At 42.9% G+C, this 144035-nt stretch overlaps 4 protein-coding genes and 1 long non-coding RNA gene across 29 annotated transcripts in view; 1 reads left to right on the top strand and 4 right to left on the bottom strand.

Moving 5' to 3' along the window:
- The window catches only part of LOC121056829 (histone H4 transcription factor-like), a 19628-nt gene extending 10876 nt beyond the window's left edge, over window positions 1–8752 (bottom strand). The window contains exons 1-4 of one of the 2 annotated variants that reach the window (XM_040530176.1): window positions 8568–8752; window positions 7582–7735; window positions 6247–6470; window positions 2251–2362 (exon numbers count right to left, since the gene is read on the bottom strand). In XM_040530176.1, coding sequence (XP_040386110.1) covers window positions 2251–2362; window positions 6247–6470; window positions 7582–7735; window positions 8568–8570 — 493 coding nt within the window. In that variant the 5' untranslated portion in view covers window positions 8571–8752. The remainder of the gene's footprint in view (window positions 1–2250; window positions 2363–6246; window positions 6471–7581; window positions 7736–8567) is intronic. The other variant, XM_040530184.1, reaches the window with a different exon arrangement.
- A 7371-nt stretch (window positions 8753–16123) lies between these two features.
- PRDM15 (PR/SET domain 15) lies at window positions 16124–50627 on the bottom strand. 20 transcript variants are annotated; one of them, XM_040530219.1, is made up of 27 exons: window positions 50392–50625; window positions 49115–49263; window positions 47805–47895; window positions 47296–47341; window positions 43947–44040; window positions 40893–41046; window positions 39793–40045; window positions 38455–38577; window positions 35698–35796; window positions 34659–34883; window positions 33885–34020; window positions 32610–32791; window positions 31882–31976; window positions 30857–30944; window positions 29150–29317; window positions 27844–27938; window positions 26598–26729; window positions 25543–25677; window positions 23397–23560; window positions 22889–22968; window positions 22168–22287; window positions 21263–21394; window positions 20674–20757; window positions 20382–20557; window positions 17907–17987; window positions 17292–17504; window positions 16124–16810 (listed from the first exon to the last, which is right to left on the bottom strand). In XM_040530219.1, the coding sequence occupies exons 4-27, from the start codon at window positions 47330–47332 to the stop codon at window positions 16334–16336; spliced, it is 3543 nt and encodes a 1180-aa protein (XP_040386153.1). In that variant the 5' UTR covers window positions 47333–47341; window positions 47805–47895; window positions 49115–49263; window positions 50392–50625; the 3' UTR covers window positions 16124–16333. The 20 variants fall into 20 exon arrangements, with proteins under 20 accessions (XP_040386153.1, XP_040386251.1, XP_040386228.1 ...); XM_040530317.1 differs by lacking the exon at window positions 47805–47895 and having other exon boundaries at window positions 20382–20554; window positions 32610–32734; window positions 50392–50627; XM_040530294.1 differs by lacking the exon at window positions 47805–47895 and having other exon boundaries at window positions 32610–32734.
- Window positions 50628–51904: 1277 nt separating this feature from the next.
- Window positions 51905–91859, bottom strand: C2CD2 (C2 calcium dependent domain containing 2). Of its 2 annotated transcripts, XM_040530400.1 has the most exons (15): window positions 91380–91858; window positions 89658–89756; window positions 80329–80448; window positions 79782–79883; window positions 75984–76106; window positions 75569–75689; window positions 72335–72443; window positions 68529–68590; window positions 66318–66457; window positions 65861–66032; window positions 64982–65095; window positions 62765–62892; window positions 61641–61956; window positions 59899–59935; window positions 56299–56396 (listed from the first exon to the last, which is right to left on the bottom strand). In XM_040530400.1, exons 1-14 carry the CDS (start codon window positions 91707–91709, stop codon window positions 59910–59912), a joined length of 1962 nt encoding a protein of 653 aa, XP_040386334.1. In that variant the 5' UTR covers window positions 91710–91858; the 3' UTR covers window positions 56299–56396; window positions 59899–59909. The 2 variants fall into 2 exon arrangements, with proteins under 2 accessions (XP_040386324.1, XP_040386334.1); XM_040530390.1 differs by lacking the exon at window positions 59899–59935 and having other exon boundaries at window positions 51905–56396; window positions 91380–91859.
- An 8420-nt stretch (window positions 91860–100279) lies between these two features.
- ZBTB21 (zinc finger and BTB domain containing 21) lies at window positions 100280–121988 on the bottom strand. Of its 3 annotated transcripts, none has more exons than XM_040530420.1 (2): window positions 121783–121988; window positions 100280–109614 (listed from the first exon to the last, which is right to left on the bottom strand). In XM_040530420.1, the coding sequence occupies exon 2, from the start codon at window positions 109599–109601 to the stop codon at window positions 106428–106430; it is 3174 nt and encodes a 1057-aa protein (XP_040386354.1). In that variant the 5' UTR covers window positions 109602–109614; window positions 121783–121988; the 3' UTR covers window positions 100280–106427. The 3 variants fall into 3 exon arrangements, with proteins under 3 accessions (XP_040386354.1, XP_040386361.1, XP_040386344.1); XM_040530427.1 differs by lacking the exon at window positions 121783–121988 and adding an exon at window positions 121665–121768; XM_040530410.1 differs by lacking the exon at window positions 121783–121988 and adding an exon at window positions 109931–113189.
- Window positions 113958–125757, top strand: LOC121056909. Of its 2 annotated transcripts, none has more exons than XR_005813557.1 (2): window positions 113958–121695; window positions 122485–125757. It is a non-coding gene; the product is annotated as an uncharacterized LOC121056909 (long non-coding RNA). The 2 variants fall into 2 exon arrangements; XR_005813556.1 differs by lacking the exon at window positions 113958–121695 and adding an exon at window positions 121995–122278.
- Window positions 125758–144035: the final 18278 nt, after the last annotated feature.

Here is a 144035-nt window from a genome sequence, read left to right on the forward strand (position 1 = left end):
AACTCTGTCAAGGTCACCAGCTTCTGGCTGCCTGACCAGCCTGTGGCCATCACTCTCTGCCATCCTCCCCTACGGCCTCTTCCACCTCACACATCTACAAGTTCAGTTGCTTGTGTTTGAGGTCCGCTCTAATACGGTGACGCTGCATAACCCTTGATGACACTTGAGCTAAGTTGAGAGAGAGAGCAGCAAGAAGCCTCCACTCATGCACCCTGAGCGTTCTGGCTTGGGACCTGCATTTACCTGCACTGTAGGGATGCTGTGAGGGGCCTTGCACCTCACTGCCCCTGCCTCTGACTTGCTGAATGAGCTTCCTGGCTTGGCCCTGGGCCTGTCTTGTTCCTGTGGACTTGTCCAGTGGCTGTGGCTGACCCTGGCTGGCACCACCAGACCTGCTCTGCTCTTGTTCAGGTTCTGTGAGACTGCACCCTGCCGGTGAGGTCCCTGCCTGCCTTACTGTCACCCTTAACTCACAGTTTGCCTTTCCTTGCAGATCAGCGCATTCTTGCCGTACCTACACAAATTCAAACAAACTCAGACCACCAACCAGTACACTGAGGGTCCCGGGAAAAGACTGGTGCTATCTGTTGTCCCAGTTCCACGCCAACTGCTTCCTCGTGGAGATGAGACCTCACTTGCCTGTGCGTGTTTCTTAATTTGGGGGTTGGAATGAAAAGTTGTCTTTCACTTCCTGGACATTATGATTCTCCATGTTGCTTTCAAATGTTCATCACCACCCTGAATGTCCAGATCACAGACTAATATAGACCCCACAACACCCAGGATATATACATTTATTTTTTGAGGCAGAATCTTTGTCTCAAAAGAGGTCTTCTCAGTTCCTCAGTGACAGAGAACTTCCATGAGTTCAAGAGGCAACTGCTACAGTACTTTAATATACTCCTTTAAAATGACTTTCCTAACTTCCTACTTGCACCTCTCTTGTTACAACTGAAGCTCATTACTTCTCATCCTTTCTAGCACAAACATGGAGAACAGATTTCACTGTTCCTAGCAGCAGGGCATATCTTCAACATATTTGAAGATGTCATACTCCTTTTCTTTCACGCTTCCCTTTACCCATTATGTTATTTATGCTATACAGTCAGAAGAGTCCTTTCAGTTGTCCTAATAGGCTATATTTTCGAAAGCTATGATCACACAGATACGTGATTTTATTTTCCTCTAAGGACTACAGATTTTACACTATCAGGCAACTGGAGTGAATTCCCCAGCCAAAATATGTGCATCTGTCGTCTGATCTCAGGATGGAAAGGGATGATGTTGCCTTGCATCCACGAACTGGATTTGGCCATCACCACAGTGAATACCTACTCTAAAAAGTAACTTTAATAAATTGAAAATACTTATATGTGGAGGGTTAGATATAAAAAGGATACAAGTTAGATATAAAGAGGACTCCAATCAAATCAGGACTTTGTTGACACACGTTAAATTGTCAGCTTTAAGGCAAACAGAATGAATCTGCTCCAGGACCAGAGTCTAACAAATTGTCTCATTATTCTTCAGCAGAAAGTCTTCTCTTCTTGAGAAGCTCTGCTCATACACTTTGTAGGTCTGAAGCCGAATGGCATGTACATCAGATGGCAGTCCATACTTTAGCCCTTACTCAAACAATAAAGGCATCTGCTATGAAAGAGTGTCAATGGAATGTGGCTTCTAAAACAGAGCCAAGGGCAGAACATCTGCTTTGAAGGCATGATGATAATTTTAACACGAGAGGTAGCTAGCAACACAGACAATGCATTAGAAGTGCTCTTTCTCACCACAGAGTTAGTTGAAAAAAACTAGAATGACAATAGGTGTGCTTCCCTTGATTTGAAGAGACAGGTGAGAGTAAGCAGAGAGTAAGCTCACCATCAAAGGTTATCGTGAGGGAAACATTCCTGGTCCTGAGTGGTAGAATATAATTGAAAAGTCTGTTTGAATGGTATACAAACTGACATTCACAGACTGAATTATGAAGAAACCAAACCCTGGTCAGTACTGACATTTCTCAGCTTACGCTAATAGGGAGTTGAATACATTTGGTCCCACGGATGACATGAACTATTCTACTTAAATCATGGGTGCTATGAAATAAAAGTGTTCTGCAACTATTTTAGATAAAAAAAAATAAAAATCTGAAGGTCTTATAATGTCCTACGCAATATGTACTACTCAGTTAATTTTATAAGAAATGTTGCAGAGAAACTATTTTTTGCAATTTAAATTTTTTATATGAAGTACCTTTCCAGTGACAATAAACAGCTTTCTTCTGATCTGTAACAGTTTCTTCCTCAGTAGCATAAGCATGATGAGCAACATGTTGATAGAACCACTCTGGATTATTGAAAGTAACCTAAAAACAAACAACAAAAAAAAGCATGGAGAAGTAAGACAGTTTTGGCAGGAAATCAATTGACAGGACCATAGAATTAAGTGCTTTTAGAAACCAAACAGACATCAGTAAATATTGCAGTAACATTTAATTAACTCACCCCAACAGAAAGAAAATTACATCATTACAAAAATGTAGAACATTCGGCAGTATCCACCACAAAACCCAGGCCCTGAATTTGGACCTACCATCATGTAGTTGAAGCCTGTCTAGCTTAATTGAGGGAATGCTACCCATTCTTCACTTCTACCTGCTCACGAGAAGGCTATGAAGGAAATAGGAAAGCTGCACGATGATTAGACTGAATGAGGTGTTATAGACAGAGCGCTCCACCAGTCGGTGTGTGCGACAAGGGGCAACTAAACTTTAATTAGCCTCTTCCTCAGTCCACAAAAATCCACACCTGCAGTGAAAGTACACTGCATGCTGCACCTTCTTAAAGTCACACAGGGCGTCATCCAGCTGCAGACTGTCCTCAGTGGCAATTTAAAGTATCCCTCTCTCATTTCCCAATAACGTAACCCCTTAACCTCCCCGCTGCACTAGCCCAATTTTGTAAGGCTACACATTGAATCGGGACAAGGCATTAAACAGAATCTGATTGACCTGAATTGATCTGGCTTTAAATGCTAGGGAGAGGAAATGGGGAAAAAAACAACACCTCCTTACACTGGTATTGCCACCGCAGATAATGTACAGTTGATTCAGATTGAAAGAGATTTATCTTTTTAAGAAAAATATGTAAATGAAAAAAAAAATATTCACTTAGTATTATGTTTTTAATGATCCTAATCTTAGGAGAGCGGATTAAGCTAAAGTGTTAAAAGGCATTATTTGCACAGAACAGAGCATTCACATGAGGAGTTAATGCAGGCGAACTGCTGCATTTTTAGTTCGTACTCCAATGTATTTCACAATAGCTCCTCGGGGAAGACAAGCCCTTATTTCCTCTGAAGGACTTGAAACATGATCTGAGAAATCCAAGGTCCTGTGTATATAAAAACATGCAGGCATATTAAGGTGAATCAACTAAAGGGATTAAGCTCGACAGTGACGGAAAGCCTCTTCACTTCCTCATCAGAGTGACCACAGAGGGGTTAAACCCGCTTTTATTTATTGGCACCATCTCTAAGTCTTTCCCCGGAACTTTCTTGAGCATTTCTTTATATGTACATAGAGGAGGAGAGAAGCTCTGGGGGCTGTTGCCAGAGTTAGGAGCTTTACCTTTGGGGAAACAGAATCTGACATGGTAGGAGGCACCGCAAGAGTCGGGGGAAGCTGTATAGCCGATTTTCAAAGAGAATTATATTTATAACTGTGGGAACATATTTGCAGGAGGGTGGGAAATGTAAGCAGCTTTCCCTGCCCTCACAGTTCTCCTTCGCAGTGCGCCCTACCCCACCTCCTGGGTCTAGTCTAGCCTGCCTACTAAGTTGGGAAACATTCTTTTAATTAATAAAATTCACAACATAGTTTGAACTTGAAAAAACATGTATAAAAAGATTTAGCAAAATGCTATGGACTAAAGGAGTCCATCTGCCACAAGCGCCCGCTTACAGAAATGAAATACAGAACATGAAATCGATGAACGTGAAGACTTTTCTTTTTTAAGTGTGCTTTTCAAAGACTGTGTTTACCGGCAGGTGCAGCAAAATCAAACTTCTGAGGGCTTGGAAGTTTTTCTTAACTTCATTTTTTAAAATAAATAGATCAGTTGTTGCATTGTGCAAGTAAAGGCTGATTGGCATGTATCAAAAAGCCTTGATACCTTAAAGTAACTACTGTAAGAAATATGATTCCTACAAGCTATGAGGCAAAAGGGTAATAAGATTTGTTTGTAACAATAGTTTGTAATCAAACTATGCAAACCATCCCAAAGTTACTATAAATAATGCTCTGTATTACATGCTTAGGCATATAGCTTTAAAAAGAAGAGACTGGGGGTATTTCCATGCTTAATCCAACAGTGAATAAATGCTCACTTACAGAGAGAGAATTTCTCACAGATTTAGTCAACAACAGAATTACCTCTCCCTATAAACTTTGCTTGATGATTTTATGTCATTCCTTATATAAAGAAAAAAAAATCAAAGAGAGATATCAAAGCGTTTTTTGGGTGTAGGTATTCTAAATTCAAAGCCAAAAGAGCCAAATGGATATTTCTGGGCATTCTGTCCAACAATAACATACGCCTGACCAGACACTCACCCTTTATATATGCTATGGCATAAACAATCTGTAAATTGAAATGTTAAGAGGAAACTAGAAATAACCTTATACTTAGTAAGGAGAAGGTTAGCAAAACAAAGCATGAGCTATAACTACCACCAGGAAACAAAAACATTTTCACTCCAACATTACACTTACTCTAATTCAGCACTGTGGTGTACGTGAGGGATACAGCATGTATATAAAGCATCACCAGTCTGACATTCTCTTGCATGGACATATTTTCATCCTCATTAGCTCTTGTTTGTAACATCAAAAAGCATAATTTATGTCATAAATTTAATTTTATCACAACTTTGATATGAAAAAGTCATAGATAAGGATTTAAGGATGATAACCCATGCGTCATTGGAGTGCCCTGGGAGACATAAGGTAAAAGGATGAAAGGCCTTTCAAAAACATTAGAGTTTTTGTTTTGATTTGTAATTTGATGTTACTAAGCCTACATCAGATTTACCCATATAAGGTTTACAAAACTGTCTAGTTTTACAGTTTTCTTTTCCCATGGCACAACTCATTTCAGGTGTATCTTGTTCTCCAGTATCACTTTGGTTTCAATTATATCATTTAAGTCAAATGAAATCAAAAACTCATACAACGTGACAAAAAGTAATGTAGATTGGATAGATATACAGCAGTAATTTATCTCATCTCAGAGACCGAAGTAGTGTAGATGATGTAGATGTCTAAAACCAAACTCGTCCAACAGTTACACAGAAGGGGGCGGTATGAAAAGCTCTTCTGCAAGGCATCACATCTACAGATGCAAAGGTAACGCTCACTGGCCACAAATAACAGCTGAGCTTCTGAGTCCAACAGTGACAGGGAAAGTGCTTCCCTGTAATATCATATCAGTTTGAAGCCACTTCTGATCAGGAGTGAACACCTCTAAGAAACAGAAATAAATGTACATGGGCAGCACTATTTATGTTAACATTCTCAAAAAAAAAAAAATAAAAAAAATATATGTATAGCAGCTGCTAATCATCTTGGTTCATGTGATACAGAAATAGCACAGTTAGAAGTGAATGGATAATCATTTTCTTTAATACAGGACACCACAAAGTGGTCAAGATACAACCCATTTTTAGTTGAAACCAATCCTGGCCACAACTGAATGTGAGACTTGTAAGAAAAGCCTATTGCAAGCATTTGATTTCTGTCCCAGTCAAAAATTAAAAACAAAACAAAACAAACAAAAACAAAAACCAAACAACATTTCCAACTGCTCAAAGAAACATCAGATGTTCTGAGACTTTTCTTTCGATAAATGATAAGCTCTCTGGACCTCTCTAGAAACTACCAAATTCATGAATTTAACATTCAACTGCGTATATTACAGATTTGCATGTATGCTCTTAAAACACGAGGAAAGTTTCATCTTTGCTGAAAAAATCATTTTAGTCACCATAAAGAGAAAGAAAATTTGAAGTCATAGATGGTATGCAAATATCTTGTTTACATTTTGGTGAAGGCTACCATAATAGTCCCCAGACCTAATTTATGAGGATAGTGGGAAGCATTGTACAGAGGTAAGTTTGAGCAAGTCAGTCAAATCCAAAGGTAAAGTTAGGAAAGGAAAAAAAATCAGTAGTATCTCAGCATATGTCACTTACATTGCAATTCTCCCAATTGCAGACAAACTCCTCTGAGGTCTGTGGTAACTGATGCCAGCTACGGCTGGTCAGCAAACACGCCGGCAAGTCGTGGTGTAATGCCCATAACTGGGAGCCCACGAATTTCAGTTTGGTGTGGTAACTGTGAAAATTGACGTGTGTTATCAGCTCTCTGGGATCTTTTGCCCCAAATTCACAATTTCTCCACCAACACTGGTACTGCTCTAAACACAAGAAAGAAGTAACATTTTACAAAACTCTGTGTAAAACCTGCGGGTGTTGCTGCAATAGTGAGAACACCAACAGCACTTACATTTGCAATAACCCCATGATCTGTAAGTAACCTTATCAGGGAAACTGGTAATTGCTATCTGCTGATAATGTGGTAGGGAAAACTTGCAAATCTCAGTGGCAAACAGATTTTCCGCTGTCTTAAAATTGTAGCACCACTAGTGTGCTTTGTACCTTCAAACACAATTTTTTATAGGAAGGCGCTTCACAGATTCAATGGGAAAATTTTGTAAAAATTTGTATTTTTCTTAGGTATATACTATGATACTCTTTGGTTTAGGTCACACAGACATTGTTAACGTTGGTTCAATTCTACTTTTTTCACCTTTAATTAAAACTCATTCACCTTTAATTAAAACGTCTACACCTGTAATTACACTTGATTACAGTGTTAAGAATAAAGAGCAGGATACACAAGAGCCAAAATAGTTATATTAACAAGTCTAGTATATTATTGCTATTACATCCACAGGGACTGTCTATAATTTTCTGCAGAATCAGATTTTTTGTTTTCCTTTTAAGTACACTTAGGACCATTAAAAAGATGTAAAATACAACACCAGTCATAAAACAGCACTGGTGTCTGTAACCAAACAAGGCAAACACCATACGAACAATAAAAGTTTCTGTTCTTCTATTAAGATTCATAAGACTGCTACTTCAAACCTGGAATTCATAAGCACCAGGCCAGTTACCTGAAAGGGAAGCACTCTGCCATTCAAAAGCAATTCTCTAAAATCTTTTTTAGACAATTGCACCTGCTGAGGACCTAGCCTTAGAAAAACCCTCGGCAAAAGTTCCCAGATCACCTCTCCAGTCTCTTTCCATTTTAGTAACACCTATCCACTGAAACAAAAATCCAAGGCCATCAGATCAAAAGGAAAAAGCAAGTGTAAATCTTTGTCTAAGGGCTTCGAGCAGCTGGATCCTTGGGAAGTCATGAAGGTCTGTGGGGCCTGTAAACTGAAGTCAGTATTACTTCCTAACCTAGGAAATAATCTTCAATACTGCAACATAATTTGTGTGACATGAGACACGAGTCACCTGCTGTTTCCAGGGGGTGCTGTAGATACTCTTTCAAGTGTTCTGCAACGTGATCACAAAACTCCTCCATGCATTTTCCTACAAAGAAGCATTCTTCCCATTCACATGGCAATATCATTTCAGAGTTCTTAAATTTGCTTCCAGGGGCCATCACCTACAATTTTTAGAAGTACAGAGAAGTTTTAGTTACTGCATCACATTTTTATAAATTTCCTTTGTAAAAACAGCAGTTAGGATTACAGCCTCCTGAATGATATATATATATATTTTCCTTTAATTACTGGATACTTTATTTTAAGAATCTGTGGCCATATTTTGCAAACATTTACACCTTGCCAGAAGCCCCCAGTTGTGACATTTTCAATACAGCCATACAGCTGGAGCCCTACGATCACCGTCCCAAACATCTGCTACCATAATTTAACTCCACAGAAGCCCTGTAAAACATCGTCCACACAAAAAACTCAAACTCTGGGAGGAGGATGGCAACAGCAGCTGGGAGGAGGTTCGTATCATCCCTTATCAGCACATACAGATCTGGAAGATGGATGGTGTCCAGTAGCCTAAAGCACCAGTATAAAAGCCTGCCTGTGCCTCCACTGGTGCAGCTACTGAGTCGATTGCTGAAGAGTCAGGCACTGACACAATACTGGTTAAAAAAAGCCTGAGCGTGCCGGTGGAAAAACACACAGGAGTCAGTGTGTCAACTCTGTGGTGTTAGGTAGACACTGTTAATGTAACCTGCAATATTTTTGCACTTCTGGACACTAAATATACTGATTTGGAAGCGTGTCCCCCTAGTTAATTGCTAAAAAGCTGCAGAGATAGTTGCACATCTTCCATTGGGACCCGTACTTTTCCCCCATTGTAAGAGGGTGATCTAAACCGCTGCAACTGACTGGTGTATTTCACCCATTCCCCATCTCGCTGACCCCAAGCTGCAAAGCAAGGAGAGCGCCCTTTGTGCTACGGATTAAAGAATTCACCATCGACTACTTTAAAAAAGTTACTCCAAACGCGGCAATTAGCATCACTGCCACAAACTACTCAGAGCAACGATTCCTCTAACGGGCCAGGGCCGGTGCCCGCAGCACCCTGCCCGAAAGACCCGAAGTACGGCCCCGGCAGGTCGCTCCCGCTGCCCCCTCAGCTCCCCGCCACAGGCGGCCGGGGCTCTCCACACGCCCTCCCAACAGCCGCAACCGCCGCCGGCCTGAGGCGGGCCGGGACGCGCCTGCGCAGGAGCCGCCTCCACGTTTGGGTGGAGGTGGTAGTGGGGGATTTGGTCGCCTCGTGGCGCCCACATTGCCGCTCACGGCCTCTCACGATCCCCTCAGGGTCCCTCGGGGCCGGGGGCGGTTTTGGGGTCTCCCCTCGGGGCGACGACCCTCGGTCCCAGCCCACGAGTGGGTGAGGAACAGCAGCAGCCGGGTGTCCTGCGCTGCCCGGGCGTGTGATTTCTTGGGGGCGTTCATCGATAACAGCAGGCTCCTGCTCTGCTTGAATTACTCCTTAAACCACTCTTCATTCTGATAAAACTCTCACGCACAGAATTTCTAGCCTTTTATTTATTTTTTTCTCCAGTGTGTAGACTCAGAAGCACCGTCAATACTGCAAGAAGACAAAGTTAATTAAGAAGGAAATGTGCACGCTGTATGATTAGAACAACAGCGATCCCTTCACTAGAAACGCTCTCGGGGGTGACTGAATTATTTTCTAGCACCGGTAAATGCAGTGCTCTTCTCCAAGGCTGCTCAGCCAGGAACTCCCCGTATCTCTCTCTATTCAACCCGCTTCTGACTTGCATAACCACACAAGTATATCGTGCCTGGAGGAGAACTTGGTGCATGTTGGGATTTGCATGTATTTCATGGGAAAAGTAGTGGAAAAGGGAGGAGAGTGAATGAGAAGTAGGTGCATTTGCCTCCAGGACAAAGTTTCTCATTTTTTTTTTCTCTTTGATTATGCAATCTGAGCTCTTCTCTTTTCCGTCTTTATAACTGATGTTTTGTCACAGATTCCACTGTTTCTTCAGCAATAATCTTCTGTTTGATTCAGGACTGACTTCACAGAAGGACAATAAAGCAACTATTCTTTACCTTTTAAGACAGCTCCCCAAAGAACCCCTCTTTGTCCAAACACCTGACATATGTACCCATGTTTACTCTGAAAACGCATCCTGAATTCTCTGTTGTCACATGGACCCTTGGGTACAGGTGCCATTTGTATGGCAGGCAAAGGTATTCTTTGAAAGCTCAGACCATGGTCTTAACATGGGTATGGGTGTGGAGAGAAGGGAAGAAGAGCTCCCATATGCAGTTACTGTATTTTTTTTTAAGCTACCCACAGCACAGCCCATATAGCAGATTTGAGAACCATTCTTTTCTATCCCCCTCTCCTTGGCACAACAGAGAGCGGGGGTAGGAACTTCCCCACCCTTCCCTTTAATGTGCTCATTTGATTTTTTGTTGCTGTTGTTTTGCAATTTGGTTGTAAAGCACCCCTCTTTATTCTAATATCATCCCCTCAGTGATGCTCCTACGTCAGACTTGCATGCAGATAGCACGTACAGGACGGAGCAGGTCTCTTCTGTGCGTGAGAAAGGACGTTAAGGCTTGAGAAAATGCTGCCCACAAGCTCTTTCCAGAAATGATGAAATGTAGACCTGCTATACACTCTTATCATTTGTGCATCTTACACTTTGCGACCTGCATGTTGCTGCATATAACGCACTGAGTGTGCTTTACCTTTGAAGTTAATGTATGGTAAACTAAGTACACGCTACCACTTTCCCCTCTACAAGTAACAGTATAGGTTCTGCTAGAAAAAAAGCATCTTAACATATTAATCGCTAATATTTAGTTAACAGGACTGCATCCATCACATCTTACCATACAGTTCTGTACAGCAGGTTAAGTATGTGTTCTCTGTTGTTTTTTTGTTTGTTTGGTTTTATTATTATTATTGTTATTATTATTAAAAAAAATGTTGTATGTCCGATGTATTTTGTTGCCTCTTTTTCCCCAGCTTTGAATCTTTGTCTTGAAATTCACAGGTACGGGCCCCAGAGACACCCAGGCTCCTTCAAGCTCCGTGGAAAACAGCCAGCTGCGTTGGGAAGAGATGCTAAAATGAGAACATGGCTTCAGGGAAGGGCTGGCAGAGCTCAGCTGATATCTGGCCTCATTAACAACACCCAGCTCATCAATCCATACACGAGCAGTTCTGGCAAACTGGACAGCGCACGTGCTGCCTCCTTCTTCCAAGAACCTTACAGGTAGAAGGGCGAAAATCTGCAGAAAATCAGCATCATTAGGTCTGATAATTTTAACTCCTCATTCTGCCATTACTACACTTCTTTTTTTTTGTAGCTGTTTAAGTTTTCCTACCAAACACCTTAAAAACTTTATTGGATCAAAACCTAGATATAAATGGAAAAATACACAGGGGAGCACTCAACTGACAGCCAAAAGACATTAGAACTGAAAAACTTCACTTTAGATGGAATAAATCCCCAAACTCTGTATTTTTAATTGCTTTAGACATCAGCTGCTCTACAGCCAGTGCAACTAACCAGCTTTTCAAAAGGTTTAGCACCTAGCTAGACACTAACTGATCAAAACAACTCATGGATAAGACAGAAAGACAACAGCACCACACTACAAATGCTGATGAAATCCCGACTCCAGGAGCAAGGCTGAGGTCGCTTGGAGGAGTCTCGGCTTCCCTGCCCCTCTCAAAGGACACCCCTTCTGCCCCTTTCAGCTTGGCTGTTAGGAAGGTCAGATTAGCAACGGTGAGCATGGATTCCCCAGGAAAATGATGCAGAGTGTCAGCCAACGGCAGGGCTCTGTGCGCTGAATTTGTTTGAGCCAAACTCTGCGTTTTGCGACTGTCATCACTGCACGTGCAGAGTAGCACTTCAGGACCCAGGAGGAAAAAGCAATCCAAAACAGCTTTCTCAAAGCATTTTAGGGCAAAAAAAAAATGTATTTTCCAACCATTGTTGCACTGCATTGGGAAGTAACTGTGGCTTTTTAAAGTGTTCCAACAATTTTAATCAAGAAACCTTGACAGCTTCTTGACATGTACAGTGTGAATACGATAGTAGCACCACAGCACTGAAGAAAATCACTCTGAGTTGATGACAAATGTGATGGAAACGCCTTTTTTTTGTTGTTGTTGTTGTCCTGTTGCCAACATGACACTTTGGATTTGCTACAGGGCAAAAGCCCCTACGTGAATACAAACCTTGGCAACTAATCTCACAGGTGCAGTCACTCGGCTGTACTGTCTTTGTCCAAAAATACTGAGAGCAGAGCTTTGCTGTGAGTTGTGGTGCGGATCAGCAGGACCCTCCTCCGCTGAGTTTCCTCCTCCCTTTACACCAGTTTAGGCCAGCACACTCACAACTGCCATGAATAGGCATGCCAAAAACACAGAGGGTTAAAGATTTTCCGACAGGTGTGCCTGTATCGGTAATACATGTAAGGCCAAAAGTAATTAAAAGGAGAGACAGCATTACTTTAAGTAGTCTAAATATCGTCACGGGAGTATCATTACTGAAAAAGAATTCACAAAACCCCACTAACAAAGCTCTTTTCCCTATCCATTTTCTTGTAATACCCACAGTTTTTATATGACTATCATTTAGATGTATGGTATCTTTTCCACTCCCAGTCTTCCAGGTGAGGAATTCAAGCATCTTTCTGCATACAGAACACTGGTAAATTACCCTGACAAACTGACAGAAAATTCAGTTTCAGAAATAATTTCGGCTGTTATCCAGCTGGTAATTTCAAACACTTTCTGGAACAAAAAAGGTGCAGATACCTAGTTGTTTAGACAGATAGGAAACTGACTGGTGAGTTTCTGCAAAATACTTTTTCTACTGGCACATCTCAAAAGAAAAGTTTAATTTTAGAGTGTAATGGCACAATACAGTAGGTTTTCTAGAGAGAACTCATCTTAGACCATAGCTGAGAAGGATGTAATCTCCTCTGTTTTTTTCTGTTACTGTACAGCAATAAGCTATAGAATAAATATTTTAGGATGCTACCCCATATTCCTGTATATTTTGGGGTGCACAAAGTTCTACAGATAACTACTGGATCTTACTGCTGTTGAAGCAAGTCTACCTGAAGAAAAAAAGTTTGATACATTGAGGACCAAAAAGAATAAAAACGCTAGTAGAGGAAAAGTTCTGTACCTTGTTGCTCCTTTACTTCAGAGCCCATGTGCCACAGACAGCATTCAATTAAATAATAGTCTCAGCAATAAACAATGACAATACACAACACTACACAACATCACTCCTTTGGCTCAAAATATTTCCAGTTTGTTACCAAACAGTTGTTATGCAAAATCTCCAACACACGGCTGAAAAAATGTAACCTTCATATGCTATAGATGAAAAGGCTAGTAACAAATTGGCAAATGAAATTTAGATTGCACATCCCTTACATATTTTTATTTGTTGTGCAGGTAGAAACAGCATCAGTATAACTTTGGTATTTGTCTGAAAAAGGCTTAGCTGGGAGAGCAGCTGGCATTCACTAGTTCTCCAAGGTAAGTTCTGTCTGAAAAGGAATCAATTTCCAACTTCTCAAAAAAATTGGAGTTTTTCATGTTGCAGCACACCCAAGATACAGTTTTGTTCTCATAGGGATGTTAATAATATTAGTAATAAAATCACACTGAGATGATGAGATACCACAGCAAGGGTTGCAGGGAAAGCTCATTTTTAAAAAGAGCCTTCTGCGAGGTTCTGAGAACTTTCTATTGCCTGGCCTACTCAAAGCCCTTCCTTCCAGTGAGCTTCATTTTTATCTCCTGAAGCAGAATATCATTTAAGATTTTGGGGATACTGAGTTAGTTAAATACTTAGGATCAATTGTCATCAGAAGGGCAAGATGCTGACTTGCTTGGGCCAGATTCTGTGGGCCAGGAAGAGCAGGAGGGATGAGAGTCAGCATGAGAGCACAGAACACCTGAGGATCCCACACAGGACAAAGGGGCTATGTGAAGTCAGAGAGATCTCTGTAATGGGCGATCACCTGCAGACACCATTCTTATCGAATAGTCAGGCAACTATTAGTTGTTAAAAAGGCTCTGGCTGATTCAATGTATCCTGAATGCAAACATCCGTGGTATTAATAGTGAGCAGATGTACTCAATGTGCAACTGAGGCAAAAAGTCTCCTCCTCCCTACCTAAAAGGTTGATCACCACATACATATGTCTAGACAAAAAACTCATCTTCCAGAAAATCTATATGCAGCACTGCAACCCTCCTTGTTTGTATACATACATTAATTTTTTTTAGATGTCAGCCATCTTATTTACCACACTAACTTGATCCCAGACCTCTGCATTTGCTTTCCTATTTTTTTTTCAGTCACCCTGCCAAAATATAATGTGATTAGGTATTTAATTAGGTAATTAATTAGGTACTGAACACGGGGAAAAAAAAAAGTTTAAAAAAGTTTAAAAAAGTTTCAAGTACATAATATGTTTTATAAATAAAACCTAGAGTCCTCTTGATCAATGGGTTTGGCATGAAGGGGAAGCACTCATGGGGAGGCACTCATGGGGAGGATAGCTGAGAAGCTTATCTGGCCCAAGCCAGTGGTGGAATAATCTGTGTGATAGAGGGGCATCAAGCTCTAATTCTTGGGATGGTGGGAGGCTATAAAAAATTACAGAATCACAGAGTGTTGTTTGAAAAGGAACTGGGGAAAACAAGAGACTAGGGAACAGAAAATTCTTTCTTTTCCACACTGGTAAAAGATGTTTCTGATATGCATCCTTGTCCCCTCGAATACAGGCGTCTTCCATAAAGACATTTCTGGACTTGTTGACATTTACAGAAAAGTCGTTCTATTCCTCTGGCACAAAATCTGTCACCAGAAACCCTCCTCTTATTGCCGTGTCCCGTTGCAATTAGGCTTTACACAGACCGTAGCATAGCGAGACTCTGGCTGTTGCTCTGGCACCAAGAAAGCCACGGGAGGTTACCTTTAATTTCCAGTCATTTATACTTTGGAAGGATTTGCTGCAGAAATTATAAGGCATTCTTTAGGGGTCAGGTAGTCCATGTTAATACCAACTTTCAAAGACAAACTCATTCCTACTCATATTTTTGCTAATACATAGAACATTTTCATAAATATGATAGGCACAGACAGGATTTTTACAACCATCAATCTTCACTGTTAAACACAGCAGCAGCTTTATCCTCAGCAAAAATCTTTAGTATGGTTCTGTGGCTCAGTTTGCAGCCCCAAGGGAACTTGTTCTTCAACTGTAGCTGGCAGGACAAATTTGCCTTTCAGGATTCCAGGCAGCAACTTTTTGTTTGTTTGTTTTTAGTTTATTCCTTTTTGATATCAGCTGCTTTTGCTCTGTGGGAAAGATACTGTCTCCTTGACATGCGAAAGTCCAGACTACACATCAATATATGGAGAATGGAATGAAAGTGTAGTATCAGCAGTAATGTATTTGGCCCAACCCTCTATTTATATCCCCAATATTCATGCAAACCTTGCCCATTATACACTAGGGCACACTGCCTCCACGTGGCAGAATATGCGTTAGACATTTTTTTGTCTTGCATTTCACACAACCTTGTATGTGGCAATGAATTTTGGAAACTGAAGAAATAGAATCCATACATTATTTCTGTGAGAAAAGGCAATATGAGGACATGGAACTTAATGCATCATATTGATAACAATGTTCTTCACACAAATATTCACCAGGAATGCACAGTAAAGTACAAAGGCTATATATATATATATATATATGTATATGTATATATATATATAAAGAATGCTTTCTCAAATGTTTATTACATGATGAAAGAAGGCTAATTGAAAAAAAATCACATCCTGAACTTGATCAAAGGGGACCAATTGCTCTTCGGGCCTAGTAGCTAAAAGCAAAATTGAAAGAGCAGTTTTGAAAAATTACATAAAACTGTATCACATTCTTGTCTCAGTTCGTAACTGCTTTGATTCAAACTTGACTACAAGACCACAAAAGTTGCTTTAGCATTAGACCAGCTATGTGATTCAAGTAGCACTAACACTGTGTTACGGGTACAGGGTTTTTCCCATCACTAAATGAAAACACTTTGTGAAATTGGTATATTTTCTTCCACACCACACTCATCCCCACCCCCAAGCCCCAACCTCCACCTACTTTACCAACGTTGTTAGATATAAGACCTAAAGAAGAAAGAAAACAATTATTGTTTTGCCCACTTGTGTTTACATTTCAGTCTCTACCAGTTGGCCAGAAGTGCACTCCAGCTTACTGTCAACAAGGTCTTCGTATATAATTTCCAGACTGGAGAGAAGTAAGTGACATGTTACGGCTGAAAGGGTTTTCTAAATCACCAGTGCCATATTATTTAGGATTTCCCTGCTTTGGTTAAGATATATTATGATGCTCCTGTCAAATCTCAATCTTTCTGCACAAAATACACAGTGCAAGGGGGTGCTAAATTTATGGTGAGATTTTTCTTTCCTTTTTTTCTTTTGTTTTTGAAAGACAGTGCAAGGTCTAGAGACGATATGAGAATCTCAAAATTAGGGTGTTGCAGGGTGCTATGCCAATTTCAGCTTACATTTCATTGTATAAACATTTTCCCATCTGTTTGGTATCCAGCAAACAATCCTATTAGAAATTTTCCAAGTGTCTGCGTCTTTTTGTCTCTAAGTACTGTCCATTTCAACTTTTCAAAGTATAAATTAGTAGCTATACATCTGTTGTTGTTGCTCTGTTTGAACCTGTTGCTGTCCTGACTGCTGTTGCGTTGGCTGTGCCTGGGGCTGCAAGACATCAGTTTGAGGCACTGACCTCCACGTCAGAGGATGCTGTTCTGTTATCTGGTTCCCCAGAGGAGCAATGGAGTTCACCAAGGTGGTCAGGTTTATAAAATGGGCCACAGACTGAGGGTTGGCGGCCTCCGGCTGCGGCTGGATCTGAATGTCATTCTGGCGGTTGTGCAGCATGGCGGAACCACTGACGGTGTCAAACGTCACGGTGAGAATGGAGTTGTCCAGCTGCAGCTGGCGCTCGGGCGCAGCCAGGTGGCCCACTGCCACCGGCTGGAGGTTTGTGAATTGGGTGCCAGCCGCCGTTGTAATGGGGGTAACGGTGATGTTTGTCAGCCCGACGGAACTGGACGGGGCTGTGACATTGGGGTCGCCAAGGGTCACCACCACCTGAGGAAAAACAGAAAGGTAACCTGACTGTCAAATATCTGGCATTGAGAAAAAAACAGCTGAGTGCTGATTGACTCGTTTGTTGCTGCTGCCAGCAAAAGAAGTCATACAGATAGAGGGGAATATAAAAAGCTTTGAATGGAACAACTTCCAAGTATAGAAGTAAGGAGATAATGGGGGAGGGCATATGCAACATTCAAAACCGTCAGCCAAATTAGCTGTCACACCTGTAGACATAGCTTCAGCCAGTTAGTGGTACCTGGCAAACAAGGAGATGGTAACACTGAAGGAAATACAAACAGATATGAGGAATGGTCTGGCCTGATTTTTTTTCTTTTTAATTCCTATTTATCTTTGTATTACTGCAATTTATCAAACTAGCCCTAAATGTTCCGATTGCTCTTCTGTGTTTGCTATTAGAGAAACAGTTTATCCCCCTAAGCAATGCCAGCTGCCCATCACCCTTCTACCGGAGCTTTACCTGCTGAATGCTCTGTACAGCTGAGTTAGTTTCATCTCCAACATTTCCTGTAAACTCAGCTTCCTTTTCTGTGTATTCGCTGAAGGCAGGGTCCTCAGGCACTTGAGCTTCCTCCTCCTCACCTGACTTTTGCTTCCGTTTCTGGCCACGTTTAGGAGCTTTCATGTGCTGTTTCCCTTCTGGTAATTCGCTCTGTTCCAAGGCTAATTCTGGCTGGAGTGATGAATTTCCAAACAAAACACTAAGCAAAATGACTTGATGAAGTTCCAAGTAAGACACTATCACCTGAAGTTGTTTTACTGTCGATTCTCAAGCAAAGGATCAAACTTCAGCAAAAACTTGTTTTCAGAGAATGAGAACTCATGCTCTAATTACCTCAATTTTATGAGCATGTTATATAACAAAACAAATCAACAACTTGCATCTGCTTATGCTGCTATGTCTTAGAACACAGCATGCCACACATTAAGCTAGGACTGGTTCTCTAAAAACCATATCCCTTGCCTACCAGCCCACAATTGGCTATGACACATAACAAAAAAATGATGTCCCCAATTCACCCTCCAGCAGGCCTGACACCTTGTCACCATAAGAATTCAGCAATGGTGACTTTACCTGAACAATCCCAATTGAGGAGGCATCAATGGTAGTAGTCTCTGGCAGCTGCTCTAAATCATCAATCCTCACTGAAAGAATCTGTGAACAAAGAGGTATCAGCCTGGTGAACAGCAGCAGAACAGACCACAGCCAAACAAAACAGCATAGCCTTGATAAATCCTGTCACAAAGCAAAAATGATGTAATCTAACATTTTGCATGTATCATTTAATATAATGCACGGCTTTTTTTTTTTTTTTTTTTGAAGTGACTTTCATCGTATGACATAGAATCATAGAATGGTTTGGGTTGGAAGGGACCTTAAAGCCCACCTGGATCTGATCCCCCGCCATGGGCAGGGACACCTCCCACCAGACCAGGCTGCCCAACGCCCCATCCAGCCTGGCCTTGAGCACCTCCAGGGATGGGGCACCCACAGCTTCTCTGGGCAGCCTGTGCCAGTGCCTCACCGCTCTCACAGCGAAGAATTTCTTCCTTACACCAAATGTAAACCTACTCTCTTTTAGTTTAAAACAATTCCTCCTTGTCCTGTCATTATCTGACTGAACAAAGAATTGCTCTCCAACTTTTTTATAAGCCCCCTTTAAGTACTGAGAGGCTGCATTGAGGTCTCCCCAGAGCCTTCTCTTCTCCAGGCTGAACATCCGCAGCTTTCTCAGCCTTTCTTCATAGGAGAGATGCTCCAGCCCCTTGATCATCTTTGTGGCCCTCCTCTGGCCCCGCTCTAACAGATCTACATCCTGCTTGTGCTGGAACTCCATGCAGCACTCCAAGTGGGGCCTCCCAAGGGCAGAGCAGAGGGGCACAGTCCCCTCCCTCCACCCACTGCCCACCCCTCTGTTGATGCAGCCCAGGATGCAGTTGGCCTTCTGGGTTGCAAGCGCGCACTGCTGGCTCATGTCAAGCTTTTTGTCCACCAGAACCCTCAAGTCCTTCTCTGCAGGGCTGCTCCCAATGAGTTCTTCTCCCAGTCTGTGCTCCTGTCTGGGATTACCCTGACCCAGGTGCAGCACCTTGCACTTGGACTTGTTGAATCGCATTCAGTTCACGTGGGCCCATTTCTCAAGCTTGTTCAGGACCCTTTAGATGGCATCCCTTCCTTCTGTTGTATCTACTGCACCACTCAGCTTGGTGTCATCTGCAAACTTGCTGAGGGTGCACTCAATCCCACTGTCCGTGTCATTAATAAAGGTATTAAACAGCTCCGGTCCCAGGACAGACCCCTGAGGGACACTGCTTGTCACCAGCCTCCACCCGGACATAGAGCCATTGACCACCACTCCCTGGGTGCAACCTTCAAGCCAATTCTTTATCCACTGAATGGTCCACCCATCAAGTCTGTATCTCTCCAATTTGGAGATGGGGATGTCATGTGGGACCGTGGCAAAGGCCTTACAGAAGTCCAGGTAGATGACATCGGTCAGTCTTCCCTTGTCAATTTTTTCCTTCTCACTGAAAACCAACAAAGTTTAAAGACAACACTAGAAGAAAGTGTTTATTTTCATATTCCAGACAGAACACAACCCACTGAGAAGTGAGGAATTCTATAGTAATGTAATGTTTTGTCAAACATAATTAGACAAAAAAAATATTATTTTAATTACTATTTATAAATGTATTAACTGTGTCCTATTCCCTTATGTTCAGCAAAATCTATACTTCTCAGCTTATCAAAGAACAGAAACAAATCGCCCTCTAGATTGCAGATACTTAGCTGCATTTTTAAACCAAAAGTCAATAAACAGAACTTTTTGTTGACTGCCTACATTTCATCATGACGACACGGAAGGAATAGTTCAATGCAAAGCAATGCTGATGATAAACTGCTTGTAAAATAAAACCTCAAAGGGAAAGGAGAAGCCTTAGTCAACCTAAACAATAAATGCTGAGAAAAAATACAGTATCTATTCAGAAATTTAGAACAAAGAAAAAGCCCCATTACAGTCAGACAAAACATCCCTCAAATCCAAATTCTCTGCAGTCAGCATTCATCTTTAATACTAAGAATCATTTTACATCATCAGCAGATACTGCCGTCATCTCTATTCACCACTTCTTTCAGATCACTTCTAAATATGGAGAACACAACGGGAAAAAAGAATCGATTATGGTCACTAGTAGATGAAGACAAAACATGAAAAGAAATATGCATTTAAGCTGAGGGAAAAAAAAAAGGGATTTAAGTAATCAGAAGAACTTCATTTTTAGGAAGTGGCAATCAGATATGTTTACTACTGAAACATAACAAAACAGCTGATTCGGCTAAGTGCATGCTTAACAGATGCTACCTGAGCTGGTATTTATCCTTAACCTTAAAACTGGCCTCAAAAGAGAACAGGAAAAAAAAAAGGGGGGGGGGGGGATGCTGGGGGAGGAATTCATTTCAAGTCACTGAAGGTCATAAAGTTTCCTAAAAAAAAAAAAAAAAAAAGTCAAAAAACCACTCTATGATCTACCTGCCAAACTAACTCACCTCTGGATGTTTACGCCTCATATGTCGACTCATGGATGCTCTGGTAGAAACCTTTGTCCCACACAGCTGACAGCTCTGGGCTTCTACCTTATCATGCGTGAGCTGTATGTGCTTCTGGAGCATGTAATCAGTGACATACTTCTTATCGCAGACTGAACATGTCCACTGTTTTCCTACTGGTGGCAGATGGAAGGAAAAGCTATTAGCAACAGCCCCCGAAGATGAGTATCATACGAGAACTAGGAGAAAAGTTAAGCTGTAGTCTTTTATTACTGTATTTTAGAGGATTTACCTGTATGAATTAGCTTATGAGTCTCCATCGTATTTCTCTCACTAAAAGTCTTCCCACAGAGCTCACACATAAAATCTTTGATTCCTGTAAGAGTACATTTAGTGTAAGAGTAATAAGAGCATTACTAAGAGTAATACTCTTAGTGTAAGAGTAATAAAGGCACCTGGGACAATTCTGAATCTTGTATTACCAAAACACTCCACCCCACAGCCAAACAAATAAAAAGCCCAGTTTCACCAGCTATTTTCATTAAGCTATGCCACTGTATCAGTCTGAAAATAAATCAGAAAATAACATTTTGTTCTGTAAAATAGGAAACTGGAGACTGATTTAAAACAAAAGCAACACTCTAGGTCTATCCTAGACTAAACCAACCACCCTTAAAAAACGGAAACATGAAAGCAACCAAACACATCTTAACTGTATAACAGGTGGTCTTGACTGACCAAAACCTCACTTTTGAAAAAGCACAATATGCATATTTGTTTTAATAATGTTCCTCATATTCTCTCACTGTTCTATATAAGAGCTCTCTCAGGAAGCATTTAGCTGATTCAGTGCAGCTTTTGTACATCCTTAGGGACCTCACCTGTGTGTCTTTTGTAATGCTTCAGCATGTTGACTTTCTGTGCAAATTTTCGGTGACATTCCTTGCACTCGTATTCTTTAATCCCTTTGTGAAGCTTCATGTGGTGACGAAGTGCATGTTTTGTCTTCATTCCTATGAGGTACAAAGATACAGCTAAAAGCACAGTATGATGATTTTCTCCATTCTCCTACCTTCGGAAGGGAGCTCAGGATGACCAACCACGTTAGCCAATAGCTCTAAGTTGGTATCTGCTGTGTATCCGCTATTCAATGTTTTTAATTGCTTAGGTAGCAGTGCACATTATCATTATTATTTTAGTTCCAGGCAAGATCTCTGGAAAACATCTGAAGAACCATGTGGAAGAAGCAAAACAGCAGGGAGAAGCAAAGACAAAACATCCTTAAGGATGTCAGACTTACTGCCTTCCACTAATATGCCAGTTCAGATATGGTTCAAGTTATAGCTCAAGTAATTCAAAAATTGAAAGCAACTTTGACTCCTAAAGCTCTTAGAAAGAGAAATTACTCTAATTCTTAAGTCTGAAAACAGTCTAGAATGAAAGAAATCAAACAACAAACAAACAAACCAAAACAACTTTTATTCACTTTGGTACTGCAAATGCAGTGGAATTCACTCAGGCAAGCACTCCTCAATCTAACAGAACAGAGGCAAATTTCATTGACTTCAGATGTGTCTTACAGGTCGTGGAACTAGATTGTAAAATTACGGGTGTTTAATATATGCATAAGGCTCCTAATTAATACAGTTTCTAACACTCTAAAGAATTTACATTCTGAGTACCTTCCCAATATTCTAAGTCATTAGAATAATGGCAATCATTTTAATTCAGATGTTCACCTGCTATTCAGTATCACAGTTAATGGAAAACAAGGCATTAGACATACCTTTGCCACATTCTGCACACAAGTATTCTCGGATATTATCATGGACCCGCATGTGTTCTTTTAACATGTCTTTCCTAGCAAATGATTTGCCACATTGCTCACAAGCATGACTTTTTACACCTTAAAAATAAATTTAAAAGACAACATAAACAAAAAAAAATGTTAATGAAAAATGTGCATCCCCTAACACCTGACTAAACTGGTGAATCAGAGGGCAACAGTCCACCTGTGTTGACAGCCATATCTTTCATGCATATTGTAGCCCAGACTGAATTAGGAGACATTAGAGAGAGAAAAAAGCTGGCTTTTTGTGCGAGATCTAAAAAAAGAAAGTCTGAGGTAGGAAAATACTGCATAGCATGAAATAATAATGAGCTGTTAAAAATGATTTTGCAATAGCAGTTTTCAGCCTGTGTAATGGTGAGAAGGTGACATGGAGAAGAATTTGAGGAAGAACGGAATACAGAATTAGGATTTTAGCAGATGAATCCTGCATTATATTAACTAAGATCTGGATTGTGTGCCTTGACCAAACATCTTCATTAACACTATCTGTTTTAGAAAACTGGTCTACCTTAAAAGCATAAATATATCATTTATCTTATTGTAACTTACAGTAAAAACCCGTAACTTATTTCTCCCTGAAAAAAAATAAGGCAGGCATTGGCAACAGAAATTTCTTTGTAATAGTGAGAATGATAAAGAAACACAACATTTTTACCTGTATGTATAAGCTTATGTCTTTCCAGATTCCCTATACTGTTAAAAATCCTTCCACAGATTTCACATGGATGGATATATCTGAAACCAGAGAAACCAAAACTGTCATGCTTTTCCTGAGACAGAGGTGGTTTTCAGGCATTTTTGTCAGTGTGTTTGGTAATACTAATTACTAGAAAAGTTCCTTGAAACATAAATGCATTTTAAAAATGAGTCTTAGAAACACTAGGTTTGCTGAAGGCATTGCTATGCCCTCAAATGATATATTTTTTAAAAATTCTTATTAAAACCATAGATTTGTTGTTTACAAAGCCCAAACTGGGTCACTGTTGACTAATCATTTTAAGTGAATTGGCAGTGATATATAAGCACTTCAAACTTTTAATCAACATTTTAACACCCATTAGTTTCTGGTCTTTTAGTACAACCCAATTCTCTAAAATCATCAGATGGCAGAGCCACTGTGACTTCAAGATAGCTCCTCATATCAGTCCAACAAGTCATCTTACTTCTGTACATTAGGATCAGGCAGGTTCTCCCGATGAATGACCATGTGTGCATGGTAAGTTGCCTTCAAAGCAAAACGTCGATTACAAATGCTACAGCCATAGCCTTTCTCCTTGTGCACATCCATTATATGCTTCAGGTACTCCTTCCCTCGGCCGAAAGTTAACTGTGAAATGAACCAATAGTGAATGAAAGGGGACAAATGTCCTTAGAACAGCAATGATTTCATACTAAGTTTTACTGGGATCTCAAGCCAGAGCTACTAGTCAGAAATACCCTGCGTATCACTAGGTGAAAATTCTGGGAAAGCTAGATTCAGGCCTGAACCTGTTTGGCCATTACAAACACACTGCTACAGGACATCGGTTAACTCACTTGGAAAATTAGCTTCAGATGTTATCTCTGGCTTCTTGCTGACAGAGGGCAGAAGTGCAGAACAGTTTGTTCGGTTTTGGACAGAAATCGTGCTTCTTACACTGCACAAGTAGAGGACCTCCAATTATCTGTGCACTGAGGAACAGACTTGAAGAGAGCCACATCTAACCTCCACTAGCTGTTGAACCAAGGACGTCACAGATGGAGAGAAATGTCTTTTGGACTTTAGGGATAGAGTAAGCTCTCTTCTCTCTTCTTCAGAGCAAGAAGAGTTGGTATTTCTAGGCATTTGCAGAGCAGCGATACCAGCTCAGGTCCTGGAAGCACTACAGCTATGACAGCCAGGTGCTTGACCTGGGCTAAGTAACCTTGCATATACATATATGCTCCTATGTATCAGGGCAAAGTGCCATGACATGATCTTTTGCTCTGATTTTGGAATTATTCAGGGTATAACTGACAGTACTGAATAGCTTGGTGAAGATGTCCTTTGGGAAAACGAAAAAATAAAGACAGATATCCTCAGAAGACATATGTCACTAACTTATTTATATGTGGTTCTCCCTTAGGAATGTGTGAATTTTCAGCCAAAAAGAGCCTCTCCATTTCATCACAGGTAACACTCACTTCCCACTGCCTTACACAGTTTTTACTTCTCAGACACTTCCAAAAGTGCTAAAAACAAACAAAATAAAAACAGCTTCCAGAAAGAGCTTTCTAATTTGAATGGCACAATTTCCCACATTTAGAAGCATACATTTTTATGCAGTTTATGTATCCATTAAGTGCCAGACATTATAATTACCACATTGAAAGCAAGTACACGATTAACTGCTGTGATACCACATCTTCTTATACTTACTGACATAAGCTTAAAATCAGCTTGCATTTAAAACAGTTTGCAGATAAGAACAGAAAAATGACATATTAATATCTCTGAGTCTTTAAAATGAAAAGAAGATAGCCTAAGTACGTTCACCACATTAAGAGTAGACTGTGACATAAAGCCTGATTTCCAAAGGCCAAGTTGGTGGCTTAACTACCAAGGTTCTCCTGTCCCACTGTCAGTTTGGCCAGTTTTGCTGTTGTCACTGATTCATTTTGCAACCCCCCCACCACAGCACTGTGTGCTCCCCCAGTTAGGGTACAGAATCCAAATGGGCCTTAAAGATCCCATTCTTCCTCATTATTTCTTTACTAAATGGCAAAAGCCATGCAGTAAGAGGTTGAAAGAGTCTTCCTCTGTTCAATGACAAGTGAGTAAAGTCTGTGCCAGCAGAACCATCCATCCTGTTAGTAACAGGATAGGCCAAGAATAAGCAGTCATACTGAACATTAACAACAGCGTTGATCCTCCAGACTGGATATCCACTAGAGGACATCTGATCTTGTCAAAATGAATCAAATTGCAGTTGGTATCATTCAGAATTGCCACAACTTTAATTTGCACATAATTAAAAGATAGCGTAAGATTTGAATATTCCTTTATTGTTTCTTCCTCCAGTTTTGCTTACTTGCTGCTTTACACAGAGGGAAGTGTATATTTATGTATTTATCTTTTTAAGTATTTAGCATTTGCCTTACAGAACACCACCTGATGTCTTACAGAATAAGATCACTTCCTAGAATAGAGGTAACAAGCACTGCAGAGAAGAGCAGACCTGTGAACTGACCTACTCTTTGCTAATCCTCAGTGTTACTTAAAACTGAATAATTTATAAATATCTCCACTCCTTCCCCCCATCAAATTAATTTGAAAGTATTTAAAGCTACCTGGCACCTTTTGCAGCTATACTTGTGAGGCTCAGAATCTGCACTTTCATCAGAGTTGTCATCGTTTTCCTCTGATGAGATTCCAATTTTACCAATGAATTCTTCTCTCTGGTGATCGTCCATTAGTGCTATATCCTGTGTAGGGTAGGAAAGAATATTCTGTTTTAATAAAGACCTATGTCAAAAGGTAACAGCTTGACAGCTTTTTTTTTTTTTTTTTTTTCCACCCTGACTGCTTCACATTATCAACTGCTGTAATGTTATTATTTATAACATCCTCCCACTTCATTCAATTCAGGTAAACAAAGTCCCTCTGTGCACGACTAAACAAGGAACAACTGTTTATCTAAACAGATAATACTCAGTTTTTGTATATAAAAGGAATCCGAACGTAAAAAGATACCCAACTGGTTCAGTATTACAACCATATAAGCATCACTGAGTGATACAATTCCTTTCAATTTTGTGCTAACCCAGTTACGTCAAAATAATCAGTGTCTGTTTAGGCACTAGTAATAGAGGTGTTTTTATTTTATATTTTTCTTTTTAAAAATGATTTGGGTCATTTTGACTAAACCAGCTTAGGAACTGAGCACACAGCCAGTTATGCCAGCATATACAAGAGAATCACATTCACTGTGATTCAATTACTTTTCTGGTTTGTTTGCTGGAACAATGCATCTGTTAGCAGTCCTCCTGTTAAACAGGTTGTTATTCTCCCTGCCTTAAGCTGTGCAACCTCTATGATTAACCCAAGGTCAAAGAAGTGTATTTACATGATGTTCAGAACAGCGTTCTGCAGTGGTACCTGAAATAACTTTAAATATGATAGTCCACGTACTCTGTAGCAGTCCACCTGTGGAATACAGAGCCATGGGTAAATCAGAACGCGACACTTGCTAGGCTGCCGTAGAAACATCACTGCACAGGGTACACAATCCCTGTTGTGTTGCCAGTATGAACACGCGGCTGTAACAGTCTGAACATATTTATCGATATGCTTATTAATGCTTGCTAAATAACAGGCCTTTCCTACTAAAATATTAACACACTACCTTAAAATGGACGTGAATATGATCTCTCAGCACATCCACCCTGAAAAATTTCCGCCCACAGATTTCACAGGTGTACTTCTTGTCTCCATGTGTTAAAAGGTGTTTGTTCATATTGCTTCTGCATGAAAATACCTAAGACAGAAGAAGAAGGATGGGTTTTTGTATCATGCCCAGCAGGACTACAATTCTTTATAAGTTATCCAACGGACTGCTCAGAACATATTTACTATCCCATATTATTCATTCTGGCCAGAAACATGTAGGAACTCAGCAGACTACCTCAGAAACTGCTGACACAGCAAAATACACATAAACAGCTTCAAAGAACTGACTGAAATTGCCTGCTTGTCAGAGGTTGACTTCCCAAAAAGATGGAGCAGAATTACATAGGGTAAATTTAGAAATATTTAGACCGTGTGTTCTGAACCAAGAACGTTGCCTCTATCTGTAAAAAGATACATACACAAAATCTATCTTCATTGATATTTAACGTATTGAAAAAATAAAAAAAAATGGTCTACAGACCAAATTAAGTATTGCTTGAGCACATCTTGCACCATAAATCATTAAACATTTATCGAACCACTAGTTAAACCCACAATATTCGTACTAGTGACAACAGCAACTTCAGATCATGAGAATTAGCTCCCAAACACAACAGTGGCATGGTCACACAATGAGTTCACTTTGAATTCTAACAGAAAATGATTTCCAATGCACACAGTCAATTCCAGCTGTTTACATTCTGGCAGAAAAACTTCATGCTAAATAGTGTAAGCCAAGGGATTTCACTGGCAGACACAGTGACCACATTACACTCTATGTTTTGTTACATGTCCTGAAAAAATTCTAGTCCGAACTTCAGTTTTGTTCTTATTTCTGCCATAACAGATCTCAGTCTCTAGACACTGTGTGCTTGGACATATAATGGAGCTGACGCAGCTGAAAGAGCAACAAACACCTTGGCTGGGCCCCAGGACTCGCTGCTAACTGACCACATGCCTGTCTGAGCTGCGAGGTAATCTGATTTGGCAGATACCTTAGGGAACGTCATTTACCTAAAACCTTTTGGCAGGCTAAGCGTCTATTCAGGTAGACAGTTACTGTGGTTTAATACATGGGTGGTAACTTATTATGCCACGATAACTCATTCAGAAGCTCTGGGTTGAGGCACAGCATACCCTTGGAGTGTTCTTGGAGCTACAACACAGAGCTTCACGGGGCACATGCTGGCAAAGAAGCCTACCTTCCCACAAACGGGGCATCCCGAAGGCTCCTTCTTGTAGCGAACCATGTTTTCCGTGCTGTGTTCAAATTCTTCTCTTTTCACACGCCTCACCCCTTAACAGAACAGTCCCCATCAAAAAAACAAAACAAAAAAAATAAACCATGGTTTTCCACTCCAATCTGCATGCCCTCTCAGGTGAATACTGTAAAGAAGAGTGAAACACTGGGAAGAGCCTCAACGCAGAAGTTAATTGCTAGCAAAAGGATAATTGCTTAGTTAAAACGGTGTCTTAAGAATATAGAAGCAGTCTGCCAAAGTGATGTATCCAAAGTGTTGGATATTACACCAACTGTACTGTGTATGAAAACAGACATTTATGGTCAACAGTAAAACAGGCAGATGTAGTAGGCCTTGGCATTTTGATCAGTTACCTGGCCTAGAAATTCTCCCCAAAAATCTCTAAGGAGAGAAGGAACCATCTGGAAGCTTTCAGACCTTTCTCTGCTACTTCCAAGAGGGCTGCTGCTGTTCTGTGAAAGTTGAACGTGAAACTTCTTGCCATTTCCACTCTAACCCTTGTCCTCTAGCTGTCCTCTAGTTCATGACACAGAGGGCTGAATCATGCGAGGCCAGTGATGATCAGCTATACTCAAGGCAACAAATCAGATAATCTGACTGCCTTTTTTTTTTTTTTTTTTTTAAATCACCTGTGGTCTTATCATCTCTACCACTAGTGGCATTTTAATATATGCTTCAGCAATCTATCATCACCCAAGTTTTTCCACTCTCTCCGAGTACTTATAAGATCTTTAGACACTTGAAATTTCAAACAGACAAATATTATATTATTTTCAAACATTTCCCCAGATTTTGACAGATTAACATCACACAGCATTCTGCTTATATTATACTGGCCAGGTAGCAGCCTTTAAAAATAAATTTATATTGCAGTCACTTTCAGTCCTACATTGCAAGTTAATCCTCTGCCCTCAAATTTTCAAGTTACCACACATTTAAAGAAAAAAAAAAGAGCTCAAATAACTTTAAAAATTAGAGACTGTTAAAATCAGCTAGTCTAAGCTAATGCGTAACAACCCAAGCAACTTTCACGTAACCGTTAGCAGCACTGACTCCAGTCATGGGAAGAAAAAAAAATGGTGCAGCTCCTAGAAAGGTTTCACAGAATTAGGTAACTTTCCTCCAGGATTCATTACTATTATTTTTTATAAGTGTCACGTGTTGCTGAAGCCTGCTACTTTAGGTCAGGAAGCTGACAAAAACTGACACCTACCATAATAGTTCTGTTCATATGCAGTATACTTACCTTCCAGGTGTCGTCTTTGATGGTCTAGCATGACATCCTTCCTGTAGAACATCTTATTGCAGATTTCACATGCAAACTTCTTATCCCCATGCTTTTTCTTGTGTTTGGAAAGATTACTGTTTGTAGAAAAGAATCTGAAACACATCTCACACTGGAATGTCTTGTCATCTGTAAGAGAAACCATGCAGGTCTTTACAGAGGAAAGCAGGTTGTGTGTGTTTGTGGGACAGGTAGTTCTTTTGTTAGACCTGAATTTTAACATAAAATACATCATTATATGGATTGAGGAGGGAAATGCAGAAGCATGTATTTTTCTTTTACTTCAAAATTTGTCTTCCCATTAAAAGCATAATAAACATCAAACAACATATCACGTTTAATTTTGCCACCTATGAAACTAAGTATCACTGGAATGCACTGGAACATATTTTTTTCAAAAGCAATAGAAATATATTATGTTAATTTGAACACTGGCTCTAGCATCATAACTTCCTCACCTGGGCTATCTCCATTGTGGTCTAGCATACATTAAAATTATGTTTGGAGTTGACTGTGTAATACCTGCCAGTACAGTATACTCCAGAATAAAGTATAAAATCTCAAAAAAACAAACCATTACATGGTAATAGGGCTATGGGAAATTCACTTGATATTCAGCAGCTGAGACTTTTGTCGGAACATGACACCGTGGTGCTGTAGGTGGAATTTGCCAATGCTAAAGCAATCACAATGAAGTAACGGCTTGGTTTGTTAAATAGTAGAGCAAAAACTGCTGCTCGTTTTGCTAACAGTCAACTCAAGAGACAGAAAATACACTGCTGTCTTTGAATGAACACAAGACTGAGGTCACTCGGCATTACTTTCCATTCTACATATGGCTGAGTTTTTATACAAGCTGTACCCTCTGAAAGGAAATGAGAAAACCTACTTTGGATGGTGTGGAAGGGGCAATTGCCCAAGTGATTCTAAACTGAGAGTTATCACGGGTCTGTAAAAGTAATTGGGATGTCATTTTCTAAGCATAAGATCACTCAGCACAACTAATATGAGTAACCACAAGGGATCGCTGGGGAAGAAAAGAACAAGTTCTAGTGATACCAAGAAAGAAGCATCTGCAGAGACTACTTCAAGTATAAAGAAAGTATGAAAAAGCAGAAGAGAACTGTAGAACCATAGAATCATAGAATGGCCTGGGATGAAAAGGACCTTAAAGATCATCTATTTTCAACCCCCCTGCTCTGGGCAGGGTTGCCAACCACTGGAGCAGGCTGCCCAGAGCCGCAAAACCACAAAAACTATAATCCCAGAAAGCTACAAACTATTGATAGCACTGGCTCCTTTTCCAGTTCTTCTATCTCAGAAAAGAGAGGCCAAACTTAGTTTCAGGAAAGAAAGTTAAACAGATGGTGACAGGGTAGCTGTGAACATACGAGTGAAATATTAGTTAAGCTTTTATATAGTTGAGCAGGAAATACTAAAAAATGCAATACATAAGTGGATGTGTTGCTCTGCAGATTACTGTTTTAACTTCTGTTATCACAAGAGGTTTTGTGAGGAAAGGGGGAAAGAGGGGGCAGGTTGCTTGTGGTGATGAAAAAATCCAAATGCCTAATTCCCCTTTGCAGTTACTATACTGAGATAGATTTGCAGACCTACCCACAAAACTGAGTAAAGATGAGAGGAAGCTGAACTGTTAGCCATTCTCACCTGTCCTGCAGTTATGGAATTCCAACGCACTCTCTATCCGAAAGGCCTTTTCACATGTTGTGCACTTGTATCTGTACTCGTTGTCAACCTGAGGATTGCAAACAGTAAGTGTTTAAGAGGGGGAAAAGCCAAGTCTCGTCTGACAGAGAAATTCTGAATCTCAGTTACTTTTTCTGTCTTTTCTAATTTTTCTTCCTTCAACAGGATGCTTAAATATACACTGATGCAAAATTCTAATGCTATATTATCACGCCATGTTTCTACATATGATCTCTATACAAAAAAAAAAAAGAACAGACAATGCACCTGTGTGCTTGTAACAGTCTTCCTGATAACCTCCCAGTCCGATATGGAGACAGAATTTTTGAAAAGCGAGATGTAATCTGACTCATCCTCTAGCTCCAAAGTAGATGCCAGGAATCAGAGAGCTTAGGACCTTGATGCCCAGCAAGAACAGAAATATTCACTGATAAGGCCCCACCACAGGTGTGTTAAATATTTATACGGCAGCAGCACTGAAAGGCGCTCATCAGCAGGCACGGCGCTGCTACTATAAGCATCACACATTTACACATCTGTTCACAGCCCTTACTGACACAGCCTTCACCCAGAGAGTTCACCCACTAAATGATGCTATAGGTGGAGATAAATAAACCAGGACAGGCAAACAAGACTAGAATAGTCCTTTTTAATACAATAAACTGAATTCAGATCTCACTTCTAGGTAATGCAGGTCCAGCTAACTCCAGCTTCTCTTGCTGTAACAGATGCCTGAAAACAATTTTGAACAGAAAATTCAGACATGGAAAAGGACTTCCATGCTCCAAAGCGTGTCCACACTTTCCAAACTAATTTGTTGTTGTAACAGAAAATGTTACCTCTCCCTATCAGTCTTGTCTCGCTTATAAGAAATTCACAGATATCCGCTCAAATGTAATTGACCCAAACTCCCCCGCTAGCACCTGGATGCCCACGGTACATTTTCACCTAACCTCAGAAAAAGCCCACTAGTCATTTCCACTCACTTCGTTCCTGCTGTGCTTGTACGAAACATGCTGCTTCAAGCTCTCTTTACGGCTGAACAGCTTTGTGCATTCCTCACATTTAAATAGTTTGTCACCTGAGGGGATCAATCAAGATAAAAAAAATCAAGTCAGAGACTGATAATCATCAACTCTAGGCAAGACAGAGGAAACCAAAGCACAAGCAACTGCAAATAAACAGGCTAGGGATGAGAAGTTTTAGTAATTCAGGAGATCCAAATAATGGATTTTGACCTTTTCCATTCTAGTGCAGTTTACCTACTGACGACAATTTTGTTTGGTTCCCCCCAACCTTTTCGAAATTGTTATTTTTCACAGAATCCTTAGAAGCAGGTTGCGCACCCCTGGAACTGCAGATCACAGGTCAAAAAGCACTCCGCTGGTATTTACACATCAATGTGGACCACGAGCCTGTGAAGATGGGGGACTGTGTGTATGTAAAGGGAAGAACAGTTTTGGAAAAGCCATCACATCCTTGCCTCTGCTTATAATATGTACCTAAATTCAGATTGTAAATACTCAAATTTCAACTCCCAACTTTTATCTTCTCATGCATAAATTAAAGAGGTCTCTAGAGGAAGTTTAAAAAAAAAAGCAACTCTATTAAGATTATGCATACCAATATCTAAGAACAGTTTAAATGCTTTACTCAAAGGTGCAACCAATGAGAGACAGAAGCAATATGCAAGCGAGTCAAAAAGCAAACCCACCATGAGAACGGATGTGCCTGCTGAGGTTGCTGCTGTTCTGGAAGATCTTACTGCAGATACTGCATTGATAGACTCGTTTGTGCTCCCCAAGTTGTTTTATCAGCTTCCGCCGTATACCATGTCTACTGGAGAGAATTAAACTTCTTTTGAGGGACATGGTGTTTTGGTGATGAGCAAACCTACTGGATCAGAGAAAGAAAGGCAGGGACTGAAAGGTATCCCACAGGTTGCAAGAAAGTCCCACGAGCTGGCAAAAGCTAGAAGAGTGTTATGCTCAGCTTCTGGCAGGAGAGGGAGTGCTGGAGCTTCATCCTTGAGAAGGTGACCTCTTGGCCACCCACTGGTAGCAGCAGATGTCAGAAAGCAGCTCGCTCCAAATTAACTTCACCCAGGATGAAAAAGAAAAAAAGCAGCAGCCACCAGCCCCACAGATCGTCTTTTCAGGCCTCTCAGAGCAGCATAAAGGATCTGTTCTGCTTATTCTCTAAAAACATTAGCAGTACTTCAGCTTAGAAATCTGGGCAGTTTTCATGCAAAAAGCGTGTATGACCAGAAGGCAGTTGGGCACCAAGAAGCAGTACTGTTCTATTTCCCAGCACAACCACCAGTTGGAATGCATTTTTGATGGTTCTCTATCTGCTAAGAACTTCAGTATATAGCATTACTAGCTAATTTTCAAACACCAAGGACTTTATTATACTAAAAAAAAGAAAAAAAATCATTCAAAAATACAGTTTTATCAAGCCGGAAAGACATCAAGGAATTTAAATCAGTCAATGATATTTAGCAGTCTCCCTGAGGTTCTGGTATACATAAATTTTCCCTTCCTAATGCTCTAAGTCTGAAGTATCATGCACATGAATCAGTATGAAGTCATTTATGAGTTAAGACACAAACCAGACTGAATAATAGTGGTTAGCTTTTTTTTTTTTAATGCCAAAAACTCTTTGCCTGCTTTAACACCAACATTCAACAAGAGTAATATTTCACTGTGCAACTGGAAGAGGCTTTGGTATCACACTGAATGAAACCATTAACATGACAGAAAATTAAATTCCCATGGTTTATATTCTAACCTTCTAGCACAATTATTTCACCAACTGTGCATCATCCTACAGTGCTCGATCCAGCTTTGTGGCTCTTCTAGTGGCAGCACCATGCAGTTTTACACTAATGAAAAACAGCATCTGTGGGCTCAGTGTTTGAGCACAGCTGTTACACGCTACTTAGACTTGATTAAGCCCGAGAGGAAATTCTGCATCCCAGAACACTTACTTTGTGACTGAACTGATGCTGTTTGTGGTGCTAGGCATCTTTCCTAAAACCAATTCCATAATCCTCTCTTCTGCAGCTGAAGGCAGGGCTACCTCATCCGGCGGGACTTCAGTCGCAGTGTCAGCTACACGTTCCGCTGCAAACACATCATAAAAATACAGTGTTAAAGCGGAGAGCTTGAAAGAAAACCTTAATTGCAGGAATTTGCTTTTGTAATGACATGTGGCACTGAACTAGGATCCTTGACAAGTAACTGATTGCAAATGAGTAGGTAGTACTTTCAAGACAGAAAGGGGCTACTGAATCACAGGTAGGCTGTAGCCAACATCTCTTACGAAGGTGTAATTTCTTACCTTTCCAGCCTACTACTACAGTTGACTATGCCTCGCAAATTCCCATCAGAACTTCCCTTAAAGGAATGTAAGACCCTGAAAAAAGCCCCTTCCAGGAATACACTGAAAGGCAGAGAGAGAAAGCTCTCTCTTCTTGAGGGGGAAGATGCTTTCTCTCCTGTTCCTTCTTGCAGGATGCTATGCAGTTCTCTCTATTCCTAAAATTGTTGAAGGAGAATGCAGGTAATCTAAGCACAGATGTTGCAACCTTTACTGTAGACATGGACCTCGCAGATAATTAACATGAGGTTTGTAAATCATCTGCTTTAGTGATCTGCCCAAAAACGTCCACCCTGACTGTGCTTTACCTTTTAGGCCTTTCTGAAAACTAAAGACATATGAGGGGAACACGTACTTAGCATTGTCTTAAGTTTTGTCTTACCTGCAGGCCCCTTCTCTTCAACAACGACAAGGGGTGTTTCTGCTTTTGCTGTTTTGGGCTTTCTTCCCCGTCTGGCCTTCCTCCTTGAGTCTGTACTGGCACTAGCTGCATCACAAACCACTGGCGGATCCGCGGGGGGAGTCTCTGTTGCTTTCGCTGCAACAGCCTCATTTTGGCTGGCTTGGGGAGCACCTTTAGCTTGTTCCAGGTGACTCAGCAAGTGCTCTGGATAGATGGAAAGAACAAGAGAGTAAAGAGGAAAGAAACTGCCATGAAATCCCCCAAGGGATAGATCTAGCTGAAGCCTATCAATCAGGTCGACCTCATTTAACAGAGACTCACTTCAAGTTATTTCAGAAGCAGTCACAATACCACCCTAACTAAAAGCATACAGTCTATTAAACAACCAAACAATTACTAACATGGACTGCAATTTTTAAGAGATTTGTTAGGTATAACTGGAAATAGGCTGTGTCCCTGACAGTGTGTACATTTTTCCAAAAACCCAAGTTACTTAGCAGCCTAAGTTCCCTTTTCAAAAATGATTTCTCAAATGGTCAGAGCTCTTAAATATTTTAAATTCTTTAGAAGACTGAATAAAACAGCTGGAAATGAAATGCAGAGAAAAGGAACCCACATATTTCATTACCTTTACTACATCTGTGCTATAAATACCAGACAGATAGTATCATTAAGTATAAGCTGACGTCTCTGATGTTATAGACCATTCATGCAGTTTCCTGTCCTTGATATTCCTAATGCTCACATCATCTTCTAGACAATAATTTTATTTCTTCTAGATTCAATATCACAATTGTATGCCTAGAGATTGCCTGCTGCCACATCAATAACATCATTGTTTTACCTTTCGCAAACAATTTTTACACAAACATATAAGACCTATTTTTACACGAATATATAAAACCTTTATTTTAGTGCATCATGGATGAGGACATGGCTTTGCAGTCTTGTGCTCTGGGAGAACAGAACTCTCCTAACGCTCCTCAGTACTCTGGCATCAATTTCTAACACTCCTTACCTGTCAGCAGCTGAGGCTCTTGGAAAGCAGAAGAACAGACTTTACACGTCCACTGGCTAGACTCTGCTTCTGTAGCTCCGCTGCCTTCTGAAGCGTTCACTAAATCACAAGAAGTAGTTTAAAGCTTTGAAAATGGGAAAAATAAGTAGTAAACCCCCGTAGCCTTGTTCCTCTTGCAGTGACTCCCTGCATACCACAAAGTATGACTTAAGCAGTAAGTGGCCCACAGAGGCAACTGCTTAATTTTGAACTTCCCAGCTATATTCCCACCAGCAGACCAAACAAAACAAGTAGTCACATGCCTGTTACGCGTGCAATTCACGAGAAACTTAAGTATGATTTATTATCTGGGACCACTTTGGGATCTTCCAGACATAAATACTTGAAAAGTCAAAACAGATGAGAACACCGAACAGAATCCAAATGCTGCAGGGAAGAACATTGGTGCTCTTGTAAGGTCCCGAGGGTCCCTTTATCACTTTCTAAAGAACAGTGATGATCAAAGACACGATACAAATCAATTTTTAGCAATGGAGCTACCGCTGCTCTTCTGCGTCAGTTGAGGACAGAAGTGGAGAAATCCTCCTTGCTCTCTCTGAAGAGCATCACAGATTAAGAGTATTTGGATTAACAGACATAAGGGTGAGAACAATAAAAACCTGGTTTTGAGTGGTTTCATGAACTGGATGTTCTATCAGACTACCGTATCAGTATTTTAATTAGCATATCAGCTAACAAACACACATGAAGATATTAGGAGGAAAATGGATCTGGAATTGAAAAAAAGGTTACTTTGTTCACAGTCCCTTGTCTTTCACTCTTTGGACGACCTGCCTGAATTTGCCAAGTATCTGATAAGTCTGGACTGGTTCACAGAATTTTTGACACACAAAGCTGAATATTCCACAGTACACAAGAATTGCCCAGGAGAGTAGGATGACACTGTAATTAGATTGAGTGAATGCCAGTGCAAAAAATTCAAACTGTACCTCAGTTTCTGCCACAGATTTCCTGTATGACAGTAAGCAAGTCAGTTAATCTCTCTCTGCCTAAGGACCCCATTTGTAATGGGATGATAAAAATACTTCCTCCTTCTCACTCTTGGCTCTTAAACCAAAATAAAAGACTCTCTGAGGCAGAGATTGTTCCCTGCTACAAACACGTTCAACATTCTGCACTACACACGTCAGACCTCATCCGCACTGTAATAAATACATAAAAAAATGACTCGTTAATTCAAAAACAGAACTTCCTTCTTCACAGGCTACAAAAAGAACTTCTTATCTTGAGAGCTTTGTCCAGGAGGCCAAAGACAGCAAACCTGAACCTCCAAGTTCTGCATAACTTAAAACGTCAAATTGGTAAACAACATGTAAGCTAAGCTATTGGATCCGTATCATGATGTTGCTGGCTAGTAAAACTGAAAAGCCACCATCTGCAAAACGGAAATCTGTCTTGGAAAATTATCTCCGGCTTTGCACTTCCCTTGCTCCTTCTACCTACCTCAAACCTAGAGACCCTAGGTACTAGGTGTACTGGTTTGCCAGGGAGAGTCACGTCCTGCACAGGTTCCCACTTCTTCAGGCTTCCGGGGTTAAGCAAAGACCTGTCAGTTGCCAGAAGCTTTGCAGGACTTGGGGCCAGCAGTCAGAATCAAAATAGGCATATTTTGTTTTGTAAACACCAAAAGACTACAACAGTGGGAACACTTTAAGGCTCCTCAAGTGTAACAGTACACATTTTGTTTCTGTTGAAGTTGGACTTTCAGACAGTAGTGTTAGGGATGTAGAAAGGGCTGTTCAAATTCTTCACCATTTTTTTTTTTTCAGGAGAAATCAGTTATACTAAACTGAAAGGCAACTGCCCAGACAGCTCCATCTTTCAGCTGTGACAGTATCCAGGTAAACCTGAACCTCTTCTGAGGAAGTACACATCTGCAACAATCTCCTCCTCTTCTCCTTACTACTTTTAACACCAGTAAGCAAAACTTAGCAAACCAGCCTTCTCAAAGAAGAAACCCAGAATACTTTCTTTTGATCCTGATCTCCAAACTATGTACTCTGAGTTTACTTCAAGGCAAGACAAGGCAACTCGTGTTAGACAGCTTCTTAATTGCATTGTTCTCTTATCAGAGATTACAGAGGAATTGCTTCATAATCAATCTTGGGGACTAAGCTTCTGTGACACCACTAGTTGTTTCCCGACCTTGTGTTCTTTGCCAATGGTATCTGTATTGCTCATAAATTTACCTAAATCTGAGTTTCTGTCAGCAAATACAGTTTGAATTCTTCTAGACTTCTGGTATCGCTGTAATTTAGGGATGGGCAGCATTCTTGTCGTTTCCAAACAGCACTGTTCTTACACTCACATTCTCATGTTTTCTTCTAGCACCTGACCATTTGAACTACTACAGTTTGCAAAGAAAGTCTGCAGATTTTCTTTAGAATTGCCCCCACCAAACCTTAACCACCTCCAAAGTCAGAAGCAGTTATGGTTTTCATGAAAATCATCTGCCTAAAGGTCTTTTTGTCCCTTCTGGCCTTTTTTGAACCTGCCTATGAGTTTTAAGCAAAGTGCCCATGAAAATAAAAAGAAAAATCTAGACTTTCAAACCCTCTATATTAGTATTTGCTGAATGTTACATAACCACGATATCTGCAGAGAAATGGTACACCCAGCAGCTCTTTAGATCTGTATCTACCCTCTTTAGATCTATATCTACCCTCTCTCTCTCAAAAATAACATAACTTTGCATACCTGCTGGATCAGCTACTGGTATGCTGGATTTTTTCGTTTTTTTATGGGGGAAGACAGCAGTCGAAGGCTTTGAAGAGACTTTGTTCCCCTCTTTATCATATTCCATCACTACCAAGCACATATCTGTGGAGAGGAAAAACAGTTCCTTTTCTTTACTTTCCAGACCCTTTGATTCTCCTCCTCTGTACTGACAGCAGCACGCATAGTCACAAAGTTTTGCCTAACAACAGGCCTGCAAAACACATTCTCATGTAAAATCCTAACCAGGACATTTTTATGCCTGGATTTGCATAAATGCCTTTGATGTTATGGAGTATATAGTGAAAGTGCTGAAGACAGAAAGCAGGACATACCTAAGCTTTTTACCTAAATATTTTTAAATACCCATTTGCACACACCGTATACATGAGAATGGGTTGAAAATACATGAATGGGTTAAACTACATAGGAAAAAGATGAAACCACTCAATTAATACCAACTGAAAACATCTTAGAATTTATAAACGTGTTAACAGGACTGATTCAGCATTCAAGACTGTGCTCACCACCAAGATCAGCCATAAAACATGCTATTGGCATTGGCCTCTCCCCAAGACATTTGTCACCCCAAATTATACTCAGCATAGCCATAACAGTGTGTAAGGAGTACTCCCAACTCAACAACAGAAAGAAATTGCCCTTGCAATGCTAAAGGATCATGCCCTTTAGCTGTAGAAATGCAAAAGTAGAAGAAAACCGAGGGGGCAGAGGAATAAAAGGCTTCTGGCAGTTCCAATTCGGACTGTAATAAATCTGCTGCTTTCTTTGCTAGTGCACAAGCAATCATGTGGAATGGCACCTCACGTCTGAACTTACTTCTTTCTAGTAGCTTTCACGTGAGACTGCATAAGGTAAAATTAGTTTTTAACTGTGCAACAGTTCTGAGTAAAACCAAAACATTTTCACTACAATTGTTAAAAAAAAAAAAAAAAAAAGGCTTCTTTAACAAATCTGCATATACGTTTGGACATACACTGACACCTGAGCCCCTTTACTTTTGTACCCTGAAGTGCTTCTGATGCAACTACCAGTTACTTAGTTAAGAACTATTTATCCAGGTTGTTGAGCCTGAAGAGGCCAAATCATCAACTAGGTCATCTGTTTTCAAAAACTCAGATATACCATGGTGAAGAACCCATGCTTTCTTCGTGTAAGGCAACCATGTACGCAGGTTAGCCTGACTCTAAAGGCTAACATATTCAAGGTCAAGGCCTATTCAATAAACAGCACTGTCAACTACAACTATCAGTCCCTATCAGGACTGGGCCCTTAGGAAGGAAAAAAGGCCCCCACACATACCATTGGCAATACTAGAGACCTGCTTCAGCACTGGCTTTTCCATTTTTTTGGCGTAAAAAGCTGCATACCACACTCGCAGCTCAGTTCCTGGTGGGATGTCCCGGGAGGTGGTGAAGTAAATATCATTATCATGCTGGAAGGCAGTTAAATTTTGATGTTCGTGCTCAGTGGCTGGCCGCACCATCATCATCCAGTTGCAATCATCTTCATTTGAGGTGTCAAAGTAAACCAGGGGCCCATCCTTCTGGAACACCTACCAAGCAAATTATACATGCAATAAAACCGTAACTAATAATGCAAAGTTAAGAATTTATACTTTCTGCTTTGTAATGGCTTTTATTCAGCGTACATCAGAGATAAAGCAAGCCTCAACACGTGCATGCATCAGGCATGTATCATGTATCAGTGTCATCCTCAGATGAGTAAGTCTGAGACAGACTACCAGGGGCAGCATGGGAACAAAGAGAACTTCCATCCCCAGAAGTCTTGCTATAGCCACTAGTTTTTCAAAAAATTTGAATGACTGTATATAGGTAAACAGTGTGGAATCCAAACAGCACACTGGGAAACACCCATCAGCCCATGTCACATCTCTAAATCTTTGCTTCTGAGTCATGCATTACTGAATTACATTTTTACTGTGGCATTTCTCCCACCAAAACTTTTCAAGAGATAAATAACGCAAATGCAAGACAGACGAAAATACATTTATTCTGCATGTTCCATAAGAATAATGCACATGCCATGACTAAGCAAACAAAATCAAATTGAAGAGAGTTATTAAAAAAAAAAGAAATGAACTGCCATTGGCATGACACTTCCTATATCATCACGTTTAGGAGACAGACAAGCAGTTTTGCTGACAGTATTCTGGCTCTATCTCCTATAAGAACATTAACTCCAAACACGCAGAAGAAGCCTCTCGATCAGTTCTTCTGCATCTTGCCCAGAGAATGCTCGTTTAGGTAGACTGGTATAGGGCATGCCTAAAAGATGTCCCAAATTACCACCACCATTTTTTTTCCGTAGTAGTAGACAGCATAAAATCATCATGGGTAAAACAGACTCGCTTTAATTGCTTTACACATGCCCTATCTTACCTTCAGTGGAAAAACTGATTCTTTTTCAAGCTTGGCAACTCTCTTGGATTCAAATGGGCCAAACTGCGTACGTTTCACTAGCTGCGTCAAAGCAAATACTCCTTCAGTCCCATCTTCCAATTGTCTTATCTCCAAATTAGAAGGCAGCGATGATCTAAGATTGAAGAGAGAATTGAGTTATATATGGGATAAAACTGCAAGAACCCATCGAAGGAAGATGTCAGCATCTATTTCTCCAATCTCTGGAGACAGAAGATAGTTTTCTGTCAAAATACCCTGATTTCTATGAGGATTTATAAACAGAGGAGAAAAACTACCAGCAGTGGAGGAGGGCCAAATCAGCAATTACTTGAGAGTGCTCAAGCAATGTAAGTCCAGAGACCCAACAGGGTGCACCTGAGGGTGCAAGGGAGTGGTCCAGTACCACAGTGAAGCTGCTCTGTGTCATCTTTGAAAGAAAGACCCTCGGCATCAGGGGAGGTCCCTGGTGATTAGAGAAAGACAAATGTTGCACTCTTCTTCAAAAAAGAGAAAAAGGAACTGCAGGTCAATCAGCCTCGCTTCAGTCCCTAGGAAAATCATGGAGCACGACACTTTGGGAGGTATTCATGGGCACATGATGAGCATGCACTGGTTAAGTGAAATCCACGCCTGACAAACCATTTGTCATCCAGGATAAAATGACCTGGTTTATGGATGAAGGAAGAGCAGTGGATGTCACTTCCCTTGACTTTAGCAAGGCTTTCAACACGATCTCTGACCATGCCATTGTATCCAAGTCAGGATGTTATGGTCAAACACCAAATACAGCCTTGATTTTTCAGCTCTGTGCTAGCAAATGAAAACCTAAATATAATCAGACAGGCTACTGACTAGAAGTTGACACTGGCTGATCTGCTCTCCTATCTAGATGAAGAGAAATACAGAACGATTACAATCTTAGTGATAAGCAAATGAACTGAAAAAAACTGCTTTCAGTTTTAGTAACAGAATATGCAATGTTAGAATCGGTAAAGTTCAGGAGACGTTTCTTAACGCTATTTTTCTAACCATATAGCATTTATTTCATCTTTTCAGCGGGACAGAGGAAAACAACCATCATGTGGTTATGCAACTAGACAGGGTGTTAAGAGATTCATATCCAGTTTGTGGTTAGACTTGCCCTCAACCTCAGACAAATCACTCTCTCAGATACTGTTCCCCAGATGTAAAATAAATTACATCTTGTTTCAATTACATTTCTTGTTTCCCTTTCTTATCCTACCGGTTTTCAGCTGTAAACTCTTCAAGAAAATAAATACATTTTTTTGTAACATGGTCATTTTTAAATTCTGCTTTTAAATCCAGCAGCCAACGCTTCCACTAGGGAACACCTATGCACCTGTATGTTCAAAAAGGCTGAAAACCAGCACACACGCCATAATCACAAGCGTTCACAATTGGAAGATCTGGACACTACTGCAATCCTCCACCATACAAAGAAACAAGAGTATTAAATCACAAGGCAACAACAACAAAAAGCCCAACCATTAAAGGTACAAAATCATAGTTTAACTTGTCACTGAATCCGTTTAGTATAGGTTGGAGTTACCGCACCGCCTAGTTTGTGACCAGTTTTTAGAAAAGCACCTCCATCACCAGTTTCATAGAATCACAGAATCATAGAATATCCCGAGTTGGAAGGGACCCATAAAGATCATCGAGTCCAACTCCTGGCACCGCACAGGTCTGCCCAAAAATTCAGACCGTGCGACTAAGTGCGCAGTCCAAACTCTTCTTAAACTCCAACAGGCTTGGTGCAGGGACTGCTTCCCTGGGGAGCCTGTTCCAGCGCGTGACAACCCTCTCAGTGAAGAACCTCTTCCTGATGTCTAGCCTGAAGCTCTCCTGCCGCAGCTTGACACCATTCCTGCGATACCACTCCTTCAGGCATTTCAAAATTACCCTCATGTCCAAAGCAACTCTACTGTCAGGGGTGTTACAACAGTAGCCCCCATGAACGCTGGTTGCCTAAGTTCGTTTTTTGAGGATTTTCAGCCACAGGAAGCTGACGTCTATCAGGAACTTACACTGGACTGCTGGACTTCCTGAAGGCTCGGAGATATGGCTACTGCTCCTGCACACATCCAGCAAACATACCCTGGGACACAAAGAGCATCCTGCCCATGCAGAGAGGGGTCACGGCACATGCGCAGCTGATCCAGCACATCAGATGTTTGTTACAAAATGATCCTGGGAAGACACAGTATGGCTTGCATAGCCAGAACATGTCAGACTTGCTGCCCACTTGCCCATGGTTTCTCTGTGACTTTCCAAGAAATACAGAAGCTTCATAAAGCTCGTGAAGCCCACTGAACTCACTTCCCTTTTTGGGATCTGTGCTGCATCTTCATGATAGTTGTTTCTCCTCCTTAGCAAAAGTCCCACATTTTACACATTAATGTAAATTTTGCCTACAACGCCAGATTTCTTTTCTCTGTAAAGAATACGCTACTCGCTGCTGTTTTCTCCTACTACGTTTAGCCTATTTGTTTCTTTTGGCAAGCATGACTGTTTCTGCTGCGCTGTCGTAGGCTTACTGACAGGAGTATTACCCATAATCATTCATACAGGCTCACAATAATGAGAACAACTTGTTTTGCTTCTCAGTGGAGGAATTACAGAGGTTATACCAAGCAGGAGGATACAACCATTCACAGCACTGGGAAACCCTTCTGTGCTTGTCTGAAGCCTGTATGGTACATCTGAGGAGAGGAACGAGCTGCAGGTACTCGACCAAGACATCACCCCATCTGGCGCTATCTCACTTTTTGCCAGAAACTTAAGCAAAGAAGCCAAGTCCTGATGAGCAGCAAGTTATTGTTTGGCTTCAATTCAGTAGAGCACTTAAGTTTATGCATCGGTTTTTCTAGTTCCCTATCAAGGCTGTGTCCTTTTCATAGACTAGGACTTCACTTCTCAGCTGTCAACGTTAACAACCCAGTAACAAGCAAATACGACTTGAAGAACTAACGTGAGCATTGGTTAGCCAGCAGTGACACAAACGCTCCTTACCTGGCCCTGCTCAACACAAAGGAGTCTTTGACCGTCACCACCGGGCCCAGCTCAGGACACTCTGAATCATGGTACTGCCCACAGTCCTCGCACCCTGCAAGGAAGCAGACAGCAAAGTTCATGGAAAATGCTGTTGTAGTACAGCTGCCTCTTTCAAGAGCCAAATACAAAATCTAGAACAAAGCAAAATACTTATCAAGACAGGGTTTTATTTATATTGATTAAAAGAATACATATAACAGAACACTGAGGTGATAGCTGGCACCTATGTAGGTGAGATAATACACACTATGATCAGTACTATCAGCACACAATTGTTTAAATCTTCTCTCTGGGGGAAATAATTACCTTACATGCACAGGAAATATTCTGCTTAAAGATGGGATTATTCTTCCGATAAAGTGCCACGATGTCTAGCAGCCTGAGAAAATTGCATTACTCCCTTCATTAGAACCCAGGCTTTTAGAAACAGCTTGAATAGCACGGTCGTTTTAGAAATAAGAGACGCGAACCCTGTCCCCTGGCGCCAGCAGCAGAACCTGCGCAAGGCACGGAGGCAGAGCAGGAGCCGAGCACCTGATGCGCTCGCACTCCTCAGGCACGGCAGAGGCAGCGTCTGGCAGGGAGTTAGCAGAGCTCGGAGACAGCTTCTGGTGCCTTCCCAAACAAGCCGGCTGACTAAGCAATGCGCCGAGGCTACTCCTTAGCTCACTTTCAGCCCACCTCAATTAACTTCTAGTTTAAGTGTAAATTACTCAGACCTGAATGGCTCCTAAGAAATAACTTCCAGACCGGGATGATTTGAAACTTTGTAAAATAAGCCACCTTAGCAGGATTTCAAACGCACGTACACTGCTTCACCGTGAAAACCAGCTGTCAAACTGCCCTGCCCGGTCAGCTGCTGACGCAGCACAGGAGATGATCACACAGGGGTTATCTTCTTAGCGCTCCCCATTCACAAGGACAAGTCAGGCAACCCCAGCAAGGCTGCAAAGCAGAGGGTGGCTACACTTTGTTTGGGATGAGAACAAGAAAAAAGCAATTTCGTTCCAGGGCATGCTCCCTCTGGTGAAGATAAACTGTGCTCCTAACTGGAAACCCCTCCCTCCCAGTTTGTCTCACTGAACTAAGAACTGGATCTCTTCTAAGACGAGGAAAAGGGATCCCAAGCTACACAACACAGCCCCCTGTTGGTCGTGCTGTTTGTTTTTCTTTTTCTCCTGGCAAAAAAAACACAAGAGCTTAGCAGTGAAAATCCACATACACTTCACAAATGGCAGTGCCAGATCATGCAAGCCCCAAGCCCAGCCACTGCTTCCTGCACAGCTCTTTGTGGTGCCTCCTGGTGAACTAAGTCACAAAACAACCATTTTTTCCCCATCGGTTCATTTTTCAGCAGAAGGAATTTCCCAGCCCAGTTTGCCACACTGGGAGTGGCAGTTTACCATCCCACCATCCCACTCGTATGTGTGGCAAATTCAACTACCTGTAGCTCGCGCTGCACTTCATATACTAATATAATCTGGGTTAAATGTAAATTTCCAACACCAAATAGGGTGGAGGAGCCACAGAGGAATGTGTAAAGGAGACTGCTGAAAAGAACCGGATTATCACCACCAATGGGGACTGGAAGGAACAGCCGGAATGACGGCTTCTTAAACTGGCTTTGCTGCCAAAGGAAAGGAAGCACTTTGTTTGCTCTTCCCCTTATCTTTTGACGACACCGAAGCAGCCTTCACTTCTGCAAAGACAGCCTCTGCACTGCTTCAACGAGCACTGCCCAAAACTACAGGTGGAAATAAGATACGTGTCTCTCGCTGCTTCATGGATGAATGATCAAAGCGGAGGGAACATGAGACTGACACGGTGTGGCACGTCTCAAAATCCGAGGGATGCCTTGGAGCAGACAACCCCCACGGCTGGTACGCTCGCCGTATGTGACGCCTTCAAGAGATTACGGCCACGGGAGAAATACAAAACTAAGCAAAACAGCATTTTGCCTAAATGCCAAAATACCCTGGGGAGGGCAAGTTCACAAAGTTTTATGAAAAATTTTCCCAAACTCTCCTATGTCTATGAAATACATATTCAGTGGCGTTAACTGTGGGAGCGCACAGTATCATTTACAGCAACTTGCTTTTCCAGACCTTGAGCAGTCCCCAAGTTCCATGGCAAAAACATACAAAGAGCACAAGAAAGCTCAAGAAATTTAGTGACTTCTGCCTCCACCGGAAGATGAAAAAAGGCCATGTGACACCATCAATCTAAAATTAGGGAACTATGTCACATCCCCATCCTTTTTGGCATCTACCAGGGTCTTTTTATGAAAAGGAAGACACCGTAATCTCACCACTGATATCTGCAACTCAACAAAAATTCCCACCAAGTCATCATTGTGTTTTAAGGAGCCCCAATAAACATGTTGTAGAGGGAAGAGTTAGCTGCCATACGGTCAATGCACAGCTGTGGAGCCATCAAGAGTGAAAGACTGTGGATTCATATCACCGAAGACACGGGCTCCATTCTGCTCTTCCCGGATCAGATCCACAATACCCAAGTCCCCTCTGCTCACACGTGTATGTGAGCGAACTCTGCATCTTCCAACCCTTTTCCACTGTAGCACCAGATCTTGCACGTCCAGATGGGTGACAAACAGAGGGGTTAGGATGGGAAGCAAACCTATAGCTGAGGTCCACCAAGCACAGGCTGCTGCCCACTGTACCCGTGTGGCACACCAGCCCCTCTTCGTGCTCCGTGCTCTCATCGTCCCAGATCCAGGGGCATGGAACCCAGGCTGGCACACGGGGTTACACAGCAGGAGGAGACCACAAAGCTGAGCTGCGAGCGTGCGAAGCGCCGGCTGAGCCACCGGAGCACAAAACCATAGTGAAGGGCATCAGCAAGACCCGTCAGGTCAAGCAGCGAGCGCATCTCACACTGGGCTCGTCCTGAAAGATTAACCAGCCTGCATCCTCCTGCTGGGGGGACAGACCTTGAGCTGGGGCTACAGGTCAGAGCTCCCCGTGCAAAGCCCTGGCTGCCAAAGCTGGCAGTATAAGCACAGGGCTTAGACTAGTCCCTGGCAAGCCCCGAGCCTTCAACCACACTTATTTCAGCCACGAAGAAGCTGTTCTGCTAAGTCACATCCACAGGGCTCTTCATCTGTTTGCCAACGGAAACAGGAAAATGTGTATGCTTAAAATTAGCAACGTTCTCTCTACTCCCCCATAAGCTGTCTGAGCTTCTTTTACATAAATAAAAACTGAGTCTGTTTTAGTCTTTAATTTCAAACGTTCTGCACAGACAAGTCACATCACAAGAAGTAAATCATCTTCCTTCCAATACTTACAAATAAACATAGTCTCATCGCTGCCATCTTCAGCCATTTTTTAAACCTGCCAAAACACAAAAGATGAAGTTAGTTCTGAATGAGTTTTACTTTCACCATATTAGTGAAACATCCCGTTACGGAGTGATGATGCTGACTGACCCAGAGCACACCCAAACACACTCCTGGCTCCTGCAGGGACAGAAAAGGAAAATGCCCCAGTGACTGCTGTGTCGTTACACGTGCTGCTGAAGTCACTAGCAAGAAGCCCAAATGGAGCTTCACGGGCACTTCTCTCTAGGCAATGCCATCTTAAGCAATTCCCCCCCCGCCAACCTCCAGCCATTTCTCTGTGTCTCTGCACCCTGTGTTAGAAGCTCTTGTGGAACCTCAGAACAAGCAACATCATATTGCATGGTAGATTAAAAATCATCGGTGAAGGGTTGGATTACTGATTTAATAAACACAACAACCTTAAGAACCTAAACTCTGCAGATATGATCACAGATCTGTTCCAAAGGCAAACGTACAGTTTGGTAACAAGCATCACGAAACAGAAAATCAAATCCCGTCTCTGACACTGACCTGCCATGAAATGGTAACCCACCAATTTGCTTTCACCTGTAAAATAAGGATAATCCATATTCACTTTTATAAACCAGTTTTGGCAGTATGTATTAAAAACTCTCATAAGCACTATTTATTGCTCCTCGATGTCTAGACAATCTGAATTACTTTTGGCAAGCAGCCTGTGATTATGCATGACTAAGATCACACAAGTGGGCTCTAGAAGACAGTTTTCCCTTTTCGAACCTTGAAATTCTCCTCTTCAAATAAGGAATCTTCCCAATGCCTCAGCAAGAGGCAAAGCAACACGAAGACCCTGACTTAAGTCCAAGAGAGAATGAGGCTGCAGAAACAGCAAGGACATTGGTCAAGAAGAAACAGGCAAGAGTAAGAGCCTGAACCCGTGAGGAGGAGGACAGAGGAGAGGAAACATGACCAAAGACACACCAGAGGAAACATGACCAAAGACACACCAGGCTGGCAGAGCCCTGTCTGAAAAAAGGCATAGAATTTGCTACTGCGACAACAAAAACCTGTCCAAAGATGAACACAAGCCTGGGCACCCCAGCCTCCCTGCATAGCCCTCCCAAATCCTTCTTCTCGCCAGCAGCACAGCCCCTCCTAACGCCTGCTGCCTTGTAAGGGGCTATCGCTGCCAATGTAGCACCAGCCGTTTATGGCTCCTGGGGATTAAACACATGTAACAACACATTTACACGTTTATACAGAAGTCTGGTGCTGGGCAGAAGCAGCAAATCAGGGAAATTCCCCAAAGCTCTCTTCCCGAAAGCAGTATACGCAATGAAACAGGTAACTAGTACAAAACAAGCCATAGAAAGTGAATCATAGACTGATGGCAAGAATGGTCGTGTTTTGCTTCCTAACCAAGATGCTCCGTGGATGCTCTGCACTATTTCAAGAAGTGTTATGTCCAGTTATTTTTAGACAGTTTGTGTCCTGACAAGACTTTCATCGTAAATATGGCTGAATTAACAAGTACTCTTCTCGGTCAGTGGTTCAGACACACAGGGGACACGGTGCAGCAAGATCAGCAGCACCGCTGTGCAACCTGCTCTTCAAAGGCGCGCGTGCTTTCCTGTGTCACACTTCCCAAACGGCAGATTGATGACATGCAGCGTTACCAGAGCACCAAGGTCAATCTTGCTCTAGCAGCCCTAAGATCAGAACAGCAATAAAGCAGGGGGAGAAATCACAGTGGCATAAATACCGGTCAAGGTGATGGAGAGAAACTGCCAAGGTCCCTCACACGTACCTCACTTCACTGATGAGACTCTATATTTCAGCTATTATCTGCATTAGCTTAATTTTCAGTTTTGTAGCAAGCGCTTTCATTTTCCACAGAGCAAACTTTCTGATTCAGCCTCCATCTTTCCTGCGCTCAGCACAGTGACCTGCTGTGCTCTGAAAAAAAGAGGAACGGGCATTAGGTGTCAAATACAGCCGCGTCTCTTCGTGCAGGTGCAGGAAGAGGACTGACTGCCTTGCACTATTAGTCTTTGCACTGTTATGAGCTCCTGAGGGGTCTTCTTCTCCCTCCTACTTTATTAAAGCGTAAGGGAGGAAGGAAGGACCCCAGAAGTGGGTTTAAGGATCCTGCTTTGCAGACGCGGAACTTCTCACCTGTGGGCTTCAAAACCCTTGGCAAACCTCACAAACCCCGTGGGCTTCTGAGCCTAGTGCCATGATGTCACCTGCTCTGGCTGCTAACCCAGGCGCCACACCACCTCACGCGGCGGCACCGAGCACACACTTCACAGGGTTTATTTTACCTTTCATCTCCTGTTACATTATAGATTTTTTATTCAGGGCTATTTTTTCTTTATTTTGAAGCATTTCTGTCAGAAAAGTATTCCACGAAGCCACCCGTCCCACTGCACCTAACCACCGCCTTGCACGGACAACCAAAGTCAGTGAGAACTCCCTTTATTTTTCACGTAAATATGTCACTCTCTATACATTTCTCACATTAAAAAAAAAAATATTTATATATATATATTTCCACACAAAGGGGCAGGCATCGCCGGGCGGCCACAACCCAGGTGGAAACGCACCCCGGGGGGCCCTCCCGTGCCCTCAGAGCGGGGCAGAGCGGGCGAGCGCCCCAACGGCCGTAACGGCCGTAACGGCTGCAACGGCCGCCACCCGTCACGGAGCCCGCGGGGCCGGCGGAGGGCTCCCGCTGGGGCCCGAGCCGCGATCCGGGAGCGGCTCCGCCGGGTTTTGCCTCGGACCCGCGGCGCTCGCCCCCCTCCCTCCCTCCCTCCGCCGCGGCGGCGCGGCCGCTGTAACAAAGAACAGGCGGCGTGGAGGCGGAGGAGGAGGACGGAGAGGAGGGGACGGAGCCGCCGCCGCCGCCGCCGCCGCGCCCGGAGCCCGCCCCCGCCGCCGCCCCGGCCCCGGCCCCGAGCGCCCCCGGGGAGCGGGGGGGGGAGGGGAAGCGATGAGGAACGGGGGGAGAAGCGGGGGGGGGGGGGAGTGGAGGGGGTGTCCGCGCGCGGGGTGGGGGGGGGCGCGGGGCGGCGGCGTTACCTGCCCCGGGAACGGCCCGAGCCGGATCGGATCCGGGCTCCGGGTTCCGATCCGCTCCGGAAACCACGCGACGGCGGAAGACGGCGCGGCCGGGCGCGGGGCACGCTGGGAGGTGTAGTCCTCGCCATGTCCTCCTCCCGTTCCTCCCCCCCCGGCTGCCGCTGTGGTCGAGAGCCTGTGTGAACGGGATCGATAAATAAATAAATAAAGTGGTTGTCTGAGCGTCAGGGTGCTCGTTTAAGGGGGATAAGCCTGTGCTGCGTAAAAGTGGCCCTGCTTTTCTTCTCTGTGAGAGCGGTGAGGCCCTGGCACAGGCTGCCCGGAGAAGCTGTGGATGCCCCATCCCTGGAGGTGCTCAAGGCCAGGCTGGATGGGGCTTTGGGCAGCCTGGTCTGGTGGGAGGTGTCCCTGCCCATGGCAGGGGGGTGGAACTGGATGGGCTTTAAGGTCCCTTCCAACACAAACCAGTCTGTGGTTGTCGGATCAGGAGTTAACTGCACGTTTCTTAGCCAAAGCAGTGTGGGTTTACAATGCTTGTATGCCTGGACCCTGCAGCTCTAACACGCTTTCTATGTACATTTTTTCAGTATTAGCATCAGGCCGTGAACTTGTGCGTTATACCTGGCTTGATCCTTGGGGTAGAGATGAAAAAAAACAAAGACCCTTTCTATTCACTGTTCAGGAATGATGAACCGGAGGACAGATTGTGGCACCTGCTTTAGCTCGGATGCTTCTTGTCACTTTTGCTAGCATACCCTCATAGCATCACAGAAGTTAAAAATAAATAAATAAAGACCCAAGATTAGAGCAGAAAGGAAAATGAGGAAACTATCAGGAGACCAGTAGGGAATTTCAGCTAAGCACTTCAAGGATTTGAAATAAACAGGCAGATGTGGGCAGTAACTCAGCAAGGCAACATAAAATTTCCTTGCAAAAGAAGGTGCAACAGTCACTTTTGGGAGGGACAAAAAAACACCTCTGTAGCTATTTTCATGTGAATGTTTTGTCTTGTTTTCCTCTGGTCTGGTAGGGCTTGGTGGGAGTATTCATTTAGAAGATATTTTTTTTCAGCAAAAAGATTGCAAGAGAACCTTATTCACAGGCAGTGCTCATTTTAGTACTGGTGTCTTTCATACAGGATCTATGCACTAACACCCCTTTTGCCTCCCAATATCTCCCCCAAATTACAAATGGTTTCAGGATAATACAATAACACTGAGAGATGAAATAATGAGTAACCACAGTGATTCCACAATTCCCCCTCCCATTAGATTCCCACCCTGTCCATGTTTTAGATAATTCTCAAGTAACAAGAGAGGGCTACTTGTATGGCCGGCTGTGCCTGGATTATCAGAAAAAAACCCACTGTGTTGGCACAGAGTAGGTGGAGGAGTCTGCCCCCGGATAAGCAGGTGAACTGTCTGCATTAAACAACAGGTCAAATTCGTGAAGGAGAGTAGAAAACTGCCTATTAAGGTTGGCTGACTAGGTACGTAGGACAGCACACAACCCAGAGACAACTGGCGTTTATTGTATGTACAGCAGTAGTTATTTCTTTAAAAAATCCTCGCGCTTTTTAGTGATGTAATAAATCTGTACATCGTAGGCTTCTTAATTACACCAACTTAATTTTACATACACACACAGAAAAACAACAACAAAAAAATAAAACACCACAGAAGTGACCATCACAGTTGTATGCTAGGAAAAAATGTTTTACTCCCCCTGGAATATCAGAGCATAGTACATTATTGGGAAATACAAAGTTACAGGATTGGAAAGACCTCAGATCCCTCCTTCACAGGTACTTCACACCCTGCCAGCACCTTGCATAGTAGCAGTTTGGATATCCTGAGTGAAATGATATTATTCACCCGTGACTTCAAGCAATCCTCCCTGTTATGTAGTTAATCTTGAACTGTTTGTCACCGAGGCTGCAGCTCAGCAACACGCCGAGGCATTTGATAACTTAAAACATGCGAATAAATCCACCTAGGTGCTGTGGAGGTCGGAGCAGGACGTCAGCTGTGCCTGCTCACAGGGGGAATGAATGCCTTTGGAGCTCTGCTACGCTTCATTCTGGAGCATAAGTGCTTATCCCAAGCTTCAGCTCTGCAGTTAAAATGTAGCAATAAGCTAAAACAAAAAAATCCAGGTGACTCCCACCTTGTAGAGAGCTCTTGGCCCTTGTAACACCAAGATTTACCAGAGCTAAAAGAGATGTTAAAACAAGAGCAAGGCTCACTTCCCCCATACACGTTCAACAGCATTTTATGTAGTCAATTCCACTTTTTCTATGATATTTCATGTATCAAGAACACCAAAACATTACTTGAAATACATAGCCGAGAGCTTTCATTTGAAAAAAAACACCTGGGACTAGCGAGGAGCTGCAGCACCAGAAACAACCCTAAAATTTCACCGATTCTCAGAACTGGTATTGCAGGCAACAAACAGCATGGTCTGAAAAAAGCAGTGCTGGAAACCAAGCCCTCTCGAGAGCCGGGCAGTAACTACGGGTCTGTATGACACAGAGCCCCAGCCAAAGAGCCAGCACGGGAATAAAAATCTAACAAAGTGTAAGAATAAAGCCCAGAATTTATGCTTGTACAGTTTTATTACCTCTCCATTAAGCCGAACAAATTTGGCAAAGGTATTTTGCTTTTTAAATGAATATTTTTTTTTCCCTTATGACATCCCTTTTCCTTCCTGCTGCCTCAGTTTCGGAAGTGTTGTGTATAGTTAGGAGTGAAATGGCTGACATTTTCTCCTGGGGTGAACTGGATGTGAAACACAGTGATTTAGGGATAAAGGAGCCCCTCCTCTTTAAAGAGACTTTTAAAATGATCTTTAAGTGAACTTTAACAAAGTTACCTAGCTTGTATTCACATGTGAGATATTAAGCAGCTTTATCACTTTAATTTACAAAGAAATTTCTAATTCTTGTACTACTTGTTCAGTCAAAATTCCCAGAAAAGCCAAGGCAAATCTTGGCTAGGTAGGGATGCAGGTCATCATGTCATAAAAATGAAAAGCTTAAATGTCATAAAGCAAAAGCAAATCACAAACACAGACTAAGAAGGTTCAATTATGGGCAGAAAAATTTATCTCGTTTTTACAAGATGACAAAAATTATTTTTTTGGAAGAGGTGAGGAACACACGCCAGCCAGATGCAGAGGTCAAACATCAAACCAAACGATGTTTATTTTCCTGAGGAGTGAAGCCAATTAAAAAACAAGATTCCCGTGATTCCCTTTTAACCCCAGATGCCTTGCTTTCCTCATCTTCATAATTAATTCTCTCTCAATATACGTGAGCCCAAATCTTCACACAGTTTGCAGTATATAATATATATATACACACACACACACATTGCAGTTCCCACCATTAAGACACACATTTAGGCAATTACCAAGATTTTCAGAAAGATCAACCAAAAAAAAAAAATGCCTCAGGGTGCATCTGTTCTTTGGGGTAAGTAAGATACAAGCAAACCCTTCTGTATTCTGCACGGTATTCAGTGTTATTTCCACCGCATTCTACAGTAAATGATAAAGCTTCTGTAAATTAAAATCCCAGTTCAGTAATTTAAACAGACTCCAAGTAGTGTTACATACTCCCTCTACATTCCCAATTCTCCAGCTCTTAGTGTACAAGGTGCTATCCACAGAGCTGTATCGCTTTGGTTTATTCAATTTGGTGGTTAGCCTTCCTCCTTCAGCAAATAAAACCGAGCATTTAAAACATAAGGGGGATTTCATCACCCACCCTGCCCCATTATGCAAAGAGTTCCTAGCAAAGTCAGGGGGAAAAGTGCATGTTGAGGGAACTTAACTTCAGGTTTTTGGATGCTCAGATCGTGGTCTGCTATTGAATGAACGAATCCTAACTTCTGTTTTGTGTTAAATTAACTACAAACAAAAGTGTTCACGCACATTCAAGCAGGACAAACCCGTATTACTAAACTGGGATTTTTAAACACATTACAGCTCCAGGACACTCATGTGTAACAAATATTCAAAACATAGAATATTAAAATGCCTTCAAGTGTTTTCGTAATAAGCAGCATGCTTAAACATACAGCCATTTGATAGTCTGGACTGCTGTACTACAGTGATTTTACTAGGTTACACATAAATGGTATTTTTTAAACAGTAGACTCAGTTAAAAGATTTTGACAATTCATTTCTTCTACTATTTTGTTGGTAAAAAAAAAAAAAAAAAGAAAAAGAATCTAGTTTTATCTCTGTAAAAGTATTTACCAAGGAATCTAGAGTCCATTGGAAGTTTTGATACGCGTTTCTGTTCTTCAGTGACTTTCTATTTTTGAAGAATGGTTTAAGTTGAAAGCTGAAATATCTGCCAAAGCCTTGGATGACTTTTAAGGGGCAGGAATGGGAAACCCTGTTGGCAAAGCAGGCACAATCTATCTTCCATTTGTGTCAGCAGTTTTGATGGAATGGATGTTTTTATTGGAGAAAGCGAACAGGCTTGGTCCTTCGTCCTCAGTAGGAATGTATACAACGGAAAACTACAGGTATGCATGAAAGGTGGTACCTGTGAAATACTGCCTTTTACCCTTTTAAATAGCTGAAACAAGAACTATGCCTTTACTTTCACCAGTTTTTCCTTTCAATTTAAAGGAGTTAAAGGAGCCAGCTGCAATATTTAATGAGGGGAAAAAAGTCAGAAAACCAACTGAACACTCACCCCGTGACCACACTGGTAGATCTAGAAACTGAAAGACCGAGGGAATTGTGATCATTATTTTTTTAAAAGCTCTCTTCACAACTGTGTTTTCTAAGATCTCAGTAAGTATTTGGCAAGTAAAACAAGCTGTCTAATGAGAAGTTTATATAGGGTTAAATATGCTCTGTTCGACACTTATTGCTCCTAGCTTTGCATTTGATATGATGGTTTATTTCCTTGTCTAACAAGTACTTGGTAGAAGGAATTAGAGCCCCTAAGATAGGTTTTTGCGTTAGCAGCACAGCTTCTCACACGGAAGAAAAGCTACAGAGGAGAAGTCTTAAATGTTTTGCTTGCAAGTAGACTCAAGTAGACTTTTAAAAAAGTTCTGTTTTTTAGAGTATAACTTATGCACAGAACATTAAACAATATGCTAGTATAAGTGTTTGCATAATTTATTGATTTATGGCTAGTATAAAAGGCATCTCTCCACCTACATGGACTGAGCAGTTATTATAGCAGGCTACAGATATTACAGTAGGCTATCTTAATCAGCATTTTAGTTCTGCTTCTGAAAACTTACCCGTTTCCAAATTACAATACAAACTGGATCTGGGTCTCTCTTTTCCCTTTCAGCCTGACCAGAAACACAAGCTGAGACTTGCGTTGCTACTGCTCCATGCTGCAGCAAGGAAGCACAGTGGTATCTTCTCTCTTGATAGTGGTTCAGCCATAGGGCAGGTATGATTTTTCAGTTCTCAGCTCCCCACTAATGTAAACTAGGTGCTCACATGCAGGTCCTCTCCACCTGCACCATTCCCTGTCCTCCCTCATCTTGTACAACACCCCACACAATCCTCCAAAAGCTGTCACGATGCAATTAGTGCTGCTTGTATTTGGAGGAACAACTTGATAACCAGAGAGAAAAGCGTTCTGGAAGAATAAACAAAAAAGACAAGCCTTCTGTTTATTCCTTGACCGCTGCATTAGTGAACATCATGTTATGCAAGTCATCAGCTGCATTCGTATTCTCTAGTACTGCTCTGTAAACAACTGATGTGCAATACCCCACCAGAGAGCATCCAGTCTTATACACATGGTTCTGCTGAAGCACCGTTCAGTTTGCTCTTGCTTTTGTTCTTGGAAAGCAGCTTCCTGTTAAGAAGACGTGAAAGCGTGCCTCCCTTCTTGCGCGTTTCCTCTGACAGGGGCTGCTGCAGGTAGACAAGATCGTTGTGCGACTGGCTCATTCCCGGGTCCTTCTGATGGTGTCGCCGACGGAAGAAGAGCTTCGCGCTTTTTTTCAAAATCCCACCTGCAGAAGCAAAGAGCAGAGGCACGGGACACTTTAGACAGAACGGGCTGCTTTCCTCTTGGACTACAGCTTTAGCTGTAATTGCAACACTACTAAAAAACAGCCTGGGTCTCAACATTTCCAGTTTGAGCACAACCCTCTTAACAATTCAGTGTTAGAAAGCTAAGAGAGTGGTGCATCTAAGCAATAACATTGATGGTTTGTAACTGATGGGACATAGGAGCACGAGTCCCGCATTGGAACAAGTGATTTTGGATACCGGCAAACGTGAGCAATCGCTGCGCTTTCAACCAGAGGCACACATACGTACGCTACATGCTACTGAATCCACCTTGCCCCACTCTTGACCCAGCTCTCTCCCAGCCAAACACCACGGAGAAATTCAGGCTCTGTGAAGTTATGTATTTCTCTGCTTCTCCTCATTCCATGCAGGTATCATGCAAACTGAATCGCTTAGATTCACGACAGACTGTGGTAGCTCTAGATCTATGCATATACACACGCTCTTACAGCTAGCAGAAAAGTTCAGGAGAGAAGAGCTCACACTCATTGCTGGAGGAGCACTAAAGAAAAAGTAGTTTTTCCTTCAGTTCTCTCTGAAACGATGCAGTTGAAAAGGAAGGAAAGCTACCGTGCAATCTATCTACGAGCAATCAAGTATTAATCTTCTGATTTCAACTTCTAAAGTCGATCCACGCATCTCAGGCAAGTTGCCTTCCTTACACTTTGTTTCAAGCGTTCTTCTGAAAGCTACGATAGTGTTCAAACATACACATGCACAGCGTTTAGTTTGGGTTGCACACTGGGTTCTCAAATGTCAAACAGGCATATGCAACCTTTCTAGTGCAATAAGAGTACGGCGTATTTCACAGAAAGAATGAAATAGAGAAAGAGGTGTTACTGTCTGCTGTTTCAGCAGTAAAAGGAGCTGAAACGAAAAGATTACCCCGTTATGCACAAAGTGAAGGTGGCATTTTAATCTGAAGCGCAGTACACAGTTGGTGCCTGAGCTCAGCACCTGGCAGCCAGCCCGCACACAGCAGACTTGAACAAGCCAGGCTGCACGTATTCTACAAGAGGTCAGCACCATCACCTAGAGTAGCCATCATCAAGCTCTTGCTGTTTGAAAATCCTGTTAGAAATAACAATTCACCTCAAATAGACTGAAAATAGTATTACATCTGCTTCCAATAGATTCAGAAATTTGCCCAAATCCCTTCTTGCGGTAAATTAGTCCAGGTTCCTTTATTTTGTAGTACTCCTCCTCTTGATCCCATGTCAAACCTGCTATGCAGCCAAGGCAATTGCAGCTATCGTCTCACCAGGGCTTCGTGCTGGCAACACCAGACACCAGTAGTCTTCTCTCTTTGCAAGCTCTGGCTGTTTCTGCAGCCAGCATTGTGCCAAATTCCACCTTCCCTTTCCATGTGCATGCCTGATGTGTAAGGCAGCTCAGCTGGCAGGGATGCTACCAGCGGCACTCAGCCCGATGTCAGCACATCAGCCCAGCGTTAACACGGTGGTCGTTTTGTGCAGAACTGGGCACTGTCGTCGCCCCAGTGGCACAAGCCAATTTGAACGAAGGAGGACCCAGGTAGCAAGCCAACACAGGGGGTTTCTGGCAGTCAGGCAGGATACGTGAGGACAGTCTCCTCCCTGGCAAAGCTTCCGCAGCCTGTTCCCCTACCATAACCAGGTTTCCTTACTCCTTCTCAGATCAACTATTAGATTTTGTCACCACACAGTCTCCATTCTGCTTTTCCTCCCATTGCAAATGGATGCAAAAAGCAACACGCAGACTAATTCCTGCATGTGATCGTGTCCAACAGCTAGGATTACATCATTATCAAAGGACTCGACGCAGGCTGCATGGCATTTTGCACAGCAGCAGCTGCAGAATAGGCAATTCATGGCAGCCCTGCTCCACGCAGCCAGATGCTTTGTTCAGACCGGAACACTTACAAACATGTGCTTGGCATTATTACTTTTTATTTTAAGGACTAGGCACTCAGCATCCGGGAGGATATTCCAGCGTGTTTTGCCTCGCTGCGGCTGAGACTTGGCTCACCAGGCACAATGGGATTGAAGCAGAAGTCAGCTGAAAGCAACTGGAACTCATGGGTTTGACTCTTGACTGCTCTCCCATCACCCTCTGACTGATCACTTTGGCAAGGCAGTACCACTTCAAGCTCTTGTCAACAGCATAAAAGAAACAGTGTTTTACCCCGTGACACTGACGGTTGTTAATATGCAGGGGCTGGGGGAGGTTGCTGAGGCCCTGCTGCTGTGCGGCTTTTGTTTTAGCACTCAGCTGTTCTGCCCAGCAGACTTGGCAGCTGCAGCTGAAGTTGTGCCAATGGGAGGTACAAGACAGAAGAGTTTATCTGTAAACAGATACTTAGTCCTATCCATTCAGACTGATCTCCCTTCCTAGGGAACAGAACCTAACCAAGGCTGCTGCAAAACTTGCACTGGTGGCCCAGGACAACTCGCTGCAGCTGAAAAAAACTGCAGGCAGCACTTCCCTGAGAACAGCACGGCCTCAGCAAAAGCAGGAGCCCCCCGACGTGAAAGCTTGTGTTTTCAGAGGCACTGAGGTCACTGGTACCTGGAAGCTTGCCACATCCCCACTGCCACCCATCAGTCTCCAGCCAGTCTGGCACGTGCTGCCTGACGGTGGCTCCAGCTGCTGTGGAGGCATGCACCCCGACCGAGAAGATAGGGCACAGGGCAAATCACAAGCTTGGTGATGCTCGTGCTGTTTGCATGCTTACTTTTCAAGTTCAACAGGATCCGCATGCCAACTTTGCCCCTAACACCAGGAGATAAGCAGAGAGAGTCTCAAGAGCACCGTACAGACTCAGGTCTTCACAGGCTCCTGAGCACAGCTTAGGGTGCTCTGAACAGGCTTGTGGGGCTAGGATCACTTTGTTCAATAACATAAACTAGATTCAGATTTCCTTCCACATCTACTAGGATATGAATGGAGATGCTTCTTTCCATTCCTTCCCAACTCCAAAACAGTTTGTAATCCAAGTGATTGTGTAAACAGCTGCTGAGGAACTTGTAGCTCAAGGAGTTTGGCTAGAAATGAGATCTAGAAAACCGTAAGCAGCAGCTTTTAAAATAAGCATTCTGTGTATGCATATCCAGTATGGGGTCACACATGGTTTGCATGAGCAGATGTTTGACTGATAACCAGATAGGACAGGAATGGGCATGATGGACAGAGATTAGGAGCACAGAGCACCCCTCCAAGCCTTCCTTGCTGTCCACTCTGCGTGACCCACCTGGACAGCACACCCACCAGGAAAACCATTTGTTACGGCAGACTAGTCTGCTAGGGCATCTGAGCACAGGAAGGCCATTTTGGAGGGGGGAAAGAAATGGATGCGGGGGGAGAAGAAAACAGGTGCCAAACTACATTTTGCTTTGATTTTTACAATGAGAGTACCATTGTAAAGCTACATTTTCTTTAAAAAGTAAGACAAAAATAACTTACTGTGTAGGTAATTAATTCTGGCTGGCATAGTGGTCCTCTTAAGTTTATAAAAGGGAATGGGTAAGAAACAGGAAGTCAGAAAGGTAAAGAACAAAAATATGCAAGAGTAAAAAAAAATATAGAGAAAGACAATGCTAACTTTAAGACATTAATACCATACATAAGGCTTTTTAAAGCAGAAAGCTGTTTTTTACTGTTGCTATTCTTGTTTTTTAGAAGGGAAGGCATTTAACAAAAAACCCTTGAACTATTCAAACCTAACTCAGGAAAACATTTCTACCTCCTTTCCCTATCTCACTCCATAAAAGCTATTCGGCTGTGACAAAGCAGAGATTCAAGATTTCCACAAAAAGATCTGTGTACAAGGAAAGGGATTTTAGACTGTTTTTAGAAGTCTTTTTCAGCTGAGACAACTGTCTCAAATATTAGAGATAACTTGCCCTTTTTAGCAGTCCTACCCTGCACTGTGCAAAGCGAATCTTCAGAAGTCTGATCTCTTTGCAACGTACTGCACAGGGAAAAACAAAACTAGACAACAGTTCACAAACAAACTTCCACTTGCGTGTTTGGAATAACACGTTAAAGAAGAGTTCAGAGGTTTTGCAAAATTTCACACAGCTTTGTAAGTTTCACCAGGCTCCAAAAAAGACAAATGTTCACTTCATGCTTAGCTGTGCTATTCTAAACTGTCAGATGGAAAAAAAAAAAAAGTGCTGTGAAAAGACAAGACCTCAATGTCCTATGGGAGAACTTTGGCAAAGAGGTCTAGTATACAACTTATGTGGGGTGCATTACAATAATCTAGTACTATACTGAGGTTTTGTAGAAAGCCATTTCACACTACCTCAGGGTAAGGAAAGAATAGAAAATAAAGCAAAAGAGGGATGAATACAGGTGAGAAACTGCAATTTTTGCATCTTGAATGCACATCCCCTGAGGCTGGCATGCTGCCTGTTCAAGGCACAGGTGGGAGTCCACTAAGTTGCTCTTCTTTCAGACTTTTTAAACAGCCACCTGTGTCTACCACATAGCCACAAGCCATCACAACAGCCTAAGAGGGCACTGGATTTATAAAGGAAACACAAAGAATCCTATGACATTTCCAAATTGCAACTATCCAGGTATGTAACTACATGAGCAAAATGATCTGACCCTTTATTTACTTATTAAATTATACTTTAATCCCGTTTCTTTACAGCAAACTACGTATTAATGAAAACATAGAAAAACTTCTGGCTTAGCCATTGGTGCTGTCTGAACACATATTTTAGTGAGGGCAGGGAAGCTCGTGCTCAGAGAAGCAAGGAAGAAAGGAGGAAGAAAAGCAGCCTACCAGAAAGCAACTGCAGGACCTTGCCATTTTCACATCAGGAATGGGACTCCTAACAGAGCACAAGTCCTTGTTTACAAGAATACATTTTTCACCAAGGAACTGACAATGTGGCCAGTTATCTCCCTCCCAGATACTGAGTCAGGCTTAGTGGTCTGCCTTTCAGCTTCTAAGGGTGAGCCCTTCTAGCTTCCAGATGGAGGAGAACGTCACAGAGCCTGCCATATCTCTGAGAGCCAGAGGACTGCACTCTTTATAGCTGCTAGTAAGACAGCTTCCATCACCACAATTGCATAGAGTTTCAGAAGAAAAATCAGTACAAGAAGATAACCTACTGTACAGTGTTGCACAACGCTGTCGATTATTGTACAAAAAGCAGTCTTTCACTGCAGGAGAGGTAAGGCTCACGTACCTTTAGACTTTTTCATGCTCCCAGTTTCTGAAACACTTAATGAGCTCCCAGATATTTCTTCGCAGGTCTGGTCTAAGAGCGTGTTGGAGTTCCACTGCTGAGTGCCGTTCTCCAAGCCCCAAGCCTTATGGACACTTTGCTGAGGGTCAGTATCAGGTACTGTTTCTGAAGCACCTAATGATAGCTTTTCATCAGAGGTGACTTTTGTAATTGCCTCCTCTCCAGTGGGTGCTGGATCTGCTTCTTTGCAGCAGCTGTCCATGGCTGCAGCATAGTCCATCATCAGTGCAGCTTCACTGTCCTGAGATAAAGAGGTCTGCCCAGTGAAAGAAAAAATAAATAAATAAAGAAACAACACTGACACAAGCTGCTCTGCCAGAAAAAACAAGCCTCCCTGGAAAAGTTCTGTTCTTCTCTCTGCTTTACACTTTCACCTGCACTGCTCAGGGCTATCAGAAAGCCATTGTGAGGCTCCTTTAGCTCCACTAAAGGAGAGGAACATATAGTCAAATTCTAGTAAGAATCATAGGTGACCATATTTACCTAATCACTGTCTTGTTAAAGCCAAATGGCTGGAAAAAAAAAAAAAAGACTTAAGTACATGCTTCACACCTATCACTGGCCCCACTGCAAGTAATGGGACACTTTCCTACATGTGCTGATGTAACAACGTATTAGATTTCATAGAAAATAATCTATTTTATTATTTATAATCTTATTTATTATTTAATTATTAAAAAGGTAGATATCAATGCATTTTGTCTTGTAGAAGGACTTCTTGACAGCTCTATCAGATAAATGCAAATCCACAAATCCAAAACACGGAGAAGGACTCATCTTTTGTCCTCACCTAACCTGGTTTTCCCAAATTCCTAATCATCCCACTCCTGTCCAAGGACACCATACGTTTTTATTCAGGTTGTCAAATCCAAGAATGAAAAAACAACCCACTCTGCAGTAAACCCACTCATATTTGGCTCAGCTTCAAACAGTAATTGAAGCAAACAGACCTAGATCCTGCAGAGACTGCTGAATAGGAGAAAACAGAAAGCACATTCATGTAATACTCAGTGGAGCAAAGACTTTGCAGGACTAAGAATTAAACGTGTTGTTTTCTGCTCTACCTTGGACACCCCTGATATGATAATGGTGCTCTTCTTCCTAGGAGACTTCAGCTTCTGCTTTGCAGACTCGCTTAACTGTCGAATGGCTGCTTCTGCAACAGGATCAGTGCCATTCAATACCAACAGTTCTGAAAATGAAGAATTATTTCAGAAAGAAGAAAAAAATGGGAAGTATCAGAGCTAAGAGAGGCAGACCTTGTTCTTAATTTAAAATTCAAAGAAATTAGCAGAAATAGGATGAACACCATGAATAACAAAATATTTTCCAGTACACCACCCAGCTATTGGGTCTTGTCTTTCCATTCTTCTCAGTCTGGTCTATGTTAGCCATTGTTCTGAGAAAAGGTACAAAAGTTGCACTTACAAACCCATGCCTTGAACACACAGAAGGTTTTAGAAACCTAGGCAAAGCAGCCAATTATTTCAACACATTGCTACACTGCAGTAACTTTGGGCACAAGCAAATGTAAACTAATCAAATTCATCAAGCTTAGAAACAAACAAATCTAATAAAGTTGATGAAGCAAAAAAAAAAAAACAACCCACAGATTTAATTATTGGAGGTGGGCTCTTTAATAAGAGATTTAACAACAAAAGGATACAGTCAGGAATAGCATTAATTAAACTGCGTGGTGTCTTTTCGTTATTGTGACATTAAGGCACTAAAAATGACGCCTAAATAATACCACACTAAGTACCTCAGATACCTTTGGAATTTAACAGTAGGTGTGCACAAGTGGTATGCACACCCATGCACGCCTGCACATTTGATACAAACCCCTGCTTTTCCACCTTCATAACCACTGCAAAGCCCCCCAGAACAGCTGAGTGGTCAGGACAGCATCAGAAGCACTTACTAACTCTTATTGTTGTCATTATTTAGAACTATGGCAAGGACACAGTGTCTTTTCCATGGAGCTTGTAGCTATTACGGCATTATGTTTGTAATAAATACTACCTAAGTTATTGCCATACTGAATGCTCCTTTGTATTCCTTTCATTTGCTTGGGCTTTTGAGTTAATGAGTAATTCTTCCTGTTGTGGTATATTAACATTTCACAGAAATTCCCCCGAACTCCCATAAAAAGAAAAACACTGCCCATCTCAATGTGCCCTAAGCTGCATTCACAGGTTTTCCAGTAAGTGCTTTGTATCTTTGAGATCAAAATCAGCTATGAGAGAAAACTTGGAAGTCTAAGGCTTCCCAAAACGGCTTAGTAAATACCATCCTGCTTCGTGGTATCATTGGTCTAAAGATGGGGAAAGATTCAAGAGTTATTAAACTATGGTTCACACTCCTTCCCAAATTTTTGTATTTTTGCCTGTACACCTCTATTTCTGAGCAAGCCTTCTGACTGTTCCAGGAGCAGCCTAGATCATCTCCAGATTGTCCCACGCGTACTTAAATCTGTACGAAGAAAACTGAACTCCACATCACGTGCCATTTACAGCTATACTGGACCACACCTTTCATCACTGCTGCCTACGGAGCTAAAGAATGAATGGTGACAACACAAAGGACTGAAAAATACGCTGACGATTCAGAGTTGTACCTCAAAAAGGTAAAAGGCCACAGAGTCAAGATCGGGTTGAATTCAAAGTGAATTTGTAATTAAAGGTATTGTCAATGCTACCTGATGCTCTGAAGAACCTGATGGTTCTTCAACTATATGCCAGGTGACTTGGGAAAGTGAACAAACCGGCACGGCAAGATTATGTATTTGCATTAGCACAAAACATAACAACAGTGGCAGAGTTTGGAAGAGAATTCAGTGGTCCTGCTGTTCCAGTCTGCTTTACATCAAGCCAGCCTCAAGCCTTCTATTCAGAGAGGGGAATTCAGAATGGCCTTAAAGTTAAGTTTTGGATGTTTTTCATTCTGTGCAGTATCCCTCATGGCTTTATAAAGGAGAAGCCTTTCATTCAGAAGTAAGAGAAAAGCCAGCCTGGCTTTTTTTTTTGCAGTCACCTACCCTCTCCAAACCACAGCTCATTGTTATTTTTTCAAAATTAGTAATTTAAATCTCCAGTTAAAAACAGACTTCTATTGCAAGACTGCTATATGCCTAACCACAGTACTTGCTAACATAAACAACTCAGTGCCTGTTGAAAGGCAGTAGCCATGTGGGTTTGTTTTTATTTTAACAGGATTACATTAATCCCATGTGCAGCCTAGAGAGATGTGTTCTGATTATAAGCTTTGAAAGTTTCTATTACCTGTATCTGAAGATGATAAAGTTTTGCTGACTGTAGCACCATGAGAATGGGTAGCTTGAACAGAGAAATCCTTTTCAATCATCTTGACCTTAACTGGAGTTTTCACAGGAGAATCTGAAGACCAAGTTTCTTGGTTATTTAAACTATTGAAGACACTTACTATGAAAATAATAAGAGTAAATTATACCAATTTAAAAGCTTGTTTAAAACATAAGTGTTTGAGAAAGCAGTTTAATAGAAATTCTCAATGCATGCTCTCTATGGTAATGTGACCCCCTAAAGACCTGTGAAGTATAGCAATTTCTTTTTAAGCATTTTCTGTAATATACTAGACAATATCCATTTAAGTAAAAGATCTGCTTTGAGAACTGAAGAGAATTCAGCTCTTTGTGAGACTTCAAACAAAGACTGTTTAGAGATTTTATTTTCATACATATCCCAAGAAGAATCGAGTCTGCTCCTGAAAGGTATTCTGAAAAAAGTTTGTCAGAGGATGACACACCAATCCTCATCACAGATTGTAATACACACCGAGGTTAGAAGGCACAGCAACAAGACTGTCACCAGCAAGCACTCAGAGCCTGACACTTTCGTCATACAGAAAAACATCCACAAAGCTCTTATACATTACCACCCTAGCATAAAGCTTTAAAGTGTGTACTAAAAGGAGGACTAACCACTCCTCCTGTAAGAACAAGGCTTCATGAAAATTAAAAACCTGATTTTGAAGAATATAAAAAATGCCCTGCACCACCAACGCATCAGAGAAATCTGGACAACAGCACCTTTCCTTCCATCCCACTTCCTCCCTGGACCAAATCCTCCTGTTCCCCACATACAATCCTAACGTCAAACATAGAAAGAATTGGACCTCCTCACCTGTGCTCAGTGGAGATGATCTCCCTTCTAGTCGAGGTTTGGTTTTCACAGCCGTTACAGTAGTGACCACAGTCCCACAGGGCATCACAGTTCGATCCTTTTCTATCTTAGTGCTTGACACTGGAGAAGAAACTTGCCAGATCTTTAACTCATTAGGTTCTATAAAGAAGAACTAGGAAGAGAAAAAATATTTCACCTTAGAGGCGCAGTTAAGCAAGAAGGACATTAACATTCCTAGCTAGCGCTCCTTTAACATTCCTACTAACATTCAATAGCCAGCTAATACTTTTGATATATACAAATACAGTGTGACACACTACCATATAATATGAATGTGCTACTCAAACTGGGCCACACATTGCACTGCACTGTGAAGGACAGTCCATAGCACAAGATGAGCATTCACAAGGACCTCCAGAAGTAAAAGATCCACCCTAAAAACACCCCCGTGCCATACCTCTGCACTAATGGATCCCAGCCGAGGCCCCAGCTCTGGACTGCTCTCACTGGCCGTGCTGTTCAGTGCAAAGCTTTGCTGGCCAGAAGGTTGCTTCCTGAACAAATCTAGAGGTACAGTTGCCGTTGCGGACAAAGAACCTAGAAGAAATAAAATTAAAAAAAAAAAAAAGCACTCATTTAAGCTGTCAGTATATTTAAGGATGAGAAGACAGGAAAGGAGGAAGAATGGCAGCTAATTACGAGAACTGTTTCTACACCATGGGACAGTAAGAGCACTGTTCAGAGCTTTCTTTACATTTTTCAACTATTCCCCAGCCTGGCCTAATACTGAGCAACAAAGAATGGAGACATGAAACATTACCTGCTTGCCACTATTTCCGGCCATTTCCTCCCCCCCCCAGTTATGCAGAATGCTTGTGGGAAAAGAAAACATCTAGAAATATTACTATTATGTTCTTGAACAATATTCTTAACCAGTTACTTCCATCTTTCTTTTCAGAGAACACCTTGGGTTCCTAGTGAATTGGTGTATCATTAAGAATATTTTCTCCTAATTTGATCTTCAGTGCCAGCTGAGCAGTTCTCTAATTCCTCCCCTTACTTTGTTAGCTACATTAGACTGGAGCAAACCATTACCAAAATTACTGCAGGATTTCAGGGATGAAATCATAGTTTTAAGCAAAATCCAAGGGCACAGAGATCTACGTTATATTCCCATTGTCCACTCTCATGACTCTACTCTGAGTTTTCCATTTAAATTTGCAGAACAGCTAAGGCAGTGGTGGATCCAGGGGAGAAGAAAGACAATTGCCAGTGTAATCAACTGGGACTTTTTTGTTTTAAAACCAGGTTGAAACACTCTTAGTAGGACGTGGAATGCTACTGGTATTGTTTGAAAGACCCATTACAAAAGATGCTTGAGGACTAGATTTATGTAAGAAACAATATATATTTGCTGATTACATAGATCTCAACTCTCTCTCTCTCTCTTTTTAAATAAAAAACAGCATCCCCATCAGAGAAATTTAAATAATTTGCCTACATTTGACTTCCCATCCTTCGACAAATAATCATTTGTTGCCTGTTTGTTTTATACCTGAAACCTGGCATAAGAAGGAAAGGGCAAATGGATTCAAGATGTGAAATAAAGTTACTACTCCTAGCTAAAGTAGAACTGTATCAGCAAAAGGACAAGCAGTACCTATGAGAAGAATTTAAGAACTTGTGGCATCAATTCAATAAAGCTCAGGTAAGCAAGGTATTTTTGGAGCAACTTTACAAAGCTCATGCAAACAGCTCATCATGCTCCCTGGTCTCAAAACCTACTCATCCCTCATCCCCAGCACTTGTAAGGCAATACTTCTCCAAATAAACACAATGCAATAGTTCAGTGGTGAGTTTTTCTTTGCCACTGAAGGCTAATTGCAAACTGTAACAACAGAATGAAAAATATTTCATTCTGTAAATTTTATATTTAATCCAATGCAACCAGAATTAGTGTGCTTTATACGTGGTAATTGCTAGGCAGCCTTCTGGGCTTGAAAAGGAAGGATTTAGGACGAACAACAATTACCCTTTAGTAAGAGAAAGACGGGGAAAGATTAACTTGAAACCAAAATTTCTCACGGAAAATCTGTTAAAATTTTAGAAGGGCAAAAAATTAGGATTACCAACAGCTGTCGACAGCCTAGAAACAAAGGCTGATTCAAGGTTCCTTTGTAACCTTAAATCTGTCCTGAGGAGGAGAGTTACTTTTTAACACTGCATTTCTCTTCTGTCCAGGCTTACTGGTGGAAGTAACAAAGTACCTTGACAGCGGCTGACCCAGATGGATCTGCCTACCCAAGAACTCTGCAGTTTTCCATGGATTTCAACTCTGGGACCTAAATTTGAGGACAGGCTTACCGGGTTTTAAAACATAAACTTAACTTATACATTTTCCCCTGTTTTGTATAAACTTGGCTGGCTTTTTTCAGCTGATCTCCCTTTTGCTGTTGTTCTCCCCTCGAGGGCTCTCTAGAGACGTTAGAGAAGGTACAGCTGATGGGACAATCAGGACAAGTCAGCAGAAGACGCCTGAACTTCAACACAGGTTCACAAATCAAACACTTTCTTATACGGCTATACAGCCAGGTAGAACTAAAGGAGGACTCATGTCAACACATAGCAATGAGGTGATCATGCAAAACACTTCAGTTTTAATACTTACTATCCAACTTTCCATCTTCTACTATTTGCAGTTGCAATGTTTTTGATTTGGCACTTAGTTCGCTGCAAGATAAATGAAACTATGTTAGGTTTTTGTATGCAAAAGATTCTCCTTCCCACATAGATTTTCCCTGTCTCGTTCTGGTCCCCAGCTCCTTGCCCTGCACCAAGCACAACCCCACACAGTCAACCCACCAGGGTGCTGGGCAGGCTGTGGGCATGGCTTCTTTCTGACCTCAGTAAGAATGACTAAAGGAATCTCAGCCAGAAAAACAGGGTTTGGTTCCCTCCAGCATTGTTCAGAAGTTCAAGTGCCTGAACTGTCACAGGCTTTTCTTCTCCCCCAGCAGTTTACACACACTGCCTTTCAGGCTGATAGTCAGTCCCTAGTTCAACTGCTGTGCAGCAGCACTAAGAAACCATTTTTTTCCCGGCAGGTTCAGAAGTGAGCATTTCTGAAATTTTTAAGTTAAGATGCTGGAATAGGTCCAATCAACTGCCTATTCAAAGCTGTGCATTATCTTGTCAAAGCAGGAAAGCATCCTGCAAAGCAGGAGAGAAGCAAGGAAATAGTCACGGGCTCAAGTGAGAGGAGTCAGTATGACTTCCAAAATAAGACTCAAGGATGTTGCAAGATAAGAAGAAATAGTTTCTCTGTGACAGAACTAATGTGTACTATTAGCAGAATTACTGACATTTGTAGAACTCTGTAAGATGTACTAGACAAGAGATTAAAAAAAACAACAAAAAGAACAAACTTTCCTCCAGTGAGACAGTGAACTGGGTAGCTACTGAGGAATCTTGTAGTAAAACTTGATTTTATGCCCATCTCTGCAAGTGTTCTGCCAAAAAGCTCGAGGGAACACATGCATGTATTTTATTTTTCCATGTCTCCACTTCAGGCTGGCGTGATCTTGGTTGCAGATACTGCACCTCCATCAGATGCTCCGGGACATAACCTATGCAGCAGGCTTTAACCTTCTCCCTGCCTCTACCATCCCCTCCTGCACCTACGAAACTTGAAAAGAACAACCTTGAGGCCACCTGTTGCTGCTCTTCTCACAAATCTAAATCAAGGCCTGACATGGTGGTCAGTGCACTGGTCTTCAAGCTGGTGGGTATTTTTGTTTCTGAATTAAAAAAGTCAGGGGGGAATGAATATGAAAGAAAGTATACAGTCAAATCCTGATCACTTATCTTTAAAAGTCCCCAAGCTTACCTCATGCCCTTCTGAAAAATAGCAAACACTGTGGAAAACCCAGCATTATCCCTAGCATCAAGGCCAAATTCCAGTCAACTTAATCACATCCTGCCTGCCCTCCCTCTGCACTTTCAGTTGGGAAGGTCATTATTCTTATAAACTTCCTGTCTGAAAGCGCTGGGCGTGTGTCAGTTCTACAAAACTGAGCACATGCTGCTCCACCAACAGATGGTGGAAGTGATTCACAAACCTAGGGGGTGAAGCACTTTGAGATACTCCAGAAAAGAAAGCTGCTACAGAAGTGCATTGTTTCTCCTACTGTGGAGAAGTTGCATCACATTAATCCTTAAGCTGTGACAGGAACACAGCACGCTGTCACGGAAGAACACAGCCTGCTCTGGCTTTCCACAAAAGCTGTAGATCCTCCTAACTGAAATCAGACTCTATAAGACATTAAGTCATTGAACTGTACAGTGTTAAGGGACAGAGCTTCCTAGCTGGTTCTCCACTTGCCAGCAGGAGGAGACAGTGCATATTTCTCCACCAAGCCACACAAAAAGACAGGACTTCTCAGTGTTGTTCTACAACATCCATTCTAATTTGCTGACCTCAGAGACTGCTTATCATCTGAACCTCTGCACACATTCAGAGGAGTCCAGTGTTCTCAAAGTCCTGTACAGCTTCTGACAACCAGTCCCAGTGCCTTCCTTTATATCAAGCAACCTATGTTGCTTTTCCCTACAACACTCCTGTTTTTGCAGAGCACGCTCCCATAAAGTATGTGGGCACAGTCCAGCAGACTGCAAGGGGGAGGCAGGAAAAGATCTGTGCACTGCACACTCACTCCCCCTTGAAGTTGAGGAGATACACACAGAAGTGCACACCTCTCCTCAAGGAAGGCAACACTCAGCACTGGAAGGCACAGGTCTGAATGCTCACTCAGATCCTTGCAAGGTGAGCTTCTGCTTTACAAGATAAAGAATGAGTATGATGAATGCCACACTGTGACTGGGCAGTGATGAAAAATGTCACAGAAAAACAGATGGACTTGTTCTTGATGATCACCAGCAGTGCATGCTTGCAGCCCAGAAGGTCAACTGCACCCTGGGCTGCATCAACAAAGGAGTGGCCAGTGGGTGGAGGGAGGTGACTGTCCCCCTCTGCTCTGCCCTTGTGAGGCCCCACCTGGAGTGCTGCAACCAGGTCTGGGGCCCCCAGCCCAAGAAGGATGTGGGGCTGTTAGAACAGGTCCAGAGGAGAGCCATGAATATGATCAAGGGGCTGGAGCACCTCTCCTATGAAGAAAGGCTGAGAGAGCTGGGGATGTTCAGCCTCAAGAAGAGAAGGCTCCAGGGAGACCTCACTGCAGCTTTTCAGTACTTAAAGGGGGCTTATAAAAAAGATTAAGAACAACTTTTTGCTCAATCAGATAATGACAGGACAAGGAGGAATGGTATTAAACTAGAAGAGGGGAGATGTAGATCAGAAGTTAGGAGGAAATTCTTCATTCAGAGGGTGGTGAGGCACTAACACAGGTTGCCCAGAGAAGTTGTGTATGCCCCAACCCTGGAGGCGTTTAAGATCAGGTTAGATGAGGCCCTGGGCAACCTGATCTTGTGGGTGGCATCCCTGCCCATGGGTTGGAACTGGATGATCTTTAACACTCCCTTCCAACCCAAGGCATTCTACGATTCTATGATCTTAAAGGTCTTTTCCATCCTAGATGATTCTATGAATGGAACTGAAGTAGGAGAGGAAAGCTACATAAAGAACCACGGACACTCCACTATGTACCAAGTGCCTCTCACGTTAATAAACCAGTAGAAGGAAAAAAAAAAGCAGCACCTGTAGTATGTTGCATGGCAGCACTGCTACCCGTTTCCCTGGGAAGCTGCTTCTGCCTGTGTACGTGTCTAAATCCACTAGAGAAACACACCTGTAACTTACCGCCCATCTGTGGCTCTCCCTTCCCCTCCTCATACAACACAGAAGCTACCAGATCTTTTCTGCTCTGCCACCAGAAAGTGGAAATTAAAACAGTTTTAGAACTGCTCAGTTTTGACCCTATTTACAGAAGCTGCATAAATCACACAATACTGTGCAGGCTGCCACAAATTCCCATTTATGTTCTACACAAAAAAAAAAAATCTAGTTAGTTACTATCTAGTTTTACACTCTGCTTTGTATAATAGCCATAATTCTTTTAGACAGTCAACCTGTCTGCACATTTACATTTGCCAGTTGGGGGAGAGGGAAGGGAGAGACAACAGATTTCCTCAGATGCAGTTTTCAAGGTAAAGTGACTTAAAAACCTTGCTAACATTTTTTTTTTTGACACTGAATTGGAGTACAGGGTGATTTATTTTGCCTGTTATTGCTGTCATTAACTACAGTCAGATATCTGCCAGGGAGATCTAGAGACCTATTTGATCTCATATCTACGCAGAGGGTAATTAGATATCCTGAGGTCCCTACCAGCTCCAGATTTTTCCAAGGCCACCTGACAGGACATATTTCAAAACGTTGTTCTTCCCTCAAAAGCTCACAAAGTGCCAGTAAAAAAAGATGTTTTACTATGAAGTGTTCTCTGTAGGTAAGTTACTCACAAGACAAACTCTTCCTTCCAAAAGGGATTTGCAGCATTTTTGGCTACAGAGCTGGAAAACTTCTGCATAGGGTCATTCAACTGAACTATACACACAAGGTTTGTGCTGCCTGTAAGGGGGGAAAAAAAAAAGTTATTAATCTTCCATCACCAGGAGGTACACTTACTCAAAAGAAAGTGAAGAATCCTCTTCCTTATATATTGCACTTGTGAATAGACCATTTGGAAACGCTTCCTCACCCACTCACAGAATAAATTTCTCCCCATACTCCGTTTGTACACCATCTGCAGTAATGGCACTGGTCGAGACCGGGTCATCGTTGTCCTATACACTCCTCTATACAGTGTGAAACATGGTGACCCAATTTAAATTCTGTCATGAAGCAAGGAAGTGCAGGCACAAAAAGATTAAAAAAAAAAAAAAAAAAAGGATGTGGATGCAGAGTGAATAACAAGGAGGTGGTGGTGTGGGTGGGGAAGTAAAGTTGCTTTGAGCTGCTCTACAAAAACAGATCAAAGTTCCTACTGTTCCTACTGGCCAGAGTCACACGGTTTCTTTGGACACCAAAGAAACTTTCTTCTGCTAGCAAGGGAACGATCACAGTCGTGTTAATTAACGATGGCTTCATGGACTGCAGTTTCTAACAAGTTCATGGCATTTTAGAGTACTGGTGCAGAGTTACTACACCTTGATCTTGGAATTCGCTCCAGTGACTAACTGGTGTATCAGAGTAGTTTTTTCTACTTGCTACTCCAAGTGCAAATAATTTGCTCAACACGTCACTCTTAAAACAATCTCTTCTGTTTGGCTTCCACGGCCTTAGAAATCATTTTGGTCTTGGGGTTCCCCTATAGCAAGTGCAGCAGCAAAAAGCTCAGTAATGACTGTGCAAAGCAAAACAGAAGATACGTTGCCTCCAGCTCTCCGGAAGAACCCAGGTCTACATTCATCACCACCAACTATCAGTTGTCCACTGGTGGTGTATCTGGGCTGTGGAGAAGCAGCTTGGGCCTGACAAGGTTATCAGAGGAGACAAAGCACTACGTACACGCAGCTTATTTGGGATCCAACCTAACCCTGGAGTAAGTAGTTTAGCTGCTTTCCCAATGCGCTGAGCCCGAGTTAATGAACCCAGGGCGGTTTTCTGTTATAGCAGCCATATGTCCCTGCAGCCTGCTCATGCTGCCAGCAGAGCTGAGCAGCCTGGTGCAGAAAAGCGCCTACAGCTCTGCCTGCAATTGCACTGGAGCCACCCAGGGACTGACACTGCAGCGGGGTATTTCAACAGCTCCGCCCTGCACTCTCTGTTGTTTACAGCTAACAATTTTTTTTTTCCTTAACAAGAGAAATCGTTTTTACCCTTGATGATGCACTGTGGGCCATACAGCACCAATCTAGGACAGCGTTTGATTACATGCACAAATTAAGGAGACAAAACCAGGCACAGCCCATAAGCGGAGGCCAGTTCTGCTGCTGGTTACTCACTGGCTGAACTCACATATCCATAGGAAAGCCACAAGATCCTATAAACCTTGCTGGCAATCCATGTTTGAGCTTAATGGTTGGGATGGACAAACCCTCCTCTCCCCTCCCCAACCCAGTATGTATCTGTGGTGGTGCACACGCTCTTAGGGAGTCTCAGAGTTGCAACAGGATGGTTAACTATTGTTGCAAGACAAGGCCAGGAAGAGGGAAGGGAACAATAACTAAAAGGCAGCAAGCTATGTCCAGAAGCCAGCATCTACCCAGCTGTGCAGTATTTTCACTGGATTTAAAGTGACCAGCTAAACCCCACTGTGAAACTTTCTCAGTTCCAAAGCATCTGAGCTCCGAGAGTTGCTAGGGAACCACCTAAATTTCCTCCATCTCCTGTTAGGAGAGCAAATGCTGATTTTTGGATCTCAGTATCTAGGTTCCCAAATAAGAGTGCATTAATTGTCCCCTCTTCCTCTCCTTTTCAAGGAGGGGGCAGCGAGCCTTCCCACAGCAATGAATCCTTTGCAGCCTGTGCTCTGTGCTAATAAAGGCATCTCATCTCATGACTTTCTAACAGCAGCCAAAATGATCAGCTCTACTGAAATGCTTAGCTTGCACTACAAAACTGTAGAGTAACAATGAATTCTAAATGAGTTTTCCTGCTGCAATCTACAGTTTCCAGCACAGCTTTATTTATAGAGGACATTTCACTGCAAAGAGTTTATATATATATATATATATAAAATTAAAAAAAAAAAAAAAAAAACCAGCCTGCAGAAAGTTTTAGAGGAATCGCTTCCAACCAGGATGAGCAAAGCAGCATTATGCAACAGTCTGGGGCAGAAACTTACTACATCTAACTGAAAAGGAGTAAAGCAAGCAGGATATATTTATCCAAAATTAGTACCTTGCCCAATTTAGAAGCCACAAGATTCCATTAAAAAGATTGTTACAGAATTGTTAGCGACCATAAATCACAGGGCCTCATATCTGCATTTCCTCTGACAAAATCCCAAATATGCTCACTCATGCCTCAAGCAGTGACGGAAGCATGCTTGCACTTGAAGTAGTTTGAATACTTGTTAGACAGGCTCAGTGCTTTTTTCTTAAACCAACAGTGCAAATTCACCAGGCAGTGATCTCTTTTTGGCTTCATTCTCCACCTGCAAGAGGTACCCCCCACCCCTCCCCACAGAGGTACTTCATTGGGGAAGAAAAAAATCAAAAAAAAAACCACCACCAAAAAAAACCAACACTCTCCTTTGAGGAAAGTTTGCATAAAAGAGGAGAGTTTTACATAAATCAGTAAATTGCTCAAAAGTAAAGAAAAGCAGATGTAAAAATAAGGTAATATTGAACCAAACCAATGCCACTGCTAAGAGTTAATGAAGAGTTGGTTTTGAGCCCTCCCCCACTACCTTGTGCACACCCTAAGTGTGTTTATTTAGAAATAAAAAGTAAACTCCAGAAAATAAACAACCAGCTCTACAAATATGCTCATTTAAATTTGTTTTCAAACATGATGAATTTGTTTACACGAAGATCAAGGTGTCTAAATAATCAGCTAAACTAAAACACGGTTTTGTACAAGCATGACTAAGCCCGTTTCTCGGAGTACAGCAATTTCTTACATCTTATTTTGAGCCAAGCTTGTAAACTAGAACTTTCAAATGATTTCAGCTGGAAGAAAACAAACACACAAATAAACAAAACAAACACCCTACTTAAAAATGAGCAGCATCCTCTGGGCTATGTTACCTGCAGCACTATGATCAGCTAGGTTTACCCCGATGTTCTTTACCAGCAGTTTCAGTTCATGAGCCCTTGGAGGTTTAGGCGGACTAGTGCCCTGAGGGAGAGCGCTCGTGTTCTGTACATTCTGTGAAAAGCAAGCAAAAGAAGAGGGATTGTGCATATGCAAACGCTTTCAGCTTCTGTCACATTAATATAGGGAATTAGATGTGATGTGGTGTAACATCTACAAGTAGCCACATGGGAGTCATAATCACAAAGCTTTCACTGCCAAAGGCTATGTTGTTTTAAAGCAAGCATCGCAGTTTTTTCTGATCACTGAGTGGTGTTAAACTTACTTGGTTTTGGGTCATGAATAGGTAAATAAAAGCACTACGCAGAAAGAGACTTCTCAAAAGGTTCAGGTAGGAACAGGACTTACCTGAACCTCCTTTATGTCTGTAGGCCTTGTACTCAACACTACAGATGGAGAAACTGAGCTAAAGAGGTTCTTCAAAACATCTCTGAGCGTTTCAGATATTGCACATGTCCCCGCTCCCTGTCCCTAAGGGGAAACAAACAATCATGCTGTTCAAAATTCAGAAGAATACAAGTTAAGGCAAAAAAAAAATAAATCATTTGACATATCTAAACCACCAAAGGTAGTGAGAATTATCTTCATCAGAGAGAGATATGGTTTCTGTTGCCAATAACTAAATGTACCAGGAGATCATGCAAATAAATAGTTCAATTTCTACACTAAGCATTAAAGAAAAACTAGAAATGTACCCTAACAAAGCCACACTCTGTTCTGAGAGTTAAGAAGGCAAAGCTATTAGCCACAAAAACAGAAGTTGCATTGACAGTCTGTATCTTATGATGCTGCTTTAAAGTTTCTGTACTGCTTTGCACTCTGCTGGGAAAGCAGATCAGGCCATGGGATAAGCAGATAGGCGCTGTGCCACTGATTTAATGGGAGTTACGCCAGCTTGCGACAGATGAGAACGTGCTAATCCTGGGCCGCACTGAGAAGTTATTTTAGCATCTCTTGGAGGTCTTTAACTTTGCTGAAAAAAAGCACGCTGTATGGACAGGCAGTCATGGCACTCCATGGGACTGACTCATATGTTTGCCTACTCAAAAACCTCATGGCCACCTGCATTTAACACCACCTGCTTCCACACTTCCTCTCTGAAGCATCAGAACACGTCACAAATTTTGCTTACACGTGTGGCTTCACTGGAATAATTGTAAGGTGTCTGAAGACAGTGAACCATCCCTCCTCCCCCTGTGCCCACAGAGAAGCCTGCTTCCAGTGTCACGCTACTCAGAAGCTTTCTTCTGCTCAGTTATCTACAAGGGAGCAAATCTTCAGATGAAGCTGTCACATAAAGGGCAGTTTGATGCTCCCTCTGCTCTGAAGGCAGCCCATCTCCATGAGGTTTGTCTTCTAAAGAAAAGGTTGAAGTTGAAGACAAAGATCTGAGGACTCATCCGTCTCTTCTTACATGGTACCACATTGAGAGATTGTGTTATAGCAAAGCAAGGCTTTAAAAGAAAGGGAACCACCTTACAGCTGCGGATACAGAATAGATGGGCAATGCAATAAGTATACAAAGCAGAAAAAAAAAGGTCCCCTTCCACATGCTGCTGGCAGATGGGAGCACACCTACAGCAAGCATGCCACGACCGATTCACAGCAAGCAGCACTAACAAAGCAGGCCCAGTTTTGTCAAGTGATGGTCTGTCACTAAAACCCTCAGTCCTTTTAAAAAAGTAGGAAAACACACACATGGAGTTACTTCTGATCTCCTGAAGGGATGCTTGCAGCTTATACAACAGGTCAAACCAATCGGGAGTAACACCCCTTTCCCAATTATCCAAGTGTTACAGAAACATCCAGGGCGTTTCATAAAAATCCCAGGCATGTTGCGTACAGAAATCCTGTTTCATCACCTCCTTACATACCCACCCCCTGATGACATGCAGCTACTGTTCAAAACCCGCAAGAGCATCAGCTAATTCCTCAGCAGCTTTGCCTTGCTCATGCTGCAGTACCCAAAAAAACTGACAAAGAAAGAAGCAGCAGCGCACTCCTGCAGATGCAGATAATACTTTTAAAAATATGAAAGAAGTAAATCAGGCTGATGAAAGTCTCAGTTTCAGTAATTTTTATTTTTCAGGATATTTCAATAAGCAGATAAACTGCTGGTTGTTTTCACTGTTTTGGAGGTGATTTACCACCCCTACCCTTACCTACACATTGTTCGATGAAGAATATTGTCAAGTAGTAAAATTCCAGCCAATTCTCACTTTGCCACCAACCTAACCTGGTATTTGTTATTTAATAATAACAACAGCAACAACTGTCATTGGATTTCCACTAGTAGATATTTCCTGTTTTTTTTTTTTTTTTTTTTTTTTTTTTTCCTCCTCCATAGTTATTTGCAAGACAATTTGGTTAAAGAGCTTCCTTTCCGGCCAACCTTTTTTTTTTTAGCCATCCTTATTCGGAAAGTGATGCTCTATCGCACCACACTCCACAAAGTCACAGTGACTTAACTGCCAAGCAAAAAGGTTCAAGACTACACGTTTTACTGTGGGATTGACACAGGCCAGGGGCTGACAGTGAGCTGCTGCGGCTAGCTCAAGGCCAGGCAGCACACAAGGTCAAGGTAGCGGAACCACGTGCAACCCAAGCCCTGCAAATCAGCCAGATTGCACCAAAGGTAGCTCAGGCTCATCCAGCTTTTATCAGCAGAAAATAGGTTGTTATATCCATCCACCTGTTTGACTGATGACAGAACGATTGTGTAGATAATAATCAGCAATTACAGATCTTTATTTGTACACAGAATACCTCTTCCGAAAGAAGAAAAAACAAGACAAAGGCCAACATTAAAGTTTAAGAGCTGAAGGCACTTCCGAGGGGTAGGTTGCTCTTTGTTATATACATTAAGTAGCTGTTTGTTGCCTCCCCATCTCCACAAATGCTAACAGAAACTTCAAAGGGGAAGAAAGCCCTTAAGTAGTAAGAACTTAACAGGCTCATTAAAAAAACACAAGCAAAGCACGCTGCAACCGCTTTGTTACTCTGGACTTAGGCACCTCTCCGAAAGCAGGTTTTGAAGTCCAGTGAAGGTCAGTGACAGTGCCAAAGTCATTTGCACGTGTTAAGTACTTAATGCTTGTTCAAAAAGTGATCATTTACACTGCTAGATGCACAGTAAATCCCCATTAAAACACACTTCAAAAGACTTGCTTCTCTTTAGTTATGAGCTTAACATTCTTGTGTACAAAAGCTATGGTAATAAATTATGATTCTAGGTCATTTCGTACAGGTCTTCAGAAGCAGCTCTGCTATACACTAGCCTTAATCTTTAGCAAGGCCTTCAATCAGAAAACCAAGCTCCTAATACACAAGCAACCACACACCCACTGTTGTAGGAAAGGTGTAAGAGTCACCATGTTTGTGACCCCCGCCAAATTATGAAGATTCAAAGGCAGAAGAAACTCCTTCAGGATATGTGTCAAAAAAACAGAATTTATATACTAAGATAAGGTGAAATTCAGAAAGCCTCAAGATATTTCTAGATAACCCATCACTTCCTTAAAAATTTGTATTTTTTCAGAGTGGTATCTGAACCAGGGTTACCAGATTCTAAAACTAATTAAGTTAAGGAAGAGGGCAATTTAGTAATTACATTGATGGGAACATCATTACATTTTTTTCATTATTTTACAAGTGCTCTTAAAGAAGGCATTTAGTAACAGACATTTTTCACACCTTTGAATTTGGCTGAAAAATGTTTGCCGGGTCACTTGTCTGTCAAATGCAGGTTTATCTTTAATGCTTCAGTGATCCTGAGAGACGCTCTCAGATTTCAGAGATGCGGGGGTTTTGATGGATGAGCCATGGCAAGTTTCACTGAAGCAGTTTAAGAAACCATTGTCAATAGATAACTGCCCCATTCTTCTGCTGAATGCGGCCAGCAGAAAGGAACAGGCACTTTTACTTCAGTTGTTCCAGCCTCACCTGATACCTTAGCTCTAGCCACTATCACTGATACCCTAAAGCACTGGAGGGTTGGAGACCCATCTTTTCTGCCTCCTTGAGCAGGGGGACAGAGTGACTACCTGGGGCAACAGCAGCAAGATTTGGCAGAGCTTGTCTATGGCCCCTCCACATCTGAAGTGCACCTTTGCATTTGTTGCAACAAATAAAAACTTACTGACTGACCTCCTGTCCTGTTGGCTGGATTTCAAAGTTGGTTTCGTTGGTATTAATGAGGACCCACTCAACTTTGACATCATCTCCTTTGTCTTTCACGTAGAGCTGAAGCTGTGGATAGGAAAGAAGTTACTGAAGAGTGTTCTGGTGACCTTTAAAGAAATTTTAAGTCAAGCTCCATACTGATGCTCACCAAAGGAAGAATACCTGTTGCTGAGTCAGCATATGCCCAAGTGACAGTCTAAGAAACCAAAAGTTGCTTGAGAGCATATGCCAGTTAAAAAGGGTATTTTTGTTCTAAACATCTGAACAATCTATCCAAAGATTTATTTATCCAGTTGTGCTAAAGAAGAGGCTTAATTCATGAATTTATAACTCGCCACAGATAGAACCGTAATATTATTAAATGTTTTACTGGACTTAAGATGAGCTTGCATGCATTTTTCAACCGGGAGGTGAAAACCTGATACCATCTTTCAGATCTTTCAGCTGAGCTGGGGGATGAGATGTAACAAAAGAAAGTAAAAAAAAATGAGAATAATACTTAATGCTTTACCTGCAAGTAAAGTGGAGACAGTTTCACACTGTACGACTGGCTTTCTGCAGCTTCAGGTGAAATATGTGAGACGCTGAAAACAAACGTAATGGAATCTCCCACAACATTACAAGAAACCACCTAAAGAAATTAAAGGGGGGAAGAGGCAAAGGAAGAGAAAAATGATTTAGTCTTCAGAAGAATGTTTGGTGAAAGCAAGAAAGGAACTAATAAACTGAAGGACTTCAGGCTACCAGAATTATGCTACATTCTGCAGCTGGAAGATTTCCAGGCAATTTCATTAACATCTCTACCTCCTCCTATGCATTCAGTTCTAAACACTGCAGTTCAAACATACGCTTCTGGATGAATACCCGACAATTCTGGCATTTTCCAAAATTTCTTTTGTGTTGTTATATAACACAAGATAACTCCTCACCTGACGAAGACTCCTTGTGTTTCACAGACCTATACATTAGAATCTCTAAGATCTAAATTTTGTACCGTGGATACAAACAAGTTTGTTCTCCTTCCTTTCCTGCCCTGAACCAAGTATCCTATCATAGGATGGCTGTTCTCACTAAACATTCAACTCATTAAAATGAGTTGGGCAAGATTTATTTTAGTGGTATCCTACAAATGTGAAACTTCGGCATAATGCTGCTGCTGAGAGGATTTTGATTAATTCCACCACTGGGGTGGTGACGAGCAGAAGCCTTTAAAAGTTTGAGTCTTTGACCAAACCAAGAAAGGCACTGAACTTCAGTGGTGAAGCTAAATGTCTGGGACGAGGTTGTATGCCATACACTTACTTAAGTACATACCTTGACTTTTATAAGTAGTAATTTAACCCGTTATCACAGTGAGTTTACAAACACAATGTTTTTTTTTTTTTTCCTCCCTCTGTAAAGTAATTGAGGTTGTGAGCTGGTGCTCAAAGTCCCACGAAGGTACAGAAAGCACCTGGCAGCAGAGGAAAGCCCCAGGTGCAGAAGTCAAAAGTCATGCATTAAGCCAGGGAGAGAAGTTCGCTTTGCAAAGTTGCAGCCTCTGCTGGTTGAAGACAGGTGCTCGTCACTGGTCGTCTGTGGTTACTGTCCCACAGCTCCACCACTGGAAAGGTGAGTTAAACTCTCCTTGGATGGATTCAGGCCAAGTTAACCAGGTTAATGCGATGCACAAATCATTTGCTGCAAGATTTGTTTGAGGGAAACTCTACACATACGTTAGTAAATTATGTTTGTGCACTTACTGCTTCACTTATGAGCACTGGAACTAAAGCTGAAGGTTTAAAATGAATCATGTACCCTCTGGAAGATTCTTATCAGTCTCTCCTTAAATACACAGCCCATTTCCCAGGGCTCTATCGGATACGTTGTAAGAAGCACCAGAGCACCATCAAGGGCTTCTGAGCACATCCATTAAGGGAGAAATTACAAAGGAGCAGGGGGAGGGAGTGGACAGGACAAATAACTATCACAACCACACCCATGAGCATCAAGATTTGCCTTTTCAGGTTTGTCTTGTGCAAACTCTAGTTGGGAAGTGGGAAAAATCTGCTTCCCTCGCCTCTCCTCTTCCCCAAAACCTAAATTCCCTCAAAGCTGATTTCTGTCCCTTAATCCCATATAATCACCATAAGCAGCCACAATTAGGACATAACAGAAAAGAGTTTTAAGCGTTTCTTATAGCTAACAAGACCAAAACCCCTAACTGCTCATTTTACTTGTAGTTGAGTCAAAACACAGAATCACTCAATTCATTCACAATGAGGATGGAGTGGCATGGTTTTTCCTTAAAGATGACAAAAACTGACAGGTCCTTCCCTCTTTTTGGAGCGCAGAGGAGAGAAAAAGGACAGGTCTGATGCAAATACTGCTGACACTTGCATATCCTAAGCACGGTGGTTTACCACCCGTACACATCTGACCCACACATGCATGGGAAGTTTAGCGCATTCAGAACTAGTTGGACCTGCTGCACATGTGGTGCAGAGCCATTCAACTGGAACATTTAAGAGACAGAGTTACCAGGTACACAGCTGATTACTCCTTTAAAAACAAAAACAAATGAAAGCATGGTAGAAGAGTTCGTAGATACGTTCCTGTGCTACTTTTTTCTTTTGTTTTTACTATTAAGATAGAAACATGCTCCAGGTGGTGGAACTTCTACTTTTCTTTCTCTACCCTGTTGAGATATGCCAAATCCAACTGCTGACATTTGTACCAGAAGTTTAGGAGCACATACTGCTGGTGTTTGGGCTTTTGGTTTCCTTGATTCATTTCTTTTCTGCCGAAGTCACCCAGCAAATACTCCCTTTCTCTCCTAATTTTTAAGAAAGAAACTGTGGTCTTCAGGCACAGGAGTCTGAGTTCAATCACAAAAAGGAGTGTTTCCCTGTTTGTTAATGGAAAATAACATATCAGGCAAAACCCATTTTTACCTGGAGTAGCACGATGGTTTATGGAGTAAGAACACTGAGAAAGTAGAATTCTTGGCAAAAACTTGAAGGGAAAGAGGTTCTGTTTTTATCTAAGATGCTGCCTACCAGCAAGAGACCGCAACTGCCACTTCTCTTCGTAAGTGACATTTCTTTAGAAATATAGCAGACACTTTTGACAGACCTGAGCAAAAACATGTAGGCCGTTTGCCCCAGAACAGTAACACGAATAAAAATATCGAAGCTTCCTATGCTGTGCTCTTCTTCCACCATGGCCCCATCCAGCCTCCTTCCTCAAATTCTTTTTCTCTGAGCCGGTGAAGAGCAACCACCAACAAACCCCAGCTCATTCGTATCCTGCAAAGCTCTAGTTACGCGATAAAACGCATTTGCCAGCAAGTAAAGGAAAGGTCAGGCAAAGCACCCCTTTCTGGTTGACAGGGCAGAGAAAAAGGGAGGGTAGATTTTCGTGAGAAAACAGTAGCATCTGGACTGGTAAATTGCTCTTCAATTTCATTTGTCTTCCTCATTTCTTTCCCACCCTTCCATACAAGGGAAATCACCTGGTCACCAACCTTTTACTTTCAACAGAGGCTAGAAAGCCTGTAGTTTCTGTAACAAAATTTCTCTTAAAACAAAGACCTTGCACCATCGCACAGCAGCTGTGGCTGGCTAACTCTGGACTCCCAGAGGGGTTATGCTCCAGCTCCTCTCCTTCGCTATCTTGTAGCTGGACAAGCAAGACCTCCTACTCTTGCAGAAGTTGGGTGAGGTGAAGCAGCAGCACAAAGGCACCAGAACTCTCCCACCGGCAAGACCAAAGTGCCTTATCACTCCAGCATCTCCCCATGGACAGACACTCCACCACCAGCAAGGCACCTCTGTGCACTTTGAGGATCTTCTATCCAGCAGTAGCTCCCAGCCCTTCCTCTAAAGTTATTAGTACAATTACCCTAAAACACTGTTCCAGGCAAACAAGAAGGAACAAGACTGAAGAAACATTACCGTCAGAGCAAGACAAATATTTTTCTAAGTAACTGAAGTGCCTGAACATGTGTACTCACAGCTATCGAAGTCCTGCCCCCCTGCTTTGCCTTCCCCCTCTATAACTTGACTCTGCAGTTCTTCTGGACAGAGCTGCAAAATTTCAGCTTCCCTCCTTTCAGCAAAAGCTACTTCAGTTCAAGGAGAATCAGAATGCCTCTCCTTGTCACTCAGGGCATCCTCTTGCCTTGAGATGTTTCAGTATTGTTCCTGGCACCATACAGATTTGTGCTTCACACACAGCCTTTCTGTTACTCCTCCAGATCAGCCTTTCTTCCCCATCTCTCCGTGCAAGACAGGAGAGCCCCTCCTGTGGTAAAAGGGATGGCGAATGGCCATGATTTCAGAAGGAAGTTCATACAGTCCAGCAGAACAAGTTCTTCTCCACCTTCCCCAAGACTGACTGTATTGTGTGCATGTGTAAAACTCCCGATGTTACAGGCCCGATTGGTTTCCCTCTGGACAGAAATAAGTTTTACTGCATTTAGCATCTATTTCAAGAAAGAACAAGTTACTCGAGGCTGAGAAATGTATATCCGTACCATGTAAGTAATAATCTTTAAAAGTTTGCACAAGAAAACAAGTATACCCTGAGGCAGCAATGCAGTGAACGCTGTTTTCATCTCAACTGCAGGAATCGCAATGCTATGAGATTTAGGAGCCCCACAATTTCCAGTTCTTGTTTTGGATTACCACTCTGAGAAAGAAAAGGCCCTCATTCTGGCACAGATATGTTATCTTGTCCTCGGCCACAAAGATAGTTTGTGTGCTCAGCTTAAAACCTCCCCACAGGAAACTTTTCCAGTCAGAAACTTCTGCCTTTTCACAGTCATTACGCTCAGCTGTTTGAGAGGAGAATTACAACACCTTCCTTGGTTAAGCAAGCCTATGCATTAACTTCTTGAGGGGCTTTCTGTAGCTTCTACACCATTCCCTCTTCACTTGAGCAGTTCATTAAATGACAGACAAAATCAAGGACAGAACACAAACGCAATGTCTAACCCAGGCACAGCTAGTAGCAGATTTTTAGAAGCTGTTATCAAAGCAAGTTTGCCTGCAAATATAACGAGAAAATCTCTGATCAGTTTTCCAAAGTGACAATAAGCACACAGATGAAGGCAGGGTGAATGATGGAATGAGCGCACAGGAGGAGGAGTTACCACGTGAGCAACAGAATCAAAACAAAAACTGATACACCATGTGAATTTATCCATTCCTTTGTGTCTGACAGACAAATTCAAAGCGGTGGAAAAAAGGGCAGGGGGAAGGGGTGGTGGTTAAAAACAACAGTCAGGGAGTAGAAGCAGACACGAGAGGTAGACTTTTCAATCAGCCTGTAAGGCCAAGCAAACATCAGATGGTGGGAGAACGAGACGCAGTACCTATATTTAAGAAGGGGTAAATAAACACCAGAAATAGATTTGGTAGTTTGGCCTCACTAACATGCAGGTTAAACAAACAACTTAGAAGGTGGCATAGCTGAAGACACTGATACAAAGGGAAGACAATAAAATGCAAGAGAAGTTTGCCAGCTTGTCCTACAGTAACTTGGAGAGAGGCATTGGAGTGCTAGGGCACCCCTGGCACCTGCTGGCAGATGTGGCACAAACCTGCAGGAGGACCACGAGCATCTGCAGCTGCCTGACAGTGCCAAAACCAGCATTATTGCCACTGAAACAAACAAATCCCAGCCTGGATGTCTTCCTTTGACAAGAAACTCAGTTCCTAGGTAGGTTAGATCCATTATGCTGTCTTGCCTATTTTAACCAGGACACCTATGTCCAAAACTCCTCAGTAGAAAACTGAAAGGAAGTATGATGCTGAGGAAAGAAAGCTGGGAGGCAGCAATATAAAGGAAGATTATGACATTACACAGAAAAGCTGAAAAACCTTGATGACTAGAAGAGAAATGCAACTCAAAATTCAGAGCATGTGTGCCAGAATCAACAAATAAGTTCCCCTATATAGGAGCAGTATCACTAGGAGAAAGACAAAGTGAGAGAGACCTGGATTTATCAAGTCAACCACAGTGTAAAGGAGCCATGGGAGAGGCAGATCAGAAGCCTAAAATACATTGGAAAAGAGCTGTTAGAGGCACAGGGAAGCAGTCAATCTCAACACACAGGGAGACCTTGCTGTAATGCTGTGTTTCGCTTTAGCCATCACGTTCAAGAAACACGAATCCAACTGGAGCGGCTGCAGAGACCGGACGCACAGGCGTGACTGGCAAACCAGCACTGTGAAATGAGACTTGAGGAACACCTTATTTACCCAAGCCAAACAAAGGCTGGAAGGAAACATAACTCCTCCGTAATGTACTCAGTGACAGAAAACACCAGGGAAAAAAAAGTAAATATCGTCAGGATAAAGGATTATGCTAGTACAGGAAGAAAAAAATTATACAAAAAATAGCTGCATAGGCTATGATTCTTCTTAAGCTTGTGAACAAAAAAAAAAAAGTAATAAAAAACAAGTAAACAATAATTAAAAGAGCAAATCTCCAGGACAGCTTTTCAAGCACAAGAAGGAGTTAAAGGACAACAGAGATTGCACACGGTGGTCAGGACGGTTCAGCCCACCAACACTAATCGTCGATAAACACATGTACACAACCAGGGATGAATCCCAGGTAATGCTGCAGCATTCACAATGAGAAACCAGCCTCTCCTGTGGTGGAAAACAGCCTTTGCTTCGCAATGTCTTCACTTGCTTTGGAGCGAGTGGAGCTGGGTGAGCCCCGGCACGATGCCAGCCAGCATGGGCTGCCAGCTGGAAGCGAAGGGAGATGAGGATGAAGCTGCAACAGCGGAGTGGTTGAACGAGGCCTTTTCGTCAGCCTGCAAAGTAGCCCTCCTTTCTCTCCATGACTTATCCCAGAGAGATTCATCATATGAAGGCTTCCCGTTAGCTTTTCTGTTTGCTATTGCCTGATGCGATGCAGGACAGTCGTTCCTTGTATAGCAACTTCTCATGAACCACTTGTGAAAGGAAAAGTAAGCAGTGGGCCCTTTGAAGGCATTTCTCCGCTCTGTTTAAGCATGAAAAGAAGGGGATTTCTGCTCCAGTTTAATGGTTAGGGAACAGACTTGGAAGTTTGCTCTGCCCAAACCCTTCCGTGCCAAGCTCGCAACAAGAGAATTGTCTTCTCTGTAGCCTTTTATTGTTTCTGGGAAGTTCAAAGCCTCTGGAAATAGACTGCAGTAATGGAAAGGTTGGCAGAATTAGCTGAGAATATTGCTAATGTTTACTTTATTGAAACAAAACAGCCAACACCACACAATGAAAACAGGCCTCTTCATTCTATATATTTAGGCTCTGGCCCAAATCTGGAGCGACGGCTACGTATAAATAGAGGCTTTGTCAAGAAGCAGCGCGGTGTAACCTTCCTCCATGGAGCAGCTCCGTCACGATCGCAGCGGCATTTGCCAAGTTCACAGCCAGCAGCTTCCCTGACAGCGTTCGCATTGGCCAACACACGCCGCTTTTACAGCCTCAAGCTCCTTCAAGGCAAGTACAGTTGTATGCAGCTAAGGACAGCACGTGTCAGAGCGTGTCCTGCTCATAAACAGGGCTGTCAGCGATAATATAACAGTTACAGCCTGTCTGGCAATCCCGTATTGATTCGGCGTGAGCGCAGGCAAGCCTTGCCAGGCGTGAGGCTCGCACCCAGCACCATGCAGGATCATCCCCTGGTGCGCTCCATGGCCATTCAAGAGGACAAAACCATGCACCACAAAAGAGAAGTGTGCCACAGGGATCCATCGCTGTACCTCTGCATCCCATAGTTACAGATTTTGAACTCTTACCCTCATTCCTCTGTTTCCTTTGATGACCACAACCTCTCTGATGCAAAGTCTTGAAAATACCTATTTAGAAACGACGTGCAATAAATCAAGCCCTGGCTGCTGACCAAGGCTCCTATACGCTCTCGCTACCCAGATCACAAGTAAAGCAGCATGCCGAACCAGTTACAGGAAAGCAGTCCTGTGCCAGCTGATGCCCCAGGCAAGTGCAGAGCTCTGTGGGACGCTACAACATTGATAAACAAGCAGCATATGGTCACAGGCCACATTCAGAGCCAGTCAGACCAGTAGTGAGTTACAAACACATATCAGAGGCCTGAGTCTGGACAGGCTGCCGAGAGAGATTTCAATTTCATGTTGTGTTTTCTGGTAACGCTTGCAAAGATTAAGGGTTTGAAGAGCAGGGGAAAAAGAAATAAAAAACTCCAAAACTCTGGACCTTTGGTATTACCTGAAGAGTACATAAGAGAATTGCCACATGAGAAAACTCCTGAGGTGTTTAGAGAAAGGTTCAAATTTAGTGAAGGAGTGAAAGTAGCACCCAAGTACAATTCTAAGGTTATTACATACTGAAATCCAAATAAATTATTCAGGTTATACCTTAACTGAAGGAGCACGAATAATTCAGAGCAATTTTTCTAGCAGCTATGCACAAGATTACGGAAACAGGTTTTGGCACAATTCAGAACAACCCAATTTACAAAAGCAAGACTGTCTTAATCCAATACATTTTAAAAAGTGCTTATATTGCTTCAAGCTGCTATGAAACCCCATTAGATTGCTGGTTGCAATATTAACAGCTCCATTAGCATCCTGAAATGGCTTGACCCAAGGTCAGACAAGGACCAGGGGACTGCAGGCAATGGCACAAAGCCCCAGGTAGAAGAGGGCGAGAGCACAGCCCCACAGCACGGCTTTGTGCAACACCACAGCAGCTCACCCATCTTGAGCCACTGTGGGACCAACGCTCCTGAGACATCACAACCTTGCCACAGTGGGGAGAGAGCTTCAATTTCACTAGCCCTAACTGCTGGGGCAGGAAGCACTGGTAGGGAAAGGAAGAAAAAACAAAAAAAAAACAAACAAAAAACTAAACCAGGACTAGAGAACAAGTGCACAAATGTCTTTACACGCTGGCAATTCCCAGCTGCCACTGATCAGGGTGTGACTTAAAGTTGAGTATCAGACAAATGAGCATGCATAGTTTTTAAAGGAATCATAGTATAGCTGCTTAACATTTAAATCAGACAAGCAAAACAAAACAACAAAGCAGAACTAGAAGTATTAAGCTAAACTGATTCAGGTGCCTGAAGCACCAGTTCATATTGACTAGTAGTTACAGTAACTAGGATGAAAACGCAAAAGTTATCGTTGCTAATAAGCACACAACAGTTTTTTCCTTTTAAGGCATCTGTACACTATTTTAAGAGCCACATTCTGCCTTATTTTAATATTGTGTGCACTAAGTGTGGGAAAAAACACTTCCTGGTAGGTGCTGGAGGGGTGGGCGAGGAAGAAGCAAACAATCCCTTCCTCACTGAATATAGGATTCAGTAGCCAGGATGTCACCCTGAGGACTCTGCACCTGCTCCACTGATCCTTATCTGGCTGGGACTCACGAAGCAAACCCGCAATCAGCCACACAAACAGCGCAAGAGGCAGACAAAGATGCTTTCCTGTCCCAGAGGAGAAGTGTCCCTTTCCTTCTTCATGAATTCCCCACCCCACGCGTCAACAATAGGATGGGGAACCGTAATGACGGGGGGGTGGGAGAAGGCTGCTGTAAGAGGTGACGAAAGGTGTTTCTATGAACTTGGCATAACTCTAGTTATTGTTCATTTGGTAGAAGCCCTGGAGCACGCTGTTCATGACTTGCACAAGAAGTGAATCAACGCAAAGAGTTTACACAGGCTCATTAGAGAGGCAGTCCCTTACCAGCCTCCACAAACTCATCAGGTCAAATGCTCAAAGTACTGAGAAATCAAACTCCTGCCAACACTCACACAAAAAGTTACACTTCTTGCTAAAAAGTAAACTGAAACAAAACAAAAAATGAAGTTTACCTTCTCTTGAGCTGACTTTACCACACTAACAACTTGTTTAACTGCTAGCTCAAGTGGTTCTTGTGGGTCATCTTCCTCAAATGTCAGCAACTGTGAATCCTAAGAAAGAAGAAGAGAAGCATTATTAGGTGACAAACCCATCACTTGAAAATGAGTGATGAAAATTCATGGCCTGTAAAGATCCTGGAAGAACCAGAGACAGAACTGCAAACCTATGTCAAAACTCACGTGTTTTAATTGTGTGACAGCTCACTATGTAATACAAGGTAGAGTCTGAAAACCTACACTTAGGACATACACATAGGCCTAATCATCTTTCACTGTACAGAATATGAAGGTATACAACATGCCGCAGGGTGAAGCCCATGTGCAGCGACAGAGCTCAGTGAAACTGCTCTTCCTGATAAGGATTAACCAGTTATGCTTCAAAAACATTTTTGGTTGGCCTAGCAATAGAAATAATATTTTTTTGGGGGGGGAGGAGGTCATGCAGCTGCTCTAGTCTACACCAAAACTAAGAAAACCCAAATACCAGCTTGCAGAGGTGAGGGATAAGCCCCTCCCTGGACCTTGCTGGTGTGTGGAAGCAGCAGTGCTGACAAGTACTCGGCGTTCGCAGCAGGAGAAGGACAGCAAGCGCAGGTTTTGGCAGTGAGGTCACGCTCCTGAGGCACCAGTTATTGCATTCCCCAGGCGGTGCGCATACCGGGCGGCCGGTGCTGCCGCGTTGTTTTGTGCCGGCGCAGCAGCGCAGGCAGGCAGGAATTTGACGAGCTGCGCGGCGCTGGCGCTGTCTGGGGAGCAGCACGGTGCTGCAGTGCCAGGCGGTGAACTCATCGCAAGAAACCGCTCCAGCTGCTCTCTCGGGGAGGTCGCACGCCCGGCTTCGTGGCTTCGCTCTCTAGCTGGGGACAGGACGCTGCTGCTCGCCTCTTAGTTTCGGTTCCCAGCACCTGTTCCCAAATCCTCTCGGCTTTCCCCTTCCATGAGCAAACCCTCGTTTCTTAGCCCAGCCTTTCTGAGCCGTGCAATCCAGGAGGACGCCGTATTTTCCTTCCGCACGGCCGTGCCTGGGAAGCGTCGCGCTGCTCTCCTTATCTTCCACGCACACATGTTGCCTGGCTCTTCCTCCTGCCCCAGCCTTCCCCACCATGCACAGAAAGCCCCGTGGGGCCGCTGGCCGGCGAGACAGTGCTCTGCCAGCGCCAGGAGGGCTGCAGGCAGGCTCTCTCTCAGGCTATGGCACACAGCAGCACTGGGTTGTTCGTCCTCGGCGTTTTCCACTGACGCAGCCAGGTTGCAGTCCCCAGGACTGGGGAATTTGGTGGCGGCTTCCCCTGACCTCGCTGCCCCTTGGGCCTGGGCACGCATGGCCACAAGGTGCCGAGCAGGGTGCCCTAAGCGAGCGGGAGGGCAGGACGGGAAGGAGTTGCCAAATTCTTCTGTGCTTCTTAACCCAGGCAGGCTAAGGGCAGACTAACCTCAACGTGGACACCCCAGGGCCTCCAGAAAAACCCCGTCCCCAAAACACCCCGGTGCCACAGCCACGGCCGGGGGTTCCCCCCGCACGGCGGGCACCCCGGAGCCCCGCATGCACCCGGCGGGGGGGGGGGGGGGGGGGGGGGGCGGCTGTCCGCGGGGCGCCCTGTCCCGGCCCCGGGCCTCCATTTCGCCCCGTCCCGTCCCGTCCCGCCCCGCCTCACCTGCGGCCCCGGCACTCACCGCCCTGGCCGCCGCCTCGTCGCGCAGCGCCGCCACCCAGGCCCTCCGCCACTGCCGCCGCCAGCTGCCCAGCGACAGCGCCCAGGCCAGCACCGAGCCGCCCTCCTCCAGCAGCTCGTCCCGCGGCGGCCACGGCGGCGCCTGCTGCTGCTGCTGCTGCTGCTGCTGGGACTGCTGCTGCTGCTCCGGGGTCCGCCGCCGCCGCCCCCCGCGCAGGGCCAGCAGCGCGTACTGCACCAGGTAGACGGCCAGCGTGGCCAGCGCCGCCACGAAGAGGGCGACCAGCGCGTACCAGCGCAGCTCGGCCAGCCCGCCCGCCAGCCCCGCCATGGCTGACCATAATGGGAGCCGCGATACCGGCCCCCACCGCCACCACGGCGCGCAAGGAGGCGGCGGCGGCGGCTGCAGCGGGGCCGGGCACCGGCAGCCGCAGCCCGATCGCGTCCCCGTCCCCGTCCCCCCCCCCCAGAGCGTCCGGTGGCGGCCCCGGGACCCGCCCGGCACCGCCCTCGGCGCAGGCAGCGCCCGCCCCCGTCGCCGGGGCGCTGAGGGGAGGCCGGGCCCGGCCCCAGGCCGTGCGGTGGGGCGGCCGCCATCGAGGCGTTTTATTCCTCCCCCTCCTTCATGTGTGGGGGTAGACGCGAGTTTCCCCCTTTTTGGGGGGTTTCGGGGTGCTGCCTTATCGCTGTGTCCTCGGTTTTGTTCTGCACTGCTTTGCCTGCTCTCCCTCTCTCTCACACTGACCGTCTTTACCTCTTCGTAGCCAGTGAACCTCTCACCTATGTGTATTTTGCCCAATCCATGCCCTAAAACAACCCGTGATGAAGTCACTGAGGTTGGCAGTGAAATGTCGCTTTAACTTCTTGCTCCACTCAAATTTAGACTGTTGCCACTGTAGCTTTAAAGGGCAGAAATATCCTTTCTTAGCTGGAAACTGGGATTCCAGATCTCTCAGTGTGTGCCATGGGCCACAGAGGGATCGCCAGGGCTCTGGTGTGCCTGGCGGGGGAGCCTGCGGATGGCAGATGTTGAGGTGCAGAAGTTGTGTGGGCTCGCAGACCACACAGCAAATGCTTGTGTGCTGGACGTTTTCAAGCTGATTCACAGCTAGAAGCAAAGGTAAAAAGAAAAGGGAAGTGAGTACATTACAGTCATCAAATGTGTGAGCTGGGAAGGAACCCCTGGAGGCCACCTGCTCCAAGCCCTGCCTAAGCAGGGCCACCCAGTGCAGGCTGCCCAGGGCCGTGCCCAGGCGGCTTTTGCAGATCCCCAAGGAGGAGACCCCACAGCTCTCTGGGCAGCCTGTGCCAGGGCTCCTGAAATGCTGCCTGGTCTTCAGAGGGAGACTCATGTTATTTGTGTGTCCATTGCCTCTTGTCCTGGTGCTGGACACCACTGCAAAGAGCCTGGGTCCATCTTCTTTCTTCATATAAGAGATGCTCCAGACCCCTAATCATCCTTGTGGCTGGGCTCTCTCCACCATGTCCCCGTCTCTTGTACTGGGGAGCACAGAACTGGACCCAGCACTCCACCTTACAACTGGCCTCACTGGTGCTGATTGTGAGGAAGGATCATCTCCCTCTGCCTGCTGGTAACATTCCTCCTAATGCAGCCCAGGACACCGTTTGGTGGTCTTTGCCAAGATGGCATGTCGTTGGTGCACTGGGAAACCCCACGCTCCATTTACTGACCAGATGCCTTCTGCCTGCCTGCCTCCCGGCAGGAGATTTAGAGTGCACCTACAGGATACCAAGGAGCAAGCTGCTGAGATCTCCAGAGATTCAACCAGAGCTAGATTGCTATGTTAGCACAGCACCGTACATGGGTTAATTGACCCTGCTGAGAGATCAGATTTATTAGCTGGGGACATTCAGTTTAAGATCAAACCCAGTGTCTTTGCTCATACTGCACTGTGCTGTACCACCTGGTCTGCAGATAGCTCAGGGATTTCTAACGCAGCACAGCATGGTGACAGACAAATGTACCCTTAGCTTGTCCCATGTTTCAGTTCCCCATGTATGCCATCTAGACAATTTTAACTGGCACGAGTGTTGTGAGACTCATTACTGAATATGAAACGACAAGAAAGGGTAAAAGATTACACTGAAATATTAAGAACAGTTTCCCTTTCTGGAATTTTATCAACTACTTTGTTATTAGAAATATTTTGTGCTTTTACTTTTAAAGTATAGCAAAAATAAATGGTAGCTAATATTTAATTACTTTCCCTTTTCATGTACTTGTGAACTTGGAATAGCCCTCCCTGAACATCCAGGATCTTTCCCATCAAAGTATAGCTCTGGGGATGAGATTAGTAAAGTAATTAGTTGCTCATAATTCCACGCTCTTTGAAGCTGGGAAGTGTGATTCTGACTTTTCTGCTAGGCTCTCCACTGTATTTCTATTAAAGAACCTTTGTATTTCCCAATCTCAGCTTTCTTTTTACTTAGCAAGTATGTATCTCTACCAGTGATGGCTGCAAAGCAAGCTTGAAATAAGGTGAAGTGAGAGAGAATGATACAGAGTTGATCTTACAAGGATTCTGGGATAAGAGAGTTTTAAACACATCATTCATTGCAGTTCCCTCACACCTCCAAGTTTTGGTCCTTTGAAGTATGAATTTTGTAAACTGTTTCACTCGCTGTGTTAGAAAGGCAAGGAGAAAACTGCAGACCTGTAGCTTGCTATGACCTAGTCTACACTAGAATGGTTTCCTGTTAAAGCTGCCCTAGACAGATGAACAACAATAAAATATCTCATTTGTTAACCAGTGCTGCCAGATTCATCATACATCTGAGCTTCTGGAGATGCTCTTGTTGCCCTGCAGACAGAACGGGGGCAGAATTTTAGGACCTCAATGGTTTGTCTGAAATGTCCAGATCTGTTGCAGGTGGATGGAGCAGTGGTTAGGGCTTAGCACAGGCAAATGGGGGAATGGTGTGTGCCAGGGTCCTGTCCTGCCTTGGGCTGGGACACAGCAGAGCTCAAATCTAGGACCTGGAAAGTGACCCTGAGTCCCATGGTACAGATGTAAGCAAAGAGTGTAGATGAGATCATAGTTATGTCACCAGTTACATTTCTAAATCTGTAAGTAGAACCAAAACAAAACCAACCAAACAAACAAAAAAAGCAGTAGGTTCTATCACTGCAATGAAACTATCACTTATACAATTGCCATGCACAGAGATAAAACCAATCCAAACCTTTCCAACTAATTCTCTGCCTCTGAGCTCCAGCGTATTTTTTTTTACACATACAAAAAGAAAGAAAGAATTCATAAAAAGCCATATATCCATACATGTAGTCTACCATGAAGTCCAAAACACATGTTTTGTCAGGGCAGTATAGAAGTGTAAGAGGAGCTTATTTGGCAAAACTGCCCTCTGGCCAGCAGAGGTTTTTTTTTTTTTTTTCCAGCATCCTGGGATTCTGTGGGATACTGCCTTTACCTGTGACATGGCTATAACCCTGTCTTCCTTATGAGATTTCACTTGCCCAACAGTCAGCCTGAGGTGAAAACACTTCATGTATTTCACTGCCAGCTCTGCTGGCAGAGGCAGACCTGTAAATCTCCACACATGAAACATGACTTCTTAGCACATTACTTGATCCCGTATTTGAGGGGACCATCATCCCTTTCACATGTAGTAGTTTAACCTCTTTCCCACGGTTCTACCTGCTGTGCCAGCGGCAGGAAACAGGCACATCCTTCTACCTGCTGACCCTCGCAAGTCTGCTCGGGGGTTGTGAGGCAGGGAGAGGAACAATCCTAAAGCCAGAAGATGAGATCCTGTGTTTTGTCCTGCTCTTTCTTGTACTTTCTGGTCTGTTTTCTGTAACTCCCTTCTAGCTGAGATTTGGCACCTGTGACCCTTCTTGTCTCACATGACTTGACATACCAGAAATATTGTCCCCTACTCTTTAATGTCTGTCCGAGAAAGAGAGCAAAGGGCTGGAGCAGAGACCAGGTGGGATACCCAGAGAAGCCTTGCTGGAAATCGGTCAGCAGCCTGAGACCAGAGGAGGTGCTGCTAAACAGGCTTTCATAACTAGGAGCTAGCACGGGGCAATGAGGCTAGCACAGGGCAGGTTCTCAGTCAGGAACAACTCCTCCCACCAGAGAATATCTTCTTAATAAAGGAGTCCAACTACATACAAAAATGCTATGAGGCGATGGCATCACTGGACTTTCAATTTGACTAATTATTGTTATTTTTGGTTCTTTTGCAAAATCAGGAGACACCTGATCTATCCAAGCACCAATCTCTGCTTCTCTGCTGGAAAAAAAAAAAAAAAAAAAGTAATATTTGCATAGTGACATCAGTAGAAAGACTTCATTTCATTTAGGTTATTTAGTTTTTCTTTGCCCAAATGTCTACATCTCCTAAGTGCTTAAGAGGGCACACTGCCAGGAGCTGAGTTTTTCATTAGATCAGGAAATTGCTCTTATAGTTTTGTTATTACGTATGTTATTAATACACATGCTTGGTCCTAAAAACAAAAATCTTGAAAAACAACTAGGCCCCATAAATATGATTGTTGACAAATTGCCCAAGGTTTAAAACAAATTGGTCACTGTTTCATTTTGATTGATCATAATTAATTTCAAATTACGTATTTGGATATAAAGCACAACTATAATGCCATGTTTCAGTTCTACCTTGGAACGAACTTGGTACACCTCGGATACTTGTAGTTTCTTTTGAAACTATTCACACACCAAGAATACATCCTGACAAAGAAAAAAACAACAATGTGGAAAAACACACAAATAATGGTACTGTCACGTTTGTATTCATCGAAATATCAGTATTTTATTGATTAACCTTAGAAGTCTCTTAACATTTTGTTGTGTTATAACTACTTTCTTTTCTCTGTAGGGTTGCACTCTTCCCATCCTCTGATATCTGGGTAAATAATCACTTCCTGAGTGGTCACGACTTCATGAAAGAGACAAAGGTTAATGACATGTGTCTCGAATTGCTGATCCTTTCTTTTACTACTTGTATCTGGCAATGCAATAAAAGAAGAAAAAGTATGTTTGAGAGTACTGTTTGTCTATTACAACAACCCTTCAAAAAGATATTTACTAGAGTTCAGTAAAGCACCGTGAGCTTTTAGAAAGTAAACCATGACAGGAGCTGCTTCTTTCTTTTCTCTTTATTTTCACCTGCTGGAGCCAGCTGTATTCTCCCCACCAGAGAGCGCCAGGAAGCCTCAGTCGATGGGGCCGGCATGGAGAGGCCGCGGTGTGTGGTGCTTGAGCGGCCTGCTTGAGGGGACAGATGAGAAGGCAAGGTGTTATGGCATGGGCGACGGGAAGGGGTTGTCCTGCCCTGCTCTGTGCTGGTGTGGCCTCATCTCGAGCACCGTGTGCAGTTCTGGGCACCACAATACAAGGACATAAAACTGTTAGAGAGTGTCCAAAGGAGGGCTACAAAGATTGTGAAGGGTCTGGAGGGCATGCTGTATGAGGAGCGGCTGAGGTCCCTTGGTTTGTGCAGCCCAGAGCAGAGCAGGCTGAGGGGAGGCCTCATGGCGGCCTGCAGTTCCCTCACAAGGGGAGCGAGCGGAGGGGCAGGCGCTGAGCTCTGCTCTCTGGGGACAGTGACAGGACCCGAGGGAACGGCATGGAGCTGGGGCAGGGGGGGGTCAGGCTGGGGGTTAGGGAAAGGTTCTGCACCCAGAGGGTGGTCGGGCACTGGGACAGGCTCCCCAGGGCAGTGGTCACGGCACCAAGCTGCCAGAGTTCAAGAAGCGTTTGGACAAGGCTCTCAGACATAGGGTCTGGTTTTAGGGTGGTCCTGTGTGGATCCAGGACTTAAATGATCATTGTGGGTCCCTTCCAACTCAGGATATTCTGTGATTCTCTGATTCTACGGGCAAAAAGCTTTTAACTCCTCAGTCATAAGTTCACTTTATGTTCAACTGTGTTTACTGTAAGTTATCTTAATAGGTGTTAAATCACAATTAACCCCCTTGTATTTTCTTAGACAACTGTCTGTGCTGCAGAAACCATTGGGACAAGCTGGCATCCTCCTTGGAAGTCCCAAGAGGGAGGCAAAGACTAAAGAATCTGGAGATGCACATCGTCTCTCCACTCCCAGCTGTCAGGCAGAAAACATACTGGTTGGTGGAAGGAATAAATACTGGAGCAGAAGACAGGTTTTAGATGAAAGTGTAAATAACATGCCTTTGACTAAAAAAGAATTTTTCTCCAAACTCAGAAATTGCCACAAAACAGAGCCAACTTTAAACACACATTTTTATATGCAGACACACATACATATAGAGGGAGAGGTTCACCTTGTATGTGGTGCATTCATGTGGGGCTCTTCAGGTGGATGTGATGTTGCAGTCCTTTGTTTCTGGCTCCTCCTAGTGCCCATACAAAGTGTCAGAGGCACATAATAAATTCTAGGATCATCTCCGCAAACTCCACAGAATTAATTACATCTCAGGCTCGATGTAATTCTTCTCCCAAGCCTTCTGAGCTGTATTAGTACTTTAAAACTCATTTTTTATTATCAATGATTTTCCTCCATACTTACTCATAGTGAGCTTGCTGTTTTTCACATTTCTATCTTTAAAAAATTCACTGACATGCTTCTATCAGATTTCTGCTGATGAAACAGGTAATCTGAATGCAAGCTAACAAAGTTAAGTTTCCTTCTGGTGGCATTTGGCTGCTCAGTCGATTGATGAGTGAAGAGGAGGAAGGCTTTACCTTTCCCCTTACAGGATCAGCTGTGTCAGTCCTGACATTAACCAGACTCCATGCCAGGTGCCCCACAGAGCAAGAGATGTGCATGAAATCAAGAACTAGCCATCTGAGGAAGGAATAAGTGGGATGGTGGTCAACAGAACTGTGTTTACTGTTCTATACATCCTTTTCTGGTTTTAGATTCCCCTCTTTTTAGGACCCACAGGTGTAGGTGGCGAGGTGGAGAAACTGCTAACGTACCTCCACAGGTATAGTTGTGACTCCTAGTGACATCCTCAGGATGTGCAGACTTCAAAGCTTGTTCCAAAAGGACCTGAACTTCCTCGAATGCAATTCTGTAGGGGAAATACTATTAATCAATCTTTTGGGACATCTTTCTCCCCCTAAACTATTTGATAGACTTCATAGCATAGAGGAATGGATGCAGCTTCTTGTCAGCCAAAAAGGGTTGGAAGGTGTCAAACCCCAGGGGCTCCAAGCTGTTCATTAAGGAAATAAGGAAAAAGCAAGAACCAAAGAGCAATATTCACTACAACTGACACCTTAAAACAGAGGCTGTTTTCTTTCGTTTGCAGTAGGGCCACAGTTTGCTCCCTTCTGTATCTCATCATCTCTCATCATCTTCTGCTGTTGCCATCCTACTTTCTCCTGCCTCTTCTCGCTCATTGACTTTTTCCTCCAAACACCTTCCTGTGGAGCTTGCAAAACTCAGCATGGTCTCTTCTTTATAGCAGAAGCATCCCTGGGTGCTAGTAATCCCAGCAGGTCATGGTGCCTCATCACTGCTTTGTGTTTAACGAGCAGTGATCTCTCTTCATTGGAGAGATGCATGTTGCCTGAGCCCTCAAATATCAGCTTAAGTTAATGTCAGCAGCCAGGGCTCCATGACATCGAACTTTATCCATCCCAGGTCCTGGATGACCTGACATTAAGAAATTGTTAAAGGTTAAATATTTAAGCAAATGTTAGTGCGCTCTTTAACAATAACAGATGGAAAACTGTACATAGATCTTGACTGGATGCAGAAAGAAGTAGAGGTTATTTCCTTGTGCTGAAAGGAGAAAGAGGGAGCCAAACCTCTGGTGACTTACCACTCTGTGAAGGGATCAGTGAGCAGCTCTCCCCACTTTTTCTACAGCTCACTTATCCTCTGACATGCAGGGATGCTCCATGGAGGGACAGGCCAGGAGCCCTTTGTCCCTGTTTTCACAGAGATTGAGTGATTACCAAAGGCACAAATCCTCTTGACCTTGGAGTACGCTTTCAACCCTTCATTTTGGGCGCTTGGTGGACCTGGTACTTCAGCTCTGCCAGTATGTTCCACCTGACCTAAGGCCTCCCCCACTCTAACAAGACACCACACACACACATACGTAAAAAGAACAGATAACTGTTAAGCACATGCTCTCACTGCTAATCTCACCCTTCCCACCGAGGCCCTTCTTTGCCTCTCCATCAGTGATTTTTATGAAACTTGTTGGAGATTAATTCTTTTGAGACCTTGGCTCCTCTTATTAAATGTGATTGAAATTGGTCGGTGGGTCCAACCAAACGCACAAATGAAAAATGGAAAAGGACAGCAGATGTGGAGTGCAGAAAATTCAGAAAACAGCTCTAGTTTTCAAAGATAGGTGTCTTATCTGCTTTGAAGAAAGGAACCTAGCAAACCCCCTTCCCAAAAGATAGAGACAATTTTATGCATCATGAGAATACAGAGACTGCATTCTCACCCATGGGCTTTTGGAGATGGAAATATATGCTGCAAAACGGCTTTTGATGAGAGCACTGCAAAATACCATAACCATTCCTGACGGTGTATTTTCAAACATCTGGTTCAATCCAGTTTTAGATGAAAGAGATACTCAGTCAATGTAACCTTGCTTCCACACAGTTCTGTTTTAATCATTGATTGCAGAGGAAGCAGAATTTGGGCACAGCTTAAGTTTTCATCAGATTTTCTACAGCAGTTTTCTTGTGTTTTCCAGCAAAAAGTTTGCTGAGACGCTTACTAAAGCAAACGAAAAGTCATTATTTTAGTAAAGTAAAAACTGTCATTTGCATTCAACAACTAGATCAAAAGAAGTCTTTTTGTAAACAAAATTCCAGTCCCACAGGCACAATGGTATGTACAATAACATCTCAATTTCCCAAGAGAATCCAGTATAAAACACAATAATTCAAAAGAAACAAAGTGTAAGTTTATTGGACGCCAACATTTCTTAGTCAAGATCTAAGTAAAGAAAACACACAGTAGAAAAAGTTGTACAAAGCAGCAATGGATTTACATTACATTAAAGAAAAAAGTTACCCTAAGCTATTAAGTCTCAGTCCTAAAAAAAGTAAAAACCCATTCTTAATTAAAATTCAGCACTGGTGTATTGAATTGATATACAATGACTGTAAGGTATACAGGATTATAAAACCGGCTTCATTTGTCTTATCTCTATAATGCTTTAAAATGACAAGTGATTTTATGTAACCAATTGGAAAATTCTATAGCAAATATATTGGATAATTCCAGCTTGTAGAAACTGTAGGAAACTGTTCCCCTGCACCCAAATACTACAAGTGATTCCATTTTCCTGTTTTTTAAAAAGGGACACTGTCAAGAAGAAACTTTAAAATGAGTACTTTGTACATATTTTGCGAAGTTATTTTGCAAAAAGTTTTTTTTTCTTTCTGCTTTTACATACATGTTTTAATTGAACATGCTGCTGCAGTAGTGGGAAGCTTGTATCTTTAAAAGGTACTGTGTATCATTGAAAAACCAAAAAACGAAAAACAGATCAAGTCCTTTATTCTGGAACAGTTAGAGAAAAAGCAAAATGAAAAATAAGCTCAGCCCACAGAATTCAGATACAATTTACAGGCATCCTTGAAACAACTGAGGATACCTTTAGTAGGCATTTTCATGCCAAAGCAGCTCAAGTGTTATGAGTCAATTCATGTTTCGAAATTGATTTTATTCATATCAAGTATTGTTAATACAGATAAGCACTTTTACAGTATACAACCTTTCTCTTGATAGTGTCCCCTTATGTACAACACTTATAGTACAATTTTTCACAAGTCATTTTAAATAAACAAGAATCAATGACATTAAAAAATACTATCAGGCTGTGTTCAACCAAAAAAAAAAAATTAACACTGATTCATTAACAGCAACATTAAAAAAAGCTAACCTTACTTTGATTTTTATCTAAATCTTCTGGTAGGAAAATGTAAACAATTTTATTGAACAGTATAGGCACATGCCAGACTACAGGCTCATGCCAGATATTTGCACCCTCACTGTTAGTGCCAAGAAGTTAGGCATAGTCTGTCCTTGTCCCATGTGAGGAACTTCTAGTTTTACCACTGGAAGCTTGGAACAAAAAACAGAGTACATGTAGCTTCAGACCAAACCCGCACATCCTACTTGGGGGATAAAAAACAACAAACAAAAAAACCAACCACCACCACCAAAAAAAAAAATCTACTGGATGCCACTAGAATGCTTGCCTAAATAGGAAATGCAGGAACAAGTCTCATGGCTGTGTGTTTTGGTTCACAGATAAGGCTACATTTCCATTCTGAAGGACGTAAGACAAACTCTAGTGTCACCCACTGCTTCAGCAGGTTATCTGCTCATTTAACTGTCGGGGTGTTTCATTCCCCCTTATGGAAAAAAAATATATATATACACGAAGTAGAGACAGTATTATCATAGCATCATGGAATGGTTTGTGTTGGAAGGGACCTGAAAGACCACCTGGTTCCACCCCCTGCCGTGGGCAGGGACACCTCCCACCAGACCGGGCTGCCCAAAGCCCCATCCAGCCTGGCCTTGAGCACCTCCAGGGATGGGGCACCCACAGCTTCTCCGGGCAGCTTGTTCCAGTTCCTCACCACCCTCACAGTGAAGAATTTCTTCCTGGTATCTAATCTAAACCTACCCTCTTTTAGTTTAAAACCTTTCCCTCTTTTCATGTCACTGCACTCCCTGACAAAGAGTCCCTCCCCAGCTTTCCTGCAGGCCCCCTTTAGGTACTGTAAGGCTGCTCTGAGGTCTCCCCAGAGCCTTCTCTTCTCCAGGCTGAACAACCCCAACTCCCTCAGCCTGTCTTCACAGGAGAGGTGCTGCAGCCCTCTGAGCATCTCTGTGGCCCTCCTCTGGACTCTAATAAATTCCATGTCCTTCTTGTGCTGGGGCCCCAGAGCTGAACGCAGTGCCCCAGGTGGGGTCTCACAAGAGCAGAGCAGAGGGGCAGAATCACCTCCCTCACCCTGCTGGCCACGCTGCTTTTGATGCAGCCCAGGGTACAGTTGGTTTTCTGGGCTGCAAGCACACATTGCTGGCTCAAATCCAGTTTTTCATACACCAGTATCCCTAAGTCCTCTGCAGGGCTGCTCTCAGTCCATACATCACTCAGTCCTTGCTCTTGGCCTCGTTGAACTTCATGAGGGGGCGCACGCCTCAAGCCTGCTAAGGTCCCTCTGGGTGGCATCCCTCCCCTCTGGTCTATCAATGCACAAGCTGAGTAGCTTCGTGTCATCCACAAACTTAATCCCACTGTCCATGTCACTGATTAAGATATTCAGTAGTATTGGTCTCAGCACAGACCCCTGAGGGACACCCCTTGTTACTGGTTTACACTTGGACATTGAGTTGTTGGACTAAAACCCTTTGGACGTGGACCTACAGCCAATTCTCTCTCCATCTAACAGTCCATCCACCAAACCCATATCCCTTCAACTAGGTGGCAAGAATGTTGTGGGGGATCATACCAAAGGCCTTACAGAAGTCCACGTAAATTATTACTGGTTGATGTCCTTTGTTTTTGTAAAAGTGTGGAAACTTTAGGTGCGCATGCAGTTATTTACGTAGAGGAAAATTCATTCTAACTTTCGGTTCTAGAACTTAAATACTATATCCATATGTATTTTTTCTGCCATTTCTCACTTTCAGTGGGTGATCATGGTCCCAAAATATCAAAAAACTTAAGCATGTATTTTGAAAAAAGTTAAGACTGATCTCCATGGAACTTAATCATATGCTTAGACCTTTGCCAACATAGTGCCTGAAAGGAAGAGAAGTCCCAAAACAAAATACATTTCATGGTTCAACCCTGCTCCTCTTCAATGCAATGGAAGTTTTCACTGGACTTCCACTGAAGCAGTTTAGTTCGCTGAGATTTATTGGACAGTTTATAAAAATAACCCCAAAAGAAAGAATTAAAGATTCTAATCTATATATTAAAACATCTGCACATTCCTGTCACAAATTTTAAGAAGAAAAAAACCTTTTTTGTATTTAACAAGAGCTCTAACTTTGCATCACGTCAGTACACAGTTACAAAATTAAACAAAATATGATGAGGACAGGTTTTTGTGTCAATAAATTTGCCTTTTATTTTGGCTGTGGCCAAGCTAGACACTCTTCAGAAGACCTTTATTTATAAACAAGCAACTAACATTTTTTTTCCATAATTTAACTTTTAAAACATATATTAAAGTTATATAAGTGGAAGCATATTTATTCCGTATCCTCCAAAATAAACACTTCTATCAAGGGCTTTTAAAGATACTGTATAAAAAGCTAATAGAAAACCAGAACTACTATATAAACATCTCATATTTAAACTTCAGAGATCCTGAATTCCTTTACTAAGCAGGAACCAAATTTAAAAAAAACAAAACACAGAACACGCTCAAAGTTAAAAACAAAACTTAAAAAATTCTGCAGAAAAGCTTAGAAGGAGGCTATTTAGACCAGAAATATTTCTGCTTGTTTGTTTGTCAAATATAATACATAGTGTACTAGGAAGAAGGTCAAGGTTTCTTGAAAGACATTGTATGAGCTTTTGATTTTAAATGTGTCGTATTTATCATCATACCATACAGCAGAATCCCAGCTGGAAGGTAGATGACTGTAACGTTGATGAACTAGTTGCCACTTTCCTTTCGAAAGCACACTGATTTTTAAAAGGTTGGATATAAACTATCATAAAGTTTATGTTAAGAAGAATCATTGGTGAAAACTTAGGTACCAGTTGACATGTTTATACTTTCTATGCACAGATTTCTTAAATACATTTAAAGCGTATTTAGCAAGTCTTTATGTCTTTCTCATTTTGTTAGATCAGGTTAAGTGTATTAAGCATTTTATTTAATTTTTTAATAAATAATTCTTGTGAGAAGGAAATTTAGTCTTATTTGATAGTGACATTTTTTATTTCACCAAGTATGTAAGAATTTGTTTTAATTGCAATTTCATGTAAAAAATTTGATATTCTTACAGTTTAACATAACCACATTCAGATGCAGTTTGCTTGGAAGCGAACAAAAAGGACAAAATGTTACTACTACAATGTATAGTAACAATTTTAGATTTTCATCAAAAAAATGAAAGAAGAGGCTTGAAATAGCATTACCTTTTTTGGTAGCTCAACTAAGTCAGTGGTCCATACTGAGCCAACACTTTTAAACTTAAATTGCAGGAAAAACACTAAAAAATTCTGTTAGGAAAAAAACTAACAGCGGCACACTTGGGAGAAAAATCCTCTCCCTGTGTGTGCCTAACCGAGGATGTTCATCCTCAGATCCTGGGATCAGTGTGCAATTCGTTTTGAGTTTAGGATGCTGAAACAAATGCGTGATTAGAACCAGAGAGGATTAAAGCCTCGCTGCTGCTCCCGGTGACATCGGCACCGGACTCCTGCTGCTCTCCGTGGACACGGGCTGGGCTCTGGCTAGGTAGTGTGCGGTGCGGTCCCCATCTCCCAGCCTCCCGGGGTCATCAGTCAGGGCCACAAACACTGTTTGAGTCTCTTACATCCTTGCTGCTCACTTTAATCCAGCACCACTCCATTAAGTTTAAATTCTAGCGGAAAATCTTCTCCCTGTTAATTTACCACTACTTCTGGGTAAGTATTTCCTTTACTTGCAGAGTAATTTTGGACCCGTGCTATAGCTTCTACGATCCTGCTTACGCTAAATGCTCCAGTTGTGATTTGTGGTAAAATAATGGAACCACACGAAGTATCTGCAGCCCATTACACCCATGATTTTTAACAAATTAGAAAACTGCAACACAGTACCACAAATGATAGAAAGCGGCAGAAAGAAATATTCTATGCATTGTACTCCTAAAATACAGTGATTGTAGTGTGATGTCTTCTCTGCTTTGAGCTGGATATGCACGCTTAATACGAATCTCAAATACATACTTCTTCATTTATACAGGTGTCTATATAAATATTTACATTTTTTGTTTTTGTTAAAACATATCTTTGTACTCATGGCCAAGCTTATTACTGTGTGTAGGAACACAACTATTCTTCTTCTATCCCTTAACGAGCTCTCGTTTTGATTTAATAGTTATACATTCCTTTGTAGTTAGAATTACAAACAGTTGTACAAACAGTGGAAACAAAATTTTGAAACTCGTCTGACATCTATTCAATCTTACTTCATGTTATAAACAGTACCATTTGAGTTATAATGGTTGTTAATACGACTTTAGCTACCGAAATATCTATAGTAAATTATTCTTTGGGACATTATATAAAGCGATGTACCCCCTCCCCCAATTTTTCTTAGAAACTTATAATTAAATGGCTGAAAGCAGGCTTGCTGCTGTTTTTATATAAAATCTCAGTAATAATATTGCTGACTTTAGATTCTATTTTAATTTGTACAAGTTCCATATAACAACAAACAATTCTATCTTCCCTTAAAATATCAAACATTCGTATCCAATAATACCAGGATTACTGAAACTTGAGGTTTATTTGTTATTGCTAAAGATCTCTAAGACCTAAGTCAATACAGCAAGACACTCCATCCACTTCCTCCCTAACTGCAAGCGCATGGCAGCTATTTATATGGAGCTTGTGTGTTGGTTTCTTTAAAAGAAAAAAGCAAAAAAAAAAAATCAGTGAAGTTGGTTACAGTATTTCACTACTATAAACTCACAGTTAGAATCCACATTGTTGTTGCTCTTTCATTTAATATATAACTTTATATATAATACACACGCGCACACCAACATCACAGGATGAAGATCCATGCATACAATCCAGATGCGATCGCATTTCAGTGTTAAATGAAATCAAAATTATTCTGTTGCTATTAGATCCCAGACCACAGTATTTTAAATTACTCGGCTTGCTATCTACTAACAAAGTTAGTTTACCTTAATCTTCAAACCCAAGCAGCATCACAAATTCCCAATCTTCTGTCGTCATTGCTTTGATCCTCTTCGTTTTCTGGTTTATATGGCATACGTCCGAGATCCTGAAAATAGCCTCCACTGAGCCAGCTCTTTAAGGTATCTGTTAAAGCTAATTGTGTGTCTGTTCATGGCTCCAAAGACTAAAAGCTGTCTTGAAAGTCCTGTGACAGAGTTTACACATGTATTGTCTTTTGAACGTGATTGCCGAGAGCGGTGGAGCGTGATAGAAGAGCGTGTCTGACTCCTGCGGGACAAATAATTTCTCAGTAGTAGCGGAGCTTTCGGACAAGCCTGTCGGACTATCAGGCTCCAAAGGCTGGATTTTGGGCAGCGGTGGGGGCGGAGGTAAAGGTGGCGGTGATGGGGAATTAGCGGGTGGGCACATCTCAGGCTCCTTATTCGAGGACTCCTCTGTAGCCTGGGACATATGGGACTGGAAGTGACTCCACAGCCGGAAATTGGTTCGGAAGGCCTTGTTGCACACGTGGCAAATGAACGGCTTCACGGAGCACAGGAGCTCTTGGTGACGCTCCAGCTGCTTGCGCACAGTGAAAATCTTCCCGCACTTCTCACAGGGCCACAGGCCGGCGTCTTTGTTGGAGACCACTTCCTTCGGTTCTCTGCTCGTTTCAGTGACCTCTTCCTCTACGTCATCTGCAGGCTCCTCCTTGATTTGGATTTTAAACTGCTTGGAAACACTTAAGTCTTCAGGCAGGCATGAGGAGTCTTCAGAGTCAAAGTTGATCTGCTCTGACGAGTCACTGAATACTCCATCCTCCTTCGCAGCAAAATTGTTCACTTTATTAGACTCCGGCTGGGGAGGCAATCTCGACGAGCTCGTTATTTCTCCATTGTGATCCAGGATAGGTAAAGAAAAGTTCTCCGAGGGAGCCATGGTGTTCTGATTGTGGACTTCCACTTGATGACGCCAAATACTGAAGGACGACTTAAAGGTGCGCATGCACTCGAGACAAGTGAGCTTCTTGTATTCACACTTGCTTTCGTGCTCATGCTTCAGCTCCGGAGAAGAAAATCTAAGGCTGCAGTAAGGACAGACAGTAGCGTTTCTACAGAGTCGCTCATGATTCCCCTGCTCGATAAGCGAAGACAGCTTAGCATTACAGAGACGGCACTGATAAACTTCTTTGTTTTCTACCGGACTTTCAATGTGAATGTGGTCTTTCTGCTTGGGAGCCTTATTTCCTCCAATTGGTTTTTCCCCTGGATGCATTTTTATGTGCTGTTTGAATTGAGAGAGGAAACGGTAAGCCTTCCCACAGTAGACACAAATATAGGCTCCTTTGGTTCTCGATCTTAAATTCCTTTTGATGACTTGCTGTGCTTGTGAAGCAGACTGTCCCTGAAAACCTTGCTTGCCACGTCTTAGTTTAACTATTAGAGCTTTCTTAATTTCCCTCTCTCTCACTATATCGATCAGTTTTCTTTGGAATTTTTCATCCAAAACAGCATGTGAGCTGGAAGCTGGCGAGGGATTCTTCACGATTCCATGCTGTGTCTGGCAGTGTGTCCACACTTTGAAATTGGTGTGAAATCTCTTGTGGCATATGTCACAAGCATAGGGCTTCTCTGGATTATGATACATGTTAACATGACGGTGAAGACCCGCTGTTGATCTGAAAATTTTAAGGCAGTGCTTGCATTTAAATTTTTTATTTGGTCTTGCTTCTTCCATCTCACTGTATTCATCTTTACTGACGTCGGAATCAGCAAAATCAGCATCAAGGTGCGTAGGGCTTGAGCCTTCCTCAAAGTTTTCTTCTGACTCAGGAGAACCTTGCTCATTCACCTTCAGTTTCTTAAACGGCAGCCTTCTATCTGCTTGAAATCTCCTCTTTGCTGGAAGTCTACTTGGCTCCTTATGATCATCCTCGGTTTTGAAAGCAAAGTCTTTATTCGTAGATACTGATGCGTCGCCCACCGTAACTCTAATTATTTCGGAAGGATCTGAAAGTGGACTGCTAGGTTCAGTTTTTATTCGCACCTCTGTGAGAGGGGACGCCACCTCCCTATCGGTTGACTGAGAGGCACTGAAAGACCTAAGGCGGTGTGGGTGCATTACCTGTGGCTTTTCATCTAAGACTAACTTCTCTGATGACTCCTTCAAACACGACTTCTGAGATGCAACATTAAATGTCTTCTGGGAATCGTTAGTTCCTGGTGAGGAGGAGGATGATACCTGTGAAGGTTTTAGGTCAACAGAAGGTGAATAAATAGGAACCTGACTGTCCATGGACAGTGACCTTCGAAGGAGACTTTTTACAAGCGGCCCACTTCGGTCAATACTTTGGTTTTCAGGACCAGATCCACTAGACGGGATTACCAGTCCTAACTTTGAGTAGTATAGCAAATTCCTATCTTCACCTTGACCATTTCCTTTTCCTGCTTCTCGCAACAAAAACGTAGATTCCGATGAGCCACGCAGAGATAAGACTGGTGGACGCGGCCTCTTTAATGACATCTCTGCAGCCTTTCCTCTCAAAAGCTGGCCACTGCTTCCAGGTTCATCGCTTGCAATTTCTTTCTCTGCTAAGGGCTTTTGAGGCAGTACTGTATTCCTTTTCACCAAACCACATCTGCTCTGATCCTCTACAGTTCCAGAAGTTTCATGAAGCTTGGTATAGCTCACAGGGTTGTCTTTCAGCCATCTCCTTTCAGTGAGTGATAAATTGTGAAGGGTTTCAGTTGGTTTTGCTGCTTGTGGTCTAATGCTAGTTTTGACAGCAACAGAGGGTAAAGGTTTAGAAGTATGGCTTAAATCATGTTGTGTTTGATTTATACTCTTCCCTTGTGCTTCACTTCTGTTCTGACAGACAATGACACTTCTCTTCTGAGAACTACTTTCCTCTTCATCTTGATACAGTATCTTCTTAATGGGGCAAGCTGGAAAAGGAGCTTGAGGGCTCTTAGAAACAATGTTTGTAAGAAAGGATATTCCAAGGCTGTAGCCCAGTTCTTGTACAGCTGCGAGACTGCCTTTCTCAATGAACAAGGATGAGGAATAAATGTAGTTTAACACATTATCAAAAGCATCTGGTTCACAAAAGTCGAGCTGAAACACCGACTGAGACTCATTCTCCTTATTTGTGAACAGAGTCTGGAAGTACTCACTGCTGGCAGCCAGAACATTTTTATGAGCTCTAAATTTCTGGTCTCCTACTATAAGAACAACATCACACAGCTGTCCCTTTAGACGCTCCTCATTCAGTGCGCTTAGAAGTGAGATGGCATGTGCCGGATTTATGTAATGCAAGAGCCCCTCCATGATTCGGATGTTTCTGAAAGAGAACAACAAGAAAAAAGTTGCAGGTTGCTTTATGCAAACAGTTCTTAGAGATAACGTAAACACCTAAACTCGCTGCTCTTTATAAACAGGCTCAAAAAGACCATCAATACTGCTGAAGAAAACAGCTAGTTTGGAGGACAGGTATGGCAATTAATACTGTTAGCCCCAGCAGATGCACAGGCACAAGAAGAACCAACTCATGTTACAGAACACTTTCAAACATACCTTAATAGTTGATCGTACAATGATCTTACACAGATTATTACATTTAACTAATTAGAGGGGTGTGATGGGGCTGTATTCTCTACCTGCAGTGTAGCCGTCCACATGAAGGAATGCCATTTAATTGTTTCACTTGCTCATCTTTTTCTCAGCTTTAGCTTTATGAAGATCTACCTTGGCAATTGCAGCGATGAACTTCTGAATCAGATACTGTTGTGGTTTAACTCAGCAGGCAGCTAGGTACCTCACAGACACTCGCTCCCTCCCCCGCGGAGAGATGGGGGAGAACCGAAAAAAGTAAAAGTGCAAGAACTTGTGGGTTGAGACAGTTTAATAAGAACAAATGAATGAACGAAAGGAGGAAAGAATGAGAGAGGGAAAGAACAAAGGGAAGAATGAAAGAACAAAAGGAAGAATGGAAGACTGAATGAAAGAATGGACAAACAGAAGAACGGACGAAGAAAAGAAAGGCAAAAAGCACGCGATGCACAACAAAACAGCTCAGCACAAGCTGGTTGATGCCCAGCCAGTCCCCAGACAGCAGCAGCCCCCCCTGCCTCAGCCAACAACCCAGTTTTATTGCTGAGCACGACGCCTGTGGTGTGGGACATCCCTCTGGCCAGCCTGGGTCACCTGTCCTGGCTGTGTCCCCTCCCGGGTCCTGATGCACCACCAGCCTCCTCGCTGCCAGGGCAGCATGAGGATCTGGAAAGTCCTTGGCTCTGTGCAAGCGCTGCTCTGCTACAGCTAAAACATCGGCATGTCATCGCCCCTAATTTCATTATAAATCCAAAACACGGCACTGTACTTGCAGCTATGAAGAAAATTAACTCTGTCCCAGCTGAAATGAGGACAGATACCTAAGGCCTAATTATACCAAGTCACCTTCTAAAGTTAAGCAACCCTGACAGTCTACTGCTGACCAAGCAAATTAAAGGGTTTTTGTTGTTATTTTTAATAGGCTAGAAAGGACAATAATATTGGGGAGGGAGAAAGAAGCAGGATTATTGTCTGTAATCTAGATTAATTCATCATGTTCGCTTATATTTAATGAGTGTTGTTAACATACCCTTCTAGCTATGATACATGTATGACTCCTTAAACTGCTCTGTCACGATCTGGTTTCTTGGAAATCTCTTGATTTTACTTGAAGTATCCCCGCAGTGCTTTGTTCTAGCTTAAAAATTATCAGTGAACTGACCGTCCCACCTTATTTATTAGCATAAAAGCAGTTTCTGCCCACAACCTATATACTTGAGGAACAGTTAACCCCAGATGCATCCAAGAGTACAATAAGCACAAATTAAACTGCAGTGCTGAAATCCCTCTGTTGCATATGCTTCAAACAGAGCCCGCTCTGTAGCACAGGATGTCTCCGTAACTCAACTGACTGCTCCTGGTTAGACCTTAATATGAGAAGAGAATCAGGTTTTAAGTTAGTTTAAGCAAACCACTTCTGCAGTATGGATTGGAATTTATGTATTTGTGCACATGCACACACACCCCAAAAAATCAGCGATATCCAATTTTATTTTGTTGTCATGGACACTCTTATAATTTCATTAACCTGTAAGTATGAATTTTACACTATCTTCCTCTATGGTGACATAGAACAAACAAGTCAACGACGTGTCTGTTAAAAGCAGTTCTATTCTTTTTGCAGCTGATTTAAGAAACTATTTTAAAGATATTTATATATGGGGTATGCTACTATAACACAAAGGTTTCACTGTTCATCAACTCACAAGCAAAGCTAAAAAAATGTATCAAAAAAGTAAGAAATCATAACCCTTTAATTAATAAATAGGAATGGGAAATCTTACAACCAGTGGCTAGAAAGATGAGGTGATCAAAGTCTAAATTGGTATTACTGAGATGACTTCAAAGGTGTGGGATACAGTGTCCCAGAGCACTGGTCATACCACAGGACTGAGCTACCACTTGTAGATCTGAGACTACCAAATGAATTAACAGCATCACGGCAATAGCAGCAGCAGAATTCTGTTTCCTCACCAGATCTCTCTTAACTGAGAGTTTCTGTGCCTTGCAGTGTTGCTTCATACACAGTCATTTATCCTCAATTCCCCCACACCTCCCTCTAAAAAAGCAGAACTGTTAGGCTTCTATGAATGTGAGAAACCCATCTGTTTTGTTCTGCTTTCTATGTTTTATGTAAAAGTACTGTCTGGGGCGTGAGCTACTTTCTGGACACCTCTGCCATTTGAAGTGGTGGGGTCTGACAGTCCAGTCTCCAGGTCTGCGCACTCATTAACACTTGCAGCATTGTTACGACGTGTCCTCCAGGAATGCATCTTTTCCTTTAGTTTCACTTGAAAGAAATTGTGTTTACATGCTCAAGTGATTTATCCGTGATGCAAGCTGCAGCATGGTGTATGGAGATAAATCAACAATGTGTTTAGGAGGGAAACTTGAACCAAAAGCATCACTGTAGAGACACCCACTGGAAGTTGCTGCTCAACCCATACTTCAAGGACACTTTGGGTAGGAGACAGTCAAGTGTTCTGAAATATTTTCAAATCTTTCATTTTAATCTGCTTTACCCAGGACCTGTGTCTTCTGTAAAGACATTTGCAAAATAAACGTGCAATTACTGTGTGTTCACTTGTTCAGCGTAACACAGTAATGCTATTAGTACAGATGGGTGTAAAATTGACACATCTCAAGCAGAATCCAACAGTATTTTTCTTTCTGCGTTCTCCTTTTTATTCGTAGAACACCTTCAATTTATTACATTACACAAGACAGAGGTAATCATGCTAGTACAATCCTCCGTTTCATTCTCAAAACACAGCTTCTGTGCACTGAAGGAGGCAGAGCTCTGGCGTAATGTAACTCCGTCACTTTAATAGTAACCAAGGCTGCAACATCTGCAACTAGCAAGGGACCAAATTAATCCTGCAAAGGCAGCTTTAATCCCGGACTTTCCCAATTCAAGTGCTTGACTTTCAGCTTAACAGCCTTTAAACGCAACAGTCAGAAATAAAACAAGTTATATGATGCATTAAAAAACAAAAACAGAACTGGTGATGCAGAACCATTTCAACACATTTACACGGACCACCAGAAAGCCTTAAGACAGATTTAAAAATAAACCAAAAAAAATCCCCACAAAGATTACTAGTGTAAATGTACACTGTGTTAAAATTTCACTGCACGAACACTTTTCAGTAATAAAGTTGATCCAAAATATTCCTGCTCTCTTTGGTTCATCCTATCTGCACACCACAGTTCACACCTCCTGCAGCTGTGCTAGTTGTCTTGGGTTTATGTGGCAAGGTTTTGGTAGGAGGGGGCTGCAGGGGGGGCCTCTGTGTGCAGAGCCCAGCAGCTGCCCCATGTCAGACCAGAGCCAGCTCCAGCCGGCTCCAAAAGGGACCTGCTGCTGGCCAGAGCCGAGCCAGGGAGCGACGCTGGGTGGGCCTCTGGGAGAGCAGAGTTAAGGAAGGGGAACAACACCAAGCAACAGCAGCTGGGGGAGAGGGGTGAGAACATGTGAGGGAAGCAGCGCTGCAGCCCCCAAGGTGAGTGCAGCAGGAGGGCAGGAGGTGCTCCAGGCAGGCAGCAGCAGTTCCCCTGCGGCCTGTGCAGGGAGAGGCCCCTGGTGGAGCAGGCTGTCCCCCTGCAGCCCATGGGTCCCACACGGAGCAGATCTCCACGCTGCAGCCCCCCCGTGGAGGAGCCCACGTGGAGCAGGTGGATGTGGCCTGGAGGAGGCTGCGGCCCATGGAGAGCCCCCGCAGGAGCAGGCCCCGGGCCGGAGCTGCAGCCCGTGGAAAGGAGCCCACGCAGGAGCAGGGGGTCTGGGGGGAGCTGCCGCCCGCCCGTGGGGGACCCGTGCTGGAGCAGTTTGCTCCCGGGGGATGGATGGACCCCGTGGTACGGAGCCGTGTGGGAGCAGTTCTTGAAGAGCTGCTGCCTGTGGACAGCCCCCGCAGGCTCAGTTCGGGAAGGACGGCATCCCGTGGGAGGGACCCCGCGTGGAGCAGGGGCAGGGAGTGACCGTGAGGGAGCGGCGGAGATGAAGCATCAGGGACTGACCCCAGCCCCCATTCCCTGTTCCCCTGCACTGCTTGGGGGGAGCATGTAAAAGATGGTGGACGGATGGAAGGTGTTTTTAGTGTGCTTTTACTTTCTCCCTATTCTAGTCTGCTAGTGGCAATATTTGCCAGCCTGCATCACAAAGCAGGTTAGGCAATAAATAGAAAACAAATATTTCTTTTCAAATGTTGGTCAGTTCTCACAGTAAAGCACAATCTCAGAAACAATTGCTCTGACATAACTGAAGAGGCAGCAAACTGTGGCAGCGCAGCAGCTTTAGGAAGACAAGAACTCCTTACAACAATTTTCCACTAAAGCTGATGTAAGGCTGCTGGCACTCAACCCTGATACAAATGGCATGCCTAGCATTGTGCAGATAACAGAACTATGCCAGCCTCTAGATATGATTCCAGGTTTTTGAGGAATTATAATTCCTCAGCTGAAGATTATTTTGCCTAAGCCCTTTCCTGTCAGCTTCCAGATAATCAGCTTCTACTCTCTCCAACCATTTTTCCCAGCCATCTTCAGTACTGACTGGAAACAAAGCTATTTCCTATTTTCTTCCCTGACGCTGGGGTGACATCCAGGAAACGGAGCACATCGGAAGATCTCCCACTGTCCGTGCTGCAGCAGCTGCAGGTCCTCGGGAGGAACAGTGACAGTGAGACTCCAGGTCCAGCAGAGGTAAGTGCAGCAGAAGTGCCTGCAGCCTTCCTTTGAGAGGTTGGGAAGAAATTGTGCTGTCAGCCTTCAACAGCCCCTTACCGATATCAGGCTTCAGAGACTGAGGTACCACATTTGGCCAGATTACTATTATTGTATATATATATTTTGAACAAGGACAGAAAAAGACACCTCTACTATTTCAAAATGACTTTCTGCAAAAAGGAAGGCTCTACTCATAAAAGCTCTTCACAAGTAAAGGATGAAAAAGCTTTCTCTTTGGCTCAGCAGTTCATTATCTTCAGCAGCTACCTGCCTTTGCAGTGTTAGATCCCCTTCTATTCCTCTGTCCCTTACGCTCCTGCCTCCTGCTCCCAGCCCTCTGGTACCCTCCTCTTCCTTTTACCAGCTCCGCTGCTCATTTGACCTCCAAGTAAGTTGATTCAGCTCCCTAAAATGAAGCAGGAAAAAGAAGAAAAACCAACCCAGCCTTTTATATGCTTGCTCTTTTATAAGGTTAGAAGATTAATCAGCTCACCGAGAGGTCGGATGCCTCAGAGCTGCCGCAAGAGAAGCCATGAAACTACTCATTCTTTGTCAGCAAGTCGCTCAATCAGCTTTGCCGATCTGAAACACCACTTTCAGAAGCAAAGAAGTCACCAGTGCTGAAACTTGACAAAGAGAACCAGGCAGACTTGTGAGAAATTTAAACGCAATAGCTTACACTTGCATATACATAAGCGACTAAAATAAGATGTCGATGTTACCTGCTGACATCCATTATAACCACGTAGCTGTCAGCTAAATGTTAATAGCATGTTGGGGGTGGCAGTGGGAAAGACTGTGCTCTGAAACACCGTAAGGAGACGCTGCAGCAAGGAGGCGCCAGGGCTGAGAGAAACTGCAGTCAGAGCCAGAAAATGCAAGGAAAGAGGAAGGAGTGCACACAGAGGAGACAGGCAACAAGGGGGGGTTAACGGTGGTTTTAACAGGGACACGTACACGTAACCGTGGTGGTGGGGAACCCACCAAAACCCAGAGGAGCACGGGCTGTGGGACCCAGCCGAGAAATACCAGGGGCTTCCTGCGGTTCCCAGGTGAGCGCAGGCAAGTTGTACGAGCTCAGTTGTGAGCGCTCTGCAGAGGCTTTGATGGCTCTGGTTGTTCACATGCCGTTTCAGACACCAGGGGAAAAAAGTCCCCTTCTCCATCAAGAGTCCAGATGCAGAAGCAACCTACACTGTTTAAACCTCTGCTCGAGCATCCTATGCTGGATTTTATTATTTGAGCTTGACCACAGCTTATCAAATGCCTTTTCTCAGACGCAGAACTAAAAGTTTTGAACCTGCAGAGCAAGGCTGTTTGAACTTCTAGCATCTTCTTCTAACTACATATTTGAGTGATCTCCTGCTGCAGGTTTGGGGATTTTGTCTTTCTGGATTTTACAAAACTGATTTCAGCTGCTATCGCTGTGTTTTTCACAGCAGACAACACTGAAAACTTTCTCCAGGATGACAAATACATTTCATTTCCAGTAGGTCAGCAGCAGGAGAGACTTACTGGTATGAAGATGGGCATAAAGTCAGCTGAGTAATGTATTTGTTAATGTGTGAAATTGGTACGTTAATTCCCAACTATTTAACCCACAGGCATACGGAAGTAGAAATTTAAGGACAGGAAAAGAAGAAATTCCCTAACACCGTGCAGTCTCCTCTGCCCTCCACCACAGAGAGATAACTAGCAGTTATCCTGACGCAGACCAGAAATTCTATTAGAAATTAAAAACCATTTTCCACATCCAGACCATACCCGCACTTCTGCCAACTGACACTCAGAACAGCTCCTACCGACTCGCAGCAAACTACAAAAATCCCAGACCACCACCACAAAGCTCCGCTTGCCCTTCAAATCCCTGTTCAGGAGCAAGCAGCAGGGGCTGCGATTTCACCTCATTCTCAGTCCAGCCTAATCGGGGACTGCTCCTCGGGCAAGGATCAGCGCGTGCCTCCTCCCCCTGCAAGGAAGGACGAGCTCGCCGTCGGAGCAGACAACTGACCCAGCTCACTGGGGGATTGCACAACTACTGGATGTAAGGGAGAGGGCAGGGACGCGCGCTGGCTGACAGCTCCTCTCATTCTTCTTGGAAGATTAAAACACATTAAAAACGGTTTGATAAAATATTTGTCCTGGCCTCAATACGTCGACCGAAAGGTGTGTGACTCAACATCCAAATTGCTGTAATAAAAATCAAGAGGCTAAGAAGTTTTAAAATCCCTTTCCCTAAGGAAGTCTTCGCGTTTCATTCTTCTGAGTTTTGTAACATTGCCATTAAAATCTCCGATGGGACAAGCCCCAGAGACCCAGTGGCAGAACGTACAGTTTAAACACTTGACGAATTATCCCCAGAAATATTTCATTTGACTTCTTGATAAGAGACACATGAAATCACGAAACTGGAGGGGAGCTGCACGGCAGATGTGTATGGCTGCACGCCTTCTGCGTGCTGAGTTTATTATTTTATTGGCAATGCTGAGATAATGCTTAGCAAGTTGGATAATCCTCCAGTCACCTGCTTTGCTACATGAGCCGCTCTTGTTTTGTTTAACTGGCCCAATTCACAATAAAACTGTATTTACATTCTGCTTTTAATTTTGCTGGCATAGCGAAAATGACAAACCCTAACTGTGGGAATATTTCTATCAATATAAAGGTGTTTTTTACAGTCATAGTGTATTTTGGATGGGAAGAGAAGTGAATTATACCCATGTAAGACGATTTCCTATCAACAGAATTTTTATGTTAAGGTTTGCACAAGAATAAAGGAGGTGGGGGCAAAAGTCACGTACTTAATTTGAAACACGCAGAACTTATATAAAAGCTGGAATGTGGGCTGAACCTAAAAACTCGCTGAGTGAGCAACTCGGCAGTTTTCAGGATTTGGGGAGCGCAGGTGTCTTCTACCCCCTGGAGGGATCTAAAGAAAAGTCTACTCAGCCGTCGCTAATTATGGGCCAGATACTGGGAAGACAACACAGGATGACACTGTAAGAGTGGGAAGGCAACAGCAATTTGACGTGAGTCAAGCAGGAGACTTACAAGGTCACAAAAAGCACGTGGAAGATCTTCAGCTTCAAGTGCACGTGCGCTTGGAGCTGGGCGTCTCAGCTGTATTCATTTATTAAGCAAACCTCCTCCTCCACTTGCGCTAGTGACCAGGAGCACTGTAGCTTTTCTTTACGCCTCTAAAGAACGCACAAGAAACGAGCTGCTCCTATTCTTGCTAGATTTGCGGGCAATTTGGCCGCTGACCTCAATAGCTGAAGGGCTGCACCCAGGTTTAGGTCCTGGCACAAGACAAATTCCTTTTGGTTGGGTCAGACGGACCTGGCTGCAGCAAACGGCGGTTGGCAATCGCCGTAATTCTGCTGCTTTTCCTCCCGTGTTTCCTAACTTACCTTAAAAGGATTTCTGCGAGGCGTATTTACTGGACAAGGACACTATTGCTGCAAAACCCTCCAAAGATGCTCACAAACATATTCAGACCAGGAAGTCAATCAGCTGGAGCCAAAGCAGCTCTCACATTCATTACCTGGTGAGTGCTACTGCTACGCCCCCGGCTCCCAATCTATTGGGGGCATCAGGCTCGGTGCCTGCCTGCGTGCGAGCCCCACGGTGCTGGAAAGAAATGAGAGGCAGGGGTGATGGGGACCTGAGCTGACCCCGGAGCAAGAGGTGCCCCTGAGCTAGCCACAACTTAGCGAGGGGACAACGGAGAATGAATCACAACCCAGAGGTTACTCGTGCTGCTAACTGCTGATGTACGATAAACCATGGACAAGGAGACTGGTGCTCTGAGGAAAAAAGGAAAAAAAATCTTCCTCTCCTGAAGAAAGGAATTTGATTGTAAATGAATTACATTGAAAGGACAAGTTTTGCAACATAGCTATTTTTAAAATTATTTAGACAAAGGACTTTTAATGCCTTTTTATTACAGATTGCACGGAAGATTTTGCACAGCAAAGAGGGGAAGACAAAAAAAAAGCTGACAATCAGGATTGAGTGATTTTAAAACTTTATCTTTTCATGGGATGCAAGATTTTTAGAGCTGACGGTAGTGTGTGCATGTGTGGGGGGGTTAGAATGAGTTTAGGAAGGTAGAAAAGTTGTTCAGCTCTTTATTGTTTTGTTCATAAAACATACCTGCACTATTCTAGAACAGTGTAACACTTGAAGTAGCTGGTGAACAACAACAGCTTTTTTGTTGTTGTTTTATTTCACTGCCAAATGAAAGATGTAATAGAATTGCTGTCTTAAATATTATTGCTAAAGAAAAAAAGGAAAAGTTTCCAGCATATTAAATAATATTGAACCTACAGTATAAATATTTGAGGAAAGTGACTCCCTCTGCACGGAACGTCTATTTTAAAGTACTGCTTATTCCAGTCCTTCCCTTTGCAACATAGGATTTTGCAGCCTCAAGACTTTTTTCCCCCTTTTCTGAGGATCTCTGACCATTCAACGTAGCAGCATTCACTACAAAGCAGTTCACTTGCTCTAAAGCTGAGAATTTCTTTTAATGAGTGCTGGAAGCAGCTGCGATTGTAGCATGTGACTCACAGCACAGCACCTCTGAGCGCAGTACGAGCTATATGGTGGTTACAGCCCCATTTCCTCTCGCCAGCTCCTCCTTCCTCTCCCCAGTAAGGCCATGCTTGTTTATAGACCAGAGTTATCACTGCTGTGCAGACAGAACAACTTTCAGAACCTTGAGAACTAAAAATGGCAATTCCTTGATGTTTTTAATAGTAACGGCTTGACAGATACTGAAGTTCAAAAATAAACAGCTTCAGTACCCCATGACAGCTCACGGCTTTCTGTAAAGTTGTCCACTCAAACCCCAAGGAAAGCTTAGTCGGCCATTACTATGCAGATGATCACAGCACCAGCTGTTTGATTCTCTGAGCATCAGTATTCTCTGGCATCACACACACACACAAAAGACGAGCTCAGAAACCCCGTGTCTTAGAGACAGCCAGCTTCTGGTGATCTACAGAGTAGGAAAAGCATGGGCAAGTGGTCTCCTTTATGGTCTTTGTGTACAATTAAACGTGCAGCGCAAAGAGGACTCCTGGAACTTCTTTCAAGCTATTGCTGCTTTTCACATCAAGTTAAATTGCTAATACGTACTAAAGGATAAGTTATTGTACATGTTTAAAAAAAGCACCCGAGTCATTATGACTTTCATCCCAGTTTGGATCACAGGCAATGCTCAATGTAATCAAACCGGAGGGGGACCACCACTGAAAATGAGACACAGTCACCCACTCAGTTCTCATCTGCAGGAGGATTGTAGCTCCAGCAGGCTCTGGGGAGCTCACAGCTGGAGAAACCCCCAATAAATCCTCTTCTGACACACATCGTCATAGCTGAAGACTCCATCTGTGACATCTCCCTGCAAGTCCCTACTGAGAACGTGTACGTGTAAATTCTTTCAGTGCTCACGATCCAGCCACACTGGGTGGATTTTCTGTAAGTAGGTTCTTCTGAGAGGACAACTCTGTACCACGAGTGCAATAAAAGCTTCACATAGAAAAGGATGTGAGATCCTCATCCACTCATGAGCTGGCCACATCATTTGTTTTCTGCAAACAGTTTTTATAAAAACAGTTGCTACGGTTTGCTCAAAACTTTCCCCCCAAGAACATCAGCATAAGGCTGGTGGAAAATTTTAGTCAAGGCAGTCGGTTTGTCAGTTTGAGCAAAGTCAGAAGAGAGGACTATAATTGGCAGTGCTCAGGCAATACAAATATAGAGCAGTACCCGCTCTACCTGTAAAACAGACTTACTACTCCCGATTTGATATTAAAAATTGGTTGTATAAAAGTGCGTTTAAAAAGAAACTGTGTTTCTGTGTTGACATTGCTCTAAGGATAAAAATATTCACGGTATCTTAACTATCAACTACAAGCAGAGTTAGCACCACAAGTCACACAGACTTGCTGGAAGATTTCCACTACCTCTTACTTTAAAAAAATATCAACTATTACTATCCTATCATGATTTTCATTGAAAACAGCTATTTTCAGTTGCTATTTATGCTTGGAGCACAAAATTAAGATTCAAGCACAAATCCACGATTTTTTGTGGGAACCTCACACCATCTATGCCTGCTGCAGAAGAATGGAAAACTCTGCTGTACTTGAAAAAAACTGAGATTATGTGATCCAACATAATCTTGTATCTACAGCCTGCCTAGCTCTTAGTCCTACTGCAATTCCAACGGCAAAAAATGAATAGTTTTTAAACAAGTGCCATTTAATTACTGAGAAGTGCTTGCTCAGTATGTGATGAGTTTCTGCTTCATGAAAATGACTGCTTTAGATGAAGTGTTTCTGGTATTTTGTGTGAGCCACATCCAGGCTGGGATGTAAGAGTTTGGACTTGAAATTTGAGGGGCACTGAAGGAGAACTCTGACAGATCTATCTGGGTAGTTCCTGCAGTGCTTTTGGTAATTTCACCGGTGGGCAGAACGGGTGCTTCTCCACTACGGGGTACTTCTCCCTCCTCAGGGCACGCTGTGACCAGAGAGAGCTGAGGCAAGCAGCACCCGCCTGGTTTAACACCTGCGTGTGGTAAATGTGCCGCAGGAACGCCGCAGGGCCACCTCCATCCCGCCTCCCCTTCACGCCTCCTCACGGGGCCGCCTCCTCTCCCCCCTCAGGGCCGCCAACCCCAACCGCCCCCTCAGGCGCGGCCACGCGCAGGGGAGGGGCGGGGCTTCCCGCCGCCGGGCGCAGGCGCGCGCCCTCCCTTCTCGGGGACGCGCGCGCTCCCTCCGCGCAGGCGCAGTTCCGCGCTTCGCCTGCCGGGGGGCGGAGGGAGGAGGAGGAGCTCGGGCGCGGCGCATGCGCGCAGTGGAGGGCGGTGGGAGGGGGGGGGGGAAGAGCGGCGGGTCTATGTGGCGGGTGCGTGCGCGAGGGAGAAGGCGACGGGTTTCGTAACCGGCGCAGGCGCGCTCCGGGGCCCGCTGGGTGGAAGGGGAAGGAGAAGAGAGGAGGGGAAAAAAAAAAATTAAATAAATAAATAAAAAAAACCACCTCAGAGTTACGTCAGGAAAAGACGCCTCTGGTACACCGTGGGGGTGGGGGGCAGCCGAGCGGCGCGGGCGAAGCCCCCCTGAGGGCCGGGGGCTCGCGAGACGCGGCCGTTACTCACCCGCTCCGCCGCCCCCCCCGGCTCGCCCCCCGCGGCGGCCCCGCTCACGGCTCGCCCGCGCGCGCTGCCGCCGCCGCCGCCGCCGCCGCCGTGATTCCATCCATCTTGAATTTGACGTCATCCCACACCAGGGATGAGGTCATCGCGGGGAGCGCTCGTCACGTGCGCGGCGCTCCCATTGGCCGCCGCCGGAGCGGGGGGCGAGGCGAGGCGGCGCGGCCGGGCACGGGCACGGCGGCGGGGACGGGGACGGCGGGGACGGGGACGGCGGCGGGGACGGGGGGGATCCCCCTCCACACGCGCCGCCCCTCGCCTCCCCGTGACGCGCGTGCCCGCGGCCGTTAACGGCCGCCCGCGCGCGGGAGGGAAACTGAGGCAACGGTTATGGGGCGGGGGGGGGGGGGTGGTGCGTGTGGAACTGACGTGGGAAGGGGCGCCGCTTACGTGCGGCCGCTGGAAACGCGGTGGTTTCTGTGCCTGTGTGCGAGTTTGTGAGGTAAAGCTAATCCGCCCCGTCGGCTTTGCCCCATTAGGCCGTCGTTAGGGGCGGCTGGCGCTGAGGGGATTAACGGCTCAGCCGCGCGCGCCTTTTCAAACCGGGCGCTTGTGTCGGCCGGCCGCTCGAATCGTGTGAATGCTCCGAAATAGAATGTTTAGTGCTGCGTTTAAACCTCATTTTACTTCTTTTTTTTTTTCTTTCAGGGATTCGATGCAAATGGGCTAAACCCCCATGAGAGAACACCCCGTTAAGGAAAATGGCCATGTGCCCCTCGCTGGGTGCAGCTCTTCCCTCCCCAGCTGCGCTTTCTGCCCATCCTTCTGTCAGTTTAGCAGACTTTTTGACAATCTAGAACGAGATTTAAGCTGCCTGCAGAAGGAGTTAGAAGGAGGTGTTTTTCTTCCTTAATTTACTCGTGACACTGTCTCTTCTGACGTTAGTGGGGCTGTGCGATGAGCCAGCACGAAAACCAAGCGAGCTGGTAATAACAGCGGCAGCCACGTGTATGTAGATGAAAAATTTAACAACCCAAGTGCTCCATCAAAGCCCGTAAAACCAAGCGAGCTCCTTGGTTTCAGCAGGATTGCATCCCCAGTCTGGTTTGTTCCGTGAGTATGCCAGCTACTGCCGTGGCACGTGGGCCTAGTATGCTGCTGGGAACAGACAACTCTGAAATCAGCTTTATCTGTCAGGATAGACCAGTTTATGCACTGACACCGACAGTGCTGCCAGCGGAGCACTTGTGAAACCAGCCTGTGATCATGAGTCCTGCAAGGCCCTGCTAACCTTTTTCATATGTACTCAGTTATTTATCAGCCAAGCAGAAACAAACGGGCCTTGTGTAATCTTCTCATCCGCAGTTCTCCAACAGGACCTGTGTCACAGATGGGGAACGTCCACGCTAGAATCACCTGCTGAACAGACCATGTTCTTCAAGGTCTACGCACACACATACATGTAGAAATATGCCTTACTGTGCAGCTACTGTCAATATTCTTAATTTGCCAACTTCTCTAGGGATAGTGCAGCTGTTTGAAGAGAGCCTGTGTACTGGCTTGTGTAATACTGGTACCAGAGAGCAATTAATCTCTATAGTCCTTACCTTAAGCAGATGGTTTGAGAAAATTTTGAAGATAATTCTCAAAGGTTTTGTGGTTTCAAGAGACACAAGACTCAATCTGGCTGCATTTCATATTTGAGTCTCATTGACATTATTAACATTGCATAGATGCCTTAATTCCCTTAAGTCAGATTTTCCTTGATTGCAATGAAATGTAGGCAAGGAATTCATGTGCTAGAGCTAGTTGGGGTTTAAGTTGCCTCTTAAGTAGGTTAATTTTGTCAAATGTGTTCATTCACAATTGTTTGAATACTTTCTCATTCTTTAAGAATAGCATTTTTTTTTTTTAACATTTCTAATTTTAAATGCTTTGATGGAGCAATATATTCTCTCTCTGTATATGTGTGGCTGCAGCTGTTATTACCAGATGCACATTTGATCAGTATAAGGTTTGCTTTCCATTCAGAGTATCCAATAGCTACTCAGATTAGCTGTTGGTCACTCTTGCCAGCGAGATTAATCACTGGAATTTTGTTAAAACACAATCCCCTGCAAAGCATGAACATAAAGCAAACTATATAGAAAATATAAATGATTGTACATGGATCTGGTGAGAAAGCATATATATGAAAACTTAAACACTTGTTTTGTTTGTACGTATATGTATAAGAAGCTACTCTTTTGTGATGTAAATGTATTTTACAACAAGGCCAAATTGTCTATGCTGTACAGTTTGTAATGTTAATATTTGTTTCATTTTAAATATAACAATATTTGGAAGAAGATCATATCCTTGAGCTAGGCATTTTCCAGATCTGTAGTTTCAAAGTTATTTTTGATTTGTAGACCCCTAATTTTTTTTTCTGTGAAGGTTTGGGCCCAGTGTCATTGATTTAAAACTAATGGCATCAGGTTATTTTATTTTACAGTTTTAGAAGTCTCTCAGATACACTTTGGCAGCCATATATCAGCAGCTGAGAAAGAGTTTTGTAGAGAAAAGCTTGATTTGGGGGAAGAGGAGGAGAGAAGATAAAGAAAGAAGGGGCATCAGAAGGAATGTCATGCAGTTTAACTTTGCTTCATTTTGGGAGGGGAACCTTGACCGGGTATGGATGCAAAATTTTTTTTCACCTTGGTAAATTTTCTGAGTCTTCTGTCCGTTCTTTACTTTGGGGGCTTAATATGCTATGGACGTATGTACCACATATACAGGAGGATATGCTGCTGCCCCGTCCTTTCCTTGCAGGCAGTGTGGCTTCTCAAACACTGTGCTTCTCTCCTAGCTGCTGGAAGAGCAGAAATACAGTACCCCGGGGGCCAGTGTATGATGTCTTGTTTCCACCAAAACCCTTGGAATTATTATTGCCAATGACATATTGGAGAGGGAGCTAATTAATTTCTAAAAAGCGTGCCAGCTCCCCCAGTTGGCCCCCAAGACTTTGTGGCGGAGCAGGCGCTAATGCTGCGGGGCACACTGGCCCTTCCCCTGCAATCCCAGGACCTCTGGGAAATGAAGCACTGTCACCTGTCACGCAGAGAATGGCTGCATGAACCCGTTCCTCTCTGCCACTGCAGAATGCAGCAAATGCTTCTGCTAACACCAGAGGTCTCGCTTTATTGATCCCAAATACTCTGCCAAAACACAGGTAAAGTATGACTTGCCAAAATACACAGACACAATTTTTCACCAGTTTCTCAGTGCTGACAGCTGTCCATGGAAAAGAACATGTGTTTCATCTTTGGTTTTGTTCTTGCACGGTCATATGAAACTTCCCATAATGACTGTTAACAGGTAAAAGGAAATTTTACTCCTCCTAGGTAGAGCCTGTCACCACTCATCACAAAAATACTGACAGTCAGTAGTCAGAGAATGGGAACAGACCGACAACCAGGCAGTAAGATATGCAACGTGAATATTACGAACATAACAGTGTTTCCATAACCCATGCGAAGCATGGTACACAAACAAAACTCTTTCTGGAGTTTTAAATTTTTAACAGGAAAATAGCTATAATACAATATAATGTAAAACTCCCCTCTTCATCCCTGTTTTTTGCAGTTTCGTAGTGCCAAGTTCTGAGCTTTTTTAGCTGTCACCCTCATACTTCCGCAAATAGCAGAATCTAGTTAATATTTTCCACTCAGAATCCACATGATTCTAGCAGCTTGGACAGTTTCAGATAAAAGCTGCCAGATAACGACAAGCTAGATACTACCACAGAAAATGCTCAATAGGAGTAAGCAGATGCATACTTAAGAAGGTGATAGTTCCATGGGTCAACAATGGTTCAGAGAATAATAGGCTACAAAACATTAAGGCGTGCATTCTCTAAGCAGGCAGCTGGTCATGGTACCGGCCTTATTGTTTAAAAGAATAATGTATCTTTGCTTGCAACTAGTAAGCCATTCAGGGATGCTTTTAAAAATATGTTGATAAAAGCAAGCTGCCAGACCAACTGAAATACAAAATTTGTCATGGTGCAACAGATAGGGAGTGATTTCATGTTATCAGTTTTCACAGCTACGGTTAACTTCAGCTGCAGTTTGGCTTCTCAGGTCTTCTAAAAATAAAATCCAGAGTATTCTGATTACAGTGGACGCGTGTAAGACAATTTTATAAAGTAGCTTTGATTTCCTAATGAATGTGTGCATCCTGGCTCTTTATTTTAGACAAAACGTACAAATGGAAATGTAAGAAAGAGCAAATGGAAAGACGGACGATATGGCAAGCGTATTCCATAATTCTGTCCATACGCTAATGCCAAACGAAGAAAAGCTAAGCAAAACAAAGTGTTTCATGCTTTATATATATATATATATATATAAGGACTCATGCTTTTGTATATGTTTAGCAAAGTTTATTTTCAGGAAAAAATAAATGAATTGACAGTGGGAAATTTTGCATTAGCACAATAGTTATGTTTATCGTCCTGTTTTCCTGTAAACGTGGCTTTAGGGATCAAATTTCTTGGCAGGGAGCACTGAGAATGTGACCTCAGTCCTCTAGGTCTGTCTATAAGTGAATCAGAGAGCACCAAAGAGCTACTCGTGCGGTGGAATATTTAAGAAGTCAGCTTGATGCCTTAATTCCTCAGCAGCAAGCAGGCAGTTTGGCCTCAAACAGCAATCTTCTGGGGTGAGAGATTACGCAGAGATGGGTAGCAATTTTCGGAGCTGTAGCAAGTGTGTTTTGTTTGTGCGTTGTTAAGATGCCAAAAAAATGTGGGGTATTACGAGTAGATTATTTTTCTCTTCAGAAGATTGTATCCAAATGTTAGAAATGATTTGCGGTAATTTCCCACTAAGCAGAAAATACAAACACTAGGAAGCAAACCTATTGGCTTACTGAAGAATTGCCTGCGTTTGTTTGCTTGATCAAATGGTGTCGGAAGGGTTGTGTTATTTCTATCTGGCATTTTTCAGTTTATGCAGCCTAAAAGCGTTACATTCACTGTACCTGAGGGTGCTGTTATATCACTAGGCTATTTCACATAGGATGTTTACTTGCTGCTCCTAGGACTACAAAATACACATTTTATAACAATTTCTAACAACTTTAAACTTAATGTAGTGCCTTTCTGTGCCCAGTAAAGACATGACTGTGATATGAGTTCAGGAACTGAAACTTTCTTTCGGTCTGTGAATACAGAAATGCAGCCCTGTGACAGCTGTCGGTCAGCTTTTGCAGTTTGATGGCCCGTGCAGCCTTATTGATGTCATCGCAGTACTGATTTCTTCATCACTGAGTAGAAAGTTAAAGCAGCATAGCAAAAATAAGCAAAGATGCTGAATTATTGATGTCTTTATGTTCATGCTACTGGCTGGTTTTCTTATCATCAGTTCTGTGCCATCAAATTACATTCCTTGTGTGATGAAATCAGAAAGGGGATTTATTTGTAAACGTTGCTTTACAGTTCTGACTGCCGATATCTGTAGGAGGGCTGGGGAATAGGAAACGGTGCTCTGAAGGAAGGCCTTTTCACATGACTTGCTTTTCTGCCTACATGATGCTCTTCCCCCACTTCCCCGTGGCAGTTCATTATGTATGAGGCAATTATATATGGACAACAGAGGCCGGCTGCCTCTCTGTAGAAGTATCGCGCTGCTTTGGTCGCCAGACTCTTCACCACCTGATGACTTATAACAACATCTGCCTTGGTGCTGTCATTGGGATTAAAAAATAGACAAAGAAACAAGCAAAATCGTTCAAACTTTTGCCCTAGCCAAACTACCCAGAGTTTTAACCAAAGTTTGAAGATCCAAGCGAGCTCCCTACACAGCTACCTCGATGGCAGGCCTCACACCACCAGTCCTCGCTTGGCCTTAGCAAGCTGGAGCCAGTGAGATGGGAACGTAGAAAGGAAGACCTCAATTCTTGAGACTGAGCTAGGGTTGTAAGGTGGTACAAATGCATGCGTACTGCACAATTCAGCCAATTTTGCTGAAAATGTGCACTTCCACCTTGCAGGCGGTTGCTTTTGGGCAGACTGTAGCGAAGGCTCAGCATTCAAGTGCACGCGACATGCACTACCACATGACGTTCAGTATCTGTCTCTCTTTTTACACAAATTAGGAAACTGAACAGAAGCACTGCTAAAGAGGATGAAGAGATGCAGAGAAATTTTTGCTTTTAGTTGGTTTTTAATTTTTTATATTGTGTTGTTAGTATTTCTGAAACGTGTGTACTGCAGATAAGAGAAGATATTTTTTGAGCTATGATATCTGATCTCAGAAATCTTCGGCTTATGCAGGTATAAGGTGTATTCTGACACTGTGTCAGAAGATGACGGCACTTATCAGGTGGCTCATTTAAAGCACAGAAAATGCTGAGAGTCTCAAAGCGGCACAGAAGGCCCGAACTGTTGCATCTTCAGTGTCTGTGGCCATGCTTTCTCTGTTTATGGTCTCCTCATATTCCTGCAGTAGCACAAAGTAGTAGCGAAGTTGTCTTTAAATACAAAAGGGAAGTTCCCTGTTGGAGGTGAAAACACAGATTTCCCATTCGTGTGGATGACGGAGGTATCTGAAGTGGGAAAAGGTGGAGGGTGCCCTGCTGCCAGAACGGCATACGGGGTACCTGATATGCTGGCGGAGATTAGTTCGGTGCTCTCTAGACTAGAGGAGGTGGTGATAGGCTGCGTTGATTTAGAGCAACTCCTAAATCCTGACATCAGTGGTTGAGGAATCTGACCCCACAGTCTCGTCAATGGACACTGGGGTTGCTGAAGGGCTGTGTTTGTTCCCAGCTATCTGCATGAAGGTGTGATGTGGAAGAGGAGCTCTGTCTTCTCTCTGGCGTTCTGCTCAGCTGCCTGGATTTTTTCTATCCCCCCTTCAGCTGGACATTTTTTCATTTAAATTGGGGCTGTAAATTTAGGAATATGTGCAGGCTGTCTGCCTTGGGAACTTTTTCTTCATTGCTTCACACCTGCTGCAGACCTACGCTGCGATGAGAGCTAATTTGTGGTCTTATTTTATTTATTAGTACAACGCTGACCGGGAAGAGAGGAAGTGAAAGGGGATTCTATAACTCATGACATGCTGGACTTTTGAAAGTTGATGAATTGATCTTTAGGTTATTTTGTCTCCTTAATGGACAGTGTCACTGCAGACTGGAGATTGTCCAGTACGCGTGGTACTAGGTTCGTTGGCTAGCTTTTGTGCTGGATACCCGCAGAAGGGCAGAGCTGTCTATTTTAAACTACATCTTCTGACAGAGTAGATAGATACAGAATTCTCCAGTGTACCTGGATAAAGCTATAGTAACCAACACTGTCTTCTGGTTTCTGTTGGCCAAAAATTTTTGAAAGATTATCGCTGGAATTATTTTGCTGTTAAAGCTAAAATGACACACTTTCTTCCCTTATATGTTTCATCGTTCCCTCTATTTTAGGTCAGATGATTCATCCCTGCGTTACTGCTTCTGCATTTCCATTGCCTTAATTGGGGCTTTCTGAGGCATTACAGTCTATATGCAATTAACAAATGCTATTTCAAGCATCATGCAGCTTTGTCCTTTCCCTCCTACCTTCCCACTCTCATTGTCTCTGCTTTCCCTAATTTCCCCCTTCACCAAGACCAGCCCCTCCGTCCAAGTGTGTACCAACAGAGGTTGCTTGTGTGTACAGTAATTAAAAACCGGGCTTAGCCTAATTGCGTCTCCATATGTTAGTTGGCTGCAACTGGTGGGTATGGAAAGGCAGTTGCAAGTGCTCTAGCTAACCAGAGCTTGACAAATTAGCTCCTGCCAGAGAAGCTGAAAAATCTGGCTGGAAATGTGTTTGTAGCCAGTGGCAAACAAAACAAAACACCACTAAAAAGGGTGAACATTGAAGTGTTTAATATTTTAAAATGCCATATATGACGCCAAATGGTTAATAAATTTATGTTCAAAGATGACAAATGCATTTACATTTTTAAGAAAGTGTTTGAAAATGAAGTCATTTGTCATTGTAACTTACACAGAACTCTGGGTTTTTAAAATTCTGAACCAGAAGAGGACTATTACAATCATATAGCATATGCCCGCATGCAAACAGTCATTAACCCTGTACTGAATTTATAGCTTCTGGTAGAGCTTTACCCTTCCTATTTGCCTGAAAGACCAGATCCTTTCAACATCATCATCTCTTTGATTAACAAAAAATTAGGAGCGTTTCCTCTGAAAATGTGCTAAGCAAAAAAGGTAATTGATATAACGACAAAAAAATATAGCAGGTTCTCAGGACTGGGAGCTGTAACTTCTGGAAAGCAGAACTGCAGGGTTATTTTAGCAGCGATGGTTATTAGCTGCTGGAGGAAGTTGCTGAGGGTTATGGTGGCTTCACTGCCATCAAGACCAGATTCCTGCTGGAAAGTTGTGCTGTAGCTCATGGTCGTGCCTGGTGCATTCCTGTAGTGAGTGCTCCAGTGATGGTGTGTCCGGAGCATGCAGGAACTCTTTGGCATGGAAATGGCCCTCACACATCTCCTTGAAGCTCTGAATGGGGCAGTTTGAAGGTCAACACCACATGGGCATAACCAAACTCTTAATCCCCATTAAAATGTGTGCTGATTGATATCACTTCATTGCTACAGATTTTAATGAACAACAGCGATTAATTTCTGTTTTATAATCCGCTGAAGTTTCTGGACATCTGTTTACTTTCAAGTATGGGCTTGTTGGAATACAACCTAGGCAAGACTTTTCATTGTGTCACTGATGGATGACCTAAAAATAATAAATTTGCGGCATTCTCTCAAGATATAGCAATCATTTCCTGTTGCCTGGCAATATCCCCAGCACTGAATACAGAACTGGGAATTTATTTTATGATGCTGTGCAGAAAAATTTGTTTACAGTTTTCCACTGTGATTCCCCCAAGAGGAAGAACCCATGGCTCATACAGAGAGCAAATGTTAATGACACTTTGGCACATTTATGACCAAGTTTCTGTTCCTCTTTCTGTATTTCCATAAATATTTACTGAAAGACAGCCTTGTGTTTTCTCAAACTTGTCCCACTTATTTTCAGTGGGAATTACTTTGAACTTATTTAAAATAGAATTTGAAATTATTGTAATATAATTTAAATTTTAGTTTGTTTTTAAGTACTCACTTTTAACAATCCTGTCTTCACGTGGCATGCAAAAATATTTTGCCTTTTCTTCAAGGAGGACTAAGGATTTTTCTTATGTTTGTCTAGATGACATTTTGTTACCCATACAGTATACGAGATTTGGTTTAAAGGGAACCTCTTACACCCATGATGCAGTATGCTTGGTAGAAGAAAGCAAAGACCCAATCCCATAGTAGGTTTCAGGCAAGTAACCTGCTGCATACCCCTGAACATCAATAGTTTTTGCCATTACTTGTAGGACAGGGACATTTTTGTGACTGAATTCAGCCCCCAACAACATAAAAGTTAAGTTGAATCTCTTTGCCATCTTGAAATATACTGATAAGAGGTGGACAACCAGGAAGCCCTCCTGGCTTCTTGGACTTCTTGGGTTAATTTTTTCCTATGACCTGGGTTACACCCAGCATATGCCTTCATTCTGCATTTTTTGGGAATACATTAACATTGGAAATAGGCTTATATGAACTGACTCTTATAAGAAAGTCACAAAATAAATCATTCAGAGTCATTCTGATGACAGCCACAGTGGGCATATTACACATTTAGAAAGCAACTGCATGCTAAAATCAACAGTTTCAAATAGTTTGAGTTTCTTCTCATTGTTGGTATTGCATGATTTGTTCAACCCCTCTGATAACAGTAAACCCCCAAATTTCCTTTTATGGTAAATTCTATCGGAGCAGATCCTGCTGTTGATGCTGATCAAAATTGTGTTTAGCTGGTGATGAGCTCAGCTGAGCAAGTGAGATTTTGTGCTTGTTTTTCTTTTGTTTACATGGTAACTGTCTCTTTCCTTTTCCCATACAAATAAATGTCATGCAGCATAGCTGAGATGTGCTGCCTTTTTTTTTTAATCTATTTATTTTTTTGCCAGAAGTTGCTAATAATTGAATCACTTGAACACTGAAGTTTGGAGGCAAGACTTTTCAACAGAAAAAATGCAAATATCCTACAGGATGAACCTTGTGGCATGTCAAGACCACCCCTATTATACTACCTCCTAAAAATAATGAATTCTTTCTCTCCTATGGGAAAGATGATTAGGTTGCCCAAATCATCAAAATCTTCTGTTTAAGTCACAGATTTTTTGCACCATCTCAATGGTTTTAAACATAAACTCAGCTGTAGCTTCTTTTTGCAGGACAGGATAATTGAGACATCAGATTGATCCTAAATCAGCCAAATGCTTTTTGAGAACAGATTTTGAATGGATGCTTGAGCATGCAAAAACAAAATACGTTTCGTTTGTTTTCATAGCAGCTAATTGCATAATGTGATTTAGTTTGAATGCAGAGTGCTGGAAAGAATAAACAAGTTAATAAGGTGCTATGGGACTTGCCTTTATGGAGTGCATATAAAGACTTGTTAAGGACAGAGGCTGAAATTAAACTGATAGATAAAACCTTCTACAGGGTGTTTACAACATCCAGCCCAAGAATCCAAGGTGCAGGGAGCCATTCCCCTACCCACTGATTGCACACAATTGCCAGAGACTAACGCAAGCCATCATTTCTTTTATTTTTTTCTCCTTTGTCTCTGTCACATCTGGTCCTTCCTTGTCACAATTGCTTTCTGTATAAATTGTGATCCTTAAAGAGTGTAATCATGGTTGAAAAATGTTCCAACAGACTGATACAGTTCCATCTTTTTAATTTAAATATCAACACGGTTGAATCAAATAGAATTGCCCTTGTGATGGTTATGTCACGGTATGTGTATACACACATATATATATACATGTACCTGTCTGAATGTGTTTATATATACACATACTTGCACATATATTGCTGTGTGCATATAAATAGATATGTATATACAAATAAACGTATACAGTGGCAAAGATGACAAGGAAAAAAATAAAAACATTAATCTATATTTACTATTCAGACTGATAGGAATGTAAAAGGGGAAAGATGGAAGAGGATCTAACAGTAAATGAGATTAAAATAAACCCTTCTGCTTGGATAATCATTAGTGCTGTTTGTAGGTATGCAGAAAAGATTTTTGTAAGTGGACATTGAGTTATGTTCATAACCATTACCCTTTTGGGAAAACAGTCCTCCCACATTTATTTTTAGACAACTCTAGATTGAAAAGCAGCCCATTTTGTTGGGGACTAGTTGGTTGCATAATGTTGGCTCACGACTCTTCAAAATTCAGATGTTTGCTTTTAAAAAAGAAGATAGACTTTCCATTTTTGTAGTTGGCACATCAAAAAAGAAGGGGGATATCAATATTGTTGGAAGTTGCCTTTACCTGCTCTTGATATGTCTCCCTTGGAAGATGTTTCAACATCTTAAAGGCAGAAATGTTCTGACTATTCCTCCTTTTTCTGCCCCAAGGATCTGAGAATTACACAGAGCCTGTTATTCTTGGTCTACATCACCCTTGGGTCAAACAAAACTCCAGGCAATTTGATGAGCTTTAGACCGCTTTCTGTCACTTACTGTAGCTTATCAGAATGCAAAACTACTTCAGCCATGACATTTTTGACACAGGGATGGTGCTTTAGTTGTGGACCATATGATAAATGCTTTTTTACTGAGCCTTTGTTATCATAAAGATGTACTTGTCACAGTGAGGGTATTTTCCTGTCCCCACAGCATGAGGTTTCTGCCTTGCAGGTATGGATATGTACTACATCCTGGGAGAGGCATCCGATTCCAGCAATGACATCAGGGTGATTTTCTCAAACTGTTGATTAAAGGCCTGCCCATCTGCTGCTGTTTATAAGCCCTTGGGACTCGTCACATGAACATTTCCAGTGCCCAAAGTTGTGTTAAGAATTCTTGTCCCTCTCGCTTCTGGAAGCACAAGGTCTATCAGTGGATCTCTTGCAAGCAGGGAATCACATTGCTCTCCAATGTTTTTCCTCTTTGTTGCTTGATCAGAATCAGAGGCATACAGGCAAAGCAAGCATTTACTGTTGTCATTAGCCTAGCTTTTGCTTTCTTAAATCCTTTGCATCTAAGGCATAGATATTTTGTAGGCCATTATAGAGCCTTTTCTGACTTTGCCAGAGGGCCCTGGTCCGTCCATCCCACCAGGTCTCTGAGAAGCGAAGAACAGCAAACTAACTGAAAATGTGCTGGGTACAGTCCTACCTCATTCACCTCCCACTTTTTAAGAAATGCATGTCCATTTTTTGTCTCTCACTAAAGTGATGCACTTGATATCAGCAGTACTATGTTTCTGAGGAGACCGAGGAGACCGGCACACTGCTGACTTCCACTTTCCAATGAGAATTTGAGGATTTAGGTCTGTTCATGAGCTCTGGCTCTTGAGTAGAACAATATTCAGTACCTTTTAGAGTATGTTAGAAATTAATTGCAAAGATGAAGGGCGATATAATATGATGTGTGCTGGTATTTACATTTGGCATTTTGAATGATAAACCAATATTAATCATGTTATCATCCTTCAGTGGTAGCATTGTCATTATTATATCTGCAAACCGAAAGCCTTATCAGTTTCAGCAGCAAATAACAAAGAAAATACTCCCTGCCCCAGAGCACTTGCAATCCAAATATCACAAAAGACAGGGTTACATGCCTCCTTAACCAAAGCCAGATGTTTGATTTCAAGGAGGGAATTAAAATTTATTTTCACTAGGGAATTTTTCTCAAGCAGAAGGTCAGCATGGGAGAAAGCACGCAGGAAGTTTCCCTACTGGCATTTGCGCTAATTAAGGGTGCAGAACAGATTCAGTAAATAACCCACTGTTTTCACAAGCCAATAAACATTTTGAAAAGCATCTCCTTTTGAGCTTGAAATATCAGAAAATAAACGTGATTTATTTGTTTTCAGTTAAATAGAGTTAAATATTTTTAGCTGGGGTTTTTGTGGCCTGAAAAGTGGAAGGAAGGAAAAGTCAGGAGAACAATTTTCCTCCAATCTTACAATGCATGACCACATCTTTCACTTCACCCGAGAATGCCAAAAGCTAGTTTGAAGTCTCTTTGTGCTCTGAACATTGAACTTCAGGTCACCTCCTTGCCAGGCATCTCTCCTTTATCTTGATTATGTTTGCAGAGAAGGCGGTTGATTGCTTCTGTCTTTTATGGACTACCAAGCCTGTGATGCAATATTATCTTTTACCAAGCCAGCATTTTGATTTCTGCTTCCCTTTCAGCACTATGGTATAGTAGGGAAACTGCAAATGTTTGTGACAGCAGTTCAGACTGTGAGGAGGTCGGGATGATTTTCCTTTCAGTACCTGGGGAAACAGACAGTGCTGCCAAACTGGGGCAGGGGCTGCATGGAGGAGGAGGAGTAGGAACAACAAGACGTTTCCTGGCATCAGAAGTGGAAAGATCAGAGATGACAAAATAAGCTGCAAGGGAGCGTGGTTCTTCCCCAGGATAACGGGAAACTCCTGCTGAAGGAAGGAGGCTCCCTTCTGCCCGCACAGAGCCTTGCAAAGTGTCCCCCTTGCCTGATGTCTGGGGCTTAGTATTAGGTTCCCACTCTTCTGTTACTTAATTCACAGGTATTGACGGAATAAACCTCGTTAGCATGCTGGAAAACACGGTGCCAGCTGGAGCTTTGTCACACAGTTTAAGCAAAAGCCTGAACTCAACAGATGCTTCAGATGACAGAAGTCATTTGGTGGGCGAAATGTATACGCGTCAAAATGCAGAGTCAGAGCAGGATGCTAATAACCTCCTGCTGAGCAATTCAGAGGGATTTTTAGCCCAGCAGTGCCTTCTGGGCAAGCCTGGAGATTTGGCTTGGCTCTAACAGGCACCTGGCACAGTGGCTCTTACAGGTCTGTAAGACATAGTCTGCTTTTGTGGGGAGAGGATGAGCAAGGGCGCGGAAAAAAAAAAACACAGATCCTTTGATTTTAATCACACTGATGATTTAGTATCAGTCTCAAAACAGAAGTTTCAAAGACAACAGCTACACTTGACAGAAGGCCAGGATTTTCTTTAAAAAAAAAAATAAAAGAGAAAAGAAGAAAGAAAAGCATTTCTTCACTGGATACAGTGAGATCTGTGAAACTACTGGGGATTTTTGTGTTTGTTTAGATTCCCTCAGAGACACAGATCTGTAGTCATAGCTTGTCTGGTCATTTTGGCACAAATATTAACTCTCTTATTCTTTTTCTTGCAACCCAAGCTTCTGTTCTGTGTTGGTTTTAATATTTTTTTTTTCTGCCTGTTTGAAAAACCTATCCCCTCTAGCTCCTTTATACTTAGTAATTGGGGATGATCACACTTAATGGAATTAACAAGGGGAGAAAAAAAAAAAAAGAAATGCTATGCCTCCCCAAAACTACTTACTGTGTTCCTTCTTCTAAACAACTATATTCAAGGGTTTGTACCTTCTAAGTGAGTTAAAGTGTGCTGTTTTCTTGCAGACCTTTCTTGAAGTCCATACTTGGTGTCTACACACTAAGCAAGGGTGCCATAATTTGCCCCGTTTGTATGTGAAGGTTCCCTTAGTTCAGTGTTTCTGCTTGAAAAGTCTCCTTTTCCTTCATGAGCTTCTCTGTTTTTAATTGAACTGGCTCAGCACCACATAGAAACAATTTCGCTTTAGGTCCTTCAAAGTGAGATGTTTTCTCTAAGTGTTTAAATCTAATGCATCAATGAAAGATCTTCTACAAATTGTGAAACGTTTTCTAGGGTTTGGATTACAGATTGGTTTGTGCAAGAAGTTAGACAAATCTCTCATCAGAAGCATGTAGTTGGTTTTCTGTATACGTCCCTTAGCTGTAAGCAAGATCATGTGTTGATTAAAAAAGGGAAGTGGATTGTATATTTTGGCCATTTTATTTTGTGCTTCAGACCTGCTTAACAGAAGCAGGTTTTGTGTGTATGTGTAAGAGACGGATTCATGAAGGTATCTGTCAGTGGAGTGCACAGCCCTCTGTCCTTCTCACCTGTATCCCGCCTGCGTGTCGGATGGGCTTTGGAGGTTTAGGAAGTGGGAAGTCATCCTTCTTCCAGGAGGAGCAGCAGGTGCTCTCTGTCAAAAAGGAGTTAGAGTTAGCCATCTCAGCAAAACTGGTGAAGCCTGGCCACATCCGTGGGCTGGTGGCTGGTCTTTGCATGACATTACTTTCTTGAGCCCCATGAAGCCAGGTCAGCAAAGAAGAACGGGATTGGTGTCAGGGCTGTGTTCGTGGTTCCTTGCTGCAGGGGATGGTGTTTCGGTCAGCAGGACAGAGAGGAGAGCCTCTGGTTGCATGGTACAGGCCTTACTCTTGGCTGAATGGGGCCTCCGGGCAGACTCGGCCCATGTAATGCGTGGAGATGCTGAGCAAGAGAGACCTTCTGACTTCTCTTCCAACTGAGCCTTCAAGTGCGATACCTGCCACCCAGACTGCTTGCTTTTGAAAATGCCTGTTTTTAGAGTTGTAAACAAGCACACCATGAAACGTCTTCAGTGGGATGTGCTTCCCTGCAGCATTGCTAAGCCATGTATGAAGTGTGACCAGCCCTCACATCTGGTACCAGTCTCGGTGTAAGGAACGGGACCACACGATTAAAGCATGGGAGGAAACAAGAGCTTCTCTGTGCTGAGATTGCACAATCGGCGCTCAGTCAGAGGAGCAAGGCCAGGCAGAGGTTCAGCATGACCTCCGCCTGACTCATATTTTTTCCTGCTGTTACCAATAAGAGCTTTTTCCTCATGAGTCACTTTAAAACATTTTGTGCATGTTCAGGGAAAAAACACAACCCGAAGATTTTCCTGAGGAACAGTCTGTCGGTAAGGCAGAACGAATCACTGAATGCAGTCAGGGGCTGCTCTGTCTGCACAGCTGAGCTAATTAACTCTTAGCGCTTCCAGTGAATGGTTTTTTGCTGTCGTTTGTGAATGTCCTTTTGTTTTTAGTGCATTTGTCTCCAAAACACATCAGTGAAATAAGCAAGTGTTAGTATTCCACTTTTTGGATGTGTCTGAAGCTCGTGGAAACAAGGACCCCTTCAAAAAGCTGCCAGGTTGTTGTCCATCCTCACATAGGCCTGGCATATACTGACAAAATAGTGCTTTTCCTATTCTTATTTATTTATTTATTTATTTTCAGATAATGTAAGCAAAAACATATCTATAGTATTGTAGCCATGGCTTCCACAGGGTCTGAAATGTTGGACTTTCTGCCTCTCCCCATGTCTTCATTGCACTGGCAAGTTTGACCTGTGGGACTGCTCGTGGCCACACACGAGGTCGGTGGCAGGGAGCTGAGGTCTCTCAAATCCCAGACCAGTGTTTTATCTCTGAGAGCCAAGTAGTTTAGATGTCTGAGAAGTACAGTCCTCTGTCAGGAGCAGACATGAAGGTGTCCATAGTATGCACTGAATTTCAGAAAACTGAACAAGTTTGTATGATGATGATGATGAGTGATTTATTTTGTTTCGCCTTTAACTGCATAAAAGTTTCTTCTGGCTAAGTCATCCCGTTGTTCTCTTCTAACACCTTTTGGCATTGCTGGCCACCTGAAGCCAGTTTTGACAGCTGAAGACTTGAAGGCTATAAAGTTCCTGCAGGCTTCACAAAGATCAGGAGCAGAGAAAAGGAAGGAAGCCTTCACAATGACAACTAAGGGAAAAACTGTGGTTTGAGCTCAGCACTTACTAAACACCTGAAATGTCACAGCATGGTTTCACCTCCATGCACCTGACCTGAGTGGGTTTATTGCCACACCAAGGTCCTCGGGACTGGTGGCACCTCCATCCATTCCCTCTGTCTTCTGTGGCCATAGTCTGGACTTTCTCAGACTGACAGATGTAATCAGATTGAAGTGATGGCAGCCTGGAAGAGGTATCTGGGAAAAATTTACTGACAGCTGATTTTAAGAGGTCAGGTTGAATGATTTAATGGCTCTCGAGCTTTAGGTTCTGTACATGTATGGGAAGACATGCTGGTTCCTGGAGCACGCTTTTTCAGCAGCTTTTGTTAGATTCCCATGGAACCAAAACCGATGCGTGGTTAGATTCCCGTGGAACCCAAATGCATAGTCCTGCTTCCTGCATGCAAGCCAGTCTGTCTTGAAACGTCATGACTGTTTTGGGTATCTGATATAGTGATTACTTCATAGACAAAACAACGCAAAGCAAAAAGAAATGTTCCAGCAACTGACCTTTCTGTGTCAAACTTGTGGCTTAAAGAAGATCGGGATCTTTAAGTGACTAAATAAGTCAAAAGTGTATGTCTCTGAAGAAATAAATGCCTAAGAAGTGTGGTAACAAAGCCTGCCCTCAGCGACAATATTATACAGTTCAGGAGAGTTAAATCCTGTGTGTCCCATCTCTAAACGTCTGCTTCTTGCATGGATTTTACATGGCTTTTTGAAAAAGGCTGTATAGGTAGAGGATGTGTGCTTATTTGACTGAGTGGTGTCTTCCGACACCTGCACGGCTGAGGAATGAAGTTGTTGAGTGCCTAAATGGTTGTAATGCTGAAGAAACAATGCATATACTTATCAGACCCTCAAAGAATCTGAAAATTACAAGATCATTGCTGGATATGTCTTTTGTATCCATTTCTTACTTAGATTAAACACCCACTGACTTTACTTACAGTTTTGTTTGAAAAGGTGTTTCTGCATATCAGCGCAGGAACCATTTCATTCAATCCTGCAAATGAAGTTGCAACTTGCTGTTGGTTACCTCCCTGAGTACAAGCCTGCTACAGCTGCCAGCCCTAAGGCCAAGCTGTGGCTATGCAAAGTTGGATCCATGTTTTCTAAAAATCCTAAAGCTGAACACGTACCTAAATACTCTAGATCAGAGATGTTAGTCTTTTATTGCAAATTGGAGGATTATCTTCAGTCATGGAAGTCCTCAGTGCTGAAGATGGTAACATTTGTTTTACAGCTAACTCTGAAAGCAGCATCTGTTTAAGACATATGGCAGCCTATCCAGCAATTTAGGATTCTAAGTGGGAGACCCCAATGCAATCCAATTCAGATGTCAGCCTGGAATTACCCATATTTGAATTTAGCCAGGATGTAAGCTTCTTGCAGAAAGTGCCAAGTCATTTCTAAGTACTGCAAATCTTTTTTATTTGTTAGTGCTAGCTGAAAATTTTCAATCATGGTTATTTATTTTATTTTATTTGTGGGATTTTTGAGTCAAATGAATCTTTCGTAAAGCCTACAGCCAGAGTCTCCCCGCTGCCTCCCTGTGCTAAAAGGAGATATAAATGGTACACCTGGGACCTGCAGCCCAACTAGACATCTTGGTGCAGGGAGGAGAAAGGGTGCTAAGATAAACATTCTCCTCAGGCTTAGCAGCAATATTTCCAAACCAATATATACATATTTGGTTGTAATGTTCTCCTATGCCTGTTTTGCAATTTTCACCAAACCCGTTTTTCAGTTGAGGGCCCTGACTGTCCTGCCTTGCGAATGCTGAAAAGGTGATTGCCTGGCAGTATTTTATAGAAGTGATATTACTGATACTCTGGACATATAGAAATGAAAGAATTTGTGGTTCTAGCTCCCTTACATCTGGCTCTTTTATGCACATGAAATTGCCTATGGTGCTGTTATCTGTATTTAAGTACTGATCTGAACATATTACATCAGCTCAAAGAACCGTACCTGTGACTTTCCATACCTCATTGTCAGCTCCTAATAAAATACCATGTTGGGTTTAGTCTTTTACTGTGTATAAGCCAAGTTAGTTGCACTGAAGTTATTGTCCTGCATTGTAAAGCCACAGACACATTCCTCTTGGGAGCCTGCCTTTGTGATTTACATGAAGAAAAGAAAGGGGTTTTGGTTTCACAAGCGTACTGACTCATGCCCTCTCTACTAGGCATTCTCTAGCACTGCTCTAGCATATGTGGTGCTGAAATTGCAATGAAATGAAGAGCAAAGTGAGAACAGACAGTGAAACAGCATAAATTCAGGAAAATCATTGACAGAGACATTGTACTGATCTTCAAGACCTAAAAGCAATATCACCTGATGTGTGAACAGAAAAAAAATTCAGGGTACATATACCTGACAGCTGAGGTACGTAAACCTATCTCCTAGCTGTCAGGTATTCAAGGCGAAGAGGGAATAAGTGCTCTGAGGGATAACCATGGATTAAACCAGGAATTTTGAAATGCCTTGCTCTCAAAGTGATGCAGAGAGTTGAAGCCAGGCAGGCAGAAGAAACAGGTTCCCAGGGGAGAGCACGAACAAGAGAGAAGCGGTGAAATTCCCACCAGAGTCCCTTTGTTTCTGCTGCTAGTAGCTATCACCCACTTGCAGCAGGAGAATAAACAGAGCACAGTTTCCCTTGATCCAAAAGCCTGAAAGTGGGGAGGATTGAGCTGGACTGCCCTGCGAACGAAGCAGTAAGAAGGGCTCATCCCGGCCAGGCGACACCATGGCCAGGGTCCTTCCTCTGGTTGCTGTTCTCATCTTCTGGGCAGCCATGCAGCAGGGATGGGGAAATGAAATCACAGGTGAGTGATGCAAACCTGTGCAGAAGACCATAGTAGGACAACTGTAGGACAGTTTGGGTTGGGTGTGGGATATCTCCTTATCTGAAAAAAATAAAATAGTGGCCCTCTCTGAAGAGCTGGCAACATCGCAGTGACCGTTTAAGAAGTCTCTGTTGACAATTAACCAAACAAAACCTCACCAAGTCAAAACACAACTTTTGTGCCCAAATCCTAGTCTTCAGGCAAAAGCCTTACCTTTTCCTCTGTGCCACAGGTAAAAGAGTAGGATTGCTGCTTTATGTTCAGGAATGTGCACATTTTAATGAGAATTGTCTTCAAAATAAACTTTTGGAGGAAATTAATGTGGCAAATTACATGGCAAATTCTGAGAGAGGCATAAAATGAGACCGTAGGTGACATGTTTAACTTTCATCTATGTTGTAGGCTGTAATTTTGAAAAAAACAAACTAATCCAGTTGCCAGGTTTTAACTGCTATATTAAATCCTAAATTGTTCTTAATTTCTGGTTTGATTTATTTAGATGAAAAAAGATTGTGATTTTTTGGCTGGATTTTATTGCATTTTTTTAATTAAGTGGTTTTGCGTGTCTCAGTTAAAATCAAAACCATATTTTTAAAAGCTTTGCAAACTTTTCTGTTATTCTGTCAAAACCACATTTTAAAAAGCTGTTGCTAGAGGTTGGGAGTCAGCAGAACCCCTGTTCTGCTGCTGCTTCAAGTCAGTGGCTCTGATTTTAGAAAGAGTTTGAAATGACCAGAGAAATTGGATTCTCAACCCAATTTTTTCTCCACGTTTCAGAGCCTCTGCTTTTTAAAGCTGCATTTGAATCTGCCTTCTGTGAGCCTGTTCCAACAGATTACTTTTGAGGTTATGGCAAAGCAGGAGAGGGGCTCGTCGCTGGCTCTTGCTGTCCTCCAGTGAAAGATTTTGCAGATTTCAGCTCACAGCGACATTTCTGGCCCTTGAGCAGCTCTTGTGAGGTTTCCAGAATTGCAACTAGGTCTGTGGTATTAAAGCTGTCTTTTTTATTATTTTATTTATTTATTTATTTATTTATATTGCTCAGTTTTTTATCCTGCTCTCAGGTTCTGGCTCTGCTCTGGGTTTGACTTTCAGTTCTGAGCAGCCTGCTCCTAACACAGGCTTCCCTCGCAGCCTTTCTCCTGAATGTCTGTTTCTATTAACAAAGTAGGTGCTTTGATGGTTTTTCCTCTTGCTTAACTTAATAAAATTAATACTTTTTCCTGCCAATGCTGAAAGCTGGTGATTGCTAAGATAAAAACTTGAAGCCCAGAGATGACTAACATAGCACTGCCAATGGCAGGGGACTCCTGTCTTCTGCTTTGCTCTTAACTTCAGCTATGTGCTGCTGGAAAAAGCAGCCAGTGTTGTTTGATTCTGCTTGATAGTGCCATAATCCCATAGATGGGGGCTAATGAGAACTGACAGCCAATTTGCTAAGGAGCCCAAATTGATCTAAGCCACATTGCTCAGCAGGAAACTGCTGTCAGCAAATAATTGAATGCTGTGAGTGCCAAAACTTATTTTAAACTGGATCGAAGTGGCGGGTAATGGTAACACTGGTGGTGCTGCACCTTCTCCTGTCACCTTCAGTCTAACCTTTTCCAGGAGGATATCTTTCTGTACCACCGTAGCCATGTCTCAGATCTTCTCTTTTGGCTTTGGCAGCCTCATTCCATAGCTAGTATCAATGTTTAAGTATGAAATATGATTTCATATCTGCTCTGACAGCTGTAGCTTCTAATTATAAACTGTGTCTAATTCTATACCATTTTATTCTCAGTTTCATACCTGTATTTATGTTGCACATTACTGTAAAGCCTAAGCCAGCTCAGCTGACTCTGGAATTTTTAGCTTTCCAGTGCTATGCCTTTGCTGCAGCTTCAGCTCTGCACTGACAACACGGGTCTCCAGTGCTCTCCTTACTCAGCTGCTTGTGCCTTGTATAAAGTGGTAATTAATCACATGCATTGAATACGGAAGAACAGTCCTTGATCTGTGATTTCTGCTCCCAAACCCAGATTTTTTCTCTTTTCCCCTCTCCCTGAGGGATGTCCTAAATTCAGCTGGGGAGGGAGGCTGTGGCTGGATATGGGCTTTCATGATCAGACCTCTGTCTTCCTTCCAGGAGGAAGGCCTTCTGAGTCACTTGGTGAAACCAGCTTGAGGGACATTTTGTGGCCTATGGCATCTGTCCCATGACTTCTGCTGGACTGTCCTTGCACTGCACATACACCATCCTGTTCTAAGCTCTTTTACCTGTCCTGTTCTAATTGTACATATATCATTTGTTTATCTGGAAAGCTAAATGTGAAAGCTAATTCCTAAGAACCTGAATAACTTTTTTGTTTCTTTGTTCAAATTGTTTTTCCACGTTTCGTCTTCTCTGGCAAGAGATAAGCTGTACAAATAATATAAACCGTAAATGCTTTGATTTTATGCCTGTTGTGTATGCTATGTTAGCTTCAGTCAGTGTGTTGACTGGCCCTGGTCCCCTAAGAGCTCTCAGAAATAACAATCCTAGCATACTTGAATCTCTGTAGCTAAATCGTATTTATCCCTATTAAAGTATCTTTTGCTTTGTCTCAAGGATGATAAAGGCCTTTTTAATTCTATCCCATCTCCTTCCCAAATGGGACACGAGG

The sequence above is a fragment of the Cygnus olor genome, chromosome 1 (assembly GCF_009769625.2).
Source record: "Cygnus olor isolate bCygOlo1 chromosome 1, bCygOlo1.pri.v2, whole genome shotgun sequence".
NCBI classification, from domain to species: Eukaryota; Metazoa; Chordata; class Aves; order Anseriformes; family Anatidae; genus Cygnus; species Cygnus olor.

What these genes read in the sequence shown, in the direction of transcription:
- ZBTB21 (XM_040530420.1), bottom strand. Translation starts at nt 109,601, where the DNA reads ATGGAGGGGCTCTTGCATTACATAAATCCGGCACATGCCATCTCACTT.
- C2CD2 (XM_040530390.1), bottom strand. Translation starts at nt 91,709, where the DNA reads ATGGCGGGGCTGGCGGGCGGGCTGGCCGAGCTGCGCTGGTACGCGCTG. An exon ending in TCCAGCCAACAGGACAGGAG is followed by an intron (nt 76,107 to 79,781) that starts GTCAGTCAGTAA and finishes GTTTCCCCTTAG; the next exon opens with GGACAGGGAGCGGGGACATG. An exon ending in TGGAAGGAAGAGTTTGTCTT is followed by an intron (nt 68,591 to 72,334) that starts GTGAGTAACTTA and finishes TTTATCTTGCAG; the next exon opens with CGAACTAAGTGCCAAATCAA.
- PRDM15 (XM_040530208.1), bottom strand. Translation starts at nt 47,332, where the DNA reads ATGGCTGAAGATGGCAGCGATGAGACTATGTTTATTT. An exon ending in AGAGCCTCAGCTGCTGACAG is followed by an intron (nt 34,884 to 35,697) that starts GTAAGGAGTGTT and finishes CCATCTATCCAG; the next exon opens with AGCACTTGCTGAGTCACCTG. An exon ending in TCATAAGCTAATTCATACAG is followed by an intron (nt 20,558 to 20,673) that starts GTAAATCCTCTA and finishes ATCTGCCACCAG; the next exon opens with TAGGAAAACAGTGGACATGT.